This window comes from Hemitrygon akajei, chromosome 16 (assembly GCF_048418815.1).
Source record: "Hemitrygon akajei chromosome 16, sHemAka1.3, whole genome shotgun sequence".
NCBI classification, from domain to species: domain Eukaryota; kingdom Metazoa; phylum Chordata; class Chondrichthyes; order Myliobatiformes; family Dasyatidae; genus Hemitrygon; species Hemitrygon akajei.
The window spans coordinates 87,280,906-87,425,084 of NC_133139.1; the positions used below are offsets into that span (position 1 = coordinate 87,280,906).

Sequence of the window (144,179 nt, forward strand, 5' to 3'; positions counted from 1 at the left end):
TCTCAACAAGGTTATGTTCATCTTGTAGGACATTGCCTCTCAGGTCCCCTTTAAATCTTTATTTTCTCATTTTAACTCCATGCCCTCCAGAGCTGAACTCTTCTATGCTGGAGGAGGACTATGGCCATTCACTTTATCTATGCCCCTCTTGATTTTGTAAACCTCTATTGAACCATATTAGATCGATCGTGCAAATGTGGCAAGTGATCGGGCAGTGAATCAGTTGGGCCTCCTACACGTGGGTGGCGCTCCTTTTCGGCTTGGTCTTCCAAATCCACATGTTTCTGTCTCGGTGGGCTCTGTGCATCACTTCCCAGCAAGTTCTGTGCCTAACGACTCAGTAAGAATGTTTAATCGCATGACTCCACTGTAGTTCTTGCTCTGTGCATACGTAACCTCTAGAAGGTCATCCTCAGCCCTCTATCCCCCAGTGGAAATGTTCTGGCTTATCCAGCATCTCCTTACAACGCAAACCCTCCAGTCCCACTAACATCCTTGTAAGTTGTTTTTGCACCTTCCCGGTCTATTGGCACCCTTCCAAAGGCAGTACAACCCAGAACTAAAGGTGGTACTCTAAATGTGGCCTTACCAATGTTTTATGCAGCTGCAAAAGTGATGGCTAAACCCCTGTACTCAATATCTTGACTGCTGAGTCACAGATTGACCTTATCTTCTGGGGACAGTAACACTTTGATGGGGCAACACAGTGAAGAAGATAATGTTGTTGAGCTGATCTATCTGAGCCTTTTCGACAGTGTCAAGGGTGAAGCACCTTACACTGAAAAGAACTTTACCAGATGACAGCAGGAGTGGGAGACAAGGGGTAATGTTGTGAACGAGAGAGTTTCCCCAAGATTTGTATTTAATCATACTTCACAATTAAATTATAATACTTTTCTTCAATAAATCTACTTGCAAAAATATTTCCAAAGTAAGTCTTTGTTATATCATTACAACACTTGTTTAGTTATAGATAGAGCCATAGAAAAACACAGCCTGAAATAGGCCCTTCAGACCGCCCATTCTGTGCCAAACCATTCAATCTGCTTACTCCCATCAACCTGCACCAGGACCAGAGCCCTCGACCTATGCCACTACTTGTGCTGGCACCTTGTTCTGCACTCACACGGCTCTCTCAGTGAAGGAATTTCCCCACACGTTCCCCCTTCAACTTTTCACCTTTCACCCTTAACCCATGACCTTAGTGGAAGACCTCAGAAAAGAAAGCCTCCATACATTTACTGTACCTGTACCCCTAATAATTTTATGTTGCTGTTCCTTTTCACACCTTGTGGCACATTGGGGCGGCAGTTTTGCCATTTCCGTAGCATTTGACCGTTTTTAATAAGTCCACGTTGCTAGATTGACGTTCAACCCAGCATGGATGAAAAGTGCGCAAGGAGCTGGCTGGATCTGAACTCGGGGGCCATTTGCCTTGAAGTCCACTGCTGATGCCACTACACCACCAGCCAGCAATTATTTTGTATACCTTTTTCAAATCTTCCATCAATCTTCAATGTTCCAAGGAAACAGTACAATAAAAATATGTCTTTATTGAAAAATAGGAATATTTTTATAAAATACACAGCATCTATTTAGAAACTACAGTAATTAAAGCTTAGAAGATCTAACTGCTTGCAAAAGGCACATACAGTATCACAACAGAAACCAATTATGGTACAGTATAAGTAACCATTACTAAATACACCAGAGGTCACTTTATTAGTGACCACCTGAACCTAACGAATTAGCCATTGAGTGTACGTTCATGATCTTACTCTGCTGTAGCCCATCCACTTCGACGTTCGGCATGTGCATTCAGGGAAGCTCTTCTGCACGCCACTATTGTAACGTGTGGTTATTTGTCGCATTTCTGCCTGTTTGTCAACCACTGTGGCCATTCTCCTCTGACCTCTCTCATTAACAAGATGTTCTCATCTACAGAACTGCCACTCAACGGATGTTCTATTTTGTTTCTCACACAACTCTAAAAAATGTTGTGCATGAAAATCCCAAGGACATCAGCAGTTTCTGAGATACTCACACCACCTCGTCCAGCACCAACAATCATTCCATGATCAGTCACTCAGATCACATTTCTTCCCCATTCTGATGTTCGGTCTGAAAAACAACTGAACCTTTTGACCACGTCTGTGTGCTTTTATGCATTGAGTTGCTGCCACGTGATTGGCTGATGAGATATTCGCATTAACAAGCAGGTGTACCTAATAAAGTGGCCACTGAGTGTATGTGTCCACTTGGTCCTTTGCAAATATATCATCAAATAAGAAGGAATGGCAAATATTAAGGATTAGGCATGATATCATCAATGACAATTGGAACATTGTGGCATCTTACAGAATCAGCAGTTTTTAATACCATTTGTATTGGTTGGACTTGTTTGCAGGTTGCTGTGTTCCAGCTTCAAGGTCTCTGGAGTAGAGGAATAGAGTTCTGATGTTCATTCTTGCAACAGCTTCCATTATCTTTGTTGGCTATTGAACTTGATACCTTATACTTTCCTCTTTTAGATGGTCTGCACATCACGTACCAGATGATTCCCACCACTAGACCTATAATTGCTAAGGTGATGATGATGACGATTAAGCAAATCTTCCAAATCTCCAATCCTTTACCTGTTGAACATTCATAAAAGCTGTTAGACAATTGTCAACAGTTCCGGGTAGATATACTTATTGTAAAAAACCTGATCCTTTCAACATTCTATGAATTTTGCCAGATTTTTAATGCAACCAGACTCCATATGCAAGGTGATTTCTCAAACCTCTGGTAACTGGCCCCACCTTCTTCTCCTTCACCATTCTCCCATTCTTGTTTCCCTCTCTCTCCTTATCTCCTTACCTGTCCATCACTTCCTTCTGGTGCTCCTCCCCCTTCCCGTTCTTCCATGGTCTTCTGTCCTCTCCTATCGGGTTCCTCCTTCTCCAGCCCTTTATCTCTTCCACCAATCAACTTTCCAGCTCTTTACTTCACCCCTCCCCCTCACCCAGTTTCACCTATCACCTGCCACTTTGGACTTGTTTCAACCCTCCCCACACAACCTTCCGCTGACTTCTTTCCAGTCCTGATGAAGGGTCTCGGACTGAAATGTCGACTGTTTATTCCCATCCATAGATGACCTCTGACCTGTTAAGCTTCTCCAGCACATTGCATGGTCCATATGCCAGTCCCATGTTTTCTCACTTTCAAACACATTCCTTATAATAAATAACATTTACTTACACACTTACACAATGCTTTACAGTCAATGAAATACCTTTTGAGGAGTAATACACACAAAACACTGGAGGAACTCAACAGGTCAAACAGCATTTATGTAGAGAAATGAACTGTCCTGGACAGAGGACCAGGTTGAGAACCTGGGTGATTAATACTCAAGACAGGTAGATCTGCTGAACCTCTGTTGAAAGCTTACAATACAATATTCGCAATTTATCCACTGATGTATTGTACACAACAATTTCATGTTGTTTCAAAAATCATGTGGTACCATTTAATTTAACCTGATGTAGCTTTTTTTTCCAAATAAATTAAATATTGAAAACTACTATAGAAGTTTGGGTTAAAAGACATTTGTGTCTTTACAGTGAGAAGCTTTTCAGTGTTAACTACACTGGACAACAAAGATTTTGCTTCCTGAATACTCTTGGGTGTTTCTTATGGATTTTGGGCTGCTGATCATGAAAATCATGTGAAATTTCCCTATCATGTACCATTTTTTAAAAGTAAATTGCCTATATTGGTTATTTCAATTTATAATTCAAGTCAGAATAACTGATGCCAATATTGAGGAAGGCAATTTTTGTTGGTCTGCAAATCAAACAGGTCATCAATGATCAATGACAGGCAATTTGAAGAACTTCTAGTAGGACCGGAGAAAATCACATGGAAGGCATTCAAGGATGTTGTTGAAAATTTTCCTGGCAACTACAGAGCACCAAACTACATGCAGCTGGTTGACAACATGCTTCAAGCACAAAAAACCATGAAGTGCAACATGTCACTAAAGATTCATTTCCTGCATTCCCATTTGGACTTCTTCCCTGCAAACCTTGGTGTTGTCAGTGACGAGCGTGGTGAAAGGTTTCACTGGGACATTGCGGTCATGGAGAAACAGTATCAGGGCAACTGGAATCCATCAACACTGGCTGATTATTGTTGGACACAAGTGAGAAGCCTCAGACACTGAGTACAAATGAAAATCATGGACAAAATATTGTCAGCTTAGTTGAACTAGTACAAAGAGTCAGCACCGTAATGCAATTGAATGCATTATATTCAATAAAAGTTAATCAGAATCAGAGGCAACACGAGTGAATCTGCAGATGCTGGGAATAAATAAAAACACAAAATGCTGGCAGAACTCAGCAGGCCAGACATCTATGGGAGGAGGTAGTGACGACGTTTCGGGCTGAAACCCTTCATCATTCTCTCCTGATGAAGGGTTTCGGCCCGAAACGTCGTCACTATCTCCTCCCATAGATGCTGTCTGGCCTGCTGAGTTCTGCCAGCATTTTGTGCTTTTATTAATCAGAATCAGGTTTATCATTACTGGTATGTGTCATGAAATTTGTTGTTTCTTGTTTCTCCAAATTCCTATGTGATACAAGTCATCTGAAATTATATTTGTGTTCAGTTTGTGTACACAAATCAAACTTCCATCCTTGGACTCACTTTACACCACACGCAGTTGGAGCAGTACTGCCAGGATAATCAAGGACAAGACCCACCCAGCCAACACACTTTTGGTCCCACTTCCCTCCCGGAGAAGGTTCAGGAGAATGAAGAATCGTGCGGCCAGATTTGGGAACAGCTTCTTTCCAACTGTGATAAGACCGCTGAACAGATCCTGACCTGGATCTGGGCCGTACCTTCCAAATATCTGGACCTGACTTGCACTACCTTACTTTCCCTTTTCTATTTTCTAATTATGATTTATAATTTAAATTTTTATTATATTTACTTCGATTTGTACTTCAGGGAGTGCGAAGTGCAGAATCAAATATCGCTGTGATGATTGTACACTCTAGAATCAATTGTTTGGTGACAATAAAGTAAAGTATAAAGTTTCAAGCGGTGTATCAAAAACAAAAAAAAAATACAAGGGAGCAACAGTTTTGAAAAAAATTTGTTGTCCAGTGTTATTACACACCGATCTAATGCATTTGTAATTGTGTTACATGCTGACTTCAAAGACAAAGTGTCAGGATGGGACGAGGAATGGGCCTAAATGCAGGACGCAGGCACTTAAGTACTAGGAGTAGGATAGGATGGGGATGCCATGGCATTTAAGGGTTAATGCAGGCGGGGCTGGATCCCGAGGGGCAGGCAGATGGATCCCACAGTTCGGGGCAGGCAGGAGGCAGGCAGATCCCACAGTTCGGGGCAGGCAGGCAGGCGGATCCCAGAGTTCAGACGAGGCAGGCAGGCGGATCCCAGAATTCAGACGAGGCAGGGCAGGAGGATCCCAGAGTTCATGGCAGGGCAGGAGGATTCCTCATGGCAGGCTGCATGGATCCCGGGCAGGGCCGCCTCCCAGGTGGAAAACACGGAGGCCTGGGCCAGTCGCAGACACCTGGGCAGGTGCGGGGCACAACCCTTAGGGAGCAATAGGTGGAAGGGGCAGAACCCCCGCCAGGCAGCGGCAGTCTGGCCGGACCCGCCCGACGGAAGCAACGGGTAGGAAGGGGCAGAACCCCCGGCAGGCAGGGGAAGTCCGGCTGGACCCGCCCGACGGAAGCAACGGGTAGGAAGGGGCAGAACCCCCGGCAGGCAGCGGCAGTCTGGCCGGATCTGCCCGACGGAGGCAAGTTATCAGGAGGAAGCTCGGTCCAGGGTGAGCAGCAGAACTATCATGATCCTCCGGGACATTGGTAAAGGCAACGGAAAGTGCGAGCAAGACGAATAAGATGGAACAACGGGACCAGCGCACCCGAGAGGAGCAGGAAAAGCATGACAAACCAGGCAAAACAGGTACAGAGCGGGTTGCAGAGCGGAATACAGAGTGGGTTGCAGAACAGGCAAAGGGCAGGATACGGAGCAGGATTCGGAGCAAACGAACCGGGTATAGAGCAGGTTAAACTGGCTTTGGAGCAGACAAGGAGCAAAGGAACCAGGTATAGAGCTGGTTAAACCAGCTTTGGAGCAAACAGAATGCAGAACAAAATGACCACCCGCCTGGTCCCAGTCCCAAGGCCCCTTATAAACACCTGCAGCTCAATGAGCCACAGGTGTGCCTCCTTGAGCCAGGAGGGTCCTAACTAGATCACGGGTGACGGGAGGGACAACTGCAGGACCTGGAGCCCGAAGTCCGCGGACTGGATCAAGACCCGGAGTGTGGGCTCCGGACCGGACCGGATCCCGACACAAAGATACTTTTCTAACTTAAGCTGATATAAATAAAAACCCTGTCTTGCTTTGATACCAGCATGTACTTACCATGGACGGTGAGAATGTTGGACCTTTCTTTTGTAATGATGTTGGAGTGATGGTGAAATGTCAGCTCGGCCTCGCAGGTGAACTGCTGTCCATTCAGCTCTGCTCGTGGATTCACAGTGTGGTAGATAGTCAGCCCAGTACTGGCTGACCTGTTCACTAATATCTCACTTCCCTTCTTCAGTCTGAGTTGAAGTTTCCCTGAGACGTTAGGCATACTGCAGGTAATATTCACCGGAATACCCTCAGTGGTGATCGGGATGTGGATTTCAGGGTTGGAGAAAACTGTAACAACAGAAAACATTGTTAGAAACTTTCTCAAAGTGAGTCCTGAGTTCCCTGTTCCTGACTGGACTAATGTAGCTAAAGCAACTGTACGGTCAGTCTGTAACATCACATCTACCTGTCTGTGTGTCATGTGGCTGATAATTATCAAAATCCCCACACAATTCCCAATATCCCAGACAACATTCATCCCTGACCCAGAACACTGGATTTCTGCAAGTTTTAAAACATTTTCCAATTGCCTGACTGCAAATTGCTTCTTTATTTCTCTGTGAGATGTTTGTTTCTTGATTTTGATTGTACAATTTCAGCTTTCATTACCCAGGAAATTCTGACTGATTTACTTACTGTAATGACTTCTCAGGTAAGTACAGTATATTCAGGAAACATCATCAACCAAAACTAGGAACAGAACCTAGTCACACGGCCCAATGAGCCTGCTCCACCACTCTGTAAGCTCACAATTCAATATAGATCAGCGGCTTTATGCTCATCTTCCTTGATCACCATTTTCCAATTAAAAACTAATAATTTCACTGGCAAATGGACCCATTGACTGGGGATGTTTTGTGACTCAGGCTACCAGTTCAATCAACAGAGACACAATCGCTTGAGGAAACACCACTGACGAACAACAGGAAACTAAGTTCTGGTCCTTGTCTGAGTGCAGTGAACATACTCACCGTAAACCTCAATGAAAATGCTATCGATTTTCGGTGGAATTGATGGATAATCCCCAAAATCTGCCATGCAGGAGACTTCAGTCAGATTGGTCCCTCGTGGTGTCCATGTAGTTGTTGCCCTGACAGTGGTGGCATCTGGTTGAATTGTTACTGAAATTTGTTGTTCACCGCCCCAAAACAATCGTACTCTCATCTTCTCAGCTGGATAGACGTTTGGGACCTCACATGTTAATGTGACATTCTGATTCACTTCTACAGGGTCTCTGCTGAGGATCCTCGGAGGGTCTGGAAAAGCTGCAAGACACACAAGAAACTCACTGCAGTTCAGTTTGCAGTGGTAAATACTGATGGACGGAGGTGGAGACTGGCCGGGTCACACATCTGGGAGTCTATTACACCTAATCCATCACTCAGATGTCCGATACTTCATTCTAGAGAAACTTCTCTTTCCCTAATTTCAAGTTTCTCACTCTGCCTTCTGCTCCAGCCACAAGCAGTAGTACTTATGACCTTGTGCAGTCATTAATTGAACTCAATATGACCTTAACTTGAACCTTGTTTTAACATCCCAGTTCAGTATCATAGACTTCAGTTTGGTGATTAGAGGAATAAATTTAGCAGGTTATTTTGTTGATCCTGTATCAAGGTGTGTTCTTTGACCAGTACCTCTACTGACTAGCAAGGTGTGGAATGGGAGTTGGATGTAATTCCATCAGACACCCATTCACTGGTGGGAGCATTCAGCCGCTAGCTGGGCAGAAGACAGCCTGGAAAGCAACCGGCCACAGTGGCTACACTGAGCATCAACTAATCTCACATCTACCGGGGTTTCCAGCACCTCCTGTAGGAGGATTTGCCATATGGTCATCGTGCTGTCTTCCCACAGCACAGCCAAGCACCAATAACTGACTGACTCTCACATCTTCTTACATCTGTCATGATGTTGACAGACTTTCCTTCAAATGGACCCACTCTGCCCTCTCCCACTACACTGACAGTGGGTTTCAGGCCAGGGCCTCCGCTGACAGGCTGAAGTCAAGTGAAACTAATTTTTAATCTGGAGTTCAGACTCTAACTATTTGCTTTTAACCTGTTGCTGCTACTTACACCAGACAGTGAGAGCAGTGGACTGTCGTTTAACAATGGTGTTGGAGTGATGGTGAAGTGTCAGCTCGGCCTCGCAGGTGAACTGCTGTCCATTCAGCTCTGCTCCTGGATTCACAGTGTGGTAGATAGTCAGCCCAGTACTGGCTGACCTGCTCACTAATATCTCACTTCCCTTCTTCAGTCTGAGTTGAAGTTCCCCTGAGACGTTAAACACACTGCAGGTCATATTCACCGGAATACCCTCAATGGTGATCGGGATGTGGATTTCAGGGTTGGAGAAAACTGTAACAACAGAAAACATTGTTAGAAACTTTCTCAAAGTGAGTCCTGAGTTCCCTGTTCCTGACTGGACTAATGTAGCTAAAGCAACTGTACGGTCAGTCTGTAACATCACATCTACCTGTCTGTGTGTCATGTGGCTGATAATTATCAAAATCCCCACACAATTCCCAATATCCCAGACAACATTCATCCCTGACCCAGAACACTGGATTTCTGCAAGTTTTAAAACATTTTCCAATTGCCTGACTGCAAATTGCTTCTTTATTTCTCTGTGAGATGTTTGTTTCTTGATTTTGATTGTACAATTTCAGCTTTCATTACCCAGGAAATTCTGACTGATTTACTTACTGTAATGACTTCTCAGGTAAGTACAGTATATTCAGGAAACATCATCAACCAAAACTAGGAACAGAACCTAGTCACACGGCCCAATGAGCCTGCTCCACCACTCTGTAAGCTCACAATTCAATATAGATCAGCGGCTTTATGCTCATCTTCCTTGATCACCATTTTCCAATTAAAAACTAATAATTTCACTGGCAAATGGACCCATTGACTGGGGATGTTTTGTGACTCAGGCTACCAGTTCAATCAACAGAGACACAATCGCTTGAGGAAACACCACTGACGAACAACAGGAAACTAAGTTCTGGTCCTTGTCTGAGTGCAGTGAACATACTCACCGTAAACCTCAATGAAAATGCTATCGATTTTCGGTGGAATTGATGGATAATCCCCAAAATCTGCCATGCAGGAGACTTCAGTCAGATTGGTCTCTCGTGGTGTCCATGTAGTTGTTGCCCTGACAGTGGTGGCATCTGGTTGAATTGTTACTGAAATTTGTTGTTCACCGCCCCAAAACAATCGTACTCTCATCTTCTCAGCTGGATAGACGTTTGGGACCTCACATGTTAATGTGACATTCTGATTCACTTCTACAGGGTCTCTGCTGAGGATCCTCGGAGGGTCTGGAAAAGCTGCAAGACACACAAGAAACTCACTGCAGTTCAGTTTGCAGTGGTAAATACTGATGGACGGAGGTGGAGACTGGCCGGGTCACACATCTGGGAGTCTATTACACCTAATCCATCACTCAGATGTCCGATACTTCATTCTAGAGAAACTTCTCTTTCCCTAATTTCAAGTTTCTCACTCTGCCTTCTGCTCCAGCCACAAGCAGTGGTACTTATGACCTTGTGCAGTCATTAATTGAACTCAATATGACCTTAACTTGAACCTTGTTTTAACATCCCAGTTCAGTATCATAGACTTCAGTTTGGTGATTAGAGGAATAAATTTAGCAGGTTATTTTGTTGATCCTGTATCAAGGTGTGTTCTTTGACCAGTACCTCTACTGACTAGCAAGGTGTGGAATGGGAGGTGGATGTAATTCCATCAGACACCCATTCACTGGTGGGAGCATTCAGCCGCTAGCTGGGCAGAAGACAGCCTGGAAAGCAACCGGCCACAGTGGCTACACTGAGCATCAACTAATCTCACATCTACCGGGGTTTCCAGCATCTCCTGTAGGAGGATTTGCCATATGGTCATCGTGCTGTCTTCCCACAGCACAGCCAAGCACCAATAACTGACTGACTCTCACATCTTCTTACATCTATCATGATGTTGACAGACTTTCCTTCAAATGGACCCACTCTGCCCTCTCCCACTACACTGACAGTGGGTTTCAGGCCAGGGCCTCCGCTGACAGGCTGAAGTCAAGTGAAACTAATTTTTAATCTGGAGTTCAGACTCTAACTATTTGCTTTTAACCTGTTGCTGCTACTTACACCAGACAGCGAGAGCGGCGGACTGTTGTTTAACAGTGGTGTTGGAGTGATGGTGAAATGTCAGCTCGGCCTCGCAGGTGAACTCCTGTCCATTCAGCTCTGCTCGTGGATTCACAGTGTGGTAGATAGTCAGCCCAGTACTGGCTGACCTGTTCACTAATATCTCACTTCCCTTCTTCAGTCTGAGTTGAAGTTCCCCTGAGACGTTAAACACACTGCAGGTAATATTCACCGGAATACCCTCAATGGTGGTCGGGATGTGGATTTCAGGGTTGGAGAAAACTGTAACAACAGAAAACATTGTTAAAGTTTGCCTTACCAGCAGGACACAGGATGAATAGCAGTAGTGAAGGTTTAAAAAGGCAGGGACCGGATAAGGTGGAGTTCTATCCCATTGGAAGCTCTAGCAGGAGTGACCATTATGAGAGGGACTGTTTCGCTGCCTCAAGAAAGTAGCATCGATCATCAAGGGCTCCCACCATCCAGGCCAAGATCTCTTCATACTGCTGCCTTTGGGAAGGAGGTACAGGAGCCTCAGGTCTCACACCAGCAAGTTCAGTAACAGTTATTACCTTTCAACCATCAGACTCCTGAATCAGCATGGATAACTTCACTCACCTCAACAATGAACTGATTCCACAACCTATGGACTCAATAAATTACGTTCTCAGCTTTTTTTCCTTTCTTTTTTATTATTGTACTTGCACAGGTTGTCTTCTTTTGCACATTGAATTCTTTTGTCAGTCTTTGTGTGTCCCTTTTTACTGATTATATTGTATTTCTTTGTTCTACTCTGAATGCCTGTAAGAAAATGAATCTCAGGGTAGCATCTGATGACACATACGTACTTTAATAATAAATTTACTTTGAACTTTGAAAGCTTACACACTATATGTCACAAAGGCCAGGACATTGGTATATTGCTGCTGTGGGATGTGGGCGATGGTGGACATTGGGAATATCCCCAGTCTCCCACATCTACACCCCAAGGTTGTGTGCCCAGCTTCAGCTCCTCTTGGACCCCAGTAGTGGTTGGGGCTGTGGATGGTCATGTGACGGAGAATTGGGGATGCAGAGAATGTCGGAGACAGCACCATTAGTGAATTGGTCATGCCACTGATACAGTAGTGATGGGAGGGTTTCGAGGGAGGGTTGTAAGGATAGGCAGCTAATTCATTCCCTTTGCAAACTGGGCCCTTTGGCTCAGCTCGTCCATGCCAACTGTGTCACTGAGCAAGCTAGTCCCATCGCTCACGTTTGGCAAATTGCCCTCTCATCCATGTATTCAGGTTGAAATGCTCTTGGTTCATTTATTATCAAAGTACGTATGCAGTATACAACTCTGAGATTCACCTTCACCAGATAGCCACGAAACAAAGAAAAGCATGGTAGTCACTCAACGAAACACGTCTACAGCTCCTTACCCCACACAAAAAAGCCCCAAATGTTGCAAACAGGAACATGATCATCAACCTCACCATGTGAAAAAAATGACAAATCTCGCAAAACAGCAACAGCGTCCAACCCGAACCCCCTTCCCTGACAGATCATGCCAAATGGCAACAAGAATACCAACCCCCTCCCTCACACACAAAAAAACTTACAGTTCGCACCAAACTACAACAAGAAAGTACTTTCTTATTTTTTTTTAATAGGGATGTTAGGGGGGAGGGGTTAAGGGGAGGGGGGCTGGGTGACACATTTTTTTTCATACACATTTATTCTGTAACTATTTGAAAACAATAAAAAAAGTTTTTAAAAAAAAGAAAGTACAGGTGAAAACACAGAATGCAAAAAAAAAATCCTAGAGGTGATAGAGGCCAATTTGAACTACAGTTAGTTTGAACTTCAGTCCACAGAGCGCAGATCTTCGGTAACATCAAGGGAGAGGGACCTTCCACGATCCGTCACAGACAGGCACCTTATCCAGCAGCAGCGAGAGATCCGTCACGGCGGACAGCAAGAGGCAGGTAGTCAGCACTGAGCACTTGCTCACCACCACATTCACTTCGATGTTTCATTCTTCCTCAATGCTTTGATTGATGAGAAATGGAGTCGACCATGGGCTCACACACTGTTTCTTCACCTTGAGGCCAATTGCGCATGCCTCCTGAAATTTTCTCAGGGACAGCAGAGAGCGCTAGACTCCAAACTGTAAGTCACAGCTCCAACAGTTCCAGAAACACATTTAAGATAAAAAGAAGACGTAGACAAAGTGAAATAAACAGTTCTGTGGACTATCTGGAAGACGTCACCAGTTGCCCACTTCAACCACTATTTCTGGAGGCTCATTCTATATGTGCATCTCCCTTCGTGTGAAGAAGCTGTCTTGATGTCCTTTTGAAATTGGCGAGTTGACATGACATATCAAAATTTGACAAACTTCTGTATATGTGTGGTGGAAAGTATATTGACTGGCTGTAGCACAGCCTGGTATGGAAGCCCTTGTATGGTAAATCTGACAAAAGGTACTGGTTTCGGCCCAGTACAGCATTGGTACAGCCCTCCCAACCAATGAGTATGCCTACATGAAACACTGTTGCAGGAAAGCAGCATCCATCTTCAGGGATCCCCACTGCCCAGGCCATGCTGACATCGGATAGCAAGTACAAGAGCCTCAGGACTCACACCACCAGGATCAAGAACAGTTACTACCCCTCAACCATCCAGATCTTAAATAAAAGGGGATAACTACACTCAACTTCACTTGCCCCATCAGTGAAATGTCCACACAACTAATAGTCTCACTTTCAAGGATTCTTTATCTCATTAGACAGACAGACAGCCAGACATACTTTACTGATCCTGAGGGAAATTGGGTTTCGATACAGTCACACCAACCAAGAATAGTGTAGAAATATAGCAATATAAAACCATAAATAATTAAATAATAATAAGTTAATCATGCCAAGTGGAAATAAGTCCAGGACCAGCCTATTGGCTCAGGGTGTCTGACACTTCAAGGGAGGAGTTGTAAAGTTTGATGGCCACAGCTAGGAATGACTTCCTATGACGCTCAGTGTTACATCTCGGTGGAATGAGTCTCTGGCTGAACGTACTCCTGTGCCTAACCAGTACATTATGGAGTGGATGGGAGACATTGTCCAAGATGGCATGCAATGTGGACAGCATCCTCTTTATCACCACCATCATTATCTCATGTTCTCACTATTTATTGCTTTTGATTTTAATTTACATTTGCACAGTTTGTTATCTTCTGCACTCTGGTTGATCTTTCATTGATCCTGTTATAGTTACTATTCTATAGATTTGCTGAGTATATATCTCAGGGTTATATAAGGTGACATATACAGTATGTACTTTGATAATAAAACTTACTTTGAACTTTGAACTTTTGAAGTTTAAATCTCTCGCCTCTGATATTAAGCCTAGGCCCCTGATTTTATCACTTCCTCTCTTGGAAAAAGACTGTGTGCTTTCACCCTGTCTATTATCCTCATGATACCTATCAGGTCACCCCCTCAACCTCCTACATTCCAGGTAATAGAGTGCCAGTCTACCCAACCTCCCCTTGTGTCTCAGCCCCTCCACCTCCCCACAAGTCCAAGCAACATCCTGGTAAATCTGCTCTACACTCTTTCTAGTTTAATAACATCTTTCTTACAACAGGGTGACCAAAACTGTAAACAGTACTCCAAATGCTGCCCCATCAACATCTTATATAACTGCAATATAACTTCCAAACTTCTGCACTCAATGCCCTGAGGGATGAAGGCCAGTGAATCAGAATCAGGTTTAATGTCACAGGAGTACTGTAAATTATTAAGTTTGATAAACTGAGGCAGCAGTCTATTGTGATACATTATAATAAAAATTACAAATTACAGTAAGTATATATAATAATGGAAATTATTTGTGCCAAATGTGTATCAAGTGTGCCAAATGCCTCTTCACCACCCTATCTACCTGTGACACTACTCTCAGTGAACTGTGCACTTGAACTGCTCCATAACACTCCCCAGTGTCACTGTAAAAGTCCTACCCAGCTTCAAAGTTCAAAGTAAAATTTATTACCAGTGCACGTACATGTCAACACATGCAACCCTGAGATTTTTTTCCTGTGAACATTCTCAGCAAATCTATAGAACAGTACCTGTAAACAGGATCAACAAACAACAAACTGTGCAAATGCAAATATAAATAAGTAGCAATACACAACGAGCATGAAATAACAGGATAAAGAGTCCTTAAAGTGAAACCATCGGTTGTGGGAACACCAGAAGTAGAATGAGTGTAGTTATTCCCCTTTTGTTCGAGAGCCTGGTGATTGAGGGGTAGTAACTGTTCTTGAAGCTGGTGGTGTGAGTTCTGAGGCTCCTGTACCTTCTACGTGATGGCAGCAGTGAGAAAAGAGCATTGCCTGGGTGGTGAGGATCTTTGATGATGGATGTTGCTTTTCTACAGCAGCGATTCATGTAGATGTGCTCAATGGTTGGGAGGATTTTACCTGGGATGTACTGGTCCGAATCCACTACCTTTTCTATGATTTTCCATAGAAAATGGAAAACGAGAAGAGGGTACATCCATCTCCCAAATTGCAATATGTCATATTTATCTGGATTACAAACCGTTTGCCAATTCTCAGCCAACATTACCCAGCTGATCAAGAACCTTCTGTAATTTTTCATAAACTTCCACACTATCTGCAGCTACCGCTGTAATATCATCCATAAACTTGGCTGTACATTTATCACAAGCAGATCAGGTTTGTTATCACTGACACATGTTGTGAAATGTGTTGTTCTGTAGCAGCAGTACAGAAAAAGCTCTAAAAATTACTGTTACAATCGATAGTGTCAAAGATGAATAAGGAGGTAGTGCTCATGGAGTGTTTAGATATCTGATGCTAGTGGAGACAAAGCTCTTCCTAAAACATCAGTGGGTCTTCAGGCTCCTGTGCGTCCTCCCTGATGGTGGCAACGAGAAGAGGGTACATCCAAATAATTTCTATAAATTACAACTAATGAAGGTCGATGCACCAACCCCCATGACACACCTCCAGACACAGGCCCACAGTCAGAGAAGCAATCTTCAACCAGCACCCTCTAGTTCCTTGCACTGAGCCAATTCTGATTCCAATCAGCCATCTCCCCCTGGATCCCGTACAATCTAACTTTTCAGGTTAGCCTGCCAGGAGGGAGCTTGTCAGAGGCCTTGCTAACATTCACACAGACAACATAAAGTGCCCTACACTCATTTACCCCCTTAGCTACTTCCTCAAAGAACTCCAAAAGATTTGCCAGACGTGACTTCCCACACAGCAAAACCTAAATCAGACCCTGTCTCTCCAAAGGGTCTGATGGTTTCTGTAGCTGCAAGAGTCGCCAGGTTGATGCATTGCCTCCTTGAAGCTGGGATCAAAGATATCTCTCAGTGGCTGCCGGACATTCTGAAATGGTTGAGCAAACAACCAGAGGTCATGGTACATGTAAATAACAATAACATTTTTTTAAAGAGCCCATTTAAAGAGCAGAAGCTTAAAGGTTGTAACTTAGACATAGGAGCAGAACTTAGACAAAGGTATAAGAGCAGAATAACACCCCTCTATTCTGAGGCTCTTTCCTTTGGTCCTAGACTCTCCTACCATAGGAAACATCCTCTCCACATCCACTCTATTGAGGCTTTTCAACATTTGATAGGTTTCAATTAGGGCACCCCTCATTCTTCTGAATTCCAGTGAATACAGGCCCAGAGCCATCAGGTGCTCTTCATTTGACAAGCCTTTCAATCCCGGAATCATTTTTGTGAACCTCCTTTGAATCCTCTCCAGTGTCAGCACATCCTTTCTGACTCACAATACTCCAAGTGAGGCTTCACCAGTGCTTTATAAAGCCTCAACATTACATCCTTGCTTTTATATTCTAGTCCTCTTGAAGTGAATGCTGACATCGCATTTTCCTTCCTCATCACAGACTCAACCTGCAAATTAACATTTAGGGAATCCTGCACATAGGCTCTTAATTTGTTAAGCAGCCTCATGTGTGGCAGCTTGTCAAAGGCTTTCTGAAAATCAAAGTACACACCATCTACTGATTCTCTTTTATCTATCCTGCTTGTTATTTCCTCAAAGAATTCCAACACATTTGTTGGGCAAGATTTTCCCTTGAGGAAACCATGCTGACTACGGCCTATTTTATCATGTGCCTCCGTGTGCCCTGAAACCACATCCTTAACTTTTTGATTGCCTCTGGTGGCACGAGCCAGTGAAAATGGGAATGGTGGGATCAATGTGTGACTGAAGGGATGGTGCTGAAGGATAGATTTCAGCTTCCTGTATCATTGGAACTGTTTCTGAGGAAGGTGGGACCTCTATAAGTGGAACGAGTTGCAAGTTAGCCACTGGGGGAGATTAACATGCGTGCTGGCAGATTTGCTCATGGAAAGTTTAAATTGTGTTGCAGGGGAGGAGCTCAGAACAGCTTTTCAGATAGAGTGCCTAGAGACAAAGCAAGTGAGTAAGTGTGCCCAAAGAAAAGTCACCACCAAATTGCGTTTATTTCAATCCAAAGTGTATAATCAGTAAAGCAGATGACCTCAAAGCTTTAAGATAGTGGTCTACAATATCGCCATCACTGATGGCAGGATTGTCAAATCAGTATTCTAGGATATAGAATTTTCAGCTGCGACAATGGGGTGGGGAGGGGGGGATGGGTGAAGGAATGAAAGAGGAAGGAAATATTGCACAGTTAGTTAAAGATTGAAATCTGCCCAGAAGTATCACAACCAGGGGTCATTTTTAATTTAAAAGGTTTTTTTTCAGTTAGCATGTGGTTTTTATTTTCTCGGTGTAAGCTCGTGGGTTTGCAACGTTTCTTGGATTGTTTGCTTTTTATGTTTAATTGTTTGTCTTCGGACTGGCTCTGGGTTGTGTTGTAGGAGTCTCATTTGGGATCATGGGGATTGTTAAGCTCTCTTTGTATTTATCATTTTTACTCAGTTTGGGGTAATTGAATTAGCACGGGATTTCCAATGTCTTGTATTGTAGTTGTTGTCCTTGTGGCCTATTGCTTCATCTCAACACTGCGGCTGCCAGAATTCCAAGGTGTTCCAGGGACTATTTCAGGAGAACTTGCCAACCCCCCTCTTTGCTCCGTCATTGTGAATCTTTGTCTGGCAAAGCTCTGACTGAGGACTTCTGTATATCATAACTGATTTCAGTTCTTCAAGGTTCTGTATAGACTGCTTGAATGCCCACCCATCTCCTCCCTCTGGTGTTCCTCCACGGCCTTCTGTCTCTTTTACCAATTTACTTCTCAGCTCTTTAGTTCATCCCCTCCTCCTTCAGGTTTCAGCTATCACCTTGCGTCTCTGTCTCCCCTCCCCCCCACCTTTTAAATCTATTCCTCAGCTTTTTTTCTCCAGTCCCACCAAAGGGTTTCAGCCCAAAACATCGACTGTACTCTTTTCCTCGATGCTGCCTGGCCTGCTGAGTTCCTCCAGAATTTTGCATGCGTTGCCTGAGTTCTTGTTAGCTTTGCTGGCCAGTTTTGTAATCCTGTATATCTCTTGTTTTGCTTGAATTGCCGAAGTGTCTGGGATTCCTGAACTCGAGTTTGCCAGTGACCCTGACAAGAAGAGCTTTTTGATTGAGTGTAGGATGGAACAATGAGTAAAGGGAGCATTACCAGACCTTATCTGGGCAAATGTAGCTGGTCAGATGGAAGTAGTGTCAGCTGGGGAACATTTTGGAGAATGTCATGTTTGCCTAGGTTGTCATTGAGCTGAAAAAGGTGCAGAAAGGATTTACAAGTATGTTGCCAGGACTAGACTATTGAGTTGGAAGGAGGGACTAGATCAGCAGGATTTTTCTCAGTTTAAGAATAGATCTTTTCTAAACCCTGTTTTCTGTCCTTAAGCTAACTTCTTATCTATATATAACTATGCTTATTTTCCTTGGATCTTAATTTCACTAAATGTTATGAGTTGATATGAATCATAGTCTGATCTACAAAGGAAAAGATGGGATAGTAGCAGGCCTTGGGCAGACAATCCACATTCAAGTTTACAACAGTTAAACATAGTCACCTCGTGTCTCTCTTTTGCTTCCATTCATTGGTTAAATTCAATGTCAATTATACTCATTGGCTACTTGGTCATTTTGATCAACTGTGCCACAGATGTTTGAAGCAGCCTCACTATCTTGCGGAACAGTGGCAGGCATTAACAATCGGGACCTATAATAATTACAAAATCCAGCATATTTACCATACGCCTCAATAACAACGGAGTCCATCTTTGATGGAACAGATGGATAATCCTCAAAGTCTGCCGTACAGTTGAATTGAGTCAGACCGGTCTCGTGTGGGGTCCATGGTATTGTTGCCCAGACAGTGGAGTGATCTGACACATTGGTATCTGACTTCCATTTTGTACCATCCTTCGTCCACATTAATCTCATCTTCTCAGCAGGATAGACGTTTGGGATTTCACATTTTAACTGGACCTGCTGATTCAGTTCTACTTGGTTTATGTTGGAGATCTTGGGAGGCTCTGGGAAAGCTGCAAGACACACAAGAAATACACTGTATATCATTCTGTTGTGGTGTGTTTCAGATACTGACAGACACAGCTGGAAACAGGCCAGATCACACATCCTGGGACCCCGTCATCCCTAAACCATCACTGGGTAGACACATACTCTTCATTCATGAGATCACTGATTTCCTAATTGATCAGGACATGAAGGGATATGGGGAGAGGGCAGGAGATTGAGGCTGAGAGGGACAACGATGAAATGCTGGAGCAGACTCGATGGGCCAAATGGTCTAATTCTGCTTCTGTATCTTATGGTCTTATTTTTTCCAAATATTCAGATTCAAATTCAGCCTTGTTCTCCAGCCCAGTGCACTCATTAATGAACATCAGGGTAAGCTTAACTTCTACCTGGCTTTAACATCCCTCTTGTGACTCGGTCTTTAGATTAACCGTGAAGGGTGTAAGTTTATCAAGTTACTTTGGTATTCCTGTATCAGAATCTACTCTTGACCAATACATCTATTAACTATTAAGGTGTACAGCTGCAACCAGACATGTTTCCATCAGACACCCCTTTGGTGTTGGGAAGCTGTGGTGAACTACATATACCTGTCTGGACACACCCCCCCGCTGACTGCTCCTGTGGCTCCTCCCACAGACCCCTGTATAAAGGCGATTGAGGCCTGGGCCCGGCCTCTCAGTCTTCAGGATGTAGTATGGTGGTCAACCACTGCTTGTTCATTCTTCCAGTCAATAAAAGCCGATATCTCGCTTTTACGCCTCAGAGTGAGTTATTGATGGTGCATCAGAAGTGTTCATCCTAAGAAGAATGGTGCAAAGTCAAACCAACCATGTGGCCACTTATGTATAAAAACTAATGTTGCATGATTGCAGAAATCAAGCATTATGTGCTTCTTCTCTTGTATATGCGAGGACTAGGCCTTAAGCCACGGTCTCACCTGCTTACAACTACAAGGAGAGAGGCATCAAATCTGGTATGATCCACCAGGGGTGGTGTGGTGAGGCACCTAGGCTGGGGTAAGTGCTGCCACCTAGTGTTCGCTTGGCAGAAGATGTTCTATTGTGCTCAACTACAGATTTTTGCAGTTTGAGTCTGGACTCTTTTATTGTGTGGCTGTGTCTTACTGATACCTTTATGCGCTTGCTATCGTGTACGTGCTATGTGTGCTTTGTGCTGTGTGACTGTCAGTGCTGCGTTCAGTAACTTCGCTGTCTTGTTTGGCTGTATTTGTGAATGGTTGAATGAGAATTAAACTTGAATTTAATTAAGGATGGGAAAATCTATCCATTCTATAAATTGGATTCTCTCTCACGTTGCCCTGTCTTTACCTTGCCTGAAATATCATTCTAGGAAATAGATCATTTAACGTCCTCTCTTCTAGAAACAACATACATGTGATAGCTATTCGTCCATCCACAAGAGTGATATGCCCCGGAAAACAATTTGTTTAGCAAAAGTTTGTAATGGAAAAAGGCAGGTGAATTGCATTCTGGCATGATATATTCCTATGCACAAAGACTGGGATGATCTTATGGTGGCAAAATAATTAGTGGCCAGGATGACTGCCATTTATTTCTACGCTTAGTGGCTACTTCATTAGGAGCTGGGGGCCAGCCAATCGTGTGGCAGCAACTCAACGCATAAAAAATATGCCACCATGGTCAAGAGGTTCAGTCGCTATTCAGACCAAACATCAGAAGAAGTGTGATGTTTGGGAAGGACTGTCCTGCTGAAGCGTTTCAGGCCCAAAACGTTGACTGTACTCTTTTCCTAGATGCTGCCTGGCCTGCCGAATTCCTCCAGCATTTTGTGTGTGTTGCTCAAATTTCCAGCATCTGCAGATTCTCTCTCGTTTATCTCAGTATGTATGTCTTGTCTGTAGAACTGCATTGAAATTATAGTCACTGCAATTGAGCGATTCAGTTCACTTTACCCATAGTATGTAACTTACGCTCCATAAGTAAACACAAAGGAACAGAATTGACAACATCAGAATTGTCTTTCTCTTTGTTTTTAACCCTCTTTCTCTCTCTCTCCCTCTGTTTTCCTCCTTTTTTTCCACCAATTCATTTTTAAAGAACAGTCTCATTTTGTGAAATGTTTTCAACATTGAAACTCTTAAAAAAAACACTAAATCTAATGGAGGTCTGGGTAGACTACCTGTACACTCCAGCGAAGTGAGAGGATTATTCTGTCTCTTTAGTCACTTGCCCTAATCTATTAGGCTATGGAGTCTATCTCTGTGGTGGAACGGATGAACAACCCAATCTGGAATAGGTTCCTGGAAGTGTTGGAGTGGATCGAGATTCTAACACAGGTGCGCCCACCTCAGGTAAGTGGTCTTTGTCCTAAGGATCAAGCCACTCTATTTCTTTCTCTGCCCTTCATGGATTTTGAAGGCACATGAGGGCATGCCTGTTCCACCTGATTTCACCTCCTGATGTTCTGATCACAAATGATTGTGGTGTATGCTGCTGGATGATTGTTCCTTTGGTGAATTGGTCTGAAACCCAGACAGCTTCACCACTCCTGAGCGACGACAGAGATTTTGCTCTCTGTCTGAGAACATGCATGCTCTTCATTCTCTCACACTGTGTTGTCTCAAAGTTTCTCACTTTGTGTAAGTCCAGTAAGTGAGGTTGGAGATGGGAAGGAAAAACTGGCAGGCCTGTTCTCAGTCTCCAGCCCATTGACAGCTCTGATGTGGAGTGATACTCTACCAGTGCTTTGTAGGCGTCATTTGCCTTCAGTACGAGACTCTGAACAGTTTGCTGTGCTCTTTCTGCTTCTGCTTTTGCTTGTGGGAACTGTGGACTGCTTGTCTGGAGTTTCTTTCTCACTTGGTTTGTAGCACCAATTTATCGACGTTCAACCACTTCTGACACCATGTTGTGTTTGTTATTAAGAGATAGTGCAGAGCAGATCAGGCTGCCAGCATGTAGGATATCAACTGAACTTTATTGATAACCCTGCTTGTACAATATGTGAACTCTTCCCATGTGGGAGTGGCTGACTGAGCGGCATAGGAACAACACTATTAACTACCACACACCAGTAAAGGCAAGTCCACAAGTTCGGTGGCTGAAGTCTTTGCCTGTTGTCCAACTGATAAACTCACCACTGTACAGAATGTCTCCAAAGTTATAACACACTAACGAGGCCTCGCAAAGTAAATTAAAATATGTTTTCTGGAGACCCCTGCATACAGCTGCTTGGCCTATAGAAATTCAGTCAAGCTTCGTACAGTAATCATGGAAAGCTGCCTTCATCACCCTTAACCATCTGACTTTACCAGGATTTCTCACATCCGTCTTGATGTCAGATGGTCTTCCCTCCCTGAGGCTCTGCTTTAGGCTTCTTCCCTCTGCAGTGGCAGAGGAGTCAGGCCAGGGCCTGAGCTACCGCTTTGGACCCAAATGTCCATAAATAACAAATTGATTCCAAGACTTTGGCAGTTTTTTAAAAAAGATTTTCTTGCTGATAAAAAATGAGCAGGCAATTTATTGCAACACACACAAAATGCTGGTGGAACACAGCAACCCAGGCAGCATCTATAGGAAGAAGCACTGTCGACGTTTCGGGCCGAGACCCTTCGTCAGGACTAACTGAAAGGAAAGATAGTAAGAGATTTGAAAGTAGGAGGGGGAGGGGGAAATGTGAAATGATAGGAGAAGACCGGAGGGGGTGGGGTGAAGCTAAGAGCTGGAAAGGTGATTGGCAAAAGGGAAACAGAGCTGGAGAAGGGAAAGAATCATGGGACAGGAGGCCTAGGGAGAAAGAAAGGGGGAGGGGAGCACCAGAGGGAGATGGAGAACAGGCAGGGTGATGGGCAGAGAGACAGAGCAAAAAAACAAGCAACTAAATATTGTCAAGGATGGGGTAAGAAGGGGAGGAGGGGCATTAACGGAAGTTAGAGAAGTCAATGTTCATGCCATCAGGTTGGAGGCTACCCAGACAGTATATAAGGTGTTGTTCCTTCAACCTGAGTGTGGCTTCATCTTGACAGTAGAGGAGGCCATGGATAGACATATCAGAATGGGAATGGGATGACACTTTTGGACAACTGAACATTTTTGACTGTGTCCAAGATATTTAACTGACAGATTTCATAAAAAAGATTAAATAGGAGCAATGAAAAATGGTCATAGGTTTCTTTCTGAGTATTAACTATCCATAAAGTATTTAAGTTTTATCTATTTTCAGAAGGAGGAGAAAACATTGTTAATGTGGAACTCACAGTAAGTTTGCAGAGTTACAGATGCGTTTGCGATCTGTTTGGTGGAGTTAGAATCCAAGTTCAAATCTGCCAAGCAGGTGTACACCATTCCATCGTCTGAAATACTTGGAGTGAAATTCAGGACATTCTTCAATGGACCATCATCCGGGAGACCTGGGTCCTCTGTGGAAATATTTTGAACTACCTCACTCCCTCTGAGCCAGGTGAGTACGAGTTTGTCCTTTGGATAGACCTTCGGGCCAATGCACTCCAGCTGATATGGTTTGTAAACTTCCAGCACTTCAGGAAGTGGAACAACACTTAAGTTTCGATCTGTCAAAGGAGAATCAAGGATTACAGTAATCATTGGAACAGTCTGTATCCCAACTACATGTGAATCTTTCTACCCTGTGACATTCCCGGTTTGATGAATCCCTTAAAACCACAGCAAATGAAGAATCTTCATCTGTCCCAGTAACTGTGAAACCCAGCTATGAAAATCCATTAACCTACTGGATCCTCACACCTCCCCGTAGATCAGTGTACTACGTATCAAAGCATTGGAGTGAAATATCAGCACACTCTTAACCTGAGAACAAATTTGTTCACTCTCAAACGTTCCTTTCTCCATTTCTGTAGAACTGTCTCTGTTAAATATCAATCCCTGAACTCGTCTGAGAATGCGAAATCATTGTGGGGGAGTGAAGGGTAAATCCATTTCCCAGCAGGCCGTTCTCTACCTCACCTGATACACGACAGCATCTTTCTGTGTAATGTTTTCAAGGGATACATAATTGTATTTTGCCGCCTTTTATCATGTTATACTCTGCTATGGGATGTATTTAGAACAAGAGATTTCACTTACTGTACACTGGGACCACCTGTTTGACCTCCTTCACTTGTTTTCCTGCAGATTGACAGATTACAGTACAGGGTGCTGAGAAATCCCATTGCTGGACACTCGGAAATCGGTCTGTAATCCACTTATCACCAAGAGTGCTGTTGGGATCTGTCCCTGGTTTATATTCCATAATGATCGTTGGGTTGTTACACGTTGTACTGCAGGTCACCTCCAGAGAGTGTCCAAATTCCACTGCTGGGGGGTTTGTTTTGACTGAAACCTCATATCCATTCAGTTTACCTGCCAGAGACACACAGGGAAATGGAAGACATTTAGTGTAGTTCTGGGTGCAATTTTGATCTCTGTACCTAACGGTGGATGTACTTTCCACTAAAGCAGTGAAGCGGAGATTCACCAGACTGATTCCTGATATCGCAGACTTTCAGAAGAGAAGATATTAAGTTGACTGACCTTTGTTCACTAGAATTGGAGAGTATTGGACTGAAATGCACAGAAATATCACTGTATTTTGACAAGTTGAAACAGGATTGATGTTTGCTCTGGCTCGGAATTCTAAAAGATGGTTGGAGATTCAGGATACAAGATGGAGATATTGGGAATATTTTCAATGCAGGGTTATGGAGGTCAAGGTAATAAATCTATTTAAGAAGGGATAGACAGATATCATTATGTTCATTTGGGGATATGGGGAAGAAGCAGGGCACTGATTCAGTGCAGTTGGTTGCCTGCACCCAGCCTTGTCAATTTCCATATAAATCCAACATTTAAATATTTGCTCAGTATAATTATAGTTCTTCCATATTTCAAACAAAACAGAATATTTTCAGTGAGAATTACACTATATATATAAAAGTGTATGTCATTTGACCATAGAGTCATAGAAAAGTACAGCACAGGAACAGGCCCTTCAGCCCCTCTAGTCCATGCCAAACCATTTTAACTGCCTTCTCCCATCAACCTGCACTGGGACCAAAGCACTGCATACCCCTACTATCAAATATCTGTGGAAACTTTGCTTGAACATTGAAATCGATTCTCATGCACCAGTTGTGCTGGCAACTTGTTCCACACTCTCAAGCCCCTCTGAGTGAAGAGGTTTCCTCTCACGTTCCCTTTAGACATTTCACCTTTCACTCTTTACCATGACCTCTGGTTGTAGTCCCAACCAACCTCAGTGGAAAAAGCCTGCTTGCAGTTACCCTATCGATACCCTTCATAATTTTGTATACCTCTATCAAATCTCCTCTCAGTCTTCTATGTTCTAAGGAATAAAGTCCTAACCTATTTAATCTTTCCTTATAACTCAGGTCCCCCAAACCCAGCAACATGCTTGTAAATTATCTCTGCACTTTTTCCAAACTTATTTATATCTTTCCTGTAGGTAAGGTGAACAAAACTGCACAGAATTCTTCAAATTTGGCTTCACCCAATGTCTTATACAGCTGTAATATAACATCCTTTCTCTTGTACTCAATACAACTGTGGTGATTTTATTTTTGAGGCAAAGACATACAAATTAATAGAGGAAACCATCTGAAGGAATATTGGCTGAGCATCCAAAAAAGCACACAACACTGCTTGCAGAGACTGCAGACGTAGACACTTTCTTTTACAATATAGAGCTGTACAGAACAGGAACAGGCCCTTCAGCCCATTGTGTCTGCACTATACTTCTCGCTGCCTCAGTAAAGCAGCCAACATAATCAAAGATCCATTGAGCATAAACACTTGTTTGTTTCTGCTCTCCCAATGGGCATGCTATGCTTGGTAACTCCAGAAACTAATTGAGTAAAGCACGTGGGAGCCGGGATATTTGTCTGCTGAGTGTTCCTTTTCCCTTTCCTTTTTAGCACTTACATACGTTACAGTGACATAATGACGTGTGCCATTCACAAACGACTTACAGGTAACCCATAATGAATTATGTAAACAAACAAAGAATGCTTCATCAGATAATACATTTGCTATTTACAGTTACCGCCACATTTACAATGTTGTAAGTTTTCTTGTTGTTTTGTTTACCACTTTGAATCACAGTGGATTTAATTTAATTTGGCTCTTTTTGACACTGATCCACAGAAAGACTCTTTTGTGTCAAAATGAAAACAGATCTCTTCCAATGATCTAAATTAATTACAAATATAAAACACAAAATAATTGATTGGACCATTTAACTAATGATGTGACTTCTAAAACCAATTGGCTGCACCAGTGATGATTTAGTGTGTCATATTAAAGGGGGGGAATCCTTATACAATCAGATGATTTTGTTTTTGGAGACGTATGCTGTCAAGGTGTTTCAACTGATTGCAGTAAAAATACACCTGTATCTGGAAGGTCCAACTGCTGGTGAGTCAGTATCCTGGCAAAATCTACACCACGAAGACAAAAGAACACTCCAAGCAACTCCACAAAAAGGTTATTGAAAAGCACATTAGGAGATGGATACAAGAAAATTTCCAAGTCACTGAATCTCCCTTAAAATACAGTTAAGTCAATCATCAAGAAATGGAAAGAATATTGCACAGCAGTAAATCTGTCCAGAGCAGCCATCCTCAAAAACTGAGTGACCGTGCAAGAAGGGGACTAGTGAGGGAGGCCACCAAGAGACCTATGACAACTCTAAAGAAGTTACAAGCTTCAATGGCTGAGATGGGAGAGACTGCGTATACAACAACTGTTGCCCGGGTGCTTCACCAGTCACGGCTTTGTGGGAGAGTGGCAAAGGGAAAGCCACAGTTGAAACAAAAACTCACATAAAATCTTGGCTAGAGTTTGCCAGAAGGCACTTGGGAGACTCTGAAGTCAGCTGGAAGAAGGTTTTATGGTCTGATGAAAGCAACATTGAGCTTTTTGGCCATCAGACTAAACACTATGTTTAGTGTAAGCATAATACCATACATCATCAAAAACCCTGAAGCATGATGATGGCTGCATCATGCTGTGGGGATGCTTCACTGCAGCAGGCCCCGCAAGGCTTGTGAAGGTAGAGGGTAAAATTAATGCAGCAAAATACAGAGAAATCCTGGAAGAAAAACCGATGCAATTTGCAAGAGAACTGTGACTTGAACGAAGATTTGTTTTCCAGTTAGACCCGAAGCGTAAAGCCAAAGCAACACAGGAATAGCCTAATAACAGCAAAGTTAATGTCCTGGAGGGGCCAAGTCAGAGTTCAGACCTCAATCCAATTGAGAATTTGTGGCTGGACCTGAAAAGGGCTGTTCACTCATGATCCCCATGTAATCTGACAGAGCTTGAGCAGCTTTGTCAAGAAAAATAGGGAAAAATTGCAGTGTCCAGATGTGCAAAGCTGATAGAGACCTATCCACACAGACTCAAGGCTGTAATTGTTGCAAAGGTTCACCTACTAAATACTGACTTGAAGGGGTGAGTAATTATGCATTCAATTATTTTGTGTTTAATAATTGTAATAAATTTACACCAATTTGTAGAAATTTGTTTTCACTTTGATACGAAAGAATTTTTTCTGTTGATCAATGTCAAAAGAGCCAAATTAAATCCACTGTGATTCAATGTTGTAAAACAATAAAACTTGAAAACTCCCAAGGGAGGGTGAATACTTTTTGATAGGCACTGTATATTCAGTATACTATATAATACAATGACTATATAGGCATCCACAGCATAATAAATTTTAGGACGCCCAATTCAAGCCTAATGATTTAATCACTGTGGAGGATTTCATACTCTTGTGCGATTAAGTCTTCCCTGAGAAGAGGGTCACTCTGCTTGGCTTGTGAATTTTGTGACTATCAGACAATCTCAGGCTCTGGTCCTCCTCCATGGTGGTTGTGAGACTTGACTCTGGACACCTTTCTTCTCTAACAATTGACTCTGCTCTCCTCAACTGATCGAACATGTCATCTCCAGGTGACACCAGACACAAGCCCACTCTGCAGGAGAATGTTCCAGTTCTGTCCTTAATCTTTCTAAGTACTTACTTTTGATCATCTCTGTTGTCCCTCACCAGGACAGCTTGTTCAGGAATGAAACATTAAACCCTCAATTTGTCTCCGCTGCTTGTCCTGCATACTCCTTCTGAGACTGGGTTTGAGAAAATCCAAGCGTGAGCACAAGGGACGTCCCAGGAAAGCAGAGCTGGTGAGTTGTTGGTTTTGAACTGTGCTGCATTGCGATATGCAAAGAGACAATTGTCGAGGTTCTGATTCAGTGTCCTGTGTTCTGATGACATTGCTCACAGAGCGTTCTTTAGATTCTGGACAAAACTTTGCACCAAACCATTTGTAGCTGGGTGGTATAGTGCAGGTGTAATACGTCTTATTCCATTCATTTTCAGGAATGACTGATCCACAACAAACTGTGCTCCATTGTCACTGACTAAGTATTCTGGAACAGCAGTCTTGAGAAGAGGCTTCTCAGCACATCAACAGTGTGCAAAGCTGCAGTGGAGGCCATTGGAAACACATCTGGCCACTTTGTAGCTGCATCGACCACTGCCTAGAAATTTGTGCCCACGAATGGTCTGGCAAAATCCAAATGAAGCTTCTGCAAGGGCAACTTAAACCTTCTGTCACCTTAAAATTATGACACTTCCAACCTGGGTGGAACACTGATTCTCTGCCCTATGTATCATGTTGCCTCTCAGCATCCGATGCTCTTGCCTCTCCTTGTAGATAATACACCACAATCCAGACAACATTCTGATGAATCTCTTATGCACCTATTCAAATCTTCTACATCCTTTTTCAATGAGGTGACCAGAGCTACACAAGTATTCCAAATATAGCCAAACCAATGTCTTGTACAGCTGGAACGTACCTGTCAACGTTCATGCCCAGTGTTCCCACCAGTGAAGGCGAGCACGCTTCACACTGTCTTTCCTGCCCTTTCCACTTTCACAGAGCAAGAGACGTCCACCCTAAGATCCTGCTGTACATTAATAATCTCAAGTGTCCTGTCATTAAATGTATAATTTCTCTAGTCTTTGACATCCAAGAATGCATTACCTCACACTTATTTGCCTAAATTTCCAACTGATCTCCTGTAACTCCTGCTATACCCTTTGACAATGTTCTTCACTCTCCAGTACTCCATCAATTTCTCTGCAAACTTACTGATCAGACCATCCACATGCTCATCCAAGTTATTAATTTATATTACAAACAAGAGATCCCTGGACTGACAGAACACCAACGGGCACAGTCCTCTAGTCAGAAAAGCCCCACAACCATCCATCTTCTGTGATGAAGCCAATTGTTTTCTCTTAACTATTTGAAATAACCTCTTGTGTCTGAAGGTCAAGGCTACCTCTCAGATTGGTCCGTAGATCTATATGTTGGACAGGGAAATTGATTTTTTGAAGAGCCACAATGAGAAATTCCGAGTAAGTTTTACATCAAAAGGGGAAGGAAGTTGTTTGTTTTTTCCACTTATTGTGACAGAGATGTTTCAGGTAACTACCATCTGATGAACAGTCTTGGCCCAAAATATTGACTGTTTATTCTTTTCCATAGACACTGCCTGGTCTGCTGAGTTCCTCCAGCATTTGGAGTGTATTACTTTGATTTCCAGCAGTGGCAGGTTTTCTCTTGTTTTGTGATTCAACTATAGACCATGCCCAATATCCCTAGAGCTGTTTTCTTGAACTGCCTCGGCTCTTCAGGTGAAGGTGGGGGTCCGAGTTCCAGGATTTATACCCAGTGATGATGAAGGAATGGCAGAATACACTCAGTGGACAACTTTATTATTTAATCCCGTACAACTGCTCATTAATGCAAACATCTAATCAGCCAATCATGTGGCAGCAACTCAAAACATAAAAGTTGGTAGACATGGCCAAGAGGTTCAATTGTTGTTCAGACCAAACATCAGCATGGATAAGACATGTGATCTACGTGACTTTGAACGTGGAATGATTGTTGGTGCCAGACAGGTGAGGTGAGGGCCTCTGTTGGTCAGTGTTGACCATGAGTGCTGCATGTCTAGATATTCAAGCCTGGTCAGTATGATATGGAGAGCAAGCTGTTGCCCATGTAGCAAGCTGCCCCTCTCCATGCATCTGATAAACCCAAAGGAACCGATACAGTTTGGTACAGAAGTGTTTCAGGAGCTGCCGGTCACCATTGAACTCAATGTAGCTCTGGCTTAGGGACTCCAGCTCCGGATTTTTCCCTTCCCCATGAGCGGGTGTAGCCACAGGAAGGGCTTAAATATCTTGGAAACTGCTGATCTCTTGGGATCTTCACTCACAGCAGTCTCTAAAGTTTACAGAGAATGGCATTAAGGACAAAAAGAAAATCAAGTGAGCGGCAGTTCTGTGTGAAAATGCCTTGTTAATGAGAGAGATCACAGGAGAATGTCTAGTCTGGTTCAAGCTGACAGGAAGGCAACAATAACTCAAGTAACAATGTTACAACAGTGATGTGCAGTAGAGCATCTCTGAACGCACAACTTGTCAAACCTTAAAGTAGGTGGACTACAGCAGCTGAAGACCACAGACATTCACTCAGTGACCACTTTATTGGGTACAGGAGTTACCTAATGAAGTGGCCAGGGTGTATCTCCCGGTCAGAATGACGTGTACCCAGGTGGGGAATGTACCAGCGTTGGTAATCCCACGCACCAGCTCCCATGTCCCTTTTTGTGATTGGTGTGGCACCTTTGGGTGGTGGTGTTGGTTAAGAAATTGGGGAAGAAAAAGCTGCCGGCAGCCTCTTCCATCTGAAATGAAACAGAAAATGCTGGAAACACCCAGTAGACCAGGAAGCACCCGGGAAGGAAAAATAAAGTTAACATTTCTGGTTGAAGACCTTTCTTCATTTCAGATTTCCAGGAGTTGAATTTTTTAAAAAAATGTTTCTTCCAGCTGCTCCAAAGCCCTTGGGGGACTCCGGGAAGGGAATTTGTGAGGGATTTGGTGTCGTGCCAGAGCAGAATGGTCACATAGAGACTCCGGTGATTGCAGATGCGGGAACCTGGGACAACAAACTCAGCGGGTCGATCGCTTCTGTGTCGGGAAAAGGAACTGACGGCGTTTACAGAGGAGACCTTGCATCAGGCGCGTTATGGTGACTGGTCAGACTGTTATATCGGAAGGAAGTACAGGAACTCGGGCTGTGTGCACTTTGGTGGCTATTGCAGTTTTACACAAAGATACGGAGTTGTAAACTGAGCCAAAACCGGATCCGCGGTCAGACTCAGCCCAGCGCACAACAGTGATCGAGTGTAGAGAGTACTGAAAGAATAGTGACCAGGGACTGAGAAACGGAATGAAAATGCTTCTGACCTAATGAGTAAAATTATGAGATATATTCTTAAATTTAAATTTTCATGCATCTATTTTGCTCGGTGACTAGTTTTCATTTCTCTCTTCTTTGCCATTCTTGAGCGGAATTCAAGTTAACGTAACATTTCAGTTTTACCAAAATGAAGATTGCGACGCGACAGGAAACGAGATAAGGTCCATGTTTAATAAACCACTCAGTAGCGCACAATCCGAAATACACAGTATGTACAGTTACTCTCCAACGCTGCGCCATTGGTCATAATTAAAACCACGTTACCTACCTGTTACCACGAAGAGTAAAGCGAAAAGGTAAATCGACCTGAAATACATAATAATCCAATCTAAAAAAAAACGTGGTCCGAATGTGGTTATTTTTTTTTGGAAAAACGTCCCGAAATCAACGCGAAGAGCGAGCACTGATCTTCTGCTTGGCGGCAATCAGCGATGTAAGAGGTGGCAGCGCTTCCGGGATGGAAGGTTCCGCGGACTTCCCCACCCCCCTCCCCACTTCGGGCCGTGACTAGGGATCTTTTTTTTTAACATTCGTACACCTACACTTGTTGCGTAACTGCCGATCGACTAGTAAAAGTTGGGTTCATGAACACCTTGTTCTTCTGGAGCATCACAAGTTGTGCCTTGTGTAAAATGCGCAGTTTGTTATACAGTTCAACTCTCAGTATCAGTTCCGAATCTCATAATTCTCCGGTGCAGCGTCAACTTCGTCCTGGTATTGCATCCCCAAGACCGTCACTAAAACTAACCTACCTCCACTGCAGAATTTATTTTGAATATCAACGTGAGTGGAGGCCTTCTTTCTGCCATTGCGGGGGAGTCAGAAGACATTTTTAGAGTTTGTGTAGGTGCCTCAACTGTAACATTCGGGGGTGGAATGTACATGGGGCCGGAAGTGTTTCAGATTTCGGATTTTTTCCGGAGTTTGGAATAATAGAATGAAATAGATTGTGAAAACCTTCATTTCCGACTCTGAATTTATTTGCTGCATGTAAGCATTCCTTGTCGAAACTTGTTCAGTACACATGTTTCGATGCAGCTGTTCGGCATGCTAGATTTTCATCATCCAGATCTTCGCAAAATCACCAATGAATTTCTCTGCTGCTTCGTGATCAGCAGATGCTTTATCGCCACAAATCTTCAAACAATTTAATGCCGTGCCTTTTCTTATATTTCTGCAACCAACCTGCTTTATATGCACAAATGCCTTCAATTTTCAATTCGTCCTGATAAAACTGCGCTTGTTTCATGATCAACGTACCGTTAAGCGGCGAATGCTCACTCTGACGCTGACGAGTCCACTCTTTCAATACAGGTTAAAGATCTTCATTTTTCTTTGGCTTTATATAGTGTTTTCATTAACTTTGGTTCATTACATATGTGAGGTCACTTCTCAAAGCTGTCTGTGATGCGCAGAGTCATCTGCCTCACCTGGGAACTTTCCTAGCGCCTTGCAGAATTTTCCATTTATGACGTCCAGTCACCTCTCAAAACAATTTCAGGTTCCGGAGGTTCTCAGAGTTTGGAATTTTGTATAGGGGGGTACTCATCCTGTGGTTGGTTAGAACTATACTGCCATTCTGCAGAATGAGAGGTCACTCTGTGTTTGGCATGTGAAGACTGTGTGCTGGACTTCCTGTCAGTGTGGTCTTTTAGCTTCAACCATGCATACTTTACTTTTCCCCCTCCCTTCTATATTCCTTCTATCTTCATGCTGTTTTCTCAGTCCTGCTGTAAGATCTTGGCCTGAAATGATGACCATCACTTTGCCTGTTGAGTTCTTTTAGTACTTACTTTTATTTTTGCAACCAACCTGCTTAAAGTTCACAATTTCCTTCAATTTTCAGTTTGTCATGATAGATCTTTTCTTGTTTCATGATCAGAATACCGTTAAGTGGTGAATGTTCACTCTGACACTGATGAATCCACTCTTTCAATACCCAATCAAGATCTTCATATGTTGGGGAGGGTTTAAACCAATTTGGCAGCGGGTTGAGAACCGGAGTGAAGGGACTCAGGATAGGACTGATGGTAAAAAAGGCAAAGATAGCATACAGTCAGACTGTCAGGAAGGGCAGGCAGATGATAGGATGTAACTGTAGCCAGCAGGGATGCAGAATCAAAAAGGGTAGCAAATGCAGTACTCAATGCGCATAGTATAGGATGATCTTGTTGCAATGTTACAGATTGCCAGGTATGATGTTGTGGCCATCACTGAATTGTGGCTGAAGGATGGTTATAGTTGAGAACTGAATGTCCTAGGTTACACATTGTATTGGAGGGATAGGAAGGTAGGCGGGAGGGGGGGGGGGGCTGGTGGCATGGCTCTGCTGGTAATGAATACCATCAAATCAGTAGAAAGATGTGACATAGGATCAGAAAATGTTGAATCCTTGTGGGTTGAGTTAAGAAACTGCAAGGGTAAAAGGATTACAGTTATATATAGACCTCCTTACAGTAGCTGGGATGTGGACCACAGGAAATAGAAAAGGCACGTCAAAAGGGCAATGTTATGATAGTCATCGGAGATTTCAACATGAAGATCGATTGGGGAAAATTAGGTTGGCAATGGATCTCAAGAGAGAGAGTTTGTTGAATGCCTAAGAGATGGCTTTTTAGAGCAGTTTGTTGTTGAGCCTCCAGGGGATCAGCTATACTGGATTGGGTGTTATGTAATGACCTGGAGGTGATTAGAGAGTTTAAGGTAAAAGAACTCTTACGAGTCAGTGATCACAATACGATTGAGTTCAGCTTGAAATTTGATGGGAAGAAAGTAAAGTCTGAAGTAGCAGTATTTCAGTGGAGTAAAGGAAATTACAGTGGTATGAGAGAGGAGTTGGCCAAAGTAAATTGGAAAGAGATGCCGGCAGGGATGACAACAGAGCAGCAATGGTGTGAGTTTCTGAGAAAAATAGGAAGGTACAGTATAGATGTATTCCAAAAACAAAGAAATATTCAAATGGCAAAATAGTACAACCATGGTTGACAAGGGAAATCAAAGCTAATGTAAAACCGAAAGAGAGGGCATACAACAAAGTAAAAATTAGTGAGAAGACAGAGGATTGGAAAGCTTTTAAAAAACTACAGAGAACAACAAAAAGAATTATTAGGAGGGGAAAGGTGAAATATGAAAGCAAATTAGCAACAGTAAAAGCTTTCTCAAGTATGTAAAAAAAAGAGAGATGAGTGGATATATGACCGCTAGAAAATGAGACCGGAGAAATAATAACGGGACAAAGAGATGGCAGATGAACTAAATGAGTATTTTGCATCACTTTTCACTGTGGAAGATACCAGCATTGTTGAAGTGTGTGAGGGAAGAGAAGTGAGTACAGTTACCATTACAAGGGAGAAGGTGCTTTAAAAGCTGAAAGACCTAAGGTTACATAAGTCACCTGGACCAGGTGAACTGCACCCTAAGGTTCTGAAATAGGCAGTGGTAGAGATTGTGGAGGCATTAGTAATGATCTTTCAAAATCATTAGACTCTGGCATCCTGTCACTCCACTCTTTAAGAAAGGAGGAAGGCAGCAGAAAGGAAATTATAGACCAGTTAGCCTGAGCTTGACGGTTGGGAAGGTGCTGAAGTCAATTGTTAAGCATAAGGTTATTGGGTACTTGGTGACACAGGACAAGACAGGACAAAGTCCACATGGTTTCCTTAAGGGAAAACCTTGCCTGTTGAACCTGTTGGAATTCTTTGAGGAGATTACAAGTAGGATAAATAAAGGAGATGCAGTGGATGTTGTATATTTGGACTTTCAGAAGCCTTTGACAAGGTGCCACACATGAGGCTGATTACCAAGTTAAGAGCCCATGGTATTACAGGAAATTTACTGGTATAGTTAGAACATTGGCTGATTGGTAGGAGGCGAAGAGTGGGAATAAAGGATCCTTTTTCCGGTTGGCTGCCAGTGACTAGTGGTGTTGGGACTACTAGCCACTATATCAATGAATTTGATCATGAAATAGATGGCTTTGTTGCCATGTTTGCAGATGATATGAAGATTGGTGGAGAGGCAGGTAGTGTTGAGGAAACAGGTAGGATGCAGAAGGTACTTGGATAGATTAGGAGAATGGGCAAGAGAGTGGCAAATGAAATACAATGTTAGAAAATGCATGGTCATGCACTTTGGTAGTAGAAATAAATGTGCAGACTATTTTCTAAACAGGGAGAAAATCCAAAAATCTGAGATGCAAAAGTACTTGGGAGTCCTTGTGTAGAACATCCTAAAGGTTAACTTGTAGGTAGAGTCAGTGGTGAGGAAGGTAAATGCAATGTTAGCATTCATTTCAAGAGGTTTAGAATTCAAGAGCAGGGATGTGATTCTGAGGCTTTATAAGGTACCAGTGAGGTCTCACCTTGAGTATTGTGAACAGTTTTGGGCTCTTCATTTAAGAAAATATGTGCTGGCACTGGAGAGGGTTCAATCTGTAGTTAAGAAAGCATATGGTGCTTTGGCCTTCATCAATTGTGGAATTGAGTTTAAGAGCCGAGAGGTAATGTTGCACTATATAGGACCCAGGTGGCATAGTGGCATCAGCACCAGACTTCAGAGCAAAGGCTCATGAGTTCGAATCCAGCTGGCTCCCTTGCACGCTTTCCATCCGTGCTGTGTTGAGCATCGAGCTAGCAACTCGGCCTCGTAAAAACAAGAAAGCCTGCTAAAGAAAATGCTGTCATGACAGTGTCCCGATGATTCCACTTGGAGGTAAGGGCTTTCTTCTTCTTCAGACCCCACTTGGATTACTGTGCTCCTCTCTATGTGGAACCCAAAGAAAGGATGCTGCCTGGATTGGGGAGCATGTTATGAGGATAGGTTGAGTGAACTCAGCCTTTTCTCCTTGGAGTGACAGAGGATGACCAGGGTAATGAAACAGTCTATTGTGCACGTTGGACATAACGATTTTCCCGTCCGTTCCTTCTCCAATGATTTCTCCCCAGGTGCCATTGACTCCCAACCCCATTCCACGTCCACTCAGTCCCGCAATCTATGACCTCTCCATTCTGGTATCTTCTCCATCCCTTTTCCGCTGAACAAAACCTTACTCTCGGGTACACAAGAAAGAAAAACATTCCCCTCCTTGGACGCACACATTCTAAAGCCCCTGTTATGATTTACCAAGGGTAAATCATGCTTGACTAATCCATTGGAGTTTTTCGAGGATGTAACCAGGAAGTTAGACAAGGGAAATCCAGTGGATGTAGTGTACATCGATTTTCAGAAGGCATTTGATAAGGTCCCACATAGGAGATTGGTGGGTAAAATCAAAGCTCATGGCATTAGGGGGAAGACATTGACATGGATAGAAAACTGGTTGGCAGATAGAAAGCAAAGGGTAGCGGTGAATGGGTGTTTCTCGGATTGGCAGGTGGTGACTAGTGGGGGCTTGGTATTGGGACCACAGATGTTTATGATTTACATCAACGATTTAGATGAAGGCATTGAGAATAACATCAGCAAGTTTGCTGATGATACTAAGCTGGGTGGCAGTGTGACATGTGATGAAGATGTTAGGAGAATTCAGGGTGACTTGGATAGGCTGGGTGAGTGGGCAGATACTTGGCAGATGACGTTTAATGTGAATAAGTGTGAGGTTATCCACTTTGGGAGTAAGAACAGGAAGGCAGATTATTATCTGGACGGTGTAGAGTTAGGTAAGGGAGAAATACAAAGAGATCTAGGAGCTTGTTGATGACCTTGTTCATCAGTCACTGAAGGTGAATGAGCAAGTGCAGCAGGCAGTGAAGAAGGCTAATTGAATGTTGGCCTTTATTACAAAGGGAATTGAGTACAAGAGCAAGGAAATCCTCTTGCATTTGTACAGGGTCCTGGTGAGACCACACCTGGAGTATTGTGTACAGTTTTGGTCTCCAGGGTTAAGGAAGGACATCCTGGCTGTAGAGGAAGTGCAGCGTAGATTCACAAGGTTAATTCCTGGGATGTCAGGACTGTCTTACGCAGAGAGGTTAGAGAGACTGGGCTTGTACACGCTGGAATTAAGGAGATTGAGAGGGGATCTGATTGCAACATATAAGATTATTAAGGGATTGGAAAAGATAGAGGCAGGAAATATGTTCCAGATGCTGGGAGAGTCCAGTACCAGAGGGCATGGTTTGAGAATAAGGGGTAGGTCATTTAGGACAGAGTTAAGGAAAAACTCCTTCTCCCAGAGAGTTGTGGGGGTCTGAAATGCACTGCCTCGGAAGGCAGTGGAGGCCAATTCTCTGGATGCTTTCAAGAAGGAGCTAGATAGGTATCCTATGGATAGGGGAATCAAGGGATATGGGGACAAGGCAGGAACCGGGTATTGATAGTAGATGATCAGCCATGATCTCAAAATGGCGGTGCAGGCTCGAAGGGCCGAATGGTCTACTTCTGCACCTATTGTCTATTGTTATCTCTAGTCATAACGCAAGCACTGCTGCTACAGAGAAGCTGTTATAGTTTTGTCTTGTTTGTGTTAAGGGAGCTCTTGGAACCTGTGTTGTGCAGTTTGGAACTTGATTGAACGATCGAGCACTCTGCTGTGTCCTGACAGCAGAGATCAGAGACAGAGACCCAAAAAGGACCGAGAGTAGGAGCTGACTCACGGAAAAGACCAGAGACGGGGCTCGGGGTCATGAATTTCTCCATCTCAAAGCAGTGAGGAAGACTGAAGCACCAAGCTGAATGCAGTGGTTGCCGGCGATCGTTCCCAACAGAAGCCACTGAGGCGACCATGTCAGACGCAGCGTGGTCACTCTTCACGGAAGGACTGGATTCATGTGGCCGCTTGTCTCCTATGCTGACGGAAAGATGCGAGTGAGGGGTTGGGATTGTAACTGTGGTTGCTTTTTTTTCTGCAGGAGCAGTGTTGGGGATTTGTGGCTATTTTATTTCCTGTGGGGGAGGGGTGGGTTTTTGGAGTTTTGCTCGTTTTCTTTCATTTTCTTTCTCGTGCGGGGGGTGGGGGAAGATGGAGTTGATATCTTTCCCTTCAACAGCTCCCACGGTCTTCCTGCATTTCACGGTTATCTGGAGAAGACAAATATCAGAGTTGTATTGTATACACATACTTTGACAATAACATTAACCTTTGTACCCTTTCAACTTTTGAACCTTTGACCACGTGAGTTTCCTCCGGGTGCTCTGGTTTCCTCCCACAGTCCAAAGGTGTTCTGGTTGGTAGGCTAATTGGTCATTGTAAATTGTCCCATGATTAGGCTAGCATTAAATTGAGGGATCGATGGGAGGTGTGGGTCAAAGGGCTGGAAGGGTCTCTTCCATTCTGTAGCACAATAAATAAATAAATACTCTCTCAATGTTGTTATGGAGAGGCTACCGAAATGAAACAGTAGGATGTTTTAAGGTGGACAGAAACTTTCAGGCGTTGATGCTTCCTGCTTCCTTTGATCTTCCAGGTGGTTGAGATCAAGGATTTGAAAAATCCTGAGGATGGAATAGAAGGTTATATTGCCAATGATGTGCAGTAACAATTATGGTGATTCGACAATTTTTTTTTTGGAAATCCTGATACTCCACTATCTGGAATGCAGTGTATTTGGCCAGGGGCAAGGGTCGGGAGTGCAGCCCAAAGTAGTGGTCCAGGTCGACCCACTATAGGAATGATGTTTAGGCTTTGGAGAGGGTGCAGAAGAGGTTTACCAGGATGCCACCTGGTTTATGGGGCATGTGCTATCACGAGAGGCCGGACACGCTTGGGTCGCTCTCTCTGGAGCGCCGGAGGCTGAGGGGAGATCTGATAGAGGTTTATAAGATTATGAGAGACATAGAGACAGGGAGCGTCTGTTTCCCAGGGTTGAAATGTCTAATACCAGAGGCCATGCATTGAGGCTGAGAGGGGGTAGGCTCAAAGGGGAAGTGAGCAGTAAGTTTTTCACTCAGAGAGTTGTGGATGCCTGGAATGCACTACCTGGTATGGTGGCAGAGACAAACACTTTAGTGGCTTTTAAGGGAGATTTAGATAGGCACAAGGAGGTAAGGAAGATGGAGGGATGTGGGCATTGTGTAGATAGGAGGGATTAGTGTTTGGGTGTTTTTGATTTGCTCTTTAGCTGGTTTGGCACAACACTTGTGGGCTGAATGGCCTCTTCCTGTGCTGTACTGTTCTGTGCGCTATTAAGTTCACTAGAAAAGATATTATATGATTGTGTAAATATATAAAAGCTGAAATAAAATTGTTTGGATATTAGGAGTAATATCCAATAGCCCAGCAAATTCATTTGTCTGCCACCACCAAATTCCTGAAGGTGCCAAATTATTGGAATATTTACTGGAGTTTCTGTATGCCAGAGGCGGAGGAGGTGAACATTTTATACAACAGACAATGTTGTGCAAACCTAGCAGACGGGGTGTTCTGATGATGTTGGAATTTCTTTCTTTCTTTTTTATTAATTTTTGGGATCTGGGTGCTGCTGGAAAGTCCAGAATTTAATACCTTTTTCTAATTAACCTTGAGAAAGTCTTGCAAGACACCAACTGAAGCCGCCGTGATTTTTCCAATAAAGGCATCCCTTGACACCCATTTCAGATTGATCACCTGGAGGGACAGTTGAAGAGAGCAGTGTTTATATATGCCTGCTCCCCTTGTTCATACTGGTACAGGGGTTGCTGTTTTTGGAAGATGATATTGAGGTAGTGTAGGCGAATTAGTGCAGACAGCACTAATCATGAATGATACGACAAATAACAAATAGATCATGAACATCTAGTAAACAAGAAGACAAAAAAGAATTATTTCATTCAATTTTCTGGATCTGTGGAGGAGCTGTTGTATTCATTTTTGCTAGATCTAGACCAGCAATGCCAGCATTAATTGTGCTTACGAATGTGGCGTTGAGCCAACTTCTTGAACCACTGAAGTCCCTCTGGTGAAGATACTCCCAGAATTCTGTTGAAAAAGATTCGAGGACTTTGACCCAGTAACAATGATATCTCTTCTGTGGCCACTTTATTAGATGCACCTGTACACCTGCTTTGTTCATGCAAATATCTAATCACCCAATCACGAGGCAGCAACTCAATGCATGAAAACATGCAGACGTGGTCAAGAGGTTCAGTTGTTGTTCAGACCAAATATCAGAATGGGGAAGAAATGTGATCTAAGTGACTTTGGCCATAGAATGATTGTTGGTGCCAGACGGGGTGGTTTGAGTATCTTAGAAGCCACTGATCTCCTGGAATTTTCATACACGACAGTCTCCAAAATTCATAGAGAATGGTACAAAAAACAAAACAGAAAAGAAACATCCAATAAATAGTAGCTCTTAAAGCAAAGACACATTGTTAATGACAAGAGAATAGCCAGACTGGTTTGAGCTGATGGAGAGGTGACAATAACCCAAATTACCACTGCACCAGGATGCCACCTGTACATCACTGTAACTCTTCTGTACATCACTGTAACAAAGTTATGAGCATTACAGTGATGTACAGAAGAGTATCTCTGAATGCACATCACTTTGAACTTTGAAGTGGATGGGCTACTGCAGCAGAAGACCACAAACATACACTCAGTGGCCATTTTATTTGGAAATTCCTGTACCTAATATAGTGGCCAGTGAGTGTATTTCCAAATCAGATGGAGCGTGACTTGACAGAGGGGTTGGGTATCATCCTGCTGATGGTGTTCCCAAGCCCTAGTGCCATTATCTGCTTGGTAGCAGCCATGGTTGGGAGATGACAGAATAGCTCAGGCATTTTGTAGATGGATCAGTCTGTGACTGGTGGGGAGAGTATCAGTGTTCAGAGTGGTGAATGTGTGGCATTCAGGTGCGCTGCTGCATTTTCTTTCTGTTTTGTGGCGGTCTGTACAGTGTAACAATATCAGGTTAAATATTCTCTGATATTAAGTTGAATCATTTGAACCATTTCTCAAAGTCTTTAACGCAATACTCAATACAAAGATATCTTGATGTTAATCACTGACTTTGTCTTTGAAAATTAGCCCTGAAGTGCATATTTGGACCAAGTCTTTTACAAGGGTTGAAGCATTGCAATATGTGATACTGGAGAGTAAAAAACTGTGAATTACATTAAGTATATGTTTACTAAACAATTAAATTAAATAAGTAGTGCTAAACTAGAAATAGAGAAAGTAGTGGGGTAGTGTTCATGGGTTCAATGTCCATTCAGAAATTGGATGGCAGAGGGTAAGAAGCTGTTCCTGAATCATTGAGTGTATGCCATCAGGCTTCTGTACCTCCTTCCTGATGATAGGAATGAGAACAAGGTATGACCTGGGTGATGAGGGTCCTTAATGATGGACACTGCCTTTTTGAAGCATTGCTCCTTGAAGATGTTCTAGATACTACGGAGGCTAGTGCCCATGATGGAGCTTACTCAATTTACAATTCTATAGCTTATTTTGATCCCGTGCAGTAGCCGTCCCCCACCCCACCCCACCCCCATACCAGATGGTGATGCAGCCAGTTAAAATGCTCTTCATGGTGCATCTATAGAAATTTTTGAGTGTATTTGGTGAGAAACCAAACCTCCTTAAACTCCTAATAAAATATGGCAGCTGTTGTGCCTTCTTTGTAGCTGCATGGATGTGTTGGGCCCAGGTTAGATCCTCCGAGATGTTGACACTCAGGAATTTGAAACTTACCACTCTCTCCACTTCTGATCCCTCTGAGGACTGGTCTGTGTTCCCTCATCTGACCCTTTCTGAAGTCTATAATCAGTTCTTTGGTCTTACTGACGTTGAGTCCAAGTAATTCTTAGTGGTTTTTACAGTTTAGACAGTAATTTGATGGATTGGATTTGTCGGAGTGTTGACAGGACAGTGTTGCAACTCTACTAGAGCAGTTTGACTGGAGACACAGCTAGTCCCGAGTTGAAACACTCAACATAACAATCAGGATGTTATCTGTTCCATAACCTTTGCTACATTCAGTCTTCTTGGCCATTTTATACAAAAAGGACTGAATCAAATTGGGTAAATCTGGATCTCAGGAGGAAGGTGAAATCCATTTGACACTATGGATTAAACATGGGAGCAAATATTTCAACCTTGTCTTTACCACTCACACACTGGACCCCACCATATCTGCCCATGGGAATATTCTTGAAGTCTCTTTGCTTTAGAAAGCTGATTAGCGGCCACCATTATTCATGGTTAAGACTGGTAGGATCACAGAGTTTAATCTAGTTTGTTGGTTGTAAAATAGACTAATTCTGTGTAGGCCACACTTGTCTTTTGGTTAGCTAGGTTGAGGTCTTGCTTTTAGCTATGCCAAATGCTGCTGCTGGCTTGCCCCTCTGCATTCCCCACTGAAATCCTGAATTCTTAGTAATGTTGGAGTGAAGGATATGCTGGACTGTGTCGTTACAGATTGTGTTGGTGGAATCTGTTGCCACGTGGAGGCCAAGTCATTGGGTATGTTTAAGGCAGAGTTTCGTAGATTCTTGATTAATCAGGGAATGAAAGAATATGGGGAGAAGGCAGGATTTTGGGGTGGAAAGGGAAAGTGGATCAGTCATGATGAAATGGCAGAGCAGACAAAAATGTCGGGGTGCTCGACAAAGCAGTCCCCCCAATTTACAACGAGTTTCACCAGTGTAGAGGAGGCCATATTGGGAGCACTGGACACAATAGCTGATTCCAGCAGATGAGCAGGTGAAGTGCTGCTTCACCTGGAAGGACTGTTTTGGTGCCCTGGATAGAGATGAGGGAGGAGGTGTAGGGGCAGGTGCAGGACCTCGGCCACTTTCAGGGAAAAGTCTTGGGAGGGATGTATGGACAAGACAATAAAGGAGAGAGTGATCCCTGTGGAAAGCAGAGGGGGGAAGGTAAAGATATGTTTGGTGGTAGGATCCCTTTGGACGTTGTGTAGAGATGGACGTGTTGGATGCAGCCACTCATGGGGTGGTAGGTAAGGGCAAGTGGAACTATCTTTGTGAATGTGGTGGGTGGATAGGGTGCACACAGATGTTTGGGAAATGGAGGACATACGAGCGAGGGAAGCATCAATCATGGAGGAAGGGAAGCTCTGTTCTTTGAAAGAGGAGAATATCTCTTACGTCCTGGTCATAGTTGGGGCAGAGATAAAGGAACTGAGAAAAGGGAACAGTATTTTTCACAGGAGGCAGGTTCAGAAGTGGTATGGTCAATATAACTCGGTAGGTTTATAAAAGATGTTGGTTGACAGTTTGGCTCTAGAGATGGAAACAGAGATCAAGAAAGGGGAAGTTGGTGTGGGTGGAGTTTGGAGGCAAAGCTGATGAAACTGATGAGCTCAGCATGGTTGCATGAAGCAGCACCAATTCAGTCATCAATGTAGCGGAGGAAGAATTGGGGAGTATTAACAGGGAAGGCTTGGAACAGGGACTGTTCAATGTGACCAATGAAAAGATTGGCATAGCTGGGGCCCATGTGGGTGCCCTTGGCAATTTCCGATTCTGAAGAAACTGAGGCAAGCTGAAGGAGAAATTGTTGAGGGTGATTAGTTGAAACAGTTTAATTTTCTCGGCCCAAAACATTGACTGTTTATTGATTTCCCTGGATGCTGTCTGATCTGCTGAATTCCTCCAGCATTTTGTGTTTTTCCTTGGATTTCCAGCATCTGCAGATTTTCTCATGTTTGCTGTTCAAGAGGGAGCTGCGTCACATGACAGCGAACTTCGCTGAGCTGCAGAAAACAAGCGGCCACTGCAAAAGGAGAGACTGAACAACCAAAAGACACAACCACTAACCACAACCACTACTTGCTCGTGTCTACACTGCACCAGAACATGTGGATCCCAGATCAGCCTCTTCAGGCACCTGAGGAACCAGCAAGGAGAACCTCTTGCTCGACTCGAGTGATCACACAACTCCTCTGTCTACAGTCCGCTCCATACACTAATCTTGAATCAGTTCACAACCTCAAGCCGTCTCCTGCAGAGTTCAAACCCAGACACTCTGTAACAGTGAGGAACTTCTCTGCCTGATGAGCAATGCAGGCAGGAAGGCTCCAGGGGCACAGGTAGAAAAGCCCTGGGGTGAGTTACAGATCAGCCCTGTTAGTGTTCTATTTCCTGTGCACGAAAATGGAAGATAAGGAAAATATGGGTAAAGAAGAACTTTGTAAAAACAGCTCAGCTCTCCGGATTGATTGTGGTGGCAGCCATGTTACTTTATGTGAATTGTGACTTACTTACTGCCCATTACACCACTGGTGTTTAGAGCAGAAATGAAGGTTTTCCACCTCTGGCGGTGTTCAGGGCTTCCTTCATCATGTCAGGAGCTTCCTCTCGGTTTTCTCTGCTGTCGGTCACACAAGTCCCAGGTGGTGACTCAGGAATACCGTTGGACTCAGATGTAGAAGGATTCTTCACTGCTGTCTCTGGAACAGTTTTGTTTTACAAGTCAGGGTTGTTGGCCCTGAGCTGAACCCCTGAACCTGGAGAATCGGTGGACCACTCTTAGTCTGGCCTCTACCCTTTGACCTGCTTGGCATGGGTGACCGACCAAGAGCCAAAACATAAAGCCCTGACTCCTGCCAACATGGCTGACTGCATTATTGAGGCACAGAAGCCTCAAACCACAACAAGATGTGTGCATTGTGAATAAGATATCAACATAATGGATCTTCACTAATTTGAAAATATAATTCCACTTCCTTCACACAAGTTTCCTGCCTTGACATGTATATTGCTCAGGAAATGTGAAGAAATCAGGTAGGTCAGCCTCCATGATGCTGCCCTGAACAGGAGAAGGGTGTTTCTGCTGGAGCTGCAGGCCTCTGTAACCTCATTAAATTAATCACCTTTACTGGAAATCATGACACAGTCTTGTGGTTTTTCTAAGAAAAGTAAAACGGATACAAAATGAGCAGCCCTTCTCAACGATACCTCACGACATCTGTCCTCTGATAAACGTGAAACCCAAACTAACAACATACTGATTCATCTGTCAGGAGGGATTTCAGAGCAGGTCTGGTGCCTTTGTTTCATTGAAGTCCAAGTTCAGGTAAAATTTGGTTTACCCAGTGAAGTGTTATTTTATACAGTCAAGTGAGAGGCTGTGTCAGGATGCTGGAGCAGGGATCCAGTCACAGACCCAGTACTGTGCACACAGTGATATAAATGAGTAACAAATCCCAAGATACAAAGTCGGAGTCAAAGTTCGGGCAGAGATCAAAACATCCAGCGAAATCCAAAACCCAGAATTGGGAAACAGGCGAAGTTAATATTCAGACGGCTAGAGCACAGATACAAATGTTGAAAAGGCTCAGGAAAATTCACTGGCACAATCTGGCAACAAATAGGTGAAAACACAGGACTGAAATACACGGAGCAATGAACAGAGAGGCAGATGACAGGTGGAGCACAATGAGACACAGGTGACAGAGAAACAGGTGAGAGACGGATAGTCAGTAATACAGGAGCCGGAGTAGAGCAGGAGCGGGGACAGGAGCACATGGGGCATGAAAACAAACGAGCACATGGCAATAAAACCCACAGACTGACGGCTAGGGGGAGACACATGAAAAGACAAAGATCAACTGGAGGTACTGACAGGCTGCCTCGAACTGTAAGAAACTCAGCATAATTCCTCTTGGCTGTGACTGCTTAAGGTTCCTCCAGAGAGAGAGCTTTCATAACTGTCAGATCCAGGTTTCGATCCATTCGTTTATCACATGTAACAGGCAGTGAAACGTGTAATTTCTGTAAACGATCAACACAGCCAAAGAACATGCAGGGGGCAGTCTGCAAATGTTAACAGACATTCCGATGCCAATGTAGAACGGCCACCATGTTCCACAGCAGCAGGCAAGCAACAAGAACAACACAACAGAAACAACAAAACAAGCTCGTTTCTCACCCTCAATCCACCCACTCTCACCCACAAACCTTCAACGTCTGATACTGGCCCGGACTTGCAGTCGTCAGGCCTTTGAGCTCTAGGCATTCTGACTTTCGTATCTTGACCATTCGACCTTCGAAATCCAGACTGTTGCACAAGAGCAGGAAGAGTGAGTTCCCGTGCATCTCCATTTTTCAGTGTGGAGGGATTCTTAAGCCACTTTTCTGCCTAAACATTGTTCTACCACAATGTTGAAGTTTCCTGACTGGATCAAATGAAGATTCATCCGCTTTCATCCACGAGCTGGGGAAACAGGTATACTCAGTAGACTAGGCAGCAGCTTGTTTATTCAAAGTTATAATCAACAAGAATAAAGACCACACTTCCCTTCAGCTAATGGATCAAATAGTACATTTACAATGTTCTCAACTTAAAAATAACTAAAGCAAAGACTCCGCAAGAACACAGCTCACTACTCTGAATTAAAATAGAAAGTTTTGGAAACACTCAGAAGATGAGACAACAGTTATCATTTTATTGTGAAGATCCTTCATTAGAACAGTTCCGTCAAATGGTCTGCGGTCTGAATTGTTGACATTTCTCCTTCCATAGATGCTGCCTGACCTGATATTTACTGTCTCTATTTCAGATTCCTAGCATCATCTCCCTGAACAAGAAGTCACAGCAGCGTCTCCACTTCCTAAGAAGATTCAGGTTAGCATGGCTCCCTACCCCCATCTTAACTGCATTTTATAGGAGCACCATTGAGAGCATCCTGACAAGCTGCATCTCCACCTGGTGTGGGAGCAGCAGAGCATCGGACCAGAAGTTTCCACAAAGGACTGTGGGAACAGCTGAAAGGATCATAGGGGTCTCCCTACCACCCTCGGTCATTTATCAGGAGCGCGGCATATGCAGGGCCCTTGGTATTATTAAGGAGCCCACAATCCATCCAGCATCCTCTTTGCCTTTCTACCATCAGGCAGGAGACTCTGATGCACGAAGACCAGAGCAGTGAGATAGGAAACAGTTTCTTCCCTCCGGCCACTGGGTTGATGCTTTTGCTGCTGGAAGGGGGATGGTTTTTTGGGGTTCTAGCATTTTCCGTCATTCATTCATTGGATTTAGTTCTGTTTCGTAGATGTCTGTGTAGAGTAAGAATCTCAGGTTGTTTATTGTATACATTCTCTGATATTAAATTGAAACATTGAAATAATATTTAAATCTTGAGCTTTGAAAACAGAATCATGGTTGACAAAAGTTTATATTTGAACAGACCTTGCTGATTCAGGTGGTGTATTTTCTCTCAGTATTCAGTGTGTAGGGTTGTGCATATGATATGAATGGCTAATACAGGGGGTACTTTTAAGGTGATTGGAGGAAATTATAGGGGAATGTAAGAGGGTAGACTTTTACAGAGAGACTGGTGGGTGCATGGAATGTGCTGCCGGGGGTAGTGGTAGAGGCAGACACATAAGGGGCATTTAATAAAATCTTAGGCACATGAATGAGAGGAAAATAGAGGGATATGTAGGACGGAAGCAGGGATTCCTACTCTGGGATCTACAGACCTCTTGCTTACTGGTACTGATGCCTGGCATAAAAAATGTTGGGCACCCCTGGAATGAAGGATGGGATTAATCTCAGAGTAGGATAGAGGATCGGCACAACATCGTGTGCTGGTGTTCTGTGTTCTATAGTCTATGACCAGCAAATATAATCCCAGTGACAAATGTGACTGTGATACTTTATGGCAATTAAAATTTTACTGATTCTCCCGAACTCACACTAAAAACGAACCTGCACCTTAGACCCCAAAACCATAAGACGTAGGAGCAGAATTAGGCCATTCAGCCCATCGAGTCAGCTCCGCCATTCCACCGTGTCTGATCCTGGATCCCACTCAACCCCATACACCTGCCTTCTCACTATATCCTTTGATGCCCTGACTGATCAGGAAACAATCAACTTCCATCTTAAGTATACACACAGACTTGGCCTCCACCATAGACGGCGGCAGAGCATTCCACAGATTTACTACTCTCCAGCTAAAAAAATTTCTCCTTACCTCTGTTCTACAAGGTTGCCCCTCAGATTTGAGACTGTGTCCTCTAGCTCTGGATACACCTACCATAGGAAACATCCTCTCTACATCCACCCTATCTCGACCTTTCAACAGTCAACACACACAAAATGCTGGTGGAACACAGCAGGCCAGGCAGCATCTATAAGGAGAAGCACTGTTGACGTTTCGGGATGAGACCCTTTGTCAGGACTAACTGAAAGGAAAGATACTAAGAGATTTGAAAGTAGTGGGGGGAGGGGGAAATGCGAAATGATAGGAGAAGACAGGAGGGGGTGGGATGAAGCTGAGAACTGGAAAGGTGATTGGTGAAAGTGATACAGAGCTGGAGAAGGGAAAGGATCATGGGACGGGAGGCCTCAGGAGAAAGAAAGTGGGGGGGGGGGGGGGGGGAGAGCACCAGAGGGAGATGGAGAACAGGCAGGGTGATGGGCAGAGAGAGAGAAAAACACAAGCAACTAAATATTGTCAGGGATGGGGTAAAAAGGGGAGGAGGGGCATTAACGGAAGTTAGAGAAGTCAATGTTCATGCCATCCGGTTGGAGGCTACCCAGCCGGTATATAAGGTGTTGTTCCTCCAACCCGACTGTGGCTTCATCTTGACAGTAGAGGAGGCCATGGACAGACATATCAGAATGGGAATGGGACGTGGAATTAAAATGTGTGGCCACTGGGAGATTCTGCTTTCTCTGGTGGACTGAGCGGAGATGTTCAGCGAAACGGTCTCCCAGTCTGTGTCGGGTCTCACCAATATATAAAAGGCCAAACTGGGAGCACCGGACGCAGTATACCACACCAGCTGACTCACAGGTGAACTGTCACCTCACCTGGAAGGACTGTCTGGGGCCCTGAATGGTGGTGAGGGAGCAAGTGTAAGGGCAGGTGTAGCACTTGTTCCGCTTACAAGGATAAGTGCCAGGAGGGAGATCGGTGGGAAGGGATGGGGGGGACGAGTGGACAGGGGAGTCGCGTAGGGAGCGATCCCTGCGGAAAGCAGAAAGAGGGGTGAGGGAAAAATGTGTTTGGTAGTGGGATCCTGTTGGAGGTGGCGGAAGTTACGGAGAATTATACGTTTGACCTGGAGGCTGGTGGGGTGGTAGGTAAGGACAAGGGGAACCGTATGCTGAGTGGGGTGGCGGGTGGATAGGGTGAGGGCAGATGTGCGGGAAATGGGAGAGATGCGTTTGAGAGCAGAGTTGATGGTGGAAGAAGGGAAGCCCCTTTGTTTAAAAAAGGAGACATCTCCTTCGTCCTGGAATGAAAAGCCTCATCCTGAGAGCAGATGTGGCAGAGACGGAGGAATTGTGAGAAGGGGATAGCCTTTTTGCAAGAGACAGGGTGGGAAGAGGAATAGTCCAGGTAGCTGTAAGAGTCTGTAAGCTTATAGTAGATATCAGTAGATAAGCCATCTCCAGAGATGGAGACAGAAAGATCAAGAAAGGGGAGGGAGGTGTTGGAAATGGACCAGGTAAATTTGAGGGCAGGGTGAAAGTTGGAGGCAAAGTTAATGAAGTCAACAAGCTCAGCACGCGTGCAGGAGGCAGCAACAATGCAGTCGTCGATGTAGCGAAGGAAAAGAGGGGGACGGATACCCGTATAGACTTGGAACATGGACTGTTCCACAAAGCCAACAAAAAGGCAGGCATAACTGGGACCCATACGGGTGCCCATGGCTACACCCTTGGTTTGGAGGAAGTGGGAGGAGCCAAAGGAGAAATTATTGAGAGTAAGAACTAATTCCGCTAGACGGAGGAGAGTGGTGGTAGAGGGGAATTGGTTAGGTCTGGAATCCAAAAAAAAGCGAAGAGCTTCGAGACCATCATGGTGGGGGATGAAGGTATATAGGGACTGGACGTCCATGGTGAAAATAAGACGGTGGGGGTCAGGGAACTTAAAATCATTGAAAAAATTCAAAGCATGTGAAGTGTCACGAACATAGGTGGGAAGAGATTGAATAAGGGGGGAGAAGACAGTGTCAAGGTATGCAGGAATGAGTTCAGTGGGGCAGGAGCAAGCTGAGACAATAGGTCTACCTGGACAGGCAGGTTTGTGTATCTTGGGTAGGAGGTAGAAACAGGAAGTGCGGGGTGTGGGAACTATGAGGTTGGTGGCAGTGGATGGGAGATCCCCAGAGCTGATAAGGTTGGTGATGGTATAGGAGACAGTGGCCTGGTGCTCCTTAGTGGGGTCATGATCAAGGGGTAAATAAGAGGAGGTATCAGAGAGTTGTCACTGTGCCTTGGCCAGGTAGAGGTCAGTACGCCAGACAACAACAGCTCCCCCCTTATCAGCGGGCTTTATAGTGAGGTTGGGATTGGTGCGGAGGGAGCGGAGAGCAGAGCGTTCGGAAGGAGTGAGGTTGGAATTGGAACAGGGTGTGGTGAAGTCAAGACGGTTGATGTCCCGTCGGCAATTGGCAATAAAGAGATCCAGAGCAAGTAGAAGACCAGAGCGGGGTGTCCATGAAGAGGAGGAGGGTTGAAGATGGGAGAAGGGGTCATCGGTGGGGGTAGGAGAGTCCTTGTCAAAGAAGTAAGTTTGGAGCCGGAGCCGGCAGAAGAAGAGTTCAGCGTCATGGCGTACGCAGAACTCTTACTTCTTTGGCAAGGACTCTCCTACCCCCACTGATGACCCCTTCTCCCATCTTCAACCCTCCTCCTCTTCAGGGACACCCCACTCTGGTCTTCTGCCTGCTCTGGATATCTGGATCAGCCAAAATATCTTCCTTGGGAAATCCAGAAAAGAGTGCATTACAGTAGTCTGATTGGCTGAAAACAAAAGCCTTTATCAGTTATTCTGCATAGAAACATAGAAAACCTACAGTACAATACAGGCCCTTCGGCCCACAAAGTTGTGCCAAACATGTCCCTACCTTAGAAATTACTAGGCTTACCTATAGTCCTTATAACATCTTGAGATGTTATAAGAAATCAAACTCTTGTAATGTTTCTTCACCGAAAGAATGCAGTCTTAATAATAGGGCTAATATGTGATTTGAAATTTAGCTCAGAGTCAATAATAACACCCAAATTCTTTACTTCTGGCTTGATTTATTTCTAATATTCATGCTTTTTATTGCTACCGATAACCAAAATTTCTCTTTTTTGTTGAAATTCAAACTCATCCATTCTTTAATGTTAAGGCACCAGAGCAGCAGGTTTGGACAACAGCCGCAGGGTCTTCGGGCGCAGTTGTGTGTTCATGTGGTCGAAAAGGTTCTGTTTATTATCAGAGAAAGTATATGGTATGTAACCTGAAATATTTAGTCTTTGCAGATATCCACGAAAAACAGAAGAACCTCCAAAATAATAAACAACAGAAAAACCAAAGCCCCCTCCCCTCCTCCCCGCACAAGCAACAGCAAAGCATCAACACCCCCACCCCCAGCACCCATTCCAGCAAAAATCATCAGCACCCACCACCCACCACACAACAGCCAAGCACCTAAACAGCGACCACGATCTACAGACAACACAAACTATTGTTTCCCAACACTTCCACATGCCTCTGTCTCTCTGTCTGTCTCGACAGAGCGATGCCACCAATTTCACAGCAAATGGGAGACAAACCTGAATAGCTTTAGTAATTCATTTTGTGTTTTGAAATACTCTGGCATACTGGGAGCATGAAGAGTTGTAGCAGCAACGGCCCAAGAATCGATCTTTGTGGCACACCAAACACAATCTCATGGATTTTGGACGCACAATCACCACAAATAACAAAGAATTTTCTTCTTGTTATATAAGATTGAAACCAGCTTAAGACAGTATGAGAAAGACCTGCCCATTAATTAAGATGGTTTATGAGAGCGTTGTGATCTATGGTATGAAATGCTGTGCTCTAATCGAAGAGAACAAGACCTGATGTTACCTGTGTCGGCATTAAGCCATTGGTCATTGACCACTTTAAGCAATGCAATTGCTGGACTATGATTTAATCTATAACCTGATTGTCACTCAGACAGTGGCAGATGCCTGGAATATGCTGCCTGGTGTGGTGGTGGAGGCAAATACATTGGATGCTTTTAAGGGACATTTGGATAGGCACATGGATGTACTGTAAGGAAAATGGAAGGGTATGAATATTGTGTAGGTAGGAGAGATTCATGTTTGGGTGTTTTTGATTTGCTCTTTAGCTGGTTTGGCACAACATTGTGGGACGAAGGGCCTGTTCCTGTGCTGTACTCTTCTCGGTTCTATAACACAAGTGGGTAGTTTTAGCTGAGAGATTATTTCTTGAAGTTGAGGTGAACTTATTTTCATAAAGGACTTTCGCTCACAGTGATGACGTGTTCGTGGTTCAACAAGGTTTATTCTTGAGGACTGTATTACATTACATCTTTTATTATTTGTTTTTGTTGTGTTAAAAATGCAGCAGAAGTCTCAAGTTTAGCCTCATCTGCTTTCAGCAACCGTTCCCTCAATGGAGCTGGGTTTAACAGATGATCAGTAGTTGAAAACAATACTCTTGGATTACCCGGACTGTCATTAATAACTTTAGAAGAGTATGACTGCCTCTCAAGATGAACTGCTGTGTTGTATTTCGTTAAATGAGCCGTCAAGATTTCATAGTGAACTGTTAGTTTAGTTCACGCTCAGCCTTAAGAACATTCTCTTTTGAATTGACAGACTACTTGAGTCTCCCATGGTATGATGACAGTAGATGATATTTCTCAGCAAACTCTGTTGGCCACTGCCCTTGGTTTGGCATTAAAATGTTCTACCTTATTACTTACAAAGCAGGCTGGATTCAGGTAAACACTAACTTCAGACTGACTTAAGAATATTAGAAAGCCAAGAAGCAGTTGTGATATTGTACAGAATGTCTCTTTAATACTAAATAGCGAGCACAATCCAGTCTGTTCATTCTAACGTCTGCAGACTGTGATCCTGTGGTATTTATTCCACTGATCAGAACACCAGGTAAATTCAGAGACTCTCTCCATTCTCTATCTTGTCACTGGCTCACCTGGCAGAGTGCCTTAAGGATAACATTCTCTACAGTGGGGTGACGAGCCTTTCTAAGAACATGAGGCTCAGATTGGTAATAGTCTTCTAAAAAAAATTTCTCTTCTGCCATGGTAATTTTGAGCAGAGATTATCAGTGATTAATGAATTTGTAACAACAATTATGGACCAGCGTCCATCATTAAGGTCCCCCATTACTCAGGACATGCCTTATTCTCATAACTACCAACAGGAAGGAGGTACAGGAGCCTGAGGGAACACACTCAATGATTCAGAAACAGCTTCTTCCCCTCTGCCATCTGATTTTTGAATGGACATTGAACCCATGAACTCTCCCTCGTTGACTTATTTCGTTTCATTTTTATGCTACTTATTTAATTGATTAATACACTTACTGTGACTCACATTTTTCTCCATTATTGTGTATTGCATTGTACTGCTGCCACACAGTCAACAAATTTCACAGCATTTGCCAGTGATGTTAAACCAGATTCTGATTCTTTTTAAGGAAAAACTGAGTCATTTTTGTTATTTACATATGTTCATCGTTTTACTCTTAATAAAAGTATAACAGGCATTGAAATAAAAGAAGCATTTTTAAAAACCTGTTCAGAAATTTTGAATATTAACTATTTAAAAAGACAATTGAAAGATAACAGAATTTCTAAATGGTATTGCATTTGTAACTGTTTACTGATGTGTTCACCAGGTCTGCGAAGAATTCAAAACGAATCCTCCATTGTCACGTGTTCTTGCAAACAAGTCGGTGTGAGACAATTCCTGTCAAAGCATCTCTCTGCTCTTGGGTTGTAAAACATCATTTGCTGCTTCATTTCGCAGTGAAGATAATCATTATGCATCTTTTTTTTATAATGAGTGGGGTTTAAAAAATCAAGGGGCAGCACAGCATCGTGCATTGTAAAGTTCATTGTACTCCATTGTCGATGAGCAGAGGGGACAGGTGAATGCGTCAACAGGCAGTGAAGGAGCCACAGCCTGCTTTCCGAGAGAGAAAATTCTCTTTTCAATAGAAGTTAGCAGTAATAAGTTTTAGTTGAAGGGGATAACTCAAAAATGGATATCATGTGCCTGAACTGATTGGTCAGTGAATGGCTGGACCTTTCTTCTTCCAGATTCTTCGTGTCCTCTTGTCAGCTCACTCTCGCAAATAACTTTTCATAATCTTTACATCAAGCAACAGCATTTTTCACAGAACATCTGGAAATCCAATATTCCTATTATGTATACTTACTGCTCCTTCCCCTCAGTTACTCTTATATTCTCAAATGAGTTGATGGATGACGTAAGCTTTAGTCCCATCTGTAGGCTTCTACATTGTTGGATTCTAACCACCAACCAAAGCGATCCATTAGCCAGTCCTCAGTGAAGGATCAGAGGTGGAGAGGGTCAGTAACTTTAAATTCCTGGGTGTTACAGTCTCAGAAGACCTGTCCTGAACCCATCGTGTAAATGCAATTGCAAAGAAAGCACAGCAGCTCCTCTGCTTCGTTAGAAGTCTGCGGAGGTTTGGAATGACATCAAAATCTTTGACAGACTTCCATAGATGTGTAGTGGAGAGTGTATCGATTGGCTGCATCACAGCCTGGTATGGAAACACCGATGCCATTGAATGGAAAATCCTACAAAAGGTAGTAGATTCAGCCCAGTAGATCATGGGCACATCACAAACATTGAGCACATCTACATAAAAAATTGTCGCAGGAAAGCAGCAACCACCATCAGAGATGCTCACCACCCAGACCATGTTCTTTTCTCACTGCTGCTATCAGGTAGAAGGTTCAAGAGGCATAGAACTTGCACCACCAGTTTCAAGAACAGTTGCTATGTCTCAAGCAACAGGTTCTTGAACAAGAGAGGATAACTACACTCATTTGAAAGGTCTCGGTCCGAAACGGCGACTGCACTCATTTCCATAGATGCTGCCTGGCCTGCTGAGTTCCTCCAGCATTTTGTGTGTGTTAAACAAATTAAGAAGTGTTTAAGGAAGTCGGAGATGCATTATGATATGGGGAAGTGAGAGGTTAAATACTTAGAAGGGAATTGATGGATGTGAGGGTTACGCATCACCCACCCTTGCGATTTGTGGGCAGTGAGCTCAGTCTGAGGAACAGAATGGTCACCTGCTTGAAATTTTTGGGCTCTTAAAGTTAGATACCATTCCACACAAGGAGAAATTACTTGCAGTGATAAGGCCTTTGTCAAGGAGATGGGTTTAAATGAGAATGTTAAAACAGGAGAGGGAGGCACAGAGACTTAAAACGTCAGCAGCTGAAAGCCTCCTTGTGGAAAAGTTGCAAAAACCAGGACTTGCTGTTCTTCAAGTTCAGAGACCAGAATTGGATCAGGAGTGAGTCCTGGGAAAGTTGAATAGCTGGAAGAGATTACAGAATACTGGGAACTGGAAATATTTATAAAAGGCTTCATCATTACAGAGACACGTGAAATATATCATCTCACAATTCATCTTCATCTCGTCTACTTTGTAACATGTACTCATTGAAGACAATGACATTTTTTTAGATTTGCAGCTCAGTAACATCATTGGAGTACCAGTCTGGAATTTATCTGTTTTACCATTTTAAATTTAAATTTTGTCTGAATATTTGTAGATGACAGTACAGTATCTTCCAGGTATAATTTTCTTTCAAGGAGATGCTTCCATTGGGTTTTGTCCCACTACTGTTGGCCTTTGTTTATGCTGTTTGTTAGCTTCTTCTCTTCCAAAGGTAGACTATCAGACAAATAACAGCTAAAACTGCAAAGATAGCCACCACATATATCCAAGCTGAAGATCCAGGTTGATCTATAAAAACAATCACAAAATCAATAGTACAGGTCATTGACGGTCCCAGGTAAACACTTTATAACAGACGTACTCTTCTCTTCTGATCACTCTTACCTCTGAGAATGCTTCCTCAATAGACAGAAGTGTCAGGCGAGCTTATAATGATCAAGTATTAAACAATCAATCTATCTATATATTTATTTGTTTGTTTATTAATCTATTTGCTTACTCCCTTATTCAGATCCAGTGCAGAATAGGCCTGGATAGCCCTTTGAGCCTGGCTGCCCAGCAGTCCTGATTTAATCTGCACCTAATCAGAGGACGATTCACAAAGACCAGTTAACCTACCAACCTGTACATCATTGGACTGTGGGAGGAAACCAGAGCACCTGGAGGAAACCCACATGGTCACAGGGAGAATGTATAAACTCCTTACAGGCCATGACAGGAATTGAACCTGGGTCACCTGTACATGTAACATGTTGTGCTAACCATTACACTACCGTGAGGAAGCCTTACGTCCCACACCCCCTGGTTCAGGAAGATATTACCCTACAACCAACCTTTGGCTCTGGAACCAGGGAGGTTAACTTCAATCATCACTAATCTGAACTGGTTCTACAACCTACAGACTCAATTTTAATTACCTTTACAATTCTTGTTCTCTGTATTTTTTTATTTGCATAATTTTACTTCTTTTGCACATTGTTTTTTTTAGTTTTTGTGAAGTTATGCATAGTACTTCATGAAATTCCACTATATTTCTACTTTGCCCTTGCAAATTCCTGCAGGGAAATGGATCTCAAGGTAACAGTTGGCAACATATACATACTTTGATAACAAATTTACTTTGAACTTTGATTAGCGTCAGGATGTAAAACATCGAACATGCTGAGACTCAACAATGAAACATACAAATCTGTCGGCTGTTGTGTCCGGGAACTCTGTCAGCTCTCAGTCAGTTGTTTCTGATTTCAGTCACATTCTAGCAACTTGAGCGTAAAATCTCAGCTGAATATCCAATGTGGTACTGAGGGATTACTAAGTGCTGACTTTTGATAAGATGCTAAATTAAGATTACATTATGTAAAAGACAAGAGAATCCCTTCCTTATATTCTGATCAATAATTTTTCCCTTATTGGGTTGGACTGTGCAATAACGGTGCCCAGGCAGAGAATAAATAAGCCTTATTACTTGGGAATCTCATTTCCTTAAAATAAAATCTTTGTGTTAATACAAAAATACTATAGGCCACTGTGAAGTTTGTGCTGACAACCATGCACCTGTTGGGCTGATGGGATGTGGATCCTGAAAGTCTTTTCCTCTTTTCTCCCTGAACGTTGGAAAAGATAACCTCAGACCATCGCAAGTCCTTAGTGCTGATCTGTTGCTGCTACTCACCATGGACAGCGAGAGCGGTGGACTGTTCTTTAATAATGATGTTGGAGTGATGGTGAAGTGTCAGCTTGGCCTCGCAGGTGAACTGCTGTCCATTCAGCTCTGCTCGTGGATTCACAGTGTGGTAGATAGTCAGCCCAGTACTGGCTGACCTGCTCACTAATATCTCATTTCCCTTCTTCAGTCTGAGTTGAAGTTCCCCTGAGACGTTAAACACACTGCAGGTAATATTCACTGGAATACCCTCAGTGGTGCTCGTGTTGTGGATTTCAGGGTTGGAGAAAACTGTAACAACAGAAAACATTGTTAGAAACTTTCTCAAAACAAGTCTTGCGTTCCCTCTGCCTGACTGGACTAATGTTGCTAAAGCAACTGTGCGGTCAGCCTCTCCCATGTGTGAGGAGTTCACATACTGTACAAGCAGAGGGTTATCAATAACGTTCAGTTGAGACTCCTGCATGCTGATGTCCTGGTGTACAATTTTAGCTTTCATTACATGGGAAATTGTGACTGATTTACAGTTCTTACTGGCAACACACACAAAATTCAGGAACTCAGTGATCAGCCACAATCAATGGAGAGGAATAAACAGTTGAAATTTGGGTCAAGACTCTTCATCATGATGGGATAGGAAGAGAGAAAAAGCCAGAATAAGAAGTTGGGGAGAGGGACGTAGTACAGGCTGGAAAGTGATCGGTGAAGCCAGGCGAGGGAGAAGGTGGATGGGGATGAAGTAAGAAGCTGTCAGGTGAGAGGTGGAGAATGGAAAGGGCTGAAGGAGGAACCTGCTGGGAGAGGAGAGTGGATCATGGAAGAAAGGAAAGGAGGAAGGGGGAACAGAGGCAGGTAATTTGCAGGTGAGACAAAGAGAGGGGGTATGAGGGGATCCAGAAGGGGAAATGAAAATGGAAAGAAGGGGGAGAGGAAATAAATGACCAGAAGTTGGAGAGGGGGATGTTCATGCTATTAGATTGGAGGCTACTCGAATGGAATACCAGATGTTGCTTCTCCAACATGAGTGTGGCCTCATCGTGTCATAGAGAGGGACCGACCTGTCATAATAGGAATGGGGAGTTGAATTAAAATGGTTTTCCACCAGAGAGTCATCCCTGTTGTGGACAGATGAAAGGTACTCGAGAAAGTGATCCCCCAAAGTACATCAGGTCTCACTGATGGAGAGGAGGACAAACTGGGAACACCGGATACTGTAGACAACCCTGACAGACGTGCAGCTGAAGTGTTGAGTCACCTGGAAGGACTGTTTCGGGACCTCAGTGGTAGTGAAGGAAGAGGTGAATGGGCAGATGTTGCACTTGTTTCACGTGCAGGGGTACGTGCCAGGAGGGAGATCAATGGGGAGGGATGAATGGACAAGGGGATCACATAAACAGTGAATCCTGTGAAATGTGGAGAGTGGGGTGTGGGCACGCGAAGGTATAGATGTCCCTCGCGCAAGGATACCGCTAAAGATGGTGGAAGTTGTGGAGAAATTTACTTACAGTTAACTGCTTCTCAGATAAGTATATTCAGGAAACATCATCAACCAAAGATAAAACTAGGAACAGAACCTAGTCACACGGCCCAATGAGCCTGCTCCACCACTCTGTAAGATCACAATTCAATTTAAATCTGCGGCTTTATGCTCATCTTTCCTGAGCACCAGTTTCCCAATTAAAAACTATTCATTTCACTGGGAAATGGTCCCATTGACAGGGGATGTTTTGTGACTCAGGCTACCAGTTCAATCAACAGAGACACAATCGCTTGAGGAAACACCACCGACGAACAACAGGAAACTAAGTTCTGGTCCTTGTCTGAGTGCAGTGAACATACTCACCGTAAACCTCAATGAAAATGCTATCGATTTTCGGTGGAATTGATGGATAATCCCCAAAATCTGCCATGCAGGAGACTTCAGTCAGACCGGTCTCTCGTGGTGTCCATGTAGCTGTTGCCCTGACTGTGGTGGCATCTGACTGATTTGTTACTGAATTCTGTTGTTCACCGCCCCAAAACAATCGTACTCTCATCTTCGCAGCTGGATAGACGTTTGGGACCTCACATGTTAATGTGACATTCTGATTCACTTCTACAGGGTCTCTGCTGAGGATCCTCGGAGGCTCTGGAAAAGCTGCAAGACACACAAGAAATTCACTGCAGTTCAGTTTGCAGTGGTAAATACTGATGGACGGAGCTGGAGACTGGCCAGGTCACACATCTGGGAGCCCTTTATACCTAATCCACCACTTAATGGCCACATGCTTCATTAGATCATTTTCCCTAATTTTCAGCTTCTCACTCTGTCTGGTGCTCACCACAAGCTGTGGTACGTACAACATCATGCCCTCATGAATCAATCTCAATGTAACCTTAACTTGAATCTTGTTTTCGCATCACAGACCAGACTTAAATTTCCTCTTTCTGTCTTTAAGCCAATTTTTACTCCTTAGTCCAATTGAGCCGAATATTCCATGAGCCGCTTTCACTCACCACACTTCAATGTGGAACTATGTCAAACACAGTGTGAAAATCCTCAACAGGATATCACTCAATTTCATCATCATAAAAACTAATTTCATCTACAAACTTGTTATTATGTAAATTCAGCTGTCTTTGTGCCTTCTAAGTATTCCCACATTAACGTTTCCAGCACATTCCCCATCACTGCGACTATAACGATGGACCTGCAGCTTCTGATGACCTCCTTATGACCTTTTTGTCATTTCTCACCTCCCTGGCACCTTCCCTATTCAGGGAGAATTGAGAGATTATGTCAAGCCCTTCCACACTCTCCATCCTTCTCTATCTTCTCTGCACCAGGTGAGTTACAAACTTTGAGCATGGTTATCTTACTAATAACTTCCCATTCATATTTACCCATCCATTCTCACTCTTCCCTCTGCTTTCTCTGAGTGTTGGCATCATATTCCCCCTTGGTAAAGAGTGAACAAAGTATTCATTCCGTATTCCATTCCTTCTGCCTGTAGGCACAGATCACTTTCATGCTTTCTGAGTGATTCCAGTCCACCTTCAGAACCCACATACGATTTACAAATCTGCAGAGTTTTCAATTCCTTCATGATGTTAACTTTTGTTTTTATCCTCAGATTTACTGTTCTCCCTTCCTTTCAGTTTCAGCCTATTTCCTGCTCCTACAGGAAGCCTGGATCTCACTTCCTCTATTGGATTAGCCAGCTTGTAACTACAACCTCTGTTCCATAAAGATCACTCTTGATTGTACTTTATGACACAAATCTCCTTTCCTCCAGTTGAAATTAGGCCACCTTTGCCAATGGTGAGAACCTCATAAGAACAGGACTGGTTTGGGCAGACCATGTTGATAGCTCACGTGGTCCACTACATTAGATACATGGACATTGAGGCAATGCTTGAGTTCAGAGTCTGAGCTCTCAACCTACGGGACAAGCAAAGTCTTAAATACTTCAAAATTCTCACAGTTGCTTAATTAACCAGAGTTTGGTCAGGATGTTAAATAAATATGCAGGTTATTTACATTTACACTAAGAAAAAAACTTTTGGACAGCTGCAAAAATACCCAGGTTCTCACTTCCCAAGATCTGATGGAATGAATCAAATAGGAATAATGAGAAAATGATCAGAAGGTAGCATCATCGTACTGTATTTATTTTTAACAAAATATTTCAGTTCAAGCTATTCTCAAAAACAGGAGTAAATTTATTGTTATGTGGAACTCACCGTAAGTTTGCAGAGTTACAGATGAGTTTGTGATCCATTTGGTGGAGTTAGAGGTCAAGTTCAACTCTGCCATGCAGGTGTACACCATTTCATCGTCTGAAATACTTGCAATGAAATTCAGGACATTCTTCAATGGACCATCTTCCGGGAGACCTGGGTCCTTTGTGGAATTACGTTGAACAACCTCACTTCCACTGAGCCAGGTGAGTACGAGTTTGTTCTTTGGATAGACCTTCGGGCCAGTGCACTCCAGCTGATATGGTTTGTTAACTTCCAGCACTTCAGGAGGTGGAACAATGCTTAAGTTTCGATCTGTTAAAGGAGAATCATGACTGACGGTAGAGATTGGAACATTCCAAATCAAAAATTAACCCAACAACCAATGTGCCTGTGGATCTTCCCACCCTGTGACATTCCCAGTTTGATGAATCTCTTCAGTCTGCACCAAAAGTCAGCTGTTTTTGCTGGGGGTGGGGGGGGAGAGGGGTTGTTACGTTGCTGCTGCTTATACGTGTGAGGGGGGAGCTGGAGGGCTTTGGGGTTCTAATATTTAACCGTCACTCATTCTTTGGAGCATTCCTCTGTTTTTGTGGCTGGTGAAAAGAAAAAGCATTTCAGGATGTATATTGTCGATATTTCTCTGATATTAAATGAACCTTTGAAACCTTTGAAGTAAACCATTCACCTGTCACTCTGTGGCTCAGCTGTGAAAATCCATTAACCAAATAATCCTGTGACTCAGCGCATTGGTCCAACATTTTGGATTGTGAAACAGCAACACAATTTTTCTGACCTGAGACTCTCTGAACTTCCTTTCCCCATTTCTGTAGAATTGTCTCTGTTCAATGTCAATATCTAAACCCCTTTCAGACTGTGAACTCATTGTGGGGGAGTGAAGTGTAAATCCATTTCCCAGCAGGCCGTTCTCTACCTCCCCTGATACAAGACAGCATCTTTCTGTGTAATGTTTTCAAGTGATACATAATCGTATTTTGCTGCCTTTCATCATGTTATACTCTGCTATGGGATGTGTTCAGAACAAGAGATTTCACTTACTGTACACTGGGACCACCTGTTTGTCCTCCTCCTTCACTTGTTTTCCTGCAGATTGACAGATTACAGTACAGGGTGCTGAGAAATCCCATTGCTGGACACTCGGAAATCGGTCTGTAATCCACTTATCACCACGAGTGCTGTTGGGATCTATCCCTGGTTTATATTCCACAATGATCGTTGGGTCGTTACATGTTGTACTGCAGGTCACCTCCAGGGAGTGTCCAAATTCCACTGCTGGAGGGTTTGTTTTGACCGAAACCTCAAATCCATTCAGTTTACCTGCCAGAGACAGACAGGGAAATGGAATCTGTTCAGTGAAGTGTTGTGTGCAGTTCAGTCTCAGCTAAGAATGGATATACTTGCAGTTCAGACAGTGAGGGGACAGTTCACCAGACTGATTCCGGGGATGGCAGGACTGGCATATGAAGAGAGACTGAGACAACTATGTCCACGTACATTGAGGTTTGGAAGAATTGGTGAAGGTTGAATCAGATGTATGTCGTTTTGACTGATCTCGAGAGGTTGAATGCAGGAGATATACTTTCTCTGGCTGAGGAGCGTAAACAAGGGGTCACAGTTTTGGGAGGCAGAGGGATGTGTGGAGAATAATCTTCACACAGCTGTGGTGGAGGGCACCTATTCTATGCAGTTAGTTTCCTGTCTATTTCCACATAATATAAATGTTTATCAGCATAATTTTGGCCCTCGTGTGTTCAAACAGAAAGAATAATTTCAGTCATTTTCTTTTTTTATGGGAGTGTGTTTTCTCTCTCGTTACTTTGGGCGCTGGACAGTCTTTTTATACAGATTCTTTTGGGTTTCCTTGTTTTGTGGCTGCCTGTTAGGAGATGAATCTCAAGGTTGTATAGTGTGTACATCATTTGATAATAAATGTAATTTGAATCTTTGAATAAAGTCATTAAACATCACTCTGTTCTAACATGGGTGGATCTGATTTGACTCCTCCCTAAGATCTGAATTGCAGAGACACGCCAAATTGCAGTTTCAGGATGGAGGGATCAAGCTGCAGAGAAAAACCTTCAGATAGATGTAGAGAAAGGTCAAGTTACTGAATGTATTCAATAAAGGAGAGGTAGCATTTTAGACATCAATGACGCATTGAGTTATTTAGAGAACACAGGGCATCTGTTGTTCAACACTCTAGATTGAAGATTGTTTAATATCATTTCCTGTACACAAGAGTAAGGGGGAACAAAATAATTGTTAGTTCTGATTCGATGCAGGTGAAAAAGAAAATATGAAAGATAAAACAATAAATATAACTACATAAGATGGCTTATACACACAGATTGATTGTATGTCCATAAAACAATGTTAGGCTATACGAAGGTGACTTACAAGAAATAATAGAGCACTGTTGGAGTTTATGGTGAAGGTGTTGATCAGCCTCACTTCTTGGGGAAAGTGTCTGTTTTTGAAATTCAAAGGTTCAAAGGCTCATTTTATTTTCAAAGTTTGTATGCAGAATACAGCTCTGAGATCTGTCTTCTCCAGATAGCAATGGAATACAGAAAACCATAGATGTATTTGTAAGAAAGGCATTAATCCTCCCTCACCCTCTCATTGTATTGCACACACACACACACACACACACACACACACACACACACACACACACACACACACACACACACACACACACACACACACACACACACACACACACACACACACACACACACACACACACACAAATAAACATTTACTCGCAAAACTGAAACCGTCCACCTAACCTCTCCCTCACTCAAAAACTAGCAGATCACCCACATGGAGAAACAACAGCAAGAACGTCAACCCCCAAACTCCCAGCTGCCAATCGGCAACAAGAAAGAATGGGCGAAAACACACAAAAATCATAGAACTGAAAGAGGCCAAAGTGTATTACAGCCCAATACAAATTTATCAGAATATTGATAACATCTCTGAGAGCACTGGGGTCTAGAAGCCCCTCGTAGGGCAGTGACATGAACCAGTGGCCCCTCCCAGGGCAGCAACATGAACTAGTAGTCCGTCCCAGGGCAGCAACTCGAAGCATTGCTTCAATGGAACTGCTACGGGAACTGCTCACTCTCCTCTGGATTTTGCTTGATGTTTCAATCTTCCTCGATGCTTCAATCAGCCAGATATGGAGTCGATCACAGCCCCGGGTCTCGTCTCTGAGCTTCTCCTCGTGGTAGCTCGAGTTTGCGCTTCACTCCTGGAATTCTCTCAGGGACAGCAGGGAGTGAGCTCACTCGATTGAACTACAGACAGGAAGTCACAGGCTCCAACAGTGTCAAAAACAAAATGAGGATAAAAAGAAGTAGAAGATGTAGAAAAACTGAAATGGTCTTGGTATGGATGCTACGTAGCCTCCTCCCTGATGGGAGTGGGACAAATAGTCAGTGAGCAGGGTGGGTGGGATCCTTCAAGATGTTACTGGCCCTTTTCCGGCACCTAGGCTGGTGCGGCCGGTGCAATAGACAACCCTGACTCTGTTGTAGGGCCTTCCTGTCCGTCACGGTACAGTTTCTGTACTATGTGGTGATACAGTTTGACAGGATGCTCTCCACTGCACATCTGCAGAATGCCATTGGTATGGATGTACAAAGCTCAACTCTCTTCCACCTCCTCAGAAAGTAGAAGGTGTTGATGAGCGTTTGTGACGGTGGAGGATGTGTTGTGGGACCACGAGACCACGAGTGATGAACTCTCCCAGGAGTTTGAAACTGATTGCAGTTTCCATCGCTGTGCCGCTGATGTAATAAAGGGTGTGAGTTCTCCTGAAGTCCATAACCATCTCCTTTGTCTTGTTGACATTAAGGACCAGTTTATTTTCCTGACACCAGTCCCTGAGCTCTTCGACCTCCTTTCTGTAGGTCATCTCATCGTTGTTGGTGATGAATCCCACCAGTGTTGTGTCATCGGTGAACTTGACAATGTGATTGCTGGGGTGTTTGGCGGTGCAGTCATGTGTGAGCAGAGAGTACAGCAATGGGCTCCCCGGGGGTGGGGGTGGTGAGGGTGGGGGGAGAGCAGCTATGTTGTGGATGATAGTGAAGGAGGAACGGTTGTGTATTCAGACTCTGATATCCGTTTGTTTGGAAGTCATACACCCAATGGCACAGTGGTGTATTCAGACAGAGAAGCAGGAATTTGTTTGCCAGGGTCAATGCAGTTAGATGCCTGCACCCCGTTTCTATTTCCGCACAATATAAATGTTTGTCAGTATACCAATGCCCCTTCCACATTAAAACAAAAAATATTGTCAGTTATCAGATCGTAAAAATGCCACTGACTTCTAACACAGGTGAGTCTGTAGTGAAGATTTGTTTTGTAGGGATTTCCCACACTGAAGGAACAGTGTCACGGAATGGTGCCAGAGAGCGGAGACATTTTGTTTGCAGCTCCCATGTCAATCATCAAGTATTCTTGTTCAAAACTAAACAGCTGAAATCTGCAGCCACAAACACTAAAGTCAACAACATTTTTGAAAGTCCATCTCCTTGGCACTGTGCGGGGGAGGGGAGCCGTTGAAGCGGGTGGGGGTTGGCTGTGAAGAAGAGATTCTTCAGGACCAGCGAGCCTCCAGGTGGCTAGGGATCAAGAGGTGAGACCCGGGACCAGTGCTGCTGGGACGCAAACCAGAGGCTATCAAATAAATGATGTAGTTCAAAGTGCTTTACAGTGTGACAGAAATACAAATATGACGATAAAATAAAAATAAACATTAAGTAAAAGACAAAAAGATGTTGGTTAAGAGCAGGCTTCATTAAATAGGCTTTGAGTTGGTGTTTAAAAGTGTCAACTGTATCTGTACCCCTTATACTTTTAGGGACTGAATTCCACAGTTTACAAGCCTATTTTTTTAAGCTGACCTGCCAATTATCTTTTGAGGGAGATTGTTTAAATTTAAGACGGCAGCAGAAGAAGACCTGAGAGCTCAGTAGGATTATAAAACAAAAGAGATTCTGTGATGTTCTCCAGTTGCAGACCATTTAAAAACAAGTAAGAGACTTTAAAATCAATTTTAAATTGTACAGGAAACCAATGCAGAGTTGCTAGTATGGGAGTGATATGCTCACTCATTCTGGTTTTTGTGAACAGTGGTGCTCTGACTGAGTTGAAGTTTGTCAATAGATTGCTTTGGAAGGCCAGTAAAATGTACATCACAGTAATTTAGTCTTTTCAATGTGACTGTGTAAGTGTTGCTGCACCAGAGGAGTTTGTTCACTCATTGTGGTTAGTGATCATATAAACTCAGTGGCCACTTTATCCGGCACACCTGGACACCTGCATGTCAATGCAGATATCTAATCAATCAATCATGTGGCAGCAACTCAATGCATAAAAAATTGTAGACATGGTCAAGAAGCCGTGTCTATTCCTCATCAGGAGGGCCTTAAAGCTCTCCATTTCTTTCTGGACACCAGACCCGATCAGTTCCCCTCCAGCACCAATCTCCTCCATCTGCCTGAACTGGTCATCACCCTCAACAATTTGTCCTTTGGGTGGTCCCAGTTCCTTCAAACCCAAGGTATAGCCGTGGGCAGCTGCATGGGTCTCAGCTATGCCTGCCATTTAGTTGGCTACGTGGGACAGTCCATGTTCCAAGCCTGCACTGCATTGCTCCCCAATTCTTCTAACACTACATTGATGACTGCATTGCTGCTGCTTCCTGCACCCATGCTGAGCTTGTCAATTTCATCACCTTTGCCTCCAATTTCCGTCCTGCCCTCAAATTTACTTGAACCACTTCTGATACCTCTCTCCGCTTTCTTGATCTATCTCTACATCTCTGGAGACAGTCTACCTACTGATGTCATTAATACACCCACAGATTCTCACAGCTATCTTCCCACTCTGTCATTGTAAAAATGCCATTCTCTTTTCTCAGTTCCTCCATTTATGCTGCATCTGCTCTCAGGATGAGGGTTTTCCTTCTTCATAGAAAGGGGCTTTCCTTCCTCCATCATCAATGCTGCTCCTTTCTGCATCTCCTCTATTTCACGTACATCTGTCCTTACACCATCCTCCCGCTTGTCAACATCTGCCATCGCACAAGCCTCCGCATCCAGCACTTAATGCTCCATAACCTCCATCATCTCTAATGGGATCTCACCACCAATCACATCATTCCCTCCCCCTGACTTTCCACAGGGATTGCTCCCTATGTGACTCCTTGTCTTCTCCTCCCTCCTGATACATATCCTTGCAAGTGGGACTAGTGCCTCTCCTGCCCCTACACCTCCTTCCTCACTGCCACTCAGGGCCCCAAACAACACTTCACCTGTGAGTCTTTTGGAGTCATTGACCATAACTGGTGCACTTCACTCTGTCCACCACAAAAAGCAGGATTTCCCAATGGCCACCCATTTCAATTCTACTTTCCATTCCCATCCTGACCTGTCAGTCCATGCCATGATGAGGCCACACTCAAGTTGGAGGAGCAACACCTAATATTCTGTCTGGGGAGCCTCCAACCTGATGGATTTAGCATCGATTTCTTGAATTTATGGTAATTACACCCTTCCACTCCTTCAACATGCCCCATTCTTGTTTCCTTCTAACACCTTCTCTTTGATTGGGAGAAATGCACAGACGCAGTAGTTGGTCATTGTGCAAGGCCACTGAGAAGGCTCCGGGATAAAAGAGGAGACACTGCCTAGTGGAGCAGTTACCAGAGTAGCCAGAGTCAGAGTAGTAGGGCTTTGGCTCATTGGGGCTTCTGCGAGGATGGGCCTAGGCGAGGTAAGGAAGTAAGTTACTTTCATATCTCTTTTTGCCTCTAACTTAAGAACAGTGGGTATAACTGCAAGGCCAATCTTCTGTTCTGGGTGTCAGATGTGGGGTATCCAGGAGACTTTCAGCCTCCCTGCTGGCCACATCTGCACCACGTGCATCGAGCTGCAGCTTCTAAGAGATGGAGTTAGGGAACTGGAACTGCAGCTCGATGATCTTCGGCTTGTTAGGGAAAGTGAGGAGGAGATCAAGCTACACACAGGTAGTGATGCTAGGGCCACAGGAGACAGAGAAGTAGGTGACTATCAGGAGAGGAATGGGAGAGCATCAGGTAGTGGAGAGCACCTTGTGACTGTCCCCCTTAACAATAAGTACTCCATTTTGAGTACTGTTGGGGAGGGATGACCTACCTGGGGGAAGCAACAGCGGCTGTGCCTCTGGAACTGAGTCCGGCCCTGTGGCACGGAAGGGTAGGGAATGGAAAAGGATGGTGGCAGTAATAGGAACTCTATAGTTAGGGATACAGATAGGTGATCCTGTGTGGGTGAAAAAGAAACACAGATGGTGGTCTGCCTCCCAGCTGCAAGGGTTTGTGACATTTCTGAACGCGTCAACAATATTCTGAAAAGGGAGGGTGAGCAGCCAGTGGTCGTGGTGTATATTGGTACCAATGACATAGGTAGGAAAAGGGAGGAGGTCCTGAAAACAGAATACAGGGAGTTAGGAAGGAAGTTGAGAAGCAGGACCTCAAGGGTAGTTATCTCAGAATTGCTGCCTGTGCCACGTAACAGTGAGTATAGGAATAGAATGAGGTGGAGGATAAGTGTGTGGCTGAAGGATTAGAGCAGGGGGCAGGGATTCAGATTTCTGGATCATTGGGACCTCTTCAGGGGCATATGTAAACAATCCGGGGGGGGGGGGGGGGGTTAATACTCTGGTAGGGAGGTTTGCTAATGCTATTGGGGAGGGTTTAAACGAAATTTGCAAGGGGGTGGGAACCAGTGAAGAGGTAGGGGATAGGGTGTTTGGAGCACAAGTAGAGGCAGCTTGTAGGGAGTTTGTGAGGAAGGATAGGCAGATGATGGAGCAAAGATGCACTCAGCCTGATGGTTTGAATTGTGCCTATTTTACTGCAAGTGGTATTATAAACAAGGTGGATGAAAAAAACAGTGTGGGTCAATACGTGGAACTATGACATTGTGGCCGTCACAGAGACTTGGATGTCTCAGGGGCAGGAATGGCTACTGAGTGTGCCAGGCTTTAGATGTTTCAAGAAGGACGGGGTGGGAGGCAAAAAAAGGTGGTGAGCAGCATTGCTAATCAGGGACAGCGTTACAGCTGCAGAAAAGGAGGAAGTCATGGAGGGATTATCTATTGAGTCGGTGTGGATGGAAGTCAGAAACAGGAACAGGGCAATAATTCTACTGGGTGTTTTTTATAGACACCCAGTGTAACAGGAACATTGAGGAGCAGATAGGGAGGCAGATTCTGGAATGGTACAATAATAATAGGGTTGTTGTGATGGGAGATTTTAACTTTCCTACTATTGACTGCCTTCTCCTTTGAGCAAAGGGTTTAGATGGGGTGGAGTTTGCTATGTGTGTTCGAGAAGGTTTCCTGACGCAATATGGAGATAAGCCAAGAAGAGGAAAGGCTGTACTTGGTCTGGTATTGGGAAATGAACATGGAGAGGTGCGAGCTCTCTCAGTGGGAGAGCATTTTGGAGGTAGTGATCACAGCTCTATTTCCTTTACCATAGTGCTGGAGAGGGATAGGAGCAGACAATTTGGGAAAACATTTCATTGGGGTCGGGGGGAAATAAGATGCTATTAGGCAGGAATGGAGCGTAATTTAGAAGCAGATGTTCTCAGGGAAATGCACAGCAATAATGGGGCAAATATTCAGGGAACATTTGCATGGTGTTATGCATAGGTATGTTCCGTTGAGGCAGGGAAAGGATGGTAGGGTAAAAGAACCATGGTGTACAAAGGGTGTAGGAAATCTAGTTAAGAAGAAAAGAAAAGCTTACAAAAGGTTCAAGAAACTAGGTATTGATAGAGTTCTGGAGAATTACAAGGTTGCCAGGAAGGATCTTAAGAAGGAAATTAAGAGAACCAGAAGGGACCACAAGAAGGCCTTAGCGAGCAGGATTAATGAAAACCCTTTCCACAAGTATGTGAAAAGCAAGAGGATAAGATGTGAGAGAATAGGACTAATGAAGAGCAATAGTGGAAATGTGTGCATGGAGTTGGAGGAGGTAGCGGAGGTACTTAATGAGAACTTTGCTTCGGTGTTCACCAGTGTAAAGGACCTAGGCAATTGTGGGGATGACTGAAATGTTTGAGAATATGGTCATTGAGAAAGAGATTGTGCAGGAGCTTTTGATAAAGCATTAAGTTAGATAAGTCACTGGGACTGGATGAGATATACCCCGGGTTACTGTGGAAAGCAAGGGAGGAGATTGCTGAACCTCTGACGATGATCTTTGTATCATCAATAGGGATGGGAGAATTACCAAAAGATTGGAAGGTTGCAAGTGTTGTTCCTTTTTCAAGAAAGGGAGTAGCGATAACCCAGGAAATTATATATCAGTGAATTTTACTTCAGTGGTGGGCAAGTTGTTGGAGAAGATCCTGAGAGGTAGGATTTATGAGCATTTGGAGAGATATAATCTGATTAGAGATAGTCAGCATGGCTTTGTCAAAGGCAGCTCATGCCTTATGAGCCTGATTGAATTCTGTCAGGATGTAACAAAAAGACATTGATGAAGGAAGAGCAGTGTATATGGATTTCAGTAAGGCATTTGATAAGGTTCCCCTTGTGAAGCTCATTCAGAAAGTAAGGAGGCATGGGATCCAAGGAGACCTTGTTTTATGGATCCAGAATTAGTTTGCCCACAAATGTAAAGGGTGGTTGTAGATGTTTCATATTTTGCATGGCGATCGGAGACCAGTGGTGTTCTGCAGGGGATCTGTTCTGGGACCCCTGCTCTTTGTAATTTTTATAAATGACCTGGATGAAGAAGTAGAAAGGTGGGCTAGCAAGTTTACTGATGACACAAAAGTTGGGGATGTTGTAGATAGTCTGGAGGGTTGTCAAAGGTTACAGTGGGACATCGATAGGATGCAGAACAGGGCTGAGAAGTAGAGGATGGAATTTAACCCAGGTAAGCGTGAGGTGGTTCATTATGGTAGGCCAAATATGATGGCAGAATAAGGCATTAATGGTAAGACTCCTGGCAGTGTGGAGGATCAAAGGGATCTTGGGGTCTGAATCCATAGGACACTCAAAACTGCTGCACAGGTTGACTGTGGTTAAGAAAGCATACAGTGCATTGGCCTTCATCAACAGTGGGATTGAGTTTAGGAGCCAAGAGGTAATGTTGCAGCTCTATAGGACCCTGGTCAGACTCCACTTGGAGTACTGTGCTCAATTCTGGTCACCTCACTATAGGAAGGAAGTGGAAATTATAGAAAGCGTGCAGAGGAGATTTACAAGGATGTTGCCTGGATTGGGGAGCATGACTTATGAGAATAGATTGAGTGAACTCGGCCTTTTCTCCTTGGAGCGACAGAGGATGAGAGGTGACCTGATAGATGTGTACAAGATAATGAGAGGCATTGATCGTGTGGATAGTCAGAGGCTTTGCCCCAGGGCTTAAATGGCTAGCATGAAAGGGCATAGTTTTAAGGTGCTTGGAAGTAGGTACAGAGGAGATGTCAGGGATAAGTTTTTTTTTACGCAGAGAGTGGTGAGTATGTGGAATGGGCTGCTGGCAATGGTGGGTGGAGGCAGAAACAACAGGGTCTTTTAGAGACTCTTGGATAGGTACATGGAGTTTAGAAAAATAGAGGGCTTTGGGTAAGTCTAGGTAGTTCTAAGGTAAGGACATGTTTGGCACAGCTTTGTGGGCCGAAGGGCCTGTATTGTGCTGTAGGTTTTCTATGTTTCTAAATGTGAGGTGGTTCATTTTGGTAGGTCAAATTTGAAGACAGAATATAGTATTAATGTTAAGACTCGTGGCAGTGTGGAGGACCAGACAGATCTCAGTGTCATGTCCATAGGACACTCAAAGCTGCTGTGCAGCTTGACAGTGTTGTTAAGAAGGTGTATGGTGTGTTGGCGTTCATCAGCCAGGTTGAGTTCAAGAACTGAGAGGTAATGTTACAGCTGTATAAGACCTTGGTCAGGTCCCACTTAGGGTACTGTGTTCAGTTCAGGTCACCTCACCACAGGAAGGATGTGGATACTACAGGGTGCAGAGGAGATTTACAAGGATATTAACTAGATTGGAGGGTGTACCTTATGAGAATAGGTTGAGTGAACTTAGCCTTTTCTCCTTGGAGCGACGGAGGATGAGAGATAACCTGATAGAGGTGTATAGGATGATGAGGGGCATTGATCATGATAGACAGAGGCTTTTTTCCAGGGTTGAAATGTCTAACATGAGGGGGCATAGTTTTAAGGTGCTTGGAAATAGGTACAGAGGGGATGTCAAGGTAAATTTTTCTCACAGAGAGTGGTGGGTGCGTGGAATGCACTGCCAGCAAAGGTGATGGAGATGGATTCAATAGGGTTTTTAAGAGAGACTCTTAGATAGGTACATGGAGCTGAGAAAAATAGAGGGCTATACGGTAGGGAAACTCTAGACAGTTTCTGGAGGAAGTTACATGGTTGGCACAATATTATGGGCCAAAGGGCCTGTAATGTGCTGTAGATTTCTATGTTATATTCCTTCTTCTCCAGCCCCTTATCTCTTTCCCCAATCGACTTCCCAACTCCTTACTTCACCCCTTCCCCCTCTCCCGGTTTCACCTATCAGCTGCCACCTTGTACTTCTTCTGACTTCTCCCCTTCCTTCCCAGACCTGATGAAGGGTCTCAGCCTGAAAGGTTGACTGCCTACTGGTTTCTGTGGATGCGTCCTGGCCTGTGGAGTTCCGCCAGCACTTTGTGTGTGCTGCAAGAGGCTCAGTGGGAGTTCAAATCAACAGACATAATGGGAAAAAGATGTGGTCTAAGTGACCTTGACCATGAAATAATTGTTGGGATGTTTTGAGTATCCCAGAAAGCGCTGATCTGAGATTTTCATTCATTCAATAGCCTTCGCAGAGAATGTTGCGGGGGAAAACATCCAGTGAACGGCAGTTCTGTGGGTGTAAAAGGCTTGTTCATGAGGTCAGAGGAGAATGGCCAGACTGGTTCAAGCTGACAGGAAGGCGACAGTAATTCAAATAACCACACATTTACAACAGGGTTGTGCAGAAAAACACAGCACGTCGAACCCTGAGATGAACAGGCTGCAGCTCTGGAGAACGCGGTCACTCAGTGGCCACTTTATTAGGTACATGGAGGTAAGTGATAAAGTTGCCGCTGAGGTTGTTTGGACAACAAACAAAAACTGGCCCTATTGTATCTGTGATCATTTGAATCTTGGCGGCTGATCCACAGTTTTACGCTCGGACGGGGAGTCGGAATGGATCACCAAGAGGCACTTGGTCTGGAACATATCAGCCCGTGTCCGGTCCTCAATACTGAACATGGGAGGAGAGAGCAGTAACCCTGAAACAAAATGTCACGCTTCCGACATCATGGGCGTGTAAGATTCATTAAGTGTGAAGCTGTTGCAAAACTCGTCTGTGAATTGCGCCCATTCCACCTCCTCCCCCACAATTTTTTTTTCTCTCTCCAGCCGTTCTGCAGTTTAAGTACAAACCAAAGTGAAATTTCTCTTCTGTTCCGCCAAACAAAAGACGACGAAGTAAAACAGGAAACGGGTAACGGTCCGCAGAATAAACCGCACAACGCAAAAAATACACAGTTACTAAGTACAGTTACCATCTAATACTGTGTGAGTCCGCGTAAATACATGTATACTGAATATTTAAAAAAACATTTTACCTACCTGTTACGATAAAAAGTAAAGTGAAAACGAAAATTGATTCGCTCAGTGAAATCGGCCTGAAGTTCATAGCTTCTGAAATCGGCGGCGGGATATGTTGTTTTGCTAAAATCCTCAGACTTTTACAAACGTCAGAAAGCTCCCGAAGAGAAATCTGTTTGTCACGACTGACTAAGAGCGTCTCTGTGTCTCAGTGAGTTCACGAAGCTCCAACGCTCCGAGGAAGTTCACGAAGCTCCAACGCTCCGAGGAAGTTCGATCAGGCGATAATAGACGGAAATGCCTGAAGCTGACTGTCTTACAATCACCTGCAGATCTCCAGCTCACACTCGCGTTAACGCCCTAATCCAGGCAGAGAGTCAAAAGCTGAATTCTTCGTTAACTTTATTGAATTATCCGATTGAAAAGACCAGCAACTTTGCCCACCCATAATTTGCCTTGAGAGGCGGTGGTCAGGCAGCTCTCTGAGCTGCTACAATCCTCTGGTGAAGATTCCCTCCCAGACCTCCACAGCAGGTTCTCACAGTGATGATGGACAATGGCAGTGGGTTCCCATGTCAAGGTGGCCTCTGACATGGGGGTGGGGAGAATCTGAAGGAGGTGATATTCCAGTGTACCTACTTGTAGAACTATGCCACACCAGTTGGCATGAAATACTGTTTTGTGACATCATTACTTCTGACCCTTGATTAACCCTTCAAATAGTGATCAAACTGCAGCAAGATAATTCATATGCACCCAAAGGGTAGCATTCCTCGAAGATAGACCAGTAGAACACAGACACAGGCCTCTTGGCCCACGTTGTCTGCACCGATCTTTTTCACCTGGGGTAAAGTCTCTGACTACACACCCATCTCTTCTGTGATATACCAGTGAAAACAATTCCACTTTATTTATTGATTTTATATACTTTCAGAGTTACAGCATGATACAGGCCCATCCAGATCAATGAGTCACACCACCCAGCAGCCCACTTTTTTAACACGAGCCTAATCCCAGGATAATTTTAACCTACTAACTGGTACGTCTTTGGACTGTGTTGAGAATCTGGAGCATCTGGAGGACAACAAGGCAGTGACCGGGAGAACAGATGGTGCTGGAATTGAACTCCAAAGTCTAACACCTGAAGCTGTAATAGCGTCACGCTAACTGCTACACTTGTTGCTCCATTCTCTCCTGACAGGTAATACACTCCAATCCAGGCATCATGCTGGTGAACCTGTTTTGTGCCCTCTCCAAATCCTCCACATCCTTCCTAAAAGGTGAAAACCAGTTCTGCGCACAGAACTCCATATGTGGTCAAACCGAAGCTGCACCAGCTGCCACGTGATTTCCCAATCTTTATACTCAATGCCCTAAACAATGGCAGCAACAGGAGAATCTCAAGGCATTTTACAGGTGTATTGGAGGCAAGATGGTGGGAGTCAAAAGGTTATGTGCAACCATGGACAATGCAGGGCATTCGGTCACAAAGGCAGAGGAAAGTGGGTGAGGTCCTTTTCATTGGTGTTCACCAGAGAGAAGATCATAGAAGATGGTAAGATTAATGGGGAATATGTTGATTTGGTAAAGGATAGACTTATTAGCCATGTTCTGCCTGGCTTTCTCATGGGGAGGTCCACTCTCACAAGCTTGACTGGATTTTTTGAGGGAATGACACAGATAATTTGTGATGGTTGGACAGTGGATGTTGTCTATATGAACATTAGTACAGTATTTGACAAGGTACCTCATAGACTGGTGGTCCAGAACACAAGGGGATCTGCAGACATTAAGCAACACACTTTAGCTAGATGAACTCGGTAAGTCAGGCAGCATCTATGGTGGAGAATCCACAGTCAACATTTCAGGCCAAGACGCTGATATGTTGTAAAGTCTCTGCACTAAATATAGTCTGGTTCAGAGGATTTAACTAGATAAACTCATCAAGTCAGGCAGCATCTTAGGCAGGGAATACACAGTTAACTTAACAATATTTAGTGCAGAGACCCTACAACACATGAGTTTCTTGGTCTGAAATGTCGACTATAATCTTCACCATAGCTGCTACCTGATTTGCTGAGTTGGTCTAGCTAAAGCATGTTGCTCAAGATTTCCAGCATCCGCAGATCCACTTGTGATCTGGACCATCCTACCATTAGATAGGTACCTTGTCAAATACTGTACTGATGTTCATGTAGAGAAATTATCTGTGTCAGTCTCTCAAAAATTTCAGTCAAGCTTGTGAGAGTGAATCTCCCCATGAGAAAGCCAGGCTGACTATTGCAAATAAGTCCCCTTTACCAAATCAACATACTCCACCTTAATTGAATGCGGGCCAGTGGGACTAGGTGAGAGTAAGCGTTTGGCATGGACTAGAAGGGCCGAGATGGCCTGTTTCCGTGCTGTAATTGTTATATGGTTATATGGTCTATGATATTCATCAATAAAAAGTTCTTTTTAAAGACCTCACCCACTTCCTCTGCCTTTGTGAACAAATGACCTCTATTGTCCATGATTGGACCAACCCTTTTGTTTCCAATTATCTTGTTCACAATGCACCTATCCAATGCCTTATAATTCTCTTTAATCCCACTTGGCAAGGACATTTCTTAGCCCTTTTAATTCACCAAATTTCTGATTGAATTTCTTTCCTGTGTTATGAAGGATGAACAGCTCTGATGGGCAGAAGGGTGCAGAGTTGCCCATGTCCCCCCCCCCCCCCCCCCGGGAGAATAGAATCACAAACCATTACTCTTGCTATGCTGCTAATGAGAGAGACAGATTTAAAAGAAAACATGAGAAAACATCTGCTACAGATAAGAGAGAGATAAAGCAGAGGAGAGAGACTTGTTGATTCACCGTATTATGACTTCTGAGAGACTTATGGCTTCTGAGAGGGTTGTTTATCTTATACCATTCTGTTCATTAAAATTCCTCAGTGGACAGCCGGAGTGGGCTGGTTTGATGGACAAAGCCATTCAAAACTGATTAACACCTGAGACCCCGTGAGTAGGGATAAAAGTGAGGTCTGGGGAGACACCCCTCAGACACACCAGGAGACACACTATTGGACACTGGTTGAGTGTTGGAACCCACGGGAAGGTGTGGGGCATCGGAGACCGAACAAAGAGATCGGTCAGTTAAACTCACAGTGTTATAGCAGGGCCGGTGGGGACTTGTGTGTGTGTCCACTCATGCCAGAGTGACGAGTCCACCACAGAAGAACGGTCTAGCTGAAGGACAGAGGGGTCATAACTGAATGGCCACAACAACAACGAAACAACAGATCAAGAATGTAAAGGAAGGTTTGCCTGCCTGTAGCTGTTACTGCTCGCTCTCTCTCTCTCTCTCTCTCTCTCCAACGATTACAACACAACAACCAATATCTACCTCAGCACGTATGAACTGAACTGAACTTTATACTTTTATATGACAATTCATTATCCCCTAGACATCGATAGAGCTTGTTTATTATTGCTTAGTATTATTCCCACATTTTCAGGTTTACTATTGCTAATGTTTATTATCTATATATTTGCATTATTGATATTGATTTGCTTATTTTACTAATAAACACTTTTGAATATAGTACCACCAGACTCCAATGGATTCTTCTTTCTCTGCTGGTTAGATGCCCAGTTACGGGGTACGTAACACCTGCTTCCTTTATATTCTCAAGGGCTTTGACTGATTACAGCTTCCTAAACCGTACATATGTTGCCTTTCTATTTTTCACTAAATGTACAAGAACTCTCGTCTTTCAAGGTCACCAATGCTTCCCATGTTTTATTTTCACCCACTCAAGGACAATCAATTAGCCTTTAAGATACACTCATCTGTGGACAAGACCTTAATAAAATGCACAGTACTTCATGAGAACAGTAAAGATTCATATTATTTTTATATGGCAGCAATTTTTAAAGCCAAAGTAAAGACAATACGCAATAGAGTAACCAACTCCTGCATTAAATATTTTCAACTTTTGCAAGTTCCTCAGAGAAGCTTATCAAAAACCACACATGTCCCAGGAAATCTATAAACCTGAGGACTGAAAGCAGTTTAGGAAGCAGGGATGTCGGCCATGATAAGATAAAGAGGGAGTATTTAGAACAAGAATAAAACAGAGAAAGAAGAAATTAAAATAATCGTCTTCTTCAAACAAACAACTGGTGGAAATGTGCAAGTCAGTCCAGCAGTGTCCGTGGGAGAGAAGAAAATGGTGTTGTTTCAAGTTGAAGCCCTTCGTCAGGACTGAGAGTGGGAGAAGTGAGATGGTCTCACAGGAGGAACGATGATACAGGAGTCAAAAGTGATTACTGGGCTGAGGAGAGTTGTATGATGATAGACAGCTGCGCCAGGGAAAGGCGTGGAGTGGAGTTAGGAGACAATGGAAGGTGATTAAGATGGAGGCAGAAAAAAAGGAAAATGAGAGGCAGATGGAGCAAGGTGGGAGGAGGGGAGTGTGAGGTCTGGAAACTTCTACAGCAGGTAGATAAGCAGAAATACAAAGGGTCACCAGTGCTGGTATCTGGTGAGAATGGGATCCATTAGTGGGGAGGTGAATGGCAGGTGGTGGACTAGATAGGGGAGAGGGAGCAAGTGTATGGGCCAACTGTGTGTGGATGGAACAAGGATGGTGAAAAGAATATAGATAGATCATGGGGGTGATGGACTGAAGGGGGTGGTGAGGGTTGTTGCATTTGAGGGAAAGGGGACAAAATGGGGAGAACAGAGGAGGATTGGAAGAAGGGGTCGGAATAGATCTACCAGCTTGAACAAGACACATTGGTTCATTGCAGTAACATTTTTGCCAGCTCTTTTTAGAAGAATCAAGCCTGTGCTATTCCTGGCTTTCACCTCGGGGAGATTGAAAAGGACCATGTGGACCTTAAAGTGATTACCATCACAAAGGATTGAATTCCAGAGAGAGTGAGGAGAGTAAAACCTGACCAGTCCCACTGGCTGACTGTCTTTATCCCGGGGAGTTAAAGAAGTGGCTGCAGACCAAATGGGTGCATTTTTATGGTGCCCCAAAATCCCCACAACTCTGGAACAGCCTCAGTAAACTGAAAAGGTAGAAAATGTAACTTTGCATTTAGTAAGACAGAGAGAAATACATTTAAGTAAACTGTAGTCAAACTGACATCAGATTTTGCTACTTGCTCGAATCCAGTCTTCAGGATGTTTTGAAAGAGCTCAAAGTAAATCAGGAACGTCTTTGATTTAAACTTCATTACATTTGATGCGCAGGACAACTGTAATCTGTGGCTTTCATTGCTGTTCCAGTTGGCAGGTGATGATCCAGTGTCTGTGGGAATCATTGTAACACATGGGTTCAGACTGGACCCCCAAAGCAGAGCATTCTCGGCAATGAGCAGGTACAGGGGGGCTACGTATTACCACTGCAGTCAGAAGCTTCCCTCAATAAGAATACACCATCACTAGAATATGTGTCCATAATCAGCATGTTATTGCATTCATATTGAATATTCTTGACTTCAATATTTGTGCATTACGTTATATTCCCGGCATCATTTCCAGAGACTCTCAGCTCACTGCCTTTGGCGTCTGCATTTCTTGTAGACGATCAATGTCAGAGCGAGTGGAATTCCAACAATTACCAAAGGTAGAACGACTAGAATTATCCATGTTAGTAACCCGGGTGAATCTATAAAAAAAATCACAAAGGCGGTGATACAAGACTGACAATTGGAAACAAACACATTAATTATAAAGCTATTGATCATTTTTATAAACAGACACTTCCCCTGCTTTCTCACATTTCCCTCTCAATACTCATGCCTTATATTCATTTCCACATCTTCATGTTCAAAATGGACTTACATCTACGTAATGAATTTCACAAAATCCTACTGTGTTTTACAGCTAATAAATAGAATTTTGAAGAGTATCTGTTGTCAGAAATTCAGAAATCAATATGTATACTAAAAGAACCCAGAAACAAGAAGACCATGATGAGTCTATGGGAGGTAACTATTAACTGGTAATTACAAAACGTTAAACAAATTCAAAGGAAGACATTGGAGTCTGAAATGTGGGTGCAAGTTTGAGTTTACTTCGAAGTGAGGGCTGCACGTGTCACGTGGTAGCACAATGATGTATGCAATTAGTATATTGTTACATATAATCTGTAATTAATTATTTAGATGAACAAGAATACATAAACAATATCTATACAAGATTACTCAAATGTAATTGAAATAATAAATACACAAAACTCCTCCCTGCTTAGTGATAAACTCCAAATCAATATAGAATGCATTCAACTATATACAGAATATACTGTATAATACAGCTACTATATACAGACATCTACAGCATAGTAAATTTTTTGAATTGTCCCATTCAGGCCTGAAGATGCAATTGCTGTAGATGGCTTTCTTACTCTTGTAGAATAAGATATCTACTAACAAGGGAGATATCATTCTGCTTCGCAGGTGAGTCTTGTGGCTGTGAAATCCATCTCAGGTTCCGGGTCCCCTCCGTGGTGATTGTGGGATTTGATTGCGAGACTGCAGGATCCTCCTTCCTCAGTTAGTTCACTGGAGTATTCTCTTACTAATCCTTCTGCTGCTCCTTAAGGATCAGATCTCGCCTCTTTGTTTCCTCATCCACAACATCATCTGACGAATCTTCTGTTTTCGTATTTCAATTGACTCCTTTCTTTTTATCCTTCCCTTCATCCAGCTGGGCTTTGGTCTTTGCATCTACTTTTACAAACAGCTTTTTGTCTACTGCTTGAAATTCATGCAATAACCTTAATGGACACTGTGTAGATTCTTGTTCTTAATACTCACAAAAGCCGAATGCTTGCAACTTAACCTGAAGCTCTTCAAATTCTTTCAGCTTATATCCAAGTGATATTTTGCAATTAACTGCCTGATTAAATATCAGAAGCTTTCTCAGACATGTCGTTGACAAAAACTGTCATAGTTGGACCATAGCTTTCATCACTTTCATGATTCCTCTGAACAGCATGGTCCTTCCATAGTCTAATTTGGCTTCCAACCAGAGGCACAGAAGTTGGCACCAACACCTGTCTGTCCTTTGTTGGATGGTGGTTCATGGTGTTCAGCATGGAGACAGCTGTGGCATCATCCAGTCCCTTTCTCATTTCAGTTTCGGATGGCTTCATTGCATGGAATGTGGCATGAGAACAGTGGATGGATCTCCAATCAAGCTGTAATTGTCTCAGCCAATCACATTCCCACATTGCTGATCCTCTTGTTATTACCACATACAAGTTCAATGTGTCCTGTTGGTTGTTGCATTTCACTGTTATGGATGTCATTCCCACAGGAGTTATCTTTTCTCCAGTATAAGTTCTTAGTTGGATATCTGCAGGCTTCAGTTTAGTATCTTTGAAATAATATTCAAACTCATTTTGCAGAATGACTGAAACAGCTGAGCTAGTGTGAAATTCCATTTAAATGAATTTGCCGCTCCCTCTGGAGTACGCCATATTGTTTGTCTGTTGTTAATTTTCACACTAAATCTCAAGGCTACAGACCCAAGTCACTCTCATTATTATCAGATTTTTCATCAACAACATGCAGATTGGTGTTCTTTTTCAAACTGCAACTTCTCTTTTTAATCTTCGTCTTTCCCCCGTGCAGTCGATTTATTTATGTCTACACAGCAGGCTCTTTGTACGTAATCTACTTTGTTGCATTTTCTGCAAGTTTCTCTTTTAAATCTGGATTTGTTTGATCTGCATGAGCCCCTGCCACAACAGTAACAAAATTTATTGTCCAGGCTGGTTTCTGTTTACATGCTACAAATTTATTCATGCTCACTTTCATTCTTGTCTTCAACTCAGTTTTGTCTGTCTGCTGTTTCCATTGAAACAGCAATTTAAACTGCTCCTCTCAATTCAAGTTGTGCTTCAGTTAGCAGCAGCTTTTGGATGCTTTCTTTTAAGATTCCACAAACTAAATGATCTCTCAGTGCATCATTACCAAACTGACAATACTCAGACAGACAATCCCTCAATTCAGCCACATACGCTGAAAAGGACTCCTTGTCTTTGACTCCACTTGTGAAACATAAAGCATTCTGTAATCAACAGAGGCTTTAGTTCAAAATGTTCCTGCATTACTTTGACAACATCAGCAAAGCTAATTTTGAATGGCTTAGTTGGAGCTTTCAAACTTCAAAGCAAACTGTATGCCTTTCCACCCCATGTACTTAGCAAAATGGGTACTTGTTTCTCATTGCCAATTATATTTGCCTTGATGTTACTGTATGTGTTGGGCCACGTATTTTTGCTCACTGTCTTTTGTCGTAGTTCGAATGTCTCGCTGCACTTTAACAAGTCAATAGCTGCCTCGTGTTCATTTAAAAACCTTGTTGCCCATGTTACGTTTTGTAACTTCAAAACATTGAACTAATTCAAAAGAAGATATTTGAGTCTGAAATGTGGGTCCAGCTTTGGGTTTATTTGCAAGCAAGGCGCACACGTTTGGGACTGATGGGATGAGGAGCCTCTCTCCACAGCTGAGTATCACCACAGGCATGTAACAGGAAATTAGCCTCGTGCGGTTGTTTTCACTGTAACTGGAGTTGGCAACTGTGAGGGAAAAGTGCTGGGATGTTATGGACAGGTCAGAATTGATGAGTTTCTTTTGTGTCTGAAGTCAGCAGTGAGCTTGCAGAACCATTCCCCAGGTATGATTGTCATTCAAACATCCCTGTGAACACAGCCAAATGAAACAGCGTTCCTCTGGGGCCAAGGTGCAAAACACAGCCACATGCAGTGTGTATAATTACGATAGCAGAAAAACATACAATTACAAAAATATAGTAAAAATTGATAACATAGCACAGTGGAGCCATCACCGAGAGCGAGAAAGACCTGAGGCTCGAATGATTTATGCACCGGGCCGAATCGCAAAAGTTGGGTGCACGCTGATTTGAGGCCTAAGCCTAATGTTTGGATGATTTAAGTGACGTCCTGAATCAGAAAGATCAGGTACAGGCTGAATTGAGGTGGCAGTGTTCAGGCCCCAGAGCGTATTGAAGCGATTGAACTTAATGTCTGGGCAAAGGCATGGGGCCAGATTGAAGCGATCAGGGTGTGGTTCAGGCCAGTTCAGATCACTAATCATGAAGTTTACTCGTCTCTGCGCTGAACTAAGGGTCTGTGGACGGACTCTGCGGTCTTTTGCTCAGACTGCTATTTGATTATATTTAAGCACTTTGACAATAAATGAAATTTGAGCTTTTGAGTGTCATAGCCCACTGTTTACTGAAAGCTTGAACTTCAAACTTGGCTATTGATAATTCCTGTAGCTCTATGCTTTCTTCAACACATATCCAGAATTCTTATTTAAACCTTCTGCTTAAAGAATCACTGATATATACCACAAAGACAAAAAAAAAATGGAAATAACTAACAATAGATAACCTCACACTTCACTACCCGGTGGTACCGGTGTGATGTCACTCACCATGGACAGCGAGAGCGGTGGACTGTTCTTTAATAATGATGTTGGAGTGATGGTGAAGTGTCAGCTCGGCCTCGCAGGTGAACTGCTGTCCATTCAGCTCTGCTCCTGGATTCACAGTGTGGTAGATAGTCAGCCCAGTACTGGCTGACCTGTTCACTAATATCTCACTTCCCTTCTTCAGTCTGAGTTGAAGTTCCCCTGAAATGTTAAACACACTGCAGGTAATATTCACCGGAATACCCTCAGTGGTGATCGGGATGTGGATTTCAGGGTTGGAGAAAACTGTAACAACAGAAAACATTCTTAGAAACTTTCTCAAAGCAAGTCCTGCGTTCCCTCTGCCTGACTGGACTAATGTAGCTAAAGCAACTGTACGGTCAGTCTGTAACATCACATCCACCGTCTGTGTGTCATGTGGCTGATAATTATCAAAATCCCCACACAATTCCCAATATCCCAGACAACATTCATCCCTGACCCAGAACACTGGAATTCTGCAAGTTTTAAAACATTTTTCAATTGTCTCACTGCAAATTGCTTCTTTATTTCTTTGCGAGATGTTTGTTTCTTCATTTTGATTGTTCAGTTTCAGCTTTAACTACATAGGAAATTCTGAATGATTTACTTCCTGGTGTAGTTAATAGTATTACTCCTCTGCCACTCCCATGTGGGACGAGTTCACATACTGTACAAACAGAGGGTTTGTTGGGTTTCCTGCATGCTGGTGTCCAACTTCATCTTTCATTACACAGGAAATTCTGACTGATTTACAGTTCTTCCTGGTAATATTGAGAAATATACCCGACATAATCACTACATATAAATGAAATATAATCACTATGTACTAGCTATTTACTACACTATGTAATCACTCCTATGTACTGAATATTACTATGTATTATTTTACTAGACACATTTTGTTATGTATTGTTTTAACTAGATACTTTGTACTCTCTTAGCTGCATACTGTGGCAATTACAGAACACTTGTTTAGCTAGCAGCACTATTAGCTGAAATGTACTCCATGTATTACACTCAGCCTTTGTTTAGTAAGAGATAACGGTGGCGGACAGGATGGTGCGAGCAGGAAATGTAATGTGAGGGAGGTTGTCTGGAAAAATAACCTTGGCCAGGAATAGGGCCCCAATGCGAACTGGAGAGAAATAATGGTGGCGCACTGAGAGCTAGGCAAGAGCAATTGATTAGTTAATGAATAGATGATATGCAACTAAAAATTGATTGGGTATGTTAATAAAACTGAAAATGTAACTGAGATAAGCAATTACTATAAAGAATGCTGTACACCGGAGCTCAGGGGGCTTTCGGTGACAAGTTCATCGATTGCCTCAGCCTTTGTTTGCAAATAAAGGTTTAAACTTCTCGAAGAATTGTCTGCGTCTCCTGGTCATTTCAAGTAACCATGACAGTAACACACACAACATTCAGGAACTCAGCTGATCAGGCAGCATCTTTGGAGAGGAAGTGACTTTTTGGGTCAAGACTGGAGAGGAAATGGGGGAAAATCAGAATAAGAAGGTAGAGGGAGGGGGAAAGGAGTAAAAGCTGGAAGGTGATAGATGAAGCCAAGTGAGAAGTTAGGTGGGGATGAAGTCTTGGAGTTGCTAGGTGGGAAAGTTTAAGGTTTGAAGAAGGAGGAATCTGATAGGAGTGGAAAGTGGATAAAGGGGAAGGAGGAAGGGTGTATACAGGGAGGTGACTGCAGGTGAGGAAGAGAAGGGGTATGAGATGGATCCAGAAGGGGAAATGGAAAAGGGGAGGGGAAATAAATTACTGGAAGTTGGAGATACCGATGATCATGCCATCAGGTTGTAGGCTACCTGAAAGGACCACCAGGAGTTGCTTCTCCAACCCGAGTGTGGCCTTGCGGGAGAATCTGGGAGTTGGAGCATCAAACCGAAAACATACCTTCTTGCACCGACTGCACCATGCAAAGTTCGTCCCTTCCCTCCGGTTTATGGAAAGGTTATGCTGGGACAGCCAAGGGTGGCTGATGATCAGGAATAATGTGAGGAGACTCAATGATACAGAAACTAGTGTCCTCTGCATGATCCTCTAACCTCATTCGCAAGACCAATGCCAGCTAACAACAGGCTTCAATAGGTACATTTAGTGTCAGAGAAAGGTATACAATAAATTATTTTTCTTCTCAAACATCACAAAATGCTCCAGGAACTCAGCAAGCTGGGCAGCTTCTAGGAAAAAGAGTAAACAGTTGACCTCTTGGGCTGAGACCCTTCATCAGGACCGAAGAAAAGAAGATGAGAAGTCAGAGTAAGAAGGTGTGGGGCAGAGGAAGAAATACAAGGTAGTGGGTGATAGGTGAAACCAGGAGCGGGGTGAGTGGTGAGGTGAAGAGCCGGGAAGCTTGAGAAAGGGGAATCTGAGAGGAGAGGACAGTAGGTCATAGAAGTAAGGGAAGGGGGGAAGTACCAGAGGGAGGTGACGGGCAGGTAAGGTGATAAGGCGAGAGAGGGAAAAGGGGATGGGGAATGGTGAAGGAAGGGGGCATTACCGAAAGTTTGACAAATCAATGTTCTTACCTTCAGGTTGGAGGCTACCCAGACGGAACGCAAGGTGTTGCTCCTCCAACCTGAGTGTGGCCTCATCGTGACGGTAGAGGGGGCCATGGACTGACATGTCGGAACGGGAATGGGAAGTGGAATTGAAATGTGTGGCCTCTGGGAGATCCCACACTTTCTGGCGGACAGAGTGTAGGTGCTCGGCGAAGTAGTTTCCCAAACCATGTTGCGTCTCACCGATACACAGGAGACACGCCAGGGGAACCGGACACAGTAGATGACCCAACAGACTCATAGGTGAAGTGTCGCCTCACCTGGAAGGAGTGAGGGAGGCGGTGTAGGGGCAGGTGGAGCACTTGTTGCCTTGTTCTGCTTGCAAGGACAAGCGCCAGGAGGGAGATCAGTTGGGAGGGATGAATGGACAAGGGAGTTATGTAGGGAGTGATACCTGTGGAAAGCAGACAGTGTGTGGGGGGGGGCAGGATCCCATTGGAAATGGCGGACATTACAGGGAATTATGTGCTGAACGTGAAGGCTTGTGGGGTGGTAGGTGAAGATAAAAGGAATCCTATCCCTGGTGGGGTGGCAGGAAAGTTGCACGAGGGCAGACGTACGTGAAATAGAAGAGATGTGGTTGAGGGCAGCATTGATGGTGGAGGAAGGGAAGCCCCTTTCTTTGAAGGGGGACACTTCCTTCGAGTGGAATGAAAAGCCTCATCCTGAGAGCAGATGTCATGGAACTGAGAGAAGGGGATGGCAGTTTTTCAAGGAACAGGATGGGAAGAGGTTTTGTCCAGGTAGCTGTGAGAATCAGTGGACTTATAAAAGGCATTGGCAGATAAGCTGTCTCCAGAGGTAGAGACAGGTAAAGAAAGGGGAGGGAGGTGTCAGAAATAGATCAGGTAAATTTGACGGCAGGGTGGAAATTGGAGGCAAAGTTGATGTGCTCCACAGGGGTGCAGGAATTAGCACCAATGCAGTCATCGATGGAGCATAGGAAAAGTGGGAGAGTGATACCAGTGCAGGCTTGGAATATAGACTGTTCCATGTAGCAGGAACCCATATGAGTGCCCATTGCTACACCTTTGGTCTGAAGGAGCTGAAGGAGAAATTATTGAGATTGAGGACCAGTTCTGCCAGACGGAGGAGAGTGGCGGTGGAGGAGAACTGGTTGGGTCTGGTGTCCAGAAAGAATTGGGGAGGGCTTCCTGGTGGGGGGACTGGACACCTAGAGTGAAAATAAGATGATCAGATCCAGGGAACTTGAAGACATTGAAAAGATCAAGAGTGTGTGAAGTGTCATGGAAGTCTGCTGCCGGATCTGCCCGGAATCAAACGGAAGGCTGTCCAGGACAGTAGCGGGCAGGGGCTAGCTCAACTCCTAAGTGGTACGTTGAGCCAACGGGAAGTCCCCAAATCCAGGAAATGACCAGCTGCCCCTGGGCCCAAAAAGAATTTTCCTTTCGTGGATTCTTTCCCCAGGAGATTGCAGCCTTCAGCGTGACACTGAAACCCGTGGGGTCGGGAGTAGTGGCTGCAACCATCACAGTCCACCCAACACCGAACTTAACAGTTCTCCTGTCTGCTGCAGCTTCGGACATTCGGCCCAGAGGTGACCTGCTTCCCCGCAGTAATATCAGCAACCTCAACTCTAACGCTGGAACCTCTCATCGACGGAGAGTCTTGTGTGGCAGGTTTGCGTGGGTTGACAGGATCCTGAGCAGGAGATGGACTAGTCATTGTCAGAGGTCGGGATGTGGAACTGTGACGTGTTGAGGCTGGGCTCAGACTCCTCTCCGACCTTTTGAGGCAGTCCTACTCTCGCTCTGCCAAGCGATTATCAAGGCGATGGACTGATCAATCAGAACCTCTAAGTCCTCTACCAGCCTCCCCAAGCCAAGTGCGTCCTTTAGTTCACTTGGGCGGCTGTGGCGGTAGAGAGTGACCAAGGCCGCTCTTGGACCAAAGTCCAAAACTCAATGGCGTAGTCAGCTGCTGATCGACTACCCTGACACACCTTCACCAGACGGTCCGATCTCTGCTTGCTTCAGCGGGATGAGGGAACGCCCCCCTCATTGCATCCATGAATTCCTCCAAATCCGAGGAAATCTCCAACCTTCGCTCAGGCGAGGCTCCTCCCAGTCAGGACGGAGATCATTAAAGCCACCTTTCTGCTCTCCAAAGGGTAGTGTCATGGCTGGCGGTTGAACACCAATGAGCATTGAGTAAAGAAGCCGCGGCAAGAGACCAGGTCATTACCGAATCTCTCTGGGGCCGGCAGTTGTACTGGCACCGCAGAGCGACCGACAGCCTCACCTGAGTGACTCTGGCGTTCTCCCTATGATAGTTAGCACATGAAGGCCTGGAGGTGGTGTATCTCCAGGCTCTGTCTTGACATTTCCTTCCTGTGGCTGGCCACAGCTGACAAAAGGCACCAATACCCCAGTGGATCTATGTTGGCTCAGTCGTACCACGACGAGACCCCTAGGCAAGGATAGTAAGGGTACAAGTGTTGGAGTATTTGAGACAGGATACGAGACAGAGAGGAAGGCAGGGTTCTAAACTAAACGCAAGATGAGGATGCAAAATCGATCTGACAATTGAGCACAGAACCTTCTTAACGGCAGTTGGCAGTCCAACTTAAAGGTGCATTACTGCCACCAACTGGACTGGAGTGGTGTAGAGAGTTGGGAAATAAAACCCCTACTAGTTTGTTATCAACTGAAAACCAAATCACCCCAAAATGCCCTAAAGATTTTAAATAATGTTTTTTTCACAATGTTGTTTCCTGGATTGCCTGGATTGGAGAGCATGTCTTACGAGAATAGGTGGAGTGAATTTGACCTTTTCCCCTTGGAGCGATGGAGGATGAGATGTGACCTGAGAGAGATGTATAAGATGGTGAGAGGAATTGATCGTGTGAATAACCAGAGGTTTTTTCCCAGGGTTGAAATGGTTAACATGAGGAGGCATAGTTTTAACGTCCCTGGAAGTAAGAACAGAGGGGATGTCAGAGGTAAGTTTTTCACACAGAGAGTGATTGGTGCGTGGAATGCACTGCTGGCGGTGGTGGTAGAGATGGATACATTAGGTTCTTATAAGAGATTCCTAGATAGATACATGGGGCCTGGAAAAATAGAGGGCTATTCGGTGGGAAAATTGTAGGTAATTTCTAGAGTAGGTTACATGATTGGCACAACACAGTGGGCTGAAGGGGCTGAAAATGTGCTGTAGATTTCTATGTTCTATATTCTGTGTAAATGGTTAGAGATTTTTTGTGTAGCACCCCAAGAATACCCACATAGAAACCCAAGGCTATTTAATGCCCCTCTACATTTGTCAATTATCTTATTGATATGGTACTTCCACATCAGCTTATAATCAGACACAGGCCAAAAAATCTTACCATTGACACTTCAAGTGTTTGACCATATACTCTCAAATTAAGTGCAGGTCTATTAAACCTCTTTGAAAGACATTTAACGTGTTTTAGCTACTGAAAGCTTTAAAACTTCATCTATTTTACTCACTACTCAACCTTTTTAATTGCAAATTACCTCCTATATGCAGTCAAATTGAAATTTCTACCTCTGATCCATAATGCTCCATCATCTGCAAAAAGTGATTGACCCACCCCAGTATCTATCTCAGAGAAAATATCATTAATTATAATATTAAAACAATAAAGGGCTATAAATGCTGCCCTGTGGGGTTCCATTCTCCATCTCATAGAACCTGAATATACTTCCCCTGCCTTTACCTGCATAGACAAACCAAATAAAAAAATCAGAAGAATTTTGGAATTATGGAATCCTCTCACTCCGAATTTCCATAATTTAATTAAAAGATCCTCTTCCCATAACATATCATTTGCGTTGTCCTCAGCAAAAAATACTGCTAATACAACTTTTATTTACCTGTGCTTTCCAAATATCATCTTTTAAACATAAAACTGAATCCAAGGTCATTCTACCCTTCCAAAATCTGTTCTGATAAAACATTATATCACCTCATTTTTTCCAAAATATACTTCAACTGCTCTATTATTGTGTGTTCCATAAGTTTACACAAGTGAGACTTTAATGGTATTGGGCTATAACTAGAAGGATCTGATTGGGGTTTCCCAGGTTTTAGAATATGCACTACTATTGCCATTTTCCATGAGGAGGGAAGATGGCCTAAAGTCCAAATAAGATTAAAACATTGTCATATTACCTCAAGAGTTGTTGGTCATATATTTAAACATATAATAACATATATCATCCTTTCCTGGAGCCATCTGATCTGCACTATTAATAGATTTCTTAAATTCACACACAGAAAATCTACATCACCAATACTATCATTGCTATAGCTGGCTTCCAACATATGCTTTCCAACAAATCAATTGAAAGCTTTCCAGAAGGGTTGTAAAAATTTGCTGTTTTAATGCCCCTACCTGTTGAATCAGATACTTCAATTACATCCACAAACCTATGTCCTATCCCTTTCCTTATAAAACTTGCAACACCACCCTCTATACAATCTAATTTATCACACCTAACTACAATATAATCCTGCAAGGAAAAACTTAAATGTGGTAACAACCAGGTTTCCTGAATACATACCACATCAGGTGGATTTGATAAATCAGAAATAATCTTCTCAAAGTCTTGATCATTAGAAATTAGGCTTCTCACATTCTACTGCAATATTCTTATACCGATTATGTACCTTCACAAGGAGACTGAAATACGGATACCTCACCCATCAGAGCTTCATTTACGGCATCTATACCCAGATACTTTTCAGCAGCTTTCATAATAATTTTAATTTTCTCAGTACAACTAGATGTCTGAGCATAACAATTCACCAAATCCGTTATGAACATCACATACTTCATTTTATCAACTATGAAGTATCTTTAGCAAGACAAGTATGATACCGACATATAGCTGTTGATTTCACATTCTGTCTGACTGGTAATACTTTATCAATGTTCAGTTTAACTTTTGGCAAGGCCTCTGCATAAGACACACTTTACTGTACTTTAACCTGTTGAACTTCAGCTGCCTTCACTTCCTCTCTAAGCTCCACTACGTTCTCCTCCACAATTACAACATTTAACCTTAACGCCTTCACAATTTCCATACTTATGTTCTGCACCACACTTACTACATCTTAGTTTCCCTTGACATTCTGCCACAACACGCCCAAACATCTGACATTTGTAACATCTAAGCAGGGGTGGAATATTACCTTGAACATTATAACTAACATACTCCAAACTAACTATCAGGGAGATTCACTTTATCAAAACATATCAATATAGATAAACTATCCATCCTTTCCCTATTTCCGACTACTTGCAATCTCTTTACCTCCTTCACCTTGCCTTGCAATAAATGAGGTTTAGCCTCTTCTATCGAAGTTTCCACAGGAACACCCTTTATAACACCCCTATACCTCTATTTTCATTTGGTCACATAGACATAATCTTTTTGCCAAGTAAAGTCTTTAATCATAATGTCTTCTCATACTGCTTTATTGCCCTTACAAATGATTAACACATTCCCTCCTCTTAAAGTACAAACACAATCTATATTCCCTATAGCCAATTTTAATTCTGAAATTAATTTAATGGGATTGATCAATGAAAGCTGTTTCAGGTCAAATTTAACCAGTATCTTGAAATCTTCTTTCCTTTTTTTTCCAAAATACCCTGCTTTTCCTCTCCGTCACTTGAAATCATTCTAATACTATGTTTCTTTTTCCATTTTCCAGATCTAGATTCCACTTCATTCCAACCTCCTTCCACCAACCCCCCACTCACCCAAACCTTCTATTTGTGGTTTCTTTTCCAGATCCTCCCCCCTTACCTGAGCCTACACTATTTCCCAACAACCTCACACTATCCACAGCCAGCGCCGCTTTCCACAACCTCCACTCCTCCGAGCCAAGCCCTCTCCAACCAAAAGTATATCCGAGCCCACCAAACCTGAGCAGAGAACTCCAATTCAGGTTATCCTTAAATATTAAATACTGGAGCCAAAACAGGGCTGCCAATTATCAGGGCAGCCTGAATCTTCAAAGGGACCACACCAGCTATCCATATTCCGGACAGCTAGAGCGTCTAAACCCCGGAAGTTGATGCAATTGGGTGCATGTCCTAACACCTGCAGCCTTATGTTTATATCCCTTGATCACCATTTTACAATTAAGAACTAATAATTTCACTGGGAAATGGCCCCATTGACTTCTGATGTTTTGTGACTCGGGCTACCAGTTCAATCAACAGAGACAAAATCGCTTGAGGAAACACCACTGACGAACAACAGGAAACTGAGTTCTGGTCCTTGTGTGAGTGCAGTGAATGTACTCACCATAAACCTCGATGGAAATGCTATTGTTCTTCGGTGGAATTGATGGATAATCCTCAAAATCTGCCGTGCAGGAGACTTCAGTCAGACCGGTCTCTCGTGGTGTCCATGTAGTTGTTGTCCTGACTGTGCTGGAATTTGACTGAGTTGTTACTGAATTCTGTTGTTCACCGTCCCAAAACCATCATACTCTCATCTTCGCAGCTGGATAGACATTTGGGACCTCACATGTTAATGAGACCTCCTGATTCACTTCTACAGGGTCTCTGCCGAGGATCCTCGGAAGCTCTGGAAAGGCTGCAAGACACACAAGAAATTCACTGCAGTTCAGTTTGCAGTGGTAAATACAGATGGACGGAGCTGGAGGCTGGCCAGGTCACACATCTGGGAGTCCTTTATACCTAATCCACCACTTAAGTCACGTGCTTCATTCTTCAGGATGTTTTCCCTAATTTTCAGTTTCTCACTCTGTCTGGTGCTCCAACCACAAGCTGTACATCATCATGTACTCATGAATCAATCTCAATGTAACCTTAACTTGAATCTTGTTTTCGCATCACAGATGAGATTTAAATTTCCTCTTTCAGTCCTCAAGCCAACTTTTACTCCTTAGTCCAAATGAGCCAAATATTCCATGAGCCGCTTTCACTCACCTCACTTCAATGTGGAACTATGTCAAACACAGTGTGAAAATCCTCAACAGGATATCACTCAATTTCATCAATCCCCGTTATTACTTCATCAAATAACTCAGTCTCATCTACAAACCCTGTTGGTTATTTTATAAACTCAACTGTCTTCGTGCCCCTTTAGGTATTCCCATATTAATGTTTCCACCATATTCCCCATCACTGCCACTATAGCGATGGACCAGCAGCTTCTGATGACCTCCTTATGACCTTTTTGACACTTTCCACCTCCCTGCACCTTCCCAATTCGGGGAGGATTGGGAGATTATGTCAAGTCCTTCCACACTCTCCATCATTCTCTATCTTCTCTGCACCAGGTGAGTTACAAACTTCGAGCATGGTTATCTTACTAATAACTTCCCATTCATATTTACCCATCCATTCTCATACTTCACTCTGCTTTCTCTGAGTGTTGGCATCATATTCCCCCTTGGTAAAGAGTGAACAAAGTATTCATTCCGTATTCCATTTTCCATTCCCTCTGCCTGTAGGCACAGATCACTTTCATGATTTCTGATTGATTCCAGTCCACCTTCACCACCCACATACGATTTACACATCTGCAGAGTTTTCAATTCCTTTATTGTGTTAACTGTTGCATCTCGTTTTCTGCACCTACAAGAAGTCTCAATCTTACTTCCTCCTTTGGAGTAGCCAGTTCATGACTACAACCTCCATAAAGATCACTCTTGGCTGCACTTTACTAAAATAGTACTGTATTTATTGTCAACAGAATCTTTCAGTTCAAACTATTCCCAAAAGCAGATGTAAATTTATTGTTAAAATGGAACTCACAGGAAGTTTGCAGAGTCACAGATGCATTTGTGATTTGTTTGGTCGTGTTAGAGTCCAAGATCAACTCTGCCAAGCACGTGTACACCATTCCATCATCTGAAATACTTGCATTGAAATGAAGGATATTCTTCAATGGACCACCTTCTGGGAATCCTGGGTCCTCTGTGGAAATACATTCTACAACCTCCCTCCCTCTGAGCCAGGTGAGTACGAGTTTGTTCTTTGGATAGACCTTCAGGCCGGTGCACTCCAGCTGATATGGTTTGTTAACTTCCAGCACTTCAGGAAGTGGAACAACATTTAAGTTTTGATCTGTCAAAGGAGAATCATGATTGGCAGTAGACACTGGAAAATTCTAAATCAAAAATCAACTCAACAACCAGTGTGCTGTGGATCTTCCCACCCTGTGACTTTCCCAGTCTGATGAATCTCTTTAGTCTGCAACAAAAGAAAACCATTCATCTGTCACAGCAAACTATGATTCTGTCACCGTGAGACTCAGCTCTGAATATCCGTTAACCCGCTAATCCTGTGAATCAGCGCATTGGTCCAACACTATGGACTGTGAAACAGCAACACACGTTTCCTGACCTGAGACTCTCTACAGAATTTCTGTAAAATTGTCTCTGTTCAATATCAATTCCTGAACATGTCCCAGACTGTGAACTCATTGTGGGTGAGTGAAGTGTAGATCCATTTCCCAGCAGGCAGTGCTCTACCTCACGTGGTACACAACAGCATTGTTCTGTGTAATGTTTTCAAGTGATACATCATCTTATGTTGCTGCCTTTCATCCTGTTATACTCTGTTCTGGGATGTATTTAGAACAAGAGATATCAGTTACTGTATACTGGGACCACCCGTTTGACCTCCTTCACGGCATTTAGATCCATAGATTACAGTACAGGGCACTGTGAAATACCATGTCTGGACACTGGGAAGTTGGTCTGTAATCCACTTATCACCATGATTTCTGTTGGGATTTTTCCCTGGTTTATATTCCATAATCATCGTTGGGTTGTTACACGTTGTACTGCAGGTCACCTCCAGGGACTGTCCAAATTCCATTGCTGGGGGGTTTGTTTTGACGGAAATCTCAAATCCATTCAGTTTACCTGCCAGAGACACACAGGGAAATGGAATCTGTTCAGTGAAGTGTTGTGTGCAGTTCAGTCTCAGCTAAGAATGGATATACTTGCAGTTCAGACAGTGAGGGGACGGTTCACCAGACTGATTCCGGGGGATGGCAGGACTGAGATATGAAGGGAGATTGAGTCAATGTGGCCCAGTTACATGAAGGTTTTGAAGATTTAGTGAAGATTGTATCAAATGTATGGCGTTTTGTCCGATCTCAAGAGTTTGAATGCAGAGGGTATTCTTTCTCCGGCTGAGGAGAGTAAACAAGGGATTGCAAATTCTGAATGCAGAGGCATGTGTGGAGAAAAATCTTCACACAGTCATAGTGAAGGGCACCTATTCTATGTATGCAGTTAGTTTCCTGTCTATTTCCACATAATATAAACAATTGTCAACATAATTTTGGCCCTTGTGTGCTCAAACAAAAGGAATATTTTCAGTCATTTTCTTTTTTTATGGGAGTATGTTTTCTCTCTCATCACTTTGGGCGCTGGACAGTCTTTTTAAACAGATTCCTTTGGGTTTCCATGTTTTGTGGCTGCCTGTTAGGAGATGAATCTCAAGGTTGTATAGTGTGTACATCCTTTGATAATACATGTACTTTGAATCTTTGAATAAAGACATTAAACGTCACTCTGTTCTAACATGGGTGATTCTGATTTGACTCCTCCCTAAGATCTGAATTGCAGAGACGGGCCAAATTGCAGTTTCAGGATGGAGGGATCGAGCTGCGGAGAAAAAATTTCAGACACATTTAGGAAAAGGTCAAGTCACTAAATATATTTAAGAAGGGCAAGGTAGAAATTGAGACATCAGTGACACATAGAGTTATTTAGAGAACACAGGACACCTGTTGTTCAACACTCTAGATTGAAGATTTTTTAATATCATTTCCTGCGCACAAGTGTAAAGGGGAACAAAGTAATTGTTAGTCAGGATCTAATGCAGCTACAGAAACACAAGAGATAAAAACACAATAATAATTAAAACACAATAAATCTAAATACATAAGATAGCTTACTGAATATACGTCCATTGACTGTATGCCCATAAAGTGACGCAGAAGGTGACTGACAAAGAGGCGGTGGAATTACTGGGTGGAGGTATTGATCAGGGAAAGTATCTGTTTTTTGAGTCTGGTGGTCCTGGTATGGATGCTACGTAGCCTCCTCCCTGATGGGAGTGGGACAAACAGTCCATGAGCAGGGTGGGTGGTATCCTTCAAGATGTTACTGGCCCTTTTCCGGCACCTAGGCTGGTGCGGCCGGTGTAATGGACAACCCTGACTCTGTTGTAGGGCCTTCCTGTCCGTCACGGTACAGTTTCTGTACTATGTGGTGATACAGTTTGACAGGATGCTCTCCACTGCGCATCTGCAGAATGCCATTGGTATGGATGTACAAAGCTCAACTCTCTTCCACCTCCTCAGAAAGTAGAAGGTGTTGATGAGCGTTTGTGACGGTGGAGGATGTGTTGTGGGACCACGAGAGGTTACGAGTGATGAACACTCCCAGGAGTTTGAAACTGATCGCAGTTTCCATCGCTGTGCCGCTGATGTAATAAAGGGTGTGAGTTCTCCTGAAGTCCATAACCATCTCCTTTGTCTTGTTGACATTAAGGACCAGTTTATTTTCCTAACACCAGTCCCTGAGCTCTTCGACCTCCTTTCTGTAGGTCATCTCATCGTTGTTGGTGATGAATCCCACCACTGTTGTGTCATCGGTGAACTTGACAATGTGATTGCTGGGGTGTTTGGCCGTGCAGTCATGTGTGAGCAGAGAGTACAGCAATGGGCTCCCCTGGGGGTGGGTGGGTGGGGTGGTGATCAGCTGTGTTGAGAATGATGGGGAGAGAGGAGCGGGTGTGCATCTGGACTCTCTGATATCTGTTAGGAAACCCAACACACAGTTGCACATTAGTGTATTTAGACAGAGATTTGTTCACCAAGGTCTGGTGAACTCTGATTTCTATTTCCACACAATATAAATGTCTGGCTGTATAAGCCCCCCCTCCCCGTTCACGTTGAAACAGAAGAAATAAATACATAAATAGGCCGTGTTGTATCTGGGATCATTTGAATCTTGGCGGCATACGCTCGGACGGGGAGTCGGAATGGATCATCAAGAGGCACTTGGTCTGTAACATATCAGCCCGTGTCCGGTCCTCAATACTGAACATGGGAGGAGAGAGCAATAACCCTGAAACAAAATGTCACGCTTCCGACATCACGGGCAAAATGATGTGTAAAATTCAATAAATATGATATTGTTTGAAAGCCGGTCCGTGAATTGTGCAAGTGTTTACTCGGTGCCCATTTCCCCATTTATTTCTCTCTCTAGCCACTCCGCAGTTGAAGCACAAATCAATGTGAAATTTCTCTTTTTTGTTCTGAGAAGCCAAAGACGAGGAAGGAGAACGAGGAACGAGATAAAGCGCACGTTGTGAAAATGCAGTTACTTATCCGAGAATATCGGCAGATGCTGGGAATTCAAGCAACACAGACAACATGCTGGAGGAGCTCAGCAAGTGAGTCAGCATCTATAGAAAAGAGTAAAAAGTCGACGTTTCGGGCCGAGACCCTTCATCAGGACCTGTATTTTGTGTGTGGCACAGATACCAAGTACAGTTATCGGATTCTGTGTAGTCCGCGTAAATACGTTGTATATTGAATGTTTTAAAATCACTTTACCTACCTGTTACGATAAAGAGTAAATGAAAACGAAAATTGATTCGCTCAGTGAAATCGGCCTGAAATCACTAGCTTTGGAAATCGCCGGCGGATTACGTTGTTTTGCCTAAACCCTCAGACTTTGATCAACGCCAGAAAGTTCCCGAAGAGAAATCAATTTCTCACGACTGAATATGAGCGCCTCTTCGGTTTCAGTGAGGACACGAAGCTTGAGGAAGTTCGGTCAAGCGATAATATGCGGAAATGCCTGGAGCTGACTTTTTTTTTTACAAACACCTGCAGCTCTCCAGCTCACACTCACACTGTGGTTGTTAAAGTTCTATGAACTCGGACAATTCCCACAAAGTCTTCAACTTTCTTCCGACACCTCAGCTCTCAGACTCTCCCAAATCATCGGCGCCGCTTCAGTTTGTCGGGGAGTTTTCCTCCCGCTTGTCCTCTCCATCCCCGTCACTGAATCGAGTCCAGCCCAAAGGCAGAAGCCAACTGAGCTGACACAATGCGTGGTCTGATCCACTCATTCCCCGAACCCTTCCCGCAATGAGTGGGTGTTCGTGCCGGTTCCATAGGACCATAAGACATAGGAACAGAATTAGACCATTCGGCCCATCGACTCAGCTCCGACATTTCATCATGGCTAATGAATTTCCCTCTCACTCCCAGTCTCTTGCCTTCTCCCCGTGACTCATCAACAACCTATCTATCTCTGCCTTAACTTTGCCCAATCACTTCGCTTCCATCGTCGCCTGTGCAAAGAATTATACAGATTCACCACTCTCTGGCTAAAGAAATTCTTCCTCATCTCCGTTCTAAATGGACGCCCCTCTTCTGAGGCTGTATTAGAACCATAGAACCATAGAACATTACAGCACAGAAACAGGCCTTTTGGCCCTTCTTGGCTGTGCTGAACCGTTTTTCTGCCTAGTCCTATTGACTACACACTCCATCTCTTCAGTTCCACTTTATTTATTGATTTTATATACTTTCAGAGTTACAGCATGAAACAGGCCCATCCAGATCAATGAGTCACACCACCCAGAAAGCCACTTTTTTAACACGAACCTAATCCCAGGATAGTGTTAAATAACCAATTAACCTACTGTCTGGTATGTCGTTGGACTGTGTTGGGAATCTGGAGCATCTGGAGGAAACCAAAACAGTGACAAGGAGAACAGGTAGTGCTGGAATTGAACTCCAAAGTCTAACACCTGAAGCTGTAATAGTGTCATGCTAACTTCTACACTTGTTGGCCCATTCTCTCCTTACAGGTAATACACTCCAATCCAGGCATCATGTTGGTGAACCTGTTCTGTGCCCTCTCCAAAGCCTCCACATCCTTCCTATAAGGTGGAAACTAGAAATGCACACAATATTCCAAATGTGGCCAAAGTAAAGTTTAATACAGCTGTAATGTGATTTCCCAATCTTTATACTGAATGCCCTAAACATTGGTAGCAACAGGAGAATCTCGAGGTGTTTTACAGGTGTATTGGAAGCAAGATGGTAGCAGTCAAAAAGATATGTGCAATCATAGACAATGGAGGGCATTTGGTCACAAAGGCAGGAGAAATGGATGAAGTCCACAATGAGAACTATTCATTGGTGTTTACCAGAGAGAAGATCATAGATGATGGTAAGATTAATGGGGAATATGTTGATTTGGTAAAGGATAGACTTATTAGCCATGTTCTGCCTGGCTTTCTCATGGGGAGGTCCACTCTCACAAGCTTGACTGGATTTTTTGAGGGAGTGATGCAGATAATTTGTGATGGTTCTCGAAATGTCCTCTATCATCCAGAATTGGACCTACACTTTTGATTTACAATGCACCTATAAAGTACCTTGAGATTCTCCTTAATCCTACTTGGCAAGGACATTTCTTGGCCCTTTGTAATTCTCCAAATTTGTGGTCAAATTTCTTTCCTACTTCCTTTATTTTCTCAAGGGCTTTGTCTGATTTCAGCTTTCTAAACTTTACTTATGCTCTCTATTTTTCACTGTACATTTATTAACTCTTGTCACTCAAGCTCACCAATGCTTCCCATGTTTTACATTTCACCCATACAAGGTCATGCACGCCCTGAACTCTAATCAATTGGCCTATTAAACACACTCATCTCTGGACAGGACCTTAATAAAATATACAGAACTTCATGAGAACAGGAAAATATTCACATTATTTTTATATGTCAGAATTTTTTTACTGTAACAGTAAAGACAATACATAATATAGAGTAACCAACTTCTGCATCAAATATTTTCAACTTTTGCAAGTTCCTCAGAGAAGCTTCTCAAAAAGCACAGATGTCCCAAGAATCTATAAGCCTGAGGACTGGAAGCAGCTTAGGAAGCAGGAATATTGACCAAGATAAGATAAAGAGGGAGTAGTTAGAACAAGAATAAAAAGAGAAAGAAGAAAGTAAAATAATAACAGCCTGCATCAGACATTCAACCAGCAGAAAGCTGCAGGGTGTTCAAGCAGCGTCAGTGGGAGAAAAGGGAATGGTGTTGCTTTGAGTGAAGCCCTTCATCGGGTCAGAGTGGGAGGAGTGAGATGCTCCCTCAGGAGGAGTGATGAGACAGACCAAAGTGATTAGTGAGCTGACAAGGTGGAAGATGATAGACAGCTACACCAGGTCGAGGAGGGAAAAGATTGGAGTGGAGTTAGGAGACAATGGCAGGTGAATTGGATGGAGGCAGAAAAAGAGAGGGGTCAAATTGAGGGGCAGGTGGAGCAAGGTGGGAGGAGGGGATTGTGGAGACAGGTACAGAAGGTAGATAAGCAAGAACACAAAGGGCCACCAGTACTGGTGTCTTATAAGCAAGGAGTTGAGATTTGGATCTATTAGTGGGGAGGTGAATGGCAGATAGAGGACCAGATAAGGAAGAGAGGCTGAGTCTGTGGGCCAACTGTATGTGGATGGAACAAGGATGGTGAAGGGAATATAGATAGATCATGGGGGTTGATGGAAAGGGTGGGGGAAGGGTTACTGCATTTGAGGGATTCGAAGGGGAGGGGTGAGGATTCAATGGTTTAATGGTTCCATTTAATATCAGAGAACGTTTACACCATACAACCTGAAATTCTTACTCTTCACAGACATCCTTGAAACAGAAGAAAACCCCTAAAGAATGAAAGACAGAAAAGAAACTAAGAACCCCAAAGCCCCCTGCCCCCCACTAGATAGATCTAACATCTTGATCAAGACTCATTGTATCACTGCAATAACGTTTTTGCCAGCTCCTTCTAGAAGAATTGAGCCTGGTACTCGCACGAGGAAGGGGGATTGAAAAGGATCCTGAAGACCTTAACGTAATTAACATCACTAGGGAATGAATGGAGAGAGTGGCTGAAAACTGACCAGTCCTTCTGTCCTGACAATCTTTATCCAGAGAAGTTCAAGAATTGGCTGCAGAGATAACGGTACATTTTTATGATATCCCAAAATGCCCGTGAATCTGGAACTGCCTCAGTAAACTGAAAGGTAGAAAATATAACATTGCAATTCAGTAAGAAATAGCGAGAATATATTGAACTAATCTGCAGTCAAACTGACATCAGATTTTTGCCACTTGCATGAATCCAGGATGTGTTAATAGAGCTCAAAGTAAATCAGGAATGTCTTTGATCCAAACCTCATTCCCATTGTTGTGCAGGACAATTGTAACCTCATTGGCTTGCATTGCTGTTCCAGTTGTCAAGTGATGACCCAGAGTCTGTGGGAATCATTGTAATACATGGGTTCAGACTGGAGCCCCCAGCGCAGAGCATTCTCAGCAATGAGCAGGTACAGTGCGGCTACGTATTAATGCTGCAGTCAGAAGCTTCCCTCAATAAGAATACACCATCATTAGAATATCTGTCCACAATCAGCATGTTATGCCATTCATATTGAATATTCTTGTCTTAAACACTTGTGCATTACATTACATTCCTAGCATTGCTTCTCTAAATGAGACTCCCAGCTCATTGCCTTTGGTGTCTGCATTTCTTGCAGATGATCAATGATAGAGCGATGAGGATTCCAACAATTGCCAATGGTAAAACTACTGAAATTATCCATGTTGGTAACACGGATGAATCTATAAGATAATCAGAAAGGTAGTGATACAAGTCAAGACAATTGAACAGAAATACTGATTATAAGACTATTGATTATTTTTAAAACACACATTTTCCCTGCTTTCTCATATTTGCCACTCAATCCTCATGCCTGATATTCATTTCCACATCTTCATGTTCAAAATTAACTTACATCTCCGTATGAATTTCCCAATATCTTACAGTGTTTTATGGCTAATAAATAGATATTTGAAGATAATCTGTTGTGAGAAATTCGGAAATCAATAAGCATACTAAAACCACCCAGAAACAACAAGACCATGATGAGATAATCATTTTAGAGTGCCGTGGAGGCTTTCCTACTCTTATGGGATAACATCTTTCTCACAGGAATAAGCCTTGAGCCTTGATTACTTTGGAATCTGTGGGGTGGGTATGAGCTAACAGATGAAAGTCACAGTGGCTGGGAGTCTGCCTCTGTGACTCAGAAGGGAAGGGGGCAGAAGAGGCACACTGTGGTGATAGAGGATTGATTAGTTAGGGAAACGGATAGGAGGTTCTGTGGGCAAGAGCGAGATTCCCAGATGGTATGTTGCCTTCTGGGTGCCAAGGTCTGAGATATCTCAGATCAAGTCCTCAGCATTCTTAAGTGGCAGGCTGACCAGCAAGAAGTCATGGTCCAGGTAGGTACCAATGCCATGGGTAGGGTGAGGAACAAGTTCTGCATAGGGAGTTCAGAGAGTTAGGTGTTAAAGACAGGACCTTCAGAGTTGTGATCTCATGATTGCATTCCATGGCATGTGCCAGTGAGGCCAGAACGAGGAAGATTATACAGTTAATATGTGGCTGAGGAGTTGGTGCAGGAGGGAGGGCATCAGAGTCTTGGATCATTGGGCTCTCTTCCAGGGAAGGTGGGGCCATACAGAAGGGATGGTTTGCTCCTGAAATGGAAGGGGACTAACATCCTAGTGGGAAGGTTTGCTGGTGTTGCACAAGGAGGTTTAAAGTTGCAGGGCAACAGGAACGAGAGTGCCAGAAAAGTTAGTGGAAAGGTTGTGGAGGCAGATGTTGGTAAGACCTCAGACAAAGCTAGGAATTAAAAGTTTGAGCATGGTGTGACTAGTGTCCACAGCTGCATATATTTCAATGCAAGAAGTATCATAGGAAAGGAGGATAATGGTCCTGAAGATGAGGTAGCTGATATACAGAGGCAATGTGTAGTGAGGAGAGGCTGTTGATATGGCAAAATTGCAGTAAACAGGATGAGCTGTAATGTAAAAGGCAGGCAAAAAATCAAAAAGGGTGAATACAGGACTGAAGGTGTTGTATTTTGAATGCATGGAGTATACAGTATAAGGTAGATAAACTTGCAGCACAGTTGCAAGTTGGCAGGTATGATATTGTAGGCATCATTGAATCATGGCTGAAACATTATAGCTGAGAGCTTAATGTCCAAGGATATGCATTGTATTGAAAGGGGCAGACAGTAAGTTAGAGGGGATGGTGTTTCTCTGCTGGTAAAAAATAAAATCAAATCATTAGAGAGAGATGACATAGGGTCAGAAGGTGTCAAATCATTGTGAAGAGAGCTAAGGAACTGCAAGGATAAATAGACCCTAATGGGATTTGTATACAGACCCCCAAACAGTAGTAAGGAATTGCAACAGGAGATAGAAAATGCATGCCAAAAGGTCAATATTACTATAGTCAAGGGGAACTTAAGTATGCAGGTAGATTGGGGAAATCAGGTCAGTGCTGGATCCCAAGAGGGGTTAGCTTCTGGTTGAGGGCATCAGCTATTCTAGATTGGGTATTGTGCAATGAACCAGAATTAATTAGACAGCTTAAGGTAAAAGAACATTTAGGATCAGGTGCTCATAATATGATTGAATTCACCCTGAAATTTGAGAAGGAGAAGCTAAAGTCAGATGTATCAATATTACAATGGAGAAAAGGGAATAACAGAGGCATGAGAGAGGAGTTGGCCAGAATTGATTGGAAAAGAACACTAGCAGGGATGATGGCAGAGCAAAGGTGTCACACATGAGGCTGCTTAACAAGCTATGAGCCCGTGGTATTCCAAGAAAGATTATAGCATGAATAAAGCAGTAGCTCTTTGTCAGGAGGCAAAGAGGGGACTTTTATGGTTGGGACTAGTGGCGTTCCAGAGGGTTCTACACTGGGGCTGATTGTCTTTATGTTAAATGTCAATGATTTGGATGATTGAATTGATGGATTTGTTGGCAGGTTTGCAGACAATATGAAGATAGGTGGAGGGGCAGGTTGTTTTTAAGAAGTAGAGAGGCTACGGAAAGACTTAGACAAATTAGGAGAATGGGAAAAGAAATGGCATATGGAGTAAAGTATTGGGAAGTAAATGATCATACACTTTTATAGAAAGAATGAAAGGGGTGAGTATTTTCTAAATGGAGAGAAAACAAAAAACAGAGGTGCAAAGTGACTGGGAAGTCCTTGTGCAGGATTCTGTAAAGTTTAATTTGTAGGTCGAGTCTGTGGTGAGGAAGGCAAATACAATGTTAGCATTTATTTCAAGAGGACTAGAATATAAAAGGAAGGATGTAATGATGAGACTTCTAAAAGCACTGGTGAGGACTCACTTGGAGTATTGTGAACAGTTTTGGGCTCCTTAATTTAGAAAGGATAGAATAGAATGTGCTGAAACTGGAGAGAGTTCAAAGGAAGTTCATAAAAATGATTCCAGGATTGAATGGCTTGTCATTTGAAGAGTGTTTGATGGCTCTGGGCTTGTATTCACTAGGATTCAGAAGAATGAGTTGGTAACCTCATTGAAACCTATCAAATAGTGAAAGACTTTGATAGAGTGAATGTAGAGAGGATGATTCCTATGGTGGGAGAGTCTCAGACCAGAGGACACAGCCTCAGAATAGAGGGGAGACCTTTTAGAATGGAGATGAGGAGGAATTTCTTTAGCCAGAGAGTGGTGAATCTGTGGGGGGGGGGGTGTTAAGGAGAGTCTGGGAGGGTGTGTAGGAATGAATACTACAAATATCTTCCCATTGCAGAGGAGCAGAAGGTTCTCTATTCGAGGAGAGTTTTGGCCTTCAGTGGATGGAATATCGAACAGTAAAGCACAGGAACAATGTCTGTGCCACTGATAATGCCAAATTAAACTAAATCAACCTACCTGCACACAATCCATAATCCATCCGTTTCCTGAATTGTCACATGCTGATCAGTAACTTTTCAACACTACGATTATGTCTGATTCCACCAGCACCCTGAAAGAACATTCCAGACACCTCCTCCCTGTGTGAAATACATTACCACCCTGTGTAATATACTTACCCGCACATCACCTTTAATGTTTTACTGTTTCATTTTAATGGAATATTCATTAGCATATGATATTGCTACCTGGTGAAAATGACTATCTACCCTGTCTCGGCCTCTCATAATTCTATAAACCTCTATCAGGCCTCCCCTCAGGATCTGACTCAGAGGGAGGAATGCCTCTGATGTCCCCGGCTCAATCCTCCGCAACATTCAGGGATCGGTGGGCAACACTGTGTCCCTTTATTCCTGTATTTCTCCTTTGTTGTGTATTCCTTTGTTTTACTTTCCCTCCACACTCACACACACACTCGGGGACAGGCCTAATCAAGATGGCGGCATCCCGGCCCTACAGCGTATTGAAGTGACCGAACCCAATGTTTGGACAAAGATTTAGGTGCTGGGCCCGACTGAAAAGATCAGGGTGTTGGGGACCAAGATGAGGGCCGGGCCAGTTCAGCTCACTACTCCTCAAAGTTTACTCATCTCTGTGCTGAACTGTGAAAAGACTGTGGATTTTTATTCAAAATGCTATTTGCTTGTGTTTATTGTTTGCATGATTTGTTTTTTCTCTCTGTCTGCACAATGTAGGTTGGATGGTGTTTGAATGGGATCTTTTGTGTTTCTTTACTTCAAGGCTACCTGTTAAACTAATCTCAAGGTTGTAAATTAAAATAAATGATAACAAATAGACCTTGAAGTTTTAAGTGTCATAGCCCACTGTTTACTTAAAGCCTGAACCTCATGACTTGACTATTGATAATTCCTCTGAGGTTGGGTGGAACTATAACTTACTCCCTAGACCTCCCATCCCATGATCCTTTCCCTTCTCCAGCTATGTATCCCTTTTCCCAATCAACTTTCAAGCTCTTAGCTTCATCCCTCCCCCTCCTGTCTTCTCCTATCATTTTGGATCTCCCCCTCTCCCTCCCACTTTTAAATCTCTTACTATCTCTTCTTTCAGTTAGTCCTGATGAAGGGTCTCGGCCCAAAACGTCGACTGTACTTCTTCCTATAGATGCTGCCTGGCCTGCTGCATTCCACCAGCATTTTGTGTGTGTTGATTGATAATCCCTGTACTCTTATGCTTTCTTCCCCATTATCAACACATATCCAGAGTTCTTAATTAAACTTCTGTGTTTAAAAAAAATCATTGATATATACCACAAAGGTAAAAAATAAAATGAATATAACTAGCAACAGTTAACCTCACACATCACTACCCGGTGGTACCGGTGTACATGGACAGTGAGAGTGGTGGATTGTCGTTTAACAATGGTGTTGGAGTGATGGTGAAGTGTCAGCTCGGCCTCGCAGGTGAACTGCTGTCCATTCAGCTCTGCTCGTGGATTCACAGTGTGGTAGATAGTCAGCCCACTACTGGCTGACCTGTTCACTAATATCTCACTTCCCTTCTTCAGTCTGAGTTGAAGTTCCCCTGAGACGTTAAACACACTGCAGGTAATATTCACCGGAATACCCTCAGTGGTGATCGGGATGTGGATTTCAGGGTTGGAGAAAACTGTAACAACAGAAAACATTGTTAGAAACTTTCTCAGAGCAAGTCCTGCGTTCCATCTGCCTGACTGGACTAATGTAGCTAAAGCAACTGTACGGTCAGTCTGTAACATCACATCCACCGTCTGTATGTCATGTGGCTGATAATTATCAAAATCCCCACACAATTCCCAATATCCCAGACGACATTCATCCCTGACCCAGGACACTTGACTCCTGCCAGTTTTTTATTTTACATTTTTCAATTGCCTGATTGCAAATTGTTTTTTTATTTCTCTGTGAGACGTTTGTTTCTTGATTTTGATTGTACAATTTCAGCTTTCATTGCCCAGGAATGAAAGTTACTTCCTGGAGTAGTGCTAGATAATATTGTTATTCCCATGCCACTCAGTCTCCTATTCCTATGTGGGAAGAGTTCACATACAAGCAGAGGGTTATCAATAACGTTCAGTTGAGTATCCTGAATGCTGGGGTCCTGGTGTGCTCTGCACTATTCCTTGATAATGAACATAATATGGGGTCAGAAATATTGATCGTCAATAAATTGCTGCTACAGACTAAGTGAGAACCCCAAGAAAAAGAAATTTACAGAAAAACTGTTCTTGTTTGCATACATCTGTGAAAAATATACAGGGACTTAGCAAACTAAACTGCCTATGCTAGTTTGCTAAATGTGTGCACCGTGAGGCATGAGCAAAGAAAGGGCCAGGGTTGCTAGGCAACACCTTCAAGCTGCACCCAGAAGTGGACTCTGTGTAATAACCTGTGGGCCACTAGCCTGGGGAAGTGCACAGAGACACAGATGTGGCAGAGAAATCAGTCAAACTCTCAGGGAAAGAGAAAAGAATTTTGTAGTCCAAATAAATAAAATAACAAATAAACAAACATGAAAATAGAGCAAATGTCTACGCTACTGAGATCTACCTACTTAATAAACCTCTCCACTGCCCCCTCGCTTTGAGATATTTGATATCTCTAAACCAGGGGATTTGAGAGATGGCTCAGGCACTTTGAAAAATTTACTTGGGCTTCAGAAGACCATCAAGTAAACACACTGAGATACTCCATGGGTGAGAAAGCAGATGACGTCATGGGCGGGTTAAGAATGACTGGTGTTTAGAAAAAGCAGTACAAAACGGTGCAGGACGAATTCAAAGAACTATTTCACAGGAAAGCGAAATCTGATGTGTGAGAGGACAAAGTTCAACTCGTGAAAATGGGAGCCAGATGAAAGTGTCGACGACTTCATCACAGCAATTTGTGCCCTGTGTACATATAGAAATCAGAGAGATGAGCTCATTAGAGACAGGATTGTTGCTGGGCTACTAGGCAACAAATTGTTAGAGAGACTTCAGTTGCAGGCAAATCTCATACCAGAAACAGCTATCACCTCTGGTCAGATAGAGTGAGAATGTTCGTCAGCAACAGGCAGAACTCTGGCACAAAAACAATGCTGTGCTAAAGCCAGAAGATGTTCGGAATGAAGGAGACAAACAAGATGCAGTCAGAAAGCAGTGATAGTAGAGCCCAGCTCAGACAAAACACAGAAACAAAACAAAAGGCAGATAAAATGTCTATGAAGTGTGCATGAGATGCAGCAAGCTTCCATCCCACGTTGAAGAGCTCTGTCCAGCAAATGAAGTGAAATGCCACCAGTGCAATAGAGTTGCCCTTTATAAAAGCCAGTGTCACTCAAGAACAGCTCTTCAGGAGGTCAAAAATGACCATGAGTCAGACGAAGAGAGCTTTCCTTGGGGTTCAAACAGACAAATCTGGTGTACTATGGTTCAGTTGCAAAATGAGGCAGTGATGTTCAGATTGGACCCTGGGGCAGGTGCCACAGCCATCCTCGAATGGCTGTTTCACAAACCTGGTGAAGAAAACAGACATTACGCTAAACTGAACAAAGAAAGTGCTCATGGGGCCAGGGAAACATAAGCTCCGTGTGAAAGGAATGTTTAGTACTTCCATCCATAAAAATGAACAACAGTTAAAAGACGATGAAGTCTATGCTGTTCAGCATCTCTTCTCACCACAACTGTGGGACGACATGCCATTGAGAAGCTGAACCTCATTGCAAGGTTGGATGTGCTAAACAATGCAGATACCAGTCCCACTGATGAACAAAGCTAAAGCTTAACTTGAGAAAATGGATCCGTTTGACATCTTAACGAGAGTGGACAGACCTACTGATTGGTTTGTGAGCATTATTCCTGTTCCCAAGCCAGATGGCACAGTGAAGATCTGTGTTGGTCTAACAAAATTGAATAATGCAGTGAGGCAGGAGAAGTTTCTTCTGCCCTCTGTTGAGCTCATGTTGGGTATGCTGGCTGGAGCAAAGCTCTTCACCAAACTAGATGCAAATTCAGGGTTTTGCCAGATCCATTTGGCTCCTGAGTCGCAGAAGCTCACAAACTTTGTCACACCATATGAATGGCATGCCTTCAAGAGATTCCCTTTTGGCTTCTCATCAGCCCTTCAACTCTTTCAGATGAGGGTGAACCAAATTTTGGAGGGACTAGAAGGAGTTCCCTGCCATATGGTCAAAATACTCACTGTTGGAGACTCATGTGAGGAACATGACCAAAGAGTGGAAGCTGCCTTGAGAAAATAAAACAGGCTGGAATCACCCTGAACAAAAAGAAATGCAAATTCATAAAGTTGGCGCTGAAGTTCATAGGCCACCAACTGTTCTCAGAGGGAGGGTAACCAGAGTCAGACAAACTGGGAGGAGTTCAGAACATGGAATAATGTATCAGAGATCCGTGTTTCCTTGGCATGGAAAATCAGCTGGGAAGGTTCATTCCAGATTTGGCAGAGAAAACAAAATCACTACGAGACCTCCTCTCTAACAGAAACATTTGGATTTGGGACACACCACTGGAGAAGTCATTCTCATCACTTAAAGCAGAGATTATCTCTCCACCAACGTTGGCATACTTTGATCCAAGAGTAGCAACCAAGGTCCAAGTAGGCGCCTTTTCCTTTGGGGGAGTGCTCATGCAATACTGCAGTGGTGCATAGAAACCGGTGGCATATGCATCAAGAACACAGACTCCTACTGAATAGAATGACGGGCAAATTGAAAAGGATATGCTGGCTCTCATGTGAGCTTGTTGACACTTCAGCTACTGCTTGACAGGCATTAAACTCCGACTTGTAACAGATCACAAGCCGCTTCTCAGCTGGAAACTTACCTCCACATCTCCAAAGATTCAGAATGAAGCTTATGTGGTACGGCTATGATTTTGAACATGTCCCTGGAAAATCTTTCACAACACCAGACACTCATGAGGATGCCATGCAAAAGGGATTGGATGGAAGCTGAATCCACCTCATGGAAGATACCAACATCTACTTAGCTCAGGTGCGTGAAAGCTTTTCTGCTTCACAGAGTAAACTGGACAGAATTCATGCTGAGATGAAAAAGGACACATTCTGCAGCAAGGCTGTGCAATACTGTCAGTATAGATGGTCAACTATTCCAAAAGGAGCTCACAAACTCAGACTTTACTGGCTTGAAAGAGTCACACTCACCATCCTTGTGTGTTGCCTCTTTCACGGTCCAAAGTGTGGGACCAATGCGAATGGCTGCAGTCAATCAGAACTGTCAATGGGCCAGAGACTGAGAACAAGCCTCCCCTTTCTTCCTTCCCTTCTCCAACCTCACCTACCGGACTTAGACAAAGTGAGGAACTTTGAGACAACAGTGTGAAAAAATGAATGGCATACATGTTCTCAGACAGAGAGCAAAATCTCTGTCGTCGCTCAGGAGTGGTGAAGCTGTTTGGGTTTCAGACCAATTCACCAAAGGAACAATCATCCAGCAGCATGCACCACAATCATTTGTGATCAGAACATCAGGAGGTGAAATCAGGTGGAACAGGCTTGCCCTCGTGTGCCTTCAAAATCCATGAAAGGCAGAGAAAGAAATAAAGTGGCTTGATCCTTATGACAAAGACCACTTACCTGAGGTGGGCGCACCTGTTTAAGAATCTCGATCCGCTCCAGCACTTCCAGGAACCTATTCCAGATTGGGTTGTTCATCCGTTCCACCACAGAGGTAGCTTAGGGCAAGTGACTGAAAAGCCAGAATAATCCTCTCACTTTTCTGGAGTGTTCAGGTATTCTATCCTGACCTTCATTAGATGTAGCATTTTTAAAAAGAGTTATAATGTTGAAAACATATCACAAAATGAGATCATTATAACAAAGTGAAAGACAATTACAATGTCAGCAGTTCATTTACATACAAAGCGTAAGATGATTAAAGAAAAGATAAAGACAATTATAATTCTTTTTTATGTAGGTGCATAAGTTATGTGCTATCAGTAAAGTGAACTGAATCGCTCAATTTCAGTGACTATAATTTCAATACAGTTCTACAGACAAGAAGTACATGCACAGTTTCTCCTTTTTTCCAAGAAGGGGAGATGTAATGGTAGCTAATAGTGTTATTCCTATGCCACTCAGTTAGCCACTCCCACATGGGAGAAGTTCACATATAGTACAAGCAAAGGGTTATTAATAAAGCTCAGTTGTGTATCCTGCATGCTGGTGTCCTGCTGTGCTCTGTACTATCCCTCAATAACAAACACCACAACTGGTAACTCAGTTAAGTTTATTCAGAGAACATCATCAACCAAAGATATAACTAGAAACAGGACCTAGTCACACGGCCCATTGAGCCTGCTCCACCACTCTGTAAGACCATAATTTGTTATAGATCTGCAGCTTTATGCTTATCTTCCTCGATCACCATTTTCCAATTAAAAATTAGTCATTTCACTGGCAAATGGACCCATTGACTGGAGATATTTTGTGACTCAGGCTACCAGTTCAATCAACAGACACAACTGCTTGAGGAAACACCACCGACGAACAACAGGAAACTAAGTTCTGGTCCTTGTCTGAGTGCAGTGAACATACTCACCGTAAACCTCAATGGAAATGCTATCGATCTTCGGTGGAATTGAAGGATAATCCTCAAAATCTGCCGTGCAGGAGACTTCAGTCAGATTGGTCTCTCGTGGTGTCCATGTAGTTGTTGCCCTGACAGTGGTGGCATCTGACCGATTTGTTACTGAATTCTGTTGTTCACTGTCCCAGAATCATCGTACTCTCATCTTCTCAGCTGGATAGACGTTTGGGACCTCACATGTTAATGTGACCTCCTGATTCACTTCTACAGGGTCTCTGCTGAGGATCCTCGGAGGCTCTGGAAAAGCTGCAAGACACACAAGAAATTCACTGCAGTTCAGTTTGCAGTGGTAATTACTGATGGACGGAGCTGGAGACTGGTCAGCTGATACTGGGAGCCCAGTATACCCAGTCCATCACTCATAGGTCATATACTCTTTAGAATGTTTTCCCTAACTTTCACATTCTCACTCTGGCTGTGGCCACGGCCACAAGTAGTAGTACTTATGACCTTCTGCTCTCATTAATTGAAACTTAACTTGCACTTTGCTTTACCATCCCAGTTGAGTATCAGACTTCAGTTTGGTGATCACGGGTGTAAACTTATCAGGTTATTTTGTTGATCTTGTATCAAGGGGTGCTCTTTGACCAGTACCTCTATTGACTAGCAAGGTGTGGAATGGAATGTGCCTGTGGAGCTTCCCACCCTGTAACATTCCGAGTCTGATGAATCTCTTCATTCTACACCAGAAGAAAATCATTCATCTGTCACAGCAAACAATACCCTGTCACTGTGAGACTCAGATGTGAATATCCAATAACCAACTAATCCTGTGATTCAGCACGTTGGTCCAACACTTTGGAGTGTGAAAAAGCAACACATTTTTCCTGACCTGAGACTCTCTGAAATGCCTTTCTCCATTTCTGTAAAATTGCCTTTGTTCAATGTCATTCCCTGAACCCATCTTGGACTGCGAATGCATTTCGGGGATTGAAATGGCCATTCACTACTTCACCTGACACACAGCAGCATCTTTCTGTGTAGCATTATCAAGAGATACATAATTTTATTTTGCTGCCTTTCATCCTTTGATACTCTGCTACGTGATAAGTTTAGAACAAGAGATTTCACTTACTGTACACTGGGACCACCCGTTTGTCCTCCTTCACTGCATTGTTTTCAGATCTGCAGGTTACAGTACAGGACACAGTGAAATCCCATGTCTGAATACTCAGAAATCGATCTGTAATCCACTTATCACCTTGAGTTCTATCCCTGGAATTTATTCCTGGTTTATATTCCACAGTTATTTCTGGGATTGTACATGCTGTATTGCAGGTCACTTCCAGGGAGCATCCAAATTCCACCACTGGGGGGTTTGTTTTGACGGAAACCTCAAATTCATTCAGTTTACCTGCCAGAGACACACAGGGAAATGGAATCTGTTCAGTGAAGTGTTGTGTGCAGTTCAGTTTCAGCTAAGAATGGATATACCTACTGTTCAGACAGTGAGGGGATGGTTCACCAGACTGATTCCTGGGATGGCAGGACTGAGATATGAAGAGAGATTGAGTCAACTAGGCCCGTGTACATTGAGGTTTGGAAGAATTAGAGAAGATTGAATCAAACATATAACATTTTGACAGATTGAGAGGTTGGATGCAGGGGGAATACTTTACCCAGCTGAGGAGTGTAAACAATCGATTGCAGTTTTGTAATGCGGGGCGGGGGGGGGGGGGGTAGGTGTGGAGAAAAAACCTCACATAGTCATAGTGAAAGGCCAAATCACTGAATGTATTTATGAAGGGCAAAACTGATTTGGTGACACCAATCGAACTTGGAGGTACTTATGGACTACTGGGCACCTATGCATTTCATTTTTGTTCATTTAACATCAGAGAATGTATATAGTATACAACCTGAAATTCATACTCGTCACGGACTTCCATGAAACAGGAGACTCTACAGAACGAATGACAAAAAAAATCAAAGCTCTGAAAAGTACAGTTAGTTGCCTGCGTACCATTTCCATCTATTTACACAAAATATAAATGCTTCTCTCAATGATTTTGGCCTTGCATATTCAAACAGAAGGAATAGTTTTGGTCATAAAGTCAATAAATGTCATTCGCTTCTGAAATGGTGGATCTGCTTTGACTCATCCTTTAGATCTGATTTGCAGAGACATGCCAAATTAGTGAAAAAGGCCTGAGATGGAATGTTCATTATTTAAACCACGACACTGATATCCTGTCTAAAACACACACTGCACCTGAGGCCCCTGTCACACTGCACAAGGGTAACATGTGAGTGATTAAGTGTTGCTGTGCCAGAGGAGAATGTTCACACGTCGTGGTTACTGATCCTGGAGTTGGACAGGTAAACTAAGTTAATCACATTGGGTCTGTGGCCATTTGATTCTTGCCGGCTGGTCCACAGTTTGATACTCAGATGGGGAGTTGGAATGGATCAACAAGCAGCACGTGGCCTGTAATTTATCAGCCCTTGTCCAGTCCCCAACAGTGAACATGGTAACAGATATTAGAGCTCTCATTTATCCATCACAAACAGCAAAGGTCCCAGTTCAGATGGCTGTGCCACACCGCTAGTTACAGATCTCCAGCCCGAATATGATCATGGACCATATGAGAATAAGACAAAGGAGTAGAATTAGGCCATTTGGCTCACTGAGTCTGTTCCACAATTCCATCATGGCTGATTTATTACCCTTTTCAATCCCACTCTCCTGCCTTCTCACAGTAACCTGCGACACTGATACTAATCAAGAACCTGTCAAACTCACTCCCAATATCTTGGCCTCCAAAGCCCTCTGTGGCAACAGATTCCACCGATTCATCACTCTCTGGCTAAAGAAATTTCTCCTCACGTCTGTGTCTTCTGGTCCTAGACTCCCTCACTGTTGTTGACATCTGCTCCACTATATGTAGGCCTATTCAATACTGGTAGGTTTCAATGAGATACCCCCATTCTTCTCAACTCCAGCAAGTACAGGCTCAAATCCATCAAACACACCTGATACATTAATTCTTGACCCCCTGGGACCCTCTCCAACATCAGCATATCCTTTCTTAGATAAGGCACTCAAAACTGCTCACAATACTCCAAGTGTGATCTGACCAATGAAGTATACAGCCCCAAAAAATTGAGAAACAGTGTATTTAGCCTAAATGTAACAGCATCACACAATAGTATTTTTAACAAAATGAACTTGTTTTGCAGTAAAAATATTTACAAGCAAGTATAAACAGTTCCCTGGCTTTCCATGGTCAATGCCTTTGATACTGTTCCAACACTGCTGCCATTCATGTGGCACTCTGGGGTTTTATAATAAATGCCACAATAATTGAGGTGTCTCCTGTCCCTCCCTCTCCAGTGGGAGAACTCTACACGTAGTCCTTCCTCTCCAAGCCCTTGCTGCGGCTGCACCAGGCTTCAGTACGTCCCTCAGCACGTAGTCCCGCAGCCTGAAATGCGCCCGTCAGCGGCATCCTCCCCAACAATCATCTCCAACAAGTTTCACGCCGACCAAACGGCGTCTTTCACCGAGTTGAAGGTCTGCCAGCAGCCCTGGGTGTTCGTCAGTGTGTGTATCCCTGCGAACAACCCGTAGATCAGAGAGCCCGCTTCCACGCTGCGGCTGGGGATGAAATGCGACAGGAGTCCTTTCCTCTTTCTCCACAGCCTCTTCACCACCCGGGTGTGCAAAGAGGTGAGTTATGTCTCTTTCAGACTAGAGTCCTCCCGCCGGCAGCGGGTTGTAGGGGTGATGCCCCGGGCATGCAGGAAGGATCTGACTGGGACAGTTAGTGTGTGCATTCACCGTCTCATACTGTGTGAGTCCATTTACCTCTGGACCTTCTCCAATACCAGCACAGCCTTTCCCAGACAAGGTGTTCCAAACTGCCCACTGTACTCCTAGCGCTGTCTGACTAATGACATATACCGCCTCAAAAATCCAATATCAATATATTTAGCGTAAACCTGACAGCATCATACATTACAAAATGTCTGCATTTACCGTCTGATACTGTGTGAGTCTGTGTAAAGATGTGTATATTGCTTATATTTAAAACCACTTTATCTACCCGTTGCAGTGAAGAGTAAAGTGAGAATGGGAATATATTCTCTCGGTGAAGTCGGCCTGAAATCCATAGGTTTCGAATTTCAGGGGAAAGCGTGGCCGGGGTATGTTGTCTTGCAAAAATCCTCAATCTTTGGTAAACCTTAAGAAGCTCCCAAAGGGGAATTTGTTTCGAAGCAATCACTAAGTTTCTCCGCGGCGTGACTGAGTGCACGAAGTTCCAGCCTTTCCGGGAAGTTCCGTCCAGGGACAACATACCGGGAAAAGCCCCGCCTCATCCTGCGGCCGTCATCAAACAGTTATTACTCAAATCCTGTTGGCCAATTCTTACATATTCTCTCACCTCCCAGGAATGGACAAATCCCCATAGAGACTGATCTGGTTGCTAACTTACAACAACACAAACAAATCCCACAATGATCTTCATTTCTCTTCAGAAACCTCCGCTCCGAGTCTTTCCCAACTCTCCGGCGCAGCTTCGCTTTGTCAGGGAGTTTCCATCCCGCGTTGGTCCCACGTCGCCGTCGCTGAAGCTACGAATCGAGTCCAGTGCAAAGGGAGACTGTGTGTGAGGTCCGGCCCATCACATCGCCTGAACCCTCCTGGCAATGAGTGGGTGCCGGTGCGGGTCAGACTGAAAGAACGGGAAATGGAACACCGTGTGGGGAATACAGGGAGAGTCGGAAATGCTGGTTGGGGGGGTGGTGGTGGTGGACGAGACTGAGAGGACTCACGTACACAGACCTACTCCCAAAGCATCCAGTCAGACACACAGTCACACGGTAGTGTAGTGGTGAGCACAACGCTTTACAGTACCAGCGACCCGCCGCTGCCTGGAAGGAGTCTGTACGCTCTCCCTGTGACCCCGTGGGTTTCCTCCCACGGTCCGGTTGGTCATTTGGGGATTGCTGGGCCGTGTGGCTCAAAGTCAATTAACTGCTGCATGTTAATAAATAAATAAATTCCACCACGGAGCAAGATTTCTGGAGTCTGTTAGGAAGATGGCGGCGGTGGCCATCCATGACCTTCTCTACATGGTTTCACAGTGTTCATGTCCATTTCAGAAATCAGATAGCAGAGGGAGAAAAGCTGTTCCTGAATCATGAGTGGGTGTCTCCATGGTTCTGCTCCTCCTTCTGTACAAATATTAGTCAAACTACAGGGAAAAAAAATCATATGTACCCAACAAGCAGCATTTCGTAGATCAGTAGAACACATAAACAGACCCCTTGGTTCATAGTGTCTGCACCAATCATTTATCTACCTGGGGTAAAGTCTCTGACTATCCATCTTATCCATTAACTACTCAATGAGTAAAAAACAAACGTCGCTTGAGAGTTTCTTTGGAAGAGGTGGCAGAGGACATAAAAGGACTAATGATGATAATAACACAGAGACAGCTGAGGCCAAGATTGCAAAATAAAAGCTTCCTTCAACAGAAAATACAATGAGTCATACATAAAATATGGCTTTAATGCAACTGGTGACTCGCAAGCTCCTAGCCCCCTGTGTGTGATATGTAGAGACAAGCTCACTAATGAGGCAATGAAGCCCTCAAAACTGTTTTGGCACCTTGAGTCCAAGCTCCCTGCACTTAAAGACAAACCCATTGAGATTTTTGAGTGGAAAAAACATGAGCAAGCGGGACAGAAGCAAATGCTGAGAGTCACCACCTCCACAAATGCCGCTGCTCTGAGAGCGTCGTACTTAGTGGCTAGCTGTGTTGCTAAGGCTAAGAAGCCTTTCACTATTGGTGAAGAATTGATTCTGCCTGCTGTCAAGGACATGTGCCGTGAACTGTTGGGAGAAGCTGCAGCTAACAAGATGGCACAGGTTTCTCTTCCAGCTACCACAGCTTCAAGGAGAATCGATGACATAGCGGAGGACATCGAAGCACAGCTGTTGGAACGGCTTAACGAGTCACCATGGTATGCTATCCAGGTCGACGAGTCTACCGATGTCGACAACAAGGCAATAATGCTGGTTTATGTGCGATACATATTTCAAGACGATGTGCACGAGGATATGTTGTGTGCACTGCCGCTGCCAACTAACACAACTGGGGCACAACTATTCAAGCCTTTGAATGATTACATGTCAGGCAAACTGGACTGGTCATTCTGTGTTGGAATATGCACAGACGGGGCTGCAGCTATGACTGCACGGCTGTCTGGTTTCACTACCCGAGTCAAAGAGGTTGCTCCTGAATGCCAGTCTACACACTGTGAAATAAACAGCAAAATGCTGGTTAGCCGAAAAATGCCACCTGATCTTAACAGCATATTGAGTTACGTTGTTGAAGTTATCAATCACATCAAAGCAAAAGCCCTTAACTCACGTCTGTTTGAGCAGCTTTGCGAGGAAATGGATGCAGAGCACAAACGCCTTCTCTTACACACTGAAGTCAGGTGGCCATCAAGGGGGAGAGCTGTGGCCAGGGTTTTTGAGTTAAGAGAGCCGCTACAGAGATTTCTTTCAGGAAAAAAGTCACCACTGGCAGCACACTTCAGTGACGAGGAGTGGATAGCAAAACTCGCTTATCTGTATGACATCTTCAACCTGCTCAATGAACTCAATTTGTCACATCAGGGGAGAATGATAAAGTGTCTGCTTTCAAAGCCAACCTGGAACTGTGGGGACAGCGAGTGGACAGGGGCATATTTGACATGTTCCCAACATTAGCTGGGATTTTGGGAGAGACTGAGGCCGCACCGTCCTTCTCACAGCTGGTGCATGATCACCTATCTTCGCTGTTGACGGAATTCAAGCGTTACTTCCCAACCGCAAATGACCAAAGACATGCAAAGGAATGGATCTGTGACCCATTCGTGAAAGCCCTGGTGAATCACCCACGTCAGCGCGGGAAGAAGATCAACTCCTTGAGCTTGCAAATGACGGTGGGCTGAAAAGTATGTTTGACGTAACATCTCTGTTAGCATTCTGGATCAAAGTCAAGGCTGAATATCCTGAGATAGCCACGAAGGCACTGAAAACGTTGCTTCGATTTCCAACATATCTCTGCGAAGCAGGGTTTTCTGCAATGAATGCAATGAAAACTAAATTGCGGAATAGACTGGACGTAAGGAACCCTCTTCGAGTATTGCTGTCTCCCATCACCCCTCGATGGGACCATCTTGGTGCAGGGAAACAAGCCCAGGGCTCCCAATGATTCAGCGATATTGGTGTGTTGCAATGATTTTATATGTTCATATGAGGAAAATATGCGCTGTGTGTTTAATATCCAAACGTTACTTAAAATGTTATGATGCTACTGACTTATAATTAACTGTATTCATGTATTCATGCAAGGAAAATATGTGCTGTGTGCTTAATATTAAATTTGTTAGATAAACCCTTTTAGAAACAAAATTGAGTGTATTAGCCACTTACAAGTTACTTATAGTTGACTTATCACCTATATTCCGGTTGTGATTAACACCCTCCTCCCCCCATTGGCCAGTCCGCAAGATTATTGTCAATATTTAACCGGTGCAAAAAAGGTTGGTGAACCCTGCGTTAGCTGATGTACCAGAGAAAACAATTCCAATTGGTACAACCTCTTCTAACACTCCAGTCTAGGCTTATGAGAGCAAATCTTCCCACGACAAAGCCAGGTTGACTATTCCTAACAAATCAACACACTTCTCAATCTCAGTATCATCAATGATCATCTCCCTGGTAAACACCAATGCAAATTACTCAAGGGCTTCAACCACTTTCTCTTGCCTTGTGAACTCATCATGAGCCCATAAGATAGAGGAGCAAAATTAAGCTATTTGGACCATCAAGTCTTCAAACCTTTCAGTTCCCGAGAACTTTCTCTCCAGTTATGGTAATCTCACATACTTCATGTCCACGACACCTGGAACTTCCACCATACTGCTAGCATCTTTGACAGTGAAGACTAATGCAAAATACTTACTCAGTTTTCCCGCTATTTCATTGTCCCCCATTACTACCTCTCCAGCAATTTAATACCGACTCTCATTCTCTTTTATACTTTATGTATCTGAAGAAGCTTTTGGTATCCTCCTTAATACTATTGGCTAGCTTGCTTTTGTATTCCATCTTTATCTTCTTAATGACTTTATTTGGTGACTTCTGTTGGTTTATGCAAGCTTTCATTCCTATAACTTCCCACTATTTTTTTCAGTATTTTATGCCCTCTCTTTGGCTTACGTGTTGGCTTTGACTTCTCTTGTTAGCAACTGTTGTGTCATCTTTCCTCCAGAATACTTCTTAACCTTTGGGATGTATAGCTGACTGGTGGCGTAGTGGCATCAGCACCGGACTTCGGAGTGAAGGCTCCTGAGTTCGAATCCAGCTGTCTTTCCACGCTTTCCATCCATGGTGGGTTGAGCGTTGAGCTAGTAACTCTGCCTTCTAAAAATAAGAAAGCCTGTGAAAAAAACACTGTTATGACAGCGTCCCAATGACTCCACTTGGAGTTAATAGCTTTCTTCTTCTTCTTTTGGGATGTACATCCATATAACCATATAACAATCACAGCACAGAAACAGGCCATTCCGGCCCTCCTAGTCCGTGCCAAACTCTTAATCTCACCTAGTCCCACCTACCCGCACTCAGCCCATAACCCTCCACTCCTTTCCTGTCCATATACCTATCCAATTTTACCTTAAATGACACAACTGAACTGGCCTCTACTACTTCTACAGGAAGCTCATTCCACACAGCTATCACTCTCTGAGTAAAGAAATACCCCCTCGTGTTTCCCTTAAACTTTTGCCCCCAAACTCTCAAATCATGTCCTCTCGTTTGAATCTCCCCTACTCTCAATGGAAACAGCCTATTCACGTCTACTCTATCTATCCCTCTCAACATTTTAAATACCTCGATCAAATCCCCCCTCAACCTTCTACGCTCCAATGAATAGAGACCTAACTTGTTCAACCTTTCTCTGTAACTTAAGTGCTGAAACCCAGGTAACATCCTAGTAAATCATCTCTGCACTCTCTCTAATTTATTGATATCTTTCCTATAATTCGGTGACCAGAACTGTACACAATATTCCAAATTTGGCCTTACCAATGCCTTGTACAATTTTAACATTACATCCCAACTTCTGTACTCAATGCTCTGATTTATAAAGGCCAGCGTTCCAAAAGCCTTCTTCACCACCCTATCTACATGAGACTCCACCTTCAGGGAACTATGCACTGTTATTCCTAGATCTCTCTGTTCCACTGCATTCCTCAATGCCCTACCATTTACCCTGTATGTTCTATTTGGATTATTCCTGCCAAAATGTAGAACCTCACACTTCTCAGCATTAAACTCCATCTGCCAACGTTCAGCCCATTCTTCTAACTGGCATAAATCTCCCTGCAAGCTTTGAAAACCCACCTCATTATCCACAACACCTCCTACCTTAGTATCATCAGCATACTTACTAATCCAATTTACCACCCCATCATCCAGATCATTTATGTATATTACAAACAACATTGGGCCCAAAACAGATCCCTGAGGCACCCCGCTAGTCACCGGCCTCCATCCCGATAAACAATTATCCACCACTACTCTCTGGCATCTCCCATCTAGCCACTGTTGAATCCATTTTATTACTCCAGCATTAATACCTAACGACTGAACCTTCTTAACTAACCTTCCATGTGGAACTTTATCAAAGGCCTTGCTGAAGTCCATATAGACTACATCCACTGCCTTACCCTCGTCAACATTCCTCGTAACTACTTCAAAAAATTCAATAAGGTTTGTCAAACATGACCTTCCATGCACAAATCCATGCTGGCTACTCCTAATCAGATCCTGTCCAGCCAGATAATTATAAATACTATCTCTAAGAATACTTTCCATTAATTTACCCACCACTGATGTCAAACTGACAGGTCTATAATTGCCAGGCTTACTTCTAGAACCCTTTTTAAACAATGGAACCACATGAGCAACACGCCAATCCTCCGGCACAATCCCCGTTTCTAATGACATCTGAAAGATCTCCGTCAGAGCTCCTGCTATCTCTACACAAACTTCCCTCAAGGTCCTGGGGAATATCCGGTCAGGACCCGGAGATTTATCCACTTTTAAATTTCTTAAAAGCGCCAGTACTTCCACCTCTTTAATTGTCATAGGTTCCATAACTTCCTTACTTGTTTCCCACACCTTACACCATTCAATATCCTTCTCCTTAGTGAATACCGAAGAGAAGAAATCGTTCAAAATCTCTCCCATCTCCCTCGGCTCCACACATAGCTGACCACCCTGATTCTCTAAGGGACCAATTTTATCCCTCACTATCCTCTTGCTTTTAATATAACTGTAGAAGCCTTTCGGATTTACTTCCACCTTATTTGCCAAACCAAACTCGTAACTTCTTTTAGCTTTTCTAATCTCTTTCTTAAGTTTCCTTTTACATTCTTTATATTCCTCGAGCAATTCCTTTACTCCATGCTGCCTATATCTATTGTAGACATCCCTCTTTTTTCGAACCAAGTTTCTAATATCCCTTGAAAACCATGGCACTTTCAAACCTTTAACCTTTCCTTTTAACCGAACAGGAACAAAAAGATTCTGTACCCTCATAATTTCACCCTTAAATGACCTCCATTTCTCTATTACATCCTTCCCATAAAACAACTTGACCCAATCCACTCTCTCTAAATCCCTGCGCATCTCCTCAAAGTTAGCCTTTCTCCAATCAAAAATCTCAACTCTAGGTCCAGTCCTGTCCTTCTCCATAATTATATTGAAGCTAATGCTATTGTGATCACTGGACCCGAAGTGCTCCCCAACACATACATCTGTCAGCTGACCTATCGCATTCCCTAACAGGAGATCCAACACTGCCCCATCTCTAGTCGGTACTTCTATGTATTGTTGCAAAAAACTATCCTGCACACATTTCACAAACTCTAAACCATCCAGCCCTTTTACAGAATGAGCTTCCCAATCTATGTGTGGAAAATTAAAATCTCCCACAATCACCACCTTGTGTTTACTACAAATATCTGCTATCTCCTTACACATTTGCTCTTCCAACTCACGCTCCCCATTAGGTGGCCTATAATACACTCCTATCAGTGTTACTACACCTTTCCCATTCCTCAATTCCACCCAAATAGTCTCCCTAGAGGAGCTCTCTAATCTATCCTTCCAAAGCACCGCCATAAGATTTTCTTGGACAAGCAATGCAACACCTCCTCCTCTGGCCCCTCCTACTCTATCACACCTGAAGCAACTAAATCCAGGAATATTTAGTTGCCAATCACACCCTTCCTGCAACCATGTTTCACTAATAGCTACAACATCATAATTCCAGGTATCAATCCACACTTTAAGCTCATCCACCTTTCTTACAATGCTCCTAGCATTAAAATAGATACATTTAAGATACTCTCCACCTCCTCCTCTCTTTTCATCCCTAGCAATGCATTCAAATTTATTATCCTTTTCTTTCTTCTCCCCTACAACTTTGGGCTGAGCGCATCCCTTCTCCATCACCTGCCTTTCCTCCCTCACACACTGTCTACTTACTTGCTCTACTGGTGAACTAACCTCCTCTCCCATAGTTTCCTCAAATTGATTTCCACCCCCCCATCTTACTAGTTTAAAGTCTGCCCTGTAGCCCTAGCAAACCTCCCCGCTAGGATATTGGTCCCCCCAGGATTCAAGTATAACCCGTCCTTCTTGAACAGGTCACGCCTGCCCCAGAAGAGGTCCCAATGATCCAGAAACTTGAATCCCTGCCCCCTGTTCCAATCCCTCAACCACGCATTCATCCTCCACCTAATTCCATTCCTACTCTCACTGTCGCGTGGCACAGGCAGTAATCCCGAGATTACTACCTTTGCAGTCCTTCTTCTTAACTGCCTTCCTAACTCCCTATACTCTCGTTTCAGGACCTCTTCCCCTTTCCTACCTATGTCATTGGTACCTACATGTACCACGACCTCTGGCTCCTCACCCTCCCATTTCAGGATATCTTGGACGCGATCATCCTTAAGAAAGAGGATGTGCTGGAGCTTTTGGAAAGCATCAAGTTGTATAAGTCGCCGGGACTGGACGAGATGTACCCCAGGCTACTGTGGGAGGTGAGGGAGGAGATTGTTGAGCCTCTGGCAATGATCTTTGCATAATCAATGGGGACTTGAGAGGTTCTGGAGGATTGGAGGGTTGCGAATGTTGTTCCTTTATTCAAGAAAGGGAGTAGAGATAAGCCAGGAAATTATAGACCAGTGAGTCTTACCTCAGTGGTTGGTAAGTTGATGGAGAAGATCCTGAGAGGCAGGATTTATGAACATTTGGAGAGGTATAATATGATTAGGAATAGTCAGCATGGCTTTGTCAAGGGCAGGTCGTGCCTTACGAGCCTGATTGAATTTTTTGAGGATGTGACTAAACACATTGATGAAGGAAGAGCAGTAGATGTAGTGTATATGGATTTCAGCAAGACATTTGATAAGGTACCCCATGTAAAGCTTATTGAGAAAGTAAGGAGGCATGGGATGCGAGGGGACATTGCTTTGTGGATCCAGAACTGGCTTGCCCACAGAAGGCAAAGAATGGTTGTAGACGGGTCATATTCTGCATGGACGTCGGTCACCAGTGGAGTGCCTCAGGGATCTGTTCTGGGAACCTTACTCTTCATGATTTTTATAAATGACCTGGATGAGGAAGTGGAGGGATGGGTTAGTAGGTTTGCTGATGACACTAAGGTTGGAGGTGTTGTGAAAAGTGTGGAGGGCTGTCAGAGGTTACAGTGGGACATTGATAGGATGCAAAACTGGGCTGAGAAGTGGCAGATGGAGTTCAACCCAGAGAAATGTGAAGTGGCTCATTTTGGTAGGTCAAATATAATGGCAGAATATAGTATTAATGGTAAGACTCTTGGTAGTGTGGAGGATCAGAGGGATCTTGGGGTCCGAGTCCATAGGACACTCAAAGCAGCTGAGCGGGTTGACTCTGTAGTTAAAAAGGTGTATGGTGTATTGGCTTTCATCAATCATGGAATTGAATTTAGGAGTTGAGAGGTAATGTTGCAGCTATGTGGGACCCTGGTCAGACCCCACTTGGAGTACTGTGCTCAGTTCTAGTCGCCTCACAACAGGAAGGATGTGGAAGCCATAGAAAGGGTGCAGATGAGATTTACAAGGATGCTGCCTAGATTGGGGAGCATGCCTTATGTGAATAGGTTGAGTGAACTCGGCCTTTTCTCCTTGGAGCGACAGAGGATGAGAGGTAACCTGATAGATGTGTACAAGATAATGAGAGGCATTGATCGTGTGAATAGTTGGAGGCTTTTTCCCAGGGCTGAAATGGTTGCCATAAGAGGACACAGGTTTAAGATGCTGGGGAGTAGGTACAGAAGAGATGTCAGAGATCAGTTTTTTACTCAAAGAATGGTGAGTGTGTGGAATGGGCTGCCGGCAATGGTGGTGGAGGTGGATATGATAGGGTCTTTTAAGAGACTTTTGGATAGGTACGTGGAGCTTAGAAAAATAGAGGGCTGTGGGTAAGCCTAGTAATTTCTAAGGTAGGGACATGTTTGGCATAACTTTGTGGGCTGAAGGACCTGTATTGTGCTGTAGGCTTTCTATGTTCTATGTATATATCTTGTGCCTTCCAAATTGCTTCCAGAAATTCCGGACTTTGCTGTTCTACCATCATTCCTGCCAATATTCTTTTCCAATAAATTCTGGCCAACTCCTCTCTCATGCCTCTGTAATTTCCTTTACTCCACTGTAATGCTGATATATCTGACTTTAGATTCTGTTACGGATTCAGCAACAATAAATACATAAGTGAAGCAGGGTTTTTATAACAAACAAAACGTTTATTAAACACTGGAAAACAAACCCCAAAAGTAAACAAACCACTAACGTAACCGGAAGTCAGCTGCTGTGCGGCAGCTTAAACAGTTCTTAAAACAATGAAGCTTAAACAGTTCTTAAAGCAATGAAGCTTAAACAGTTCTTAAAGCAATGAAGCTTAAACAGTTCTTAAAGCAATGCTGCAAAAAGAGTTCTTCAAAGTAGTACTGCAAAAGTTCAAAATACTTACAGTCCATTAAAGGAGAGACTTTTTAGACGATTTAAATTCTCTTTCACGTCGTGTTGCTGCAGTTCCCAGTCGAACTATACTTTTCCTGGAGAATTTACAAAGATGGAAATGAAACGGCTTAAAGGCACTGACCTTTCCTTTACAAAACTGTTCCCAATCCTTTCTGCTATTTTGCAGGGATTAACATAGGGACAGCCAACAAATTCCTTCCGAATGAGGATCAGGCAAGGTCGAACCTGTTTCACCGTCAAAATCGACTTTCCTCGATCTTTTAACTCCCGAACTCCGATCTTCACTTTCCACTGATTTTCAACTGGCAGTATTATAAAGAAACTGCCGGCAATGACCTTTTAAACTTTAGGCATTAAATAAAATTCCATCTTTCAACCAAACTGCATCATAATATTAGACCACGCAGTGGCATGAAGTCAAAATGGCAAATCTAGCCATGAACTGCCCCTCCTCACAGGGAGGGGTCCTCCTTTTATACCCTGTTAAAAAAACCTGTCACATGACCTCTACTGGCAGGAAAATGACATCACTCCACCATCACAAGACCACTACCTTAAGTCCAGTATAGCTTCAACACCACTGCCACGTGACAAGTAAACCACTGTCACGTGTCACGGGTACGTAACAATTCTACTTTCCAAATCTCTTGGTGAATTTGATTATATTATGAACACTTGCCCCAAGGGATCTTTTACCTGATGCTCAATAATCAATTCTGGTTCATTGCACAACATCCAGTCCAGAACAGCTGATCCTCTGGTGGGCTCAACCATGGGCTGCTCTAAAAAGCCATTTCGTTGGCATTTCAGAAATTCCCCCTCCTGTAATCCAACACCAAACTATTCTCCTTATCTACCTTCATATTGAAGTCCCCCATAGCAATTGTAACATTGCCCTTTTGGCATGCATTTTCTATCTCCCGTTGTAATTTGTAATTTGTACGCCACTTTCTTACTACTGTCTCCGGGTCTGTATACAACTCCCATCAGGGTCTATTTACCCTTAAAGTTTTTTATCTCGATCCACAAAAATTACTAAAATCTGCCTCCACAACCTCTCCATGAACTGTTCTGTTACTTTGGTTCCCATCCCCCTGCAATTCTAGTTTAAATGTCACCATGTAGCATTAACAAACCCACTAGGATATAACGCCCGCTCCAGTTCAGATGCAAACCATCCATTCTGTACAGGTCCCACCTTCCTGGGAAGGGAGCCCAATGATGCAAAAATCTTATGCCTTTCCTCCTACACCAACTCCTTAGGCAGGTATTAAACTGTATAATTTTCCTAGTTCTGGCCTCACTAGCACATGGCATGGGTAGCAATTCTGAGATCACAACACTAGATGTCCTGCCCTTTAACTTAGCACCTAACTCCCTGAACTCCCTATGCAGAACCTCACCACTCATCCTATCCATGTCATTGGTACCTACATGGACCATGACTTCCAGCTGTTCACCCTCCCACTTAAGAATGCTGAGGACTCGACCCAAGATATCCCAAACCCTGGCACCTGCGAAGCAAGATACCATGTGGGAATCTCGTTCTCACCCTCAGAGCCTCCTGTCCGTTGCCCTAACTAACAAATCCCCGACTACCATAGGGATCATCTTGATGGGACTCAACTTTTCCCATTGTCCTGCTCCAAATATATCTTAAAGAAATCCCATGTGGCAAGTACATTCCTTGCCCCTTTGTAACCCACCAAAATTTTCTGATTTAATTTCTTTCCCGCTTCCTTTATATTCTCAACGGCCTTGTCAGATTTCAGTTTCCTGAACCTTACGTATGCTGCCTTTCTATCTTTCACTAAATAACTCTCGTCACTGAAGTTCACCAGGGTTTCCCATGACTTTCTTTCATCCAGACAAGGACAAACTCGTCCTGACAATAAACACTCTAAACTGTGGGTAAGTCTTTATGAAAACACACAATACTTAATGAGAGCCGTGGAAGCAAAAGATTAATATTATTTATTTGTCAATAATTTTTAATATCATAGCAAAACTACATAATACAGAGTAACCAAATTCAGAGCAGCTTATCAAAAATCAAAGGTGTCCCAATAAATCTAGAAGCCCGAGGACTGGAGGAGCTTAGGTAGCAGGCATGATGATCAAGAAAAGATAAAGAGTAATTATTCAGAATACAAGAATAAATGAGTTAAAATGAAGGAAAATATCTGACTGCATCAAACAATCAACTGCTGGGAATCTGTGGGTTGGTCGAGCAGTGTCTGTGGGAGAGAAGGAAGTATTGTTGTTTCGAGTTGAAGCCCTTCCTCAGGACTGAGAGGAGCAGAGCTTAGATGGTCGCTCAGGTGGAACGGTGAGACAGGAGTCCAAAGAGATTTTTGGGCTGAGGAGAGGTGTCAGATGGTAGTGAGCTGCAGCAGGTTGAAGAGGAATGGGTGGGGGGAAGAGTTGATGCTTCAAATTGAATTCTTTCATCGTGACTGAGTGGGGAAGTGAGATGGTCTTTCCCCTGAGGAGGAGTGGTGACACAGGAGTCCAAGGTGATAGGTGGGCTGATGAGGGGCTCAAGGTGTCAGGCAGCTGTGCCAGGTAGGAGAGGAAACGGGTGGAGCAGAGTTTGGAGAATGACAGGTGAATTACATGGAGGCAGAAAAAGAGAGGAAAAAATGAGGAGCAGATGGCGGAGAGAATTGTGAAGTCTGGAGACAGCTACAGCAGGTAGATAAGTGGGAACACAAAGGGCCTCAAGTGCTGGAATCTGATAAGCGAGGAGCTGAGAATGGGGAACATTAGGGGGAAAAGTAACTGGACAATGGAAGACCAGATAAGAGTAAGGAGGTAGAGCTGTGTGGGTCAACTGTGAGTGGAGGTTGGACGGAACCAGGATGTACATAGGAAGAGAGCTAGATGGTGGGTGGTGGGGGTTGTTGTGGCTGAAGGAAAAGGAATAAAAATGGGAAGAACAGAAGAAGATTAGAAGGAGGAAAGTGATGTTACATAAGGAACTCACACTTTAAATGAGAATCATTGTATCATGCAGTAATGTTTTTGCCCGATCATTTCAAAGAATTGAGTCTGGGCCATTCCTGGCACTTGCACCAGGAAGGGAGATTGAAAGTGACCATGAAGACCTCAGAGAGTAATTAATGTCACTAAGGAATGAATCCTGGAGAAAGTGAGGAGAATAAAAACAGACCAGTCACACTCGCTTCATACTCATTATCCCCAGGAGTTAAAGAATCGGCTGAGAGGTAATGGTTCCTTTTATGATGTCCCAAAATTCCCATGACTCTGGAACAGCCTCAGTAAAGTGAAAAGGTAGAAAATGTAACATGGCATTCAGTGAGAAATAGAGAGAAATATATTTAATTAAACTGCAGTCGAACTGACATCAGATTTTTGCCACATGCTTGAATCCAGTCGACAGGACGTGTTAATAGAGCACATAGTAAATCAGAAATATGTATTTGATCTGAACTTTATTCCATCTGGTATGCAGGACAATTGTAATCTGTGGTTTTCATTGCTGTTCCAGATCTCCAGTGATGATCCAGTGTCTCTGGGAATCATTGTAACACACGGACCCCCAAAGCTGAGCATTCTCGGCAACGAGCAGGTACGGTGGGGCTACGTATTAACACTGCAGTCAGAAGCTTTCCTTGATAGGAATATGATTTACAGCATCATTAGAATATCTGTCCACCATCAGCATGTTATGCCATTCATATTGGATATTCTTGACTTCAATATTAGTCCGTTACATTACATTCCCAGCATCGTTTCCATAGACTCTCAGCTCACTGCCTTTGGCATTTGTATTTCTTGTAGAGGAACAGTGTCAGAGCGAGTGGAATTACAATTACCAAAAGTAGAACTACTGGAATTATCCATTTTGGTAACCCGGGTGAATCTATAAAACAACCGCAAAGGCGGTGATACAAGATTGACAATTGGAAACAAACACATTCACTATAAAGCTTTTGATCATTTTTATAAACACACATTTCCCCCTGCTTTCTCACATTTCCCACTCAATTCTCGTGCCTTGTATTCACTTCCACATCTTCATGTTCAAAATGGACTTACATCTATCTAATCAATTTCACAAAATCCTACTGTGTTTTATGACTAATAAATAGAATTTTGAAGAGTATCTGTTGTTGGAAATTCAGAAATCAATATGCATACTGAAAGAACCCAGAAACAAGAAGACCATGATGAAATAGTCCGTATGAGAGGTAACTGTCGCCCAGTACTCCGGAGGAAATAATTTGATCAGCTTTGAAATGATGTCATATAAAGATGGAGAGTCAGTGTATTTGCCATGTGTACATCAAAATTTGAAACATACTGTACATTTGACATTTTTGTCGATGAGCAACACAATTTGAATTAGTGCTGGTGGCATTCCGCAAGCTTTGCCATACTTCCACCACCAATGCAGCATGCTCACAACATGCGAACCCATTTGTCTTTGAAGCGTGTGTGGTAGGAACTTGGAACTCCCAGATGAAACCCGTGGTCACGGGGGAGAGCTACAATCAAAGGTATTGTTGGCATTGGAGAGGGTTCAAAGGAAGTTCACAAAAACGATTCAAGCACTGACGGGTTTGTCATATGAACAGCATTTGATGGTTCTGGGTGTCTACTCACTGGAATTCAGGAGAATGAGGGCTGACCTCATTGAAATCTATCAAATATTGAATGGCCTTGATAGAGTGGATGTGCAGAGGATGTTTACTCTACTGGGGGAGTTTAAGATCAAAAGACACAGCCTCAGAATGGAGGGGTGCCCTTTTAGAACGGAGATGAGGGGGAATCTCTTTAGCCAGAGGGTGGTGAATCTGTGGAATTCATTGTCACAGGTGGCTGTGGAGGCCAAGTCATTGGGCACATTCACAGCAAAGGTTGGTAGATTCTTGATCAGTCAGGGCATGAAGGGATACAGGGAGAAGACAGGAGGTTGGGGCTGAGAGGGAACATGAATCAGCCATGATGAAATGACAGAACAGATTCAATGGGCCAAATGGCCTAATTCTGCTCCTATATCTTAAACTCCTTATGAACAGAGAGCAGTAGAAATTGAACCCTAATCACTGGTGGTGTAAAACATTCCACTAACTGCTACTCTATCACGCCACCTGCTTTGTTAATGTTTTCATTAACAAGAACAGAGATAATCCGCAGTGGCTCAGTTTAATTTATCACCCAGTAGGTGGAGTATGTGAACCTGCTGCCTCAGTCGTTCATTGGGGGGGAGGGGGTCAGCTTAGAACCTGGTGCCCTGGTTTCTGCAGATGGAGTTGAAAAAGGAACTTGTTTCGTGAAAAAAACGCTTGTAATGTGTGACCACAAGCAATCTCTTCATTGAGAGAGGAGGCTGGACTCAAACTCACTGGTGAGTTTGCATGTGTACTGGGCTCTGTGTCACAATGGGAATGATGGCACGTGGAGTCTCTCCCTACAGCTGAGTACCAACCCAGGCTTCTACCAGGAAATGATCAGAGTCAGACCGAGGTTTAATGTCACCAGCATTTATCATGAAATCTGTTATTTTAGCAGCAGCAGAGCATTGTAATACGACTAAAACTTAGCTAGTTTATACAATATACTGAATATTTAAATTAAGTAAGTTGTGAAAAAAAGTAGTGAGTTTATGCTCGTGAGCTAAATTCTCATTCAGAAATTGGATGGCGGAGGGGAAGAAGCTGTTCGTGAATTGTTGAGTGTGTGCCTTCAGGCTTCTGTACCTCCTTCCTGATGGCAGCAATGAGAAGAGGGCATGTGTTGGGGGTCCTTAATGATGGATGCTGCCTTTTTGAGCGGTTGCTGCTCAAAACTGTCCTGTATGCTGGGGACACTTTTGCCCACGATGGAGTTCACAGCTTTCTACAGCAGTAACACCCCACCGTACCAGACGGTGATACAGACAGTTCAAATGCTCCCCGCGGCACGCCTGTAGAAACCTGAGAGTGTCTTTGGTGACTGTCACACCTCGTTATCAGGCGTGAGTAAGCGTCCCTTACGAGGGTCACCCGTTGAAAAACAACAGATGGTAAGTTGCAACAGCATGATAGTGCAAGGCAAGGGGTTTTATTTAGTGCCAGGTAGAAAAAAATGCAAAAGCTGGCCAAAAGTTGTGAAAGAAAATAATATTTACAAATAAGAATAAACATATATACTCAAAAATTTTCAAATATACTGAGGCTTTCTCCATGACACATTTTGTCTTTAACTTTCCAATATAACTGTCAACTCCAACCTCCACACCTCTCTAGCAAAGCCAGACTGAGGGTTTAAATTTGCCTCCACCTGGCCGAGAAGGAACCAGAAATTCTGCTGTTAGTCGGGGGAGGGTGGGGGTAATTACATGACCAGACCACAGTAGTTATTTCAGATGCAGAACTGGAAGTTTTCAAATGTGGATTCTAACTTCCTACAGACTTATTCCACAACAAATGCCTTGGTTAAACTTATAAATCAGTCTCCACATACTCAGATGAATATAAAAGAATAATGCCTCCCCACCTGTGGTGTTGCCTGCGTAGGGCACAGTGCACCTGCTCCCACTAACCCAGGTATTACCTTAGCATGCCCCAAACTGTCCCTCTGGGTTTTTGGGGCTGTTGTGCTGTCCACAAACCGATATATTGGTGTGAGTGAAAATAAATGAATTGTTTGAAATGTCTGTGTCCAGAATCGTTATTTTTATCTGTTATAAACCACTAGAGCACGTTAACTGAGGGGATTATTTTGATTAGCCAAGCTAGCGATTGTCTTACTGGTTGGGGTGTGCAAAAGGTGAACGCCCAAAAACTGCAGAACCAGGAAGAGTGACTAACCGGGCAAACGGGCGAGGTTAGCGGGAGAATTAGCATTGCCAACCTATTTTGTCACAGTGCCACACCAAATCTCCTCAAACTCTGAATGAAATAAAGCCAGTGTCCTGCCTTCTTTGTAACTGCATTGATCTGTTAGGCCCAGGATATCTTCTCTGCAATGATGACACTCAGGAACTTGAAAGTGCCCAATGCAGTTGTTTTCACAATAACTGGAGTTGACAACCACGAAGAAACTGTTAAAGGAAACTCCCAAACATTGGGCAACTCAGTTCCGAATGCCAGGTTTGAAATCTAACACAAGATCACAGGGTAAAAACTGCAAAAGTAAAAGATGCGTGCAAGAAGTAAAATTTGTTAAATGATTTTTACAGCACACAGTAGTATGATGTCTGAAGGTAACTTTAAAATTTGCTGAGAATGATTAAAAATTAAATTGGTCATACAATTATGAAACTTGATGCAAGAGGGAAGAGGCAGTAGGTGGAGGAGGACAATGAGAGGAGCACAGGATCGATACAAGTGGGTGTGCGATGGTCAGGTGGCCAAAGTTTCTGTTTCTTTACTGTATAAATCCGAAACTCTGATTAGGAAGAGAGAGCAGGAGATGAAAGAGTTTGGGGCAGAGTACAAGCAAAGATGTGGGTGGGGTACAGATGGTAAAAAAGACGAGAGATAAGAGAACAGAGAGTGAGAGGAAGGGGGTAGGGAAGGGTGAAGGGAGTAAGTGAGGTGCCAGAAAAAAGATGAGGGAGAGGGCATAGAGAGACCAAGCAAAGATGAGGAACGAATGGAAGCCAGGGAGGAGAACAGAAAGCGGGGGGGGGGGGGGGGGGGAGGGTAAGGAGAAGAGAGGGAGAAGGATTTGAGGAGGGTGTGGGGAGGGATAACATGAGAACCTTGACAATGCAGAGGGGCACAAGATTCTCCATTCTGGGGGTGCTCAGGCCATCAGTGGATGGAATATAGAACTATAAAGCACAGGGACTGGCCCTTAAGTCCATAACATGTGTCGATGATGAAGCCAAGTTAAACTAAACCAATCTGCCTGTAGGTGATCAATAACACCTTCATTCCCTGTGTGGTCACAGGGTGATCAATCACTTACATACTACTGATTCTACCACCACTCTGCAGCCCTTTTGCACCTACCACTCTGTAAAGTACTTACCCGCACACCACATTTAAACTTTTTAACTGTTCATCTTGATGCTACGTTCCTTAGCACTTGATATTGCTACCTGGTGAAAATGAAGTAACAATCTACCCTGTCTCGGCCTCTCATAATTCTATAAACCTCTATCAGGCCTCCCCTCAGGATCTGACTCAGAGGGAGGAATGCCTCTGATGTCCCCAGCTCAATCATCCGCAATATTCAGGGATCGGTGGGCAACACTGTGTCCCCTTATTCCTATGTTTCTTTTACTGTGTATTCCTTTGCTTTATTTCCCCCCTGAGATATATATATATATATATATATACACACACACACCACACACACACACACACACACACACACACACACACACACACACACACACACACACACACACACACACACACACACACACACACACACACACACACACACACACACACACATCCCCACTGTCAAGACAGATCCAGAATTCTTAATTAAACCTTTCTGTTTGAAAAATGTATACCACAAAGATAAAAAAAAAATGAAAATAACTGGCAACAGATAATCTCGCACATCACTACCCGGTGGTACCGGTGTGATGTCACTCACCATGGACAGCGAGAGCGGTGGACTGTCGTTTAACAATGGTGTTGGAGTGATGGTGAAGTGTCAGCTCGGCCTCGCAGGTGAACTGCTGTCCATTCAGCTCTGCTCGTGGATTCTCAGTGTGGTAGATAGTCAGCCCAGTACTGGCTGACCTGTTCACTAATATCTCACTTCCCTTCTTCAGTCTGAGTTGAAGTTCCCCTGAGATGTTAAACACACTGCAGGTAATATTCACCGGAATACCCTCAGTGGTGATCAGGATGTGGATTTCAGGGTTGGAGAAAACTGTAACAACAGAAAACATTCTTAGAAACTTTCTCAAAGCAAGTCCTGCGTTCCATCTGCCTGACTGGACTAATGTAGCTAAAGCAACTGTATGGTCAGTCTGTAACATCACATACACTGTCTGTGTCATATGGCTGATAAATATCAAAATCCCCACACAATTCCCAATATCCCAGACAGCATTCATCCCTGACCCAGAACACTGGACTCCTACTACATGTAGTTTAAAAAAAATTTGCCTGACTGCAAATTGCTTCTTTATTTCTTTGCAAGATGTTTGTTTCCTGATTTGATTGTACAATTTCAGCTTTCATTGCCCAGGAAATTCTGACTGATTTACTTACTGTTAATGACTTCTCAGGTAAGTACAGTATATTCATGAAACATCATCAACCAAAACTAGGAACAGGACCTAGTCACATGGCCCATTGAGCCTGCTCCACCACTCTGTAAGCTCACAATTCAATATAGATCAGCGGCTTTATGCTCATCTTCCTTGATCACCATTTTACAATTAAAAACTAGTAATTTCACTGGGAAATGGTCCCATTGACTGGGGATGTTTTGTGACTCGGGCTACCAGTTCAATCAACAGAGACACTACTGCTTGAGGAAACACCACCGACGAACAACAGGAAACTGAGTTCTGGTCCTTGTCTGAGTGCAGTGAACATACTCACCGTAAACCTCAATGAAAACGCTATTGTTCTTCGGTGGAATTGATGGATAATCCTCTAAATCTGCCGTGCAGGAGACTTCAGTCAGACCGGTCTCTCGTGGTGTCCATGTAGTTGTTGCCCTGACTGTGGTGGCATCTGACCGATTTGTTACTGAATTCTGTTGTTCACCGTCCCAAAACCATCGTACTCTCATCTTCTCAGCTGGATAGACGTTTGGGACCTCACATGTTAATGTGACCTCCTGATTCACTTCTACAGGGTCTCTGCTGAGGATCCTCGGAGGCTCTGGAAAAGCTGCAAGACACACAAGAAATTCACTGCAGTTCAGTTTGCAGTGGTAAATACTGATGGACGGAGGTGGAGATTGGCCGGGTCACACATCTGGGAGTCTATTACACCTAATCCATCAATCAGATGTCCGATACTTCATTCTAGAGAAATTTCTCTTTCCCTAATTTCAAGTTTCTCACTCTGCCTTCTGCTCCAGCCACAAGCAGTGGTACTTATGACCTTGTGCAGTCATTAATTGAACTCAATATGACCTTAATTTGAACCTTGTTTTAACATCCCAGTTGAGTATCATAGACTTCAGTTTGGTGATTAGAGGAATAAATTTAGCAGGTTATTTTGTTGATCCTGTATCAAGGTGTGTTCTTTGACCAGTACCTCTACTGACTAGCAAGGTGTGGAATGGGAGTTGGATGTAATTCCATCAGACACCCATTCACTGGTGGGAGCATTCAGCCGCCAGCTGGGCAGAAGACAGCCTGGAAAGCAACCGGCCACAGTGGCTACACTGAGCATCAACTAATCTCACATCTACCGGGGTTTCCAGCACCTCCTGTAGGAGGATTTGCCATATGGTCATCGTGCTGTCTTCCCACTGCACAGCCAAGCACCAATAACTGACTGACTCTCACATCTTCTTACATCTGTCATGATGTTGACAGACTTTCCTTCAAATGGACCCACTCTGCCCTCTCCCACTACACTGACAGTGGGTTTCAGGCCAGGGCCTCCGCTGACAGGCTGAAGTCAAGTGAAACTTATTTTTAATCTGGAGTTCAGACTCTAACTATTTGCTTTGAAGGCTCCCCAAATGCTTTTTTAAAAAAGCAAGCAATTTAGTCCTGCCCAAGGGTCTCAACCTGAAACATCAACTGTACTTTTTTCCACAGATGCTGCCTGGCCTGTTGAGTTCATCCAGCATTTTGTGTGTGTTGCTTGGATATCTCGCACCTGCAGATTTTCTCTTGTAGACAATTTACATTTACACTCTGTTAGTTAAAAATCTTGGACAGTTGCAAAAATGCCCAGGTTCTCATTTCCCCAGATATAATGTGAAAATTATCAGAACATGGCATCTTCCAACAAAATATTTCCATTCAAACTACTCCCAAAGCAGCAGTAAGTTGTTAAAGTGGAACTTACAGTAAGTCTGCAGAGTCAGAGAGGCATTTGTGATGGGTTTTGTGGGATTAGAGTCCAAGTTCAACTCTGCCAAGCAGGTGTACACCATTCCATCGTCTGAAATACTTGCAATGAAATGAAGGACATTCTTCAATGGACCATCTTCCGGGAAACCTGGGTCCTCTGTGGAACTACGTTGAACAACCTCCCTCCCTCTGAGCCAGGTGAGTACGAGTTTGTTCTTTGGATAGACCTTCGGGCCAGTGCACTCCAGCTGATATGGTTTGTTAACTTCCAGCACTTCAGGAGGTGGAACAACACTTAAGTTTCGATCTGTTAATCATGACAGACAGTAGAGATTGGAACATTCCAAATCAAAAGTTAACCCAACAACCAGTGTGCTTGTGGATCTTCCCATTTTATGACATCCTCAGTTTCTGTGAAACATTTTCAAGTGATACATAATTTAATGTTGCTGCCTTTCATCCTGTTATACTCTGCTATGGGATGTATTTAGAACAAGAGATTTCACTTACTGTACACTGGGACTACCCGTTTGTCCTCCTTCACTTGTTTTCCTGCAGATTGACAGATTACAGTACAGGGTGCTGAGAAATCCCATTGCTGGACACTCGGAAATCGGTCTGTAATCCACTTATCACTACGAGTGCTGTTGGGATCTGTCCCTGGTTTATATTCCATAATGATCGTTGGGTCGTTACATGTTGTACTGCAGGTCACCTCCAGGGAGTGTCCAAGTTCCACTGCTGGGGGTTTTGTTTTGACCAAAACCTCAAATCCATTCAGTTTACCTGCCAGAGACACACAGGGAAATGGAATCTGTTCAGTGAAGTGTTGTGTGCAGTTCAGTCTCAGCTAAGAATGGATAAACTTCCAGTTCAGACAATGAGGGGACGGTTCACCAGACTGATTCCGGGGATGGCAGGACTGGCATTTGAAGGGAGTTTGAGTCAACTATGTCCACGTACATTGAGATTTGGAAGAATTAGAGAAAATTGAATCAAATGCATAACGTTTTAACGGATCTTGAGAGGTTGGATGCAGGATGTACATTTTCCCCAGCTGAAGAGTGTAAACAAGGGATTGTAAATTCAGAGTGCAGGGATTGAGCTGTGGAGAAAAATCTTCACACACATATAGTGAAGACCAAATCACTAAACATATTTAAAAAGGAAGACAGACTTTGAGACACCAGTGGCATTTATGTGGAAAACGCGGGCACCTCTTGTGTGCAACAGTTTGAACAAACCTCATTGCCATCTGTTCCACACAAAATAAATGTTTGGTTCAATGGTTCCATTTAATATCAGATAATGTATATAGGATACAACCTGAAATTCTTGCTCTTCACAGACATCCATGAAACAAAAGGAAAAAACCCGAAGAATGAATAACAGAAAACATTTTAACCCCAAAGCCCCTCTCCTCCCATGCTCAAGCAGCAAAAGCATCAGTCTTCCCATCCCTCTGACTCCACTTGCTCCAGCAAACACATCAACCCTCGCTCCCACCACCCACCATGCAAGCAAAAGCAAAACCCCCAGAGACCAATGTCTAGAGTCAATTAGAAACTACTTTCCATCCCAACACATCAACATTCCAGACAGGATAATTTTGTCAGTATAATTTTGGCCCTTGCACATTCAAACTGAAGGTATACTTTCAGTCAAAGACATTAAATACTACTCTGTTCTAAAATGGGTGGATCTGATGTCAAACAGTATTATGGCCCAGTACCGAATTCTGCAAAAGTTTTGCCTTGAGATAATTAAGGTCTATCTTGCCAAGCATCATTCAGCAGAAATTACCAGATTCAGATTAATATCAACATCATATGTTGTGAACTTTGTTAACTTTGCTGCAGCAGCACAATGAAATACATGATAAATATAGAAAACAACTATATTACAGTAAAAATATATGGATATTGGAAATGGAAATGGAAAATGAAATGTTATTTTGGTCAGTACAAACATAACAAAAAGCATCATTTTCAATGATGATTTCATAAAACAAAATTAAATAATAAAAATCTTTAAAACAGACCAAAATGGTGTAGGCTGAAGCTACAGCTTATTATGTCTATCCCTCTTACATATACAAAACATATTTAGCATCAACCATCACATCAAAACAAAAATTTCATAATCTTTTTACACAAAATCCAATTCCAAGTATAGTTTATTTACATTACTCCCATTCATTTTAAGTCATATACTTTATATTTGTTCATTAAATAGTTTTAAAATAACTTTTCAAACTTGTTAAGTGTGGTGCATGTTTTTAAATTCTCACTACAACTGTTCCATAGATTCACCCCTCTGAAATACAGTGATTTTATACATTTGTTCTTATTCTTTGTTTTTGAAATATACATGTTCCTCTTAAATCATATTGAATTTCTCTCCTTTTAAACAACCTTTGGATACTTTGTGGTAGCTGTCCATTTTTTACTTTATACATAATTTGTATTATTTTAAAATGTTTAGTTGAATAAATAGTGGATTGATTGGCTCATAATAACTTGTCTTAATTACAATTTGTATAACTGTCTTTTGGAGTAGAAAAATTGAGTTTGTATTTGTTTTGTATGTATTTCCCCATACCTCTACACAGTAAATCATGCATGGGACTATAAGTGAACAGTTTAATGTATACAAAGGTTCTTGATTTAAGAAATCTTGCGCTTTGTACAGTATTGCAATAGATTTTGACATTTTTGCTTTGACATAATTTATATGTAGTATCCAGCTTAATTGATTATCAATTACCACTCCTAAAAATTTTGTTTCAGATACCTTATCAATTTCAACATCATTTATTCTAAGTTTACTATATGAGTTTGGTACACAGTTTCCAAGTATTATGAATTTAGTTTTACTTAGATTCAGTGATAATTTGTTAGTATCAAACCATTTCTTTATAATTTTTAGTACTTTCCAAAAAGTTGTTTCAGATGTTCCCCACTACAAAATATAGTTGTATCATCAGTAAATAATATATATTTTAATGTCTGAGAAACCATATATATGAGGGGTGATTGATAAGTTTGTGGCCTAAGGTAGTTGGAGTCAATTTTAGAAAAAATTATTTTTCAACGTAGTCCCCTCCTACATTTACACACTTAGTCCAGTGGTCATAGAGAATACAGATCTTGGACTCCAGAAAGTGTCCACAGCAGGGGCAATTGATAAGTTTGTGGCCTAACATAGAAGGAGATGAGTTATACAGCTCTCTTTACATACATATGCAGTTCAACTCTTTGAGTGATTATGCAGAAAATTTGAAGTTAATAACTCATCGGGGTGATTGATAAGTTCACAACCTAAGGTAGAAGGAGATGAGTTATTAACTTCAAACTTTCTGCATAATCACTCTTCTTCATCAGTTGCTCTTAGAAACATAGTGTGAGTGTTTATATTGATAATATTACTATTTACTCCATCTTTATTGCTGGATTCAGTAATTAATTTAGCTAATTTTGTTCCCACATTAACAAAGAAACCATTAAACCTATCTGCAACCAAATTAGTGTCCTTTATTACCGTATCATTGTTTGAGTTAAAGTAATATGGGTAAATTGTTTTTCTTTTATCCTTTTTAATAATTTCATTTTAAACTCTCCAAGTATTTTTAATATTATTTCTATTATTCTCCAATAATTTACTATAACTCCTTTTACTAGATCTCATAATACCTGTTAGCTTATTTTTATATATCTTATATTTAATTTCAGCTTTCTTTGTACTATGTTTTAAGAATTTCTTATATACTTCATTTTTCTTTTTACAAGCATTTTGTATTCCCTTTGTTAACCAAGGCTTATCAATATACTTCTCGTTGTCAACTAACTAGTTTATCATACAAATTAGTTATTACAGAAACAAATGCTTCATCTACATCAACTGTATTCCAATCTTGTTTAATTAACTCCTCCTTAAGAGATTTAATAGTACCTTCTGTTATATGTCGAATTAACCTACTAGTTTTAATTTCATTATTAATCATGATGCAGCTCTCAAAAGCTACAAAAACAGGCAGATAATCACTAACATCATTTATGAGTAAACCTCCTGTTATTTTCCCATCAGTAACATTTGTAAATATTAACGATGAGTGTAGCACTATTTACAGTTACCCTGCTTGGTTGTGTGATTGAAGGATATAAAGTCATGCAAAATGAGTTAACTATTAAATAGTTAAATTAAAATAAGTACAAAATCAGAAATAATAATAAGTACTGAGGTAGAGTTCATGGGTCAATGTCCATTTAGGACTCGAATGGCAGAGAGGAAGAAGCTATTCCTGAATCGCTGAGTGTGTGCCTTCAGTCTTCTGTACTTCGTCCCTGATGGTAACAATGAGAAGAAGGGATGTCCTGTGTGATGTGTGTGCGTAATGCTGGACGCTGCCTTTCTGAGGCACAAGTCCTTGAAGATGTCTTGGATACTACGGAGCCTACTACCCATGATGGAACTGACCAACTTTACAATATAAAGTAACAAAATTTTTTTGCCAGTTTTCATAAAGTGAAGCCAAAAAATGAGATAGGAAGCCGGCAACTGCCCATCTTATAAAACACAGTGGTGCTGGTAAGTTTGTGAACCCTGTAGAATGTTCTCTATTTCTGCATGAATATGACCTAAAATATGGTCAGATCTTCATGCAAATCATAAAACCAGATGATGAGAGCCCAGTTAAATATGTAACACCAAAAGCATTATACTTGTTTATTCATTTATTTATTTATTTATTGAGAAAAATGACCCAATATTACATGTATTTGCTGGGAAAAGTATGTGAACTTCTGGGTAATGCCTTCTACAAAAGCTATTTGGAGTCAGATGTTCCAATCAATGAGATGGGATTGGAGGTGTGGATTGTAGAGGTGCCCTGTCCTATAAAGTCAGAGCCTGCTCTTCTCATGAAAGGTCTGTTTATGTGCATCTTGCCTCAATCAAAACAACTTTCAGAGGACCTTAGAAGAAGAATTGTAGAGATGCATGAAGCTGGAAAAGGCTACAAGAGCATTTCTAAAGACCTGAGTGTACATCAGTCCATAGTAAGAGAAATTGTCCACAAATGGAGGAAGCTGTTGCTACTGTCCCTGGGGATGGGCGTCCTGCAAAGATCACACCAAGAGCTTAAAGTGCAAGGCTGAAGGAGATGAAAAAGAACCCAAGGGTAACAGCAAAAGATCTGCAGAAATCTCTAGAACTCGTTAAAGTCTCTGTACATGTGTCCACTATAAGAAAAACAAGAATGGTGTTCCTGGAAGGACACCACGGAGGAAATCATGTCTCAAGTTTGCAGAAGACCACCTGGATATTTTACAACACTTCTGAGGCAATGATCTGTGGACAGATGAAACTAAGGTTGAGCTTTTCGGCAGAAACTGTTTGGAGGAGAAATGGCACTGCACACCAACACCAACATCGCATCCCAAATGTGAAGCGTGGCGGAAGGCGCATCATGGTTTGGGGCTGCTTGGCTCCCTCAGGGCACAGATAGCTTGCAATCGTTGAGGGAACAATGAATTTAAAATTGTACCAGAACATTTTACAGGAGAATGTCAGGGTAGCAGTCCGTCACCTGAAGCTTAATAGAAGTTGGACAAGACAGAGAACAGGAAGGAGCCCAACGAAACGCGGAGTCTGCGACCGGTCAGCTTTTGTCCAGCGTAAAACAGTGAACGTGAAAAAAAAACGAGTATCCAAGAAAAGGTCTGAAGCGCCCCCGACGTTATGCAGAATAAAGAAACACATTCATCAACTGTGGCAGGCTGAAGATCCGTTCATGAGACGCACAGATAGATACTCTAACTGTCTCGCAGAAGCACACAGTTATAAACATTCAGCATCTGACTCTGGGAGATCAAACAGATGAATAGACATTTATTACGTTTAAAGGTATTTCACCTACCTGTTATGGTGGAAAGTGCTGTGAGAAATAAAACATAACCGCCCGCGGAAATCGGCGTGTAATCCATAATGAGTGCCTGTCAAAGAGGGCGTGATCCGGAGTTGACGAGGTTTCAGACCTTGTGCTTGTGATCCGCGGCTGTCCATGTCAAACACATCCGCTCCGGCGATCGATCAGCATCCGTGATGCTGGGACAGAGTTAATTTCTCACGGTCAGTACGAGGTACCCGGGGAGCTCAGACGGACTCCTCTTCCTGGGTGGATTCAAAGATTCAAAGTACTTTTATTATCAAAGTACGTATGCAGTGTACAACTCTGAGATTCATCTTCCGCACAGACAGCCACGAAATAAAGAAAACCGAGGAACCCGTCCAAAGAAAAAACATCAATCCCTCACCCCCGCCTCACGAGCAAAAATAACCAAATTGCACAAACGCAACAAATAAAAGAGCGAACAATACAGAATATAAAACACACAATTAAAAGAGTCCAAGCATATTCAGGTCAGCTGTGTTGGCTAGCTACAGGCTGCTCCAATTCAAAAACGCCCAAAATAGCAAGAAAAAAAGTAGTGACCAGAAACTGGAAACACATCATAGCGATAAACTACAGAGTCCAATCTATAAACCGGAACTCCGGCGCCATTCTCCGACAGCATCGAGGGTGAAAGAGAGAGACCGCCACACGCAAACACCTTCCTCGGGCGGCAAAGAGCAAGAGGCCGGTAGACTGGGCTGAACATCCGCAAGATTTGCCAAACGTCCGTAAATGTGTAATGGAGAGTGGTGACTGGCTGCATCACGGCCTGGTATGGAAACATCAATGCCCTTGAACGAGAATCCTCCACAAAGTAGTCGATACATCCCAGTACATCACGGGTAAAGCCCTCCCCACCACTGAGCACATCTACATGAAATGTTGTCACAGGAAAGCAGCATCCATCATCTTGAACCTCTACTAACCAGGACATGCTCTCTTCTCACTGCTGTCATCAGGAAAATGGTTCAGGAACTTCAGGACTCACACCACCAGGTTCAGGAACAGCTATTACCCCTCAACCATCAGGTTTTTGAACCAGAGGCAATAACTGCACTTGCTCCATCGTTGTAATGTTCCCACAACCAACGGATTCACTTTCCAGGACTCTCCATCTTAAGTTCTCGATATTTATTGCTTATTTATTTATTTATTATTACTTATTTTCTTTTTCATTTTGTACTTGCACAATTTGCTGCCTTTTTCACACCAGTTGAATGCCCAAGTTGGTGCGCTCTTCATTGATTCTGTTTTGGTTACTATTCTAAAGATGTATTGAGTATGCCCACAAGAAAATGAATCTCTGGGTTGTACATGTTGTCATATATGTACTTTGATAAGACATTTTACTTTGAACTTTGCTCAACTCTTTCACCTTGGTGGGCCCAGTTAGTCTCTCCTGCACTATTCCTGTTCTTCCAGGTGCTCTGGTTTCCTCCCACAGTCCAAACATATACCGATGGTAGAGTAATTGGTCATTGTAAATTGTCCAAACACATACCAGTGGTAGGGTCATTGTAAGTTGTCCCATGATTAGTCTGGGGTTAAATTGGGGGCTGTTGGGTGGTGTGGCTCGAAGGGCCTTAAGGACCTACTCCACACTGGATCTCAATCAATAAATATATAACATATTAAACATTTAGATGATAATGTGGTAAAGTAGATCAGTAAATTTGTGGATGACACCAAG

At 43.2% G+C, this 144,179-nt stretch overlaps 2 protein-coding genes and 1 long non-coding RNA gene across 5 annotated transcripts; all 3 read right to left on the minus strand.

Annotated features, from left to right (window-relative positions):
- Window positions 1-1,528: 1,528 nt before the first annotated feature.
- Window positions 1,529-74,553, minus strand: LOC140740262 (vascular cell adhesion protein 1-like). 2 transcript variants are annotated; one of them, XM_073069379.1, is made up of 10 exons: window positions 73,948-74,553; window positions 62,302-62,580; window positions 61,246-61,557; window positions 59,366-59,659; window positions 10,604-10,885; window positions 9,497-9,790; window positions 8,532-8,813; window positions 7,425-7,718; window positions 6,460-6,741; window positions 1,529-2,636 (listed from the first exon to the last, which is right to left on the minus strand). In XM_073069379.1, the coding sequence occupies exons 1-10, from the start codon at window positions 74,012-74,014 to the stop codon at window positions 2,425-2,427; spliced, it is 2,598 nt and encodes an 865-aa protein (XP_072925480.1). In that variant the 5' UTR covers window positions 74,015-74,553; the 3' UTR covers window positions 1,529-2,424. The 2 variants fall into 2 exon arrangements, with proteins under 2 accessions (XP_072925480.1, XP_072925481.1); XM_073069380.1 differs by lacking the exons at window positions 59,366-59,659; window positions 61,246-61,557; window positions 62,302-62,580; window positions 73,948-74,553 and adding exons at window positions 18,830-19,123; window positions 23,359-23,670; window positions 24,203-24,478; window positions 31,748-31,904.
- A 3,250-nt stretch (window positions 74,554-77,803) lies between these two features.
- Window positions 77,804-97,929, minus strand: LOC140740267 (uncharacterized). 2 transcript variants are annotated; one of them, XR_012101818.1, is made up of 4 exons: window positions 97,610-97,929; window positions 92,299-92,592; window positions 83,397-83,678; window positions 77,804-79,594 (listed from the first exon to the last, which is right to left on the minus strand). It is a non-coding gene; the product is annotated as an uncharacterized lncRNA (long non-coding RNA). The 2 variants fall into 2 exon arrangements; XR_012101817.1 differs by lacking the exon at window positions 97,610-97,929 and adding an exon at window positions 93,780-94,191.
- A 29,601-nt stretch (window positions 97,930-127,530) lies between these two features.
- On the minus strand, window positions 127,531-142,568 carry LOC140740265 (intercellular adhesion molecule 5-like). Its single transcript, XM_073069386.1, has 6 exons — window positions 142,454-142,568; window positions 137,047-137,322; window positions 136,532-136,843; window positions 135,101-135,394; window positions 134,139-134,420; window positions 127,531-129,459 (listed from the first exon to the last, which is right to left on the minus strand). The coding sequence occupies exons 1-6, from the start codon at window positions 142,518-142,520 to the stop codon at window positions 129,347-129,349; spliced, it is 1,344 nt and encodes a 447-aa protein (XP_072925487.1). The 5' UTR covers window positions 142,521-142,568; the 3' UTR covers window positions 127,531-129,346.
- Window positions 142,569-144,179: the final 1,611 nt, after the last annotated feature.

Bases quoted from the DNA above. Each gene is read 5' to 3' on its own strand.
- LOC140740262 (XM_073069379.1), bottom strand. From the start codon at position 74,014: ATGAACTTCAGGCCGATTTCACTGAGCGAATCAATTTTCGTTTTCACT. The intron at 8,814-9,496 runs GTGAGTATGTTC...CTGTTGTTACAG, and splicing joins CATTTTCATTGAGGTTTACG to TTTTCTCCAACCCTGAAATC. The intron at 2,637-6,459 runs GTAAGTACATGC...AATGTTCAACAG, and splicing joins CAACATTCTCACCGTCCATG to GTAAAGGATTGGAGATTTGG.
- LOC140740265 (XM_073069386.1), bottom strand. From the start codon at position 142,520: ATGGATTACACGCCGATTTCCGCGGGCGGTTATGTTTTATTTCTCACA. The intron at 134,421-135,100 runs GTGAGTATGTTC...CTGTTGTTACAG, and splicing joins CGTTTTCATTGAGGTTTACG to TTTTCTCCAACCCTGAAATC. The intron at 129,460-134,138 runs GTGAGTGACATC...GTTGTTTTATAG, and splicing joins CACCGCTCTCGCTGTCCATG to ATTCACCCGGGTTACCAAAA.